General features: G+C 41.3%; 5 protein-coding genes across 7 annotated transcripts; 1 reads left to right on the top strand and 4 right to left on the bottom strand.

The window, feature by feature from the left end:
- Positions 1 to 5,079: 5,079 nt before the first annotated feature.
- pde11a (phosphodiesterase 11a) lies at positions 5,080 to 48,278 on the bottom strand. The gene is made up of 20 exons (XM_072397016.1): positions 47,336 to 48,278; positions 46,686 to 46,844; positions 34,953 to 35,042; positions 34,173 to 34,313; positions 33,950 to 34,014; positions 32,914 to 33,046; positions 30,801 to 30,876; positions 27,920 to 27,987; positions 27,733 to 27,825; positions 26,732 to 26,782; positions 20,801 to 20,947; positions 20,569 to 20,676; positions 19,071 to 19,180; positions 18,088 to 18,178; positions 12,624 to 12,724; positions 12,324 to 12,401; positions 12,164 to 12,227; positions 11,803 to 11,877; positions 10,902 to 10,985; positions 5,080 to 5,375 (listed from the first exon to the last, which is right to left on the bottom strand). The coding sequence occupies exons 1-20, from the start codon at positions 48,122 to 48,124 to the stop codon at positions 5,142 to 5,144; spliced, it is 2,757 nt and encodes a 918-aa protein (XP_072253117.1). The 5' UTR covers positions 48,125 to 48,278; the 3' UTR covers positions 5,080 to 5,141.
- Positions 48,279 to 49,734: 1,456 nt separating this feature from the next.
- On the bottom strand, positions 49,735 to 51,229 carry LOC140319400 (cytochrome c-b). The gene is made up of 3 exons (XM_072397017.1): positions 51,121 to 51,229; positions 50,319 to 50,494; positions 49,735 to 50,238 (listed from the first exon to the last, which is right to left on the bottom strand). Exons 2-3 carry the CDS (start codon positions 50,488 to 50,490, stop codon positions 50,093 to 50,095), a joined length of 318 nt encoding a protein of 105 aa, XP_072253118.1. The 5' UTR covers positions 50,491 to 50,494; positions 51,121 to 51,229; the 3' UTR covers positions 49,735 to 50,092.
- A 3,016-nt stretch (positions 51,230 to 54,245) lies between these two features.
- On the top strand, positions 54,246 to 86,679 carry osbpl6 (oxysterol binding protein-like 6). Of its 3 annotated transcripts, XM_072397009.1 has the most exons (23): positions 54,246 to 54,514; positions 61,700 to 61,945; positions 69,487 to 69,609; positions 69,985 to 70,038; positions 70,893 to 71,006; positions 71,091 to 71,261; positions 73,134 to 73,278; positions 73,431 to 73,534; positions 73,970 to 74,062; positions 75,069 to 75,237; positions 76,322 to 76,452; positions 77,538 to 77,645; positions 78,047 to 78,178; positions 78,978 to 79,065; positions 80,079 to 80,332; positions 80,709 to 80,846; positions 81,344 to 81,407; positions 81,582 to 81,660; positions 81,773 to 81,917; positions 82,010 to 82,154; positions 82,249 to 82,375; positions 82,532 to 82,654; positions 83,926 to 86,679. In XM_072397009.1, exons 2-23 carry the CDS (start codon positions 61,799 to 61,801, stop codon positions 84,035 to 84,037), a joined length of 2,766 nt encoding a protein of 921 aa, XP_072253110.1. In that variant the 5' UTR covers positions 54,246 to 54,514; positions 61,700 to 61,798; the 3' UTR covers positions 84,038 to 86,679. The 3 variants fall into 3 exon arrangements, with proteins under 3 accessions (XP_072253110.1, XP_072253111.1, XP_072253112.1); XM_072397010.1 differs by lacking the exon at positions 73,970 to 74,062; XM_072397011.1 differs by lacking the exons at positions 73,970 to 74,062; positions 83,926 to 86,679 and having other exon boundaries at positions 82,532 to 82,658.
- A 412-nt stretch (positions 86,680 to 87,091) lies between these two features.
- prkra (protein kinase, interferon-inducible double stranded RNA dependent activator) lies at positions 87,092 to 92,762 on the bottom strand. Its single transcript, XM_072397008.1, has 8 exons — positions 92,547 to 92,762; positions 91,289 to 91,464; positions 90,747 to 90,828; positions 90,367 to 90,445; positions 89,541 to 89,658; positions 89,365 to 89,459; positions 89,110 to 89,272; positions 87,092 to 88,001 (listed from the first exon to the last, which is right to left on the bottom strand). The coding sequence occupies exons 1-8, from the start codon at positions 92,597 to 92,599 to the stop codon at positions 87,847 to 87,849; spliced, it is 921 nt and encodes a 306-aa protein (XP_072253109.1). The 5' UTR covers positions 92,600 to 92,762; the 3' UTR covers positions 87,092 to 87,846.
- Positions 92,763 to 93,101: 339 nt separating this feature from the next.
- Positions 93,102 to 102,853, bottom strand: casp10 (caspase 10, apoptosis-related cysteine peptidase). The gene is made up of 13 exons (XM_072396807.1): positions 102,746 to 102,853; positions 98,270 to 98,553; positions 97,103 to 97,208; positions 96,853 to 97,015; positions 96,167 to 96,270; positions 95,986 to 96,034; positions 95,723 to 95,742; positions 95,594 to 95,621; positions 95,448 to 95,504; positions 95,236 to 95,309; positions 94,978 to 95,098; positions 94,399 to 94,879; positions 93,102 to 94,112 (listed from the first exon to the last, which is right to left on the bottom strand). Exons 2-13 carry the CDS (start codon positions 98,548 to 98,550, stop codon positions 93,950 to 93,952), a joined length of 1,647 nt encoding a protein of 548 aa, XP_072252908.1. The 5' UTR covers positions 98,551 to 98,553; positions 102,746 to 102,853; the 3' UTR covers positions 93,102 to 93,949.
- Between the last annotated feature and the right edge of the window lie 382 nt (positions 102,854 to 103,235).

The following is a 103,235-nucleotide window of genomic DNA, read 5'->3' as shown; positions in this document are numbered from 1 at the left end:
CCCCACGTGTCAAAAAAATTGTGCGAGAGCTTTTGAACGTTACAACTACCTTTTTCTTCTTTTTTTTTTTTCAATTTTTTTTTTGGGGTCAATTTTCCACTTCTCTTAACAACATTGTAACATCTAAGTACATTTTGTCAATGCTGTTTGTGCAATAAACTGAACTAAAAAAAGACTCCCCAGTTGTGGATTTATTTTTCTTTCCTCAGTGCATGAGCATTATTATTCATAGGGCAGAAATCTTTGCATCTCATGCAATATTTCCAGTCCAGCTCTGCAGTGGTCGTTCTGATTTATACTGTCAGACATGCTGGGGAAGGTCAGCGAGAGCCTGAGAGCAGGTTTCTGTTTGCTCTGCCTCTGCTTGTGTCATGCAGAGCTCAAGGTAATCCTGTACAACAGAGTTTAACGGAGCCTGTCTTTCGCTTCATGACAGGCGTTTTATTTATTTATTTTCTGCTCCAACACACGGGCTCATTTGGGAGTCGTCTTCACTCCCACACAGCCGCCCACACACTGCTGGCTGACGTCATAGCCACCCATCAACGGCAGCAGAGCTCAGCCTTGAGCGAAATGCACTGCAGCCGATATGCTGTGGTTTATACCCAGGATTGTGTGAATGGATACAGACACAGATAAGATGTGAGGGATTTAGATCTCAGCTTATTTCTAATTAGACTGATTAGTCTATTGTTGATCACAGGTTCAACAATTTCTTTATATATTCATCTCTTTCACATCAGTAATGTTCTGCAATTTACCTTTCTCATGAATTAAGATATGTCTCAATGGAATGTGCTTGAATCTGCTGTGTTTCATTGAGAGATCGAAAGAGTGTGTAAAGACACACGTGTCCACATGAGGTCAGCACTGCACTGGCAGAAATAGAAACTTTGAGACAAAGCCGTGAATCGTTTGGTTACAGTACAGTGCACAACACAAATAAGAAAACCACTGTGCAACAGTTCAATTTCACTATATTAAAAATGTGGATCCCCACAGTGGACACAGCAAAGGTTAGTTCATCTTTCAGTTCTGAGCTTGAAATCTTTCCTGTCCATTTATCATGTCAGGGATGCACATATAAAGAGGAACAATGTACTGAAAATGTTAAAAGTAATTTTGGAAAAACGTCTACAGTATGTGTGTTATTGGATTACCGATGTATTTATTTGTAAGGAACATTTTACTAATTTAGTTGAATTAATTTAGTTTTATTTATATGGTGCTAAACCACAACAAATGTCATCTCATAGCACTTCTAACATAAAGTCCAATTCAAACTCAACATAATATAGGTCACTGTAATGCAATAATAATCCACTAAAATCAAATTCATTAATATCCAAATTAGTCCAGTTCATACAATGTCGACTTGGAAAAAAAAAAACAAAAAAAAACAGTTGCCAGTTATGTAAACCAACAAATCACATGAAAACTTCCTTTCCATTCAATCCCCCCTCCTGAGCATGCATGAGGCGACAGTGGAGAGGAAAACTCCCTTTTAACAGGAAGAAACCTCAAGCAGAAACAGACTCAGGAAGGGCGGCCATCTGACCACATTTTCTTGAGAATTAATGATCAACAAAATATTTTTTCAAAAGTCATTCATATATGAAATATTTGCAGTTTTGTGGCCTAGAAAGACATTGAAAAAACATAATGCCATGTGTATTTAAAGCCGACTAAAAGGCTAAATTATAATTACTTGTTGTTCACCATTGTAGAGTTTAATTCCAGAGTAAATCAGATCACATGTAGCAAATATATGTCGATATATTTTTTTATTTAAACTCTGAACAGAAACATTGCACATTTGCCTTTTCATGCCTTGAGTTTCTGTCCGATGAGCCTGCCGTGAATAAATCCAAACTGGGAGAGGAAAAAAGAAACACAAGAAGCAGGTTACATTGCAAAAAAAACAAAGTTACCCACACGTGGAGACCTAATAGAAAAATAGAACGGCAATATTCACACGTAACCCACGCAACATGATGCAAGAGAATTTAAGTCATGCATGTCTGACGAGATAAAAGTATGTACTGATGAAAATATGAGGTATTTGTTGGCTCACGTGTTTGCTACATCCTTAACAAGTGGTTGGATTTAATACTGCACAAAACATGCAATTCAAAAACTTTTTCTGGTTGACTTCAATTGAGCGCCTCAACTAAAATACAGTAGAGCACATAGATCCATGCCGCACAATGTGCACAGTCACATTTGTAACTTCAGGTAACAAAGGTACAACACTATCCATGAGGCATACTCCCACCCAAAAAAACAACGCTTGTAATAACAATTAAAATAATGATAATATCAGCTTTGATATTACATGGGCACTTATGTACTACAAGTCTCAGTGTGTCAGTCTTCAGGTTTTTAGTTTGAAGCTTTTTTTTTTTTTTTAGCTTTGAGAACAGGCCAGAAATAAGACTAAAGCAAATGTTTGCCAGTTTTGGAAATATATACGTAATCTCTCTCTAAGGACTGGAGACAGTGAAAAACAGCTCGTCTGACTCTGTCCAAAGAAGATGTTTCAAGTCACTGGAAGCAGTGAGTTAAAAAGATTTTGACCAGAGCTCCGTCCTACTCACAGAACTGACGGTGCCTTCGGACTGTCTTGCCAAGAGTTCAGACAAACGACCACCTTTTGTGGTAGTTTGTATGTGCTCTGCAGCCGGGAAATGAATGGCTGTGGCATAATCAGGCTGAGGCCTAATCTGTCCGCAATCAAGCTTGTATGTGGACATTTTTTGAGAGCTCTGAGTTCACGAGAGGTGCACCTGACTGCTCATGTCACAGTCATGAGCTGTGGAGTTTCATTTGAAGGCAGCGTAAAACGTGGCTGAAACATGTTTTTTTTCCTCACGATCTCCAATAAGGCCGTCGCATTTATGATGTTTTAACTAATGAAAAACAAATCAACGTATCAGTGTAATATGTTCAGTGAGCAAATCACTGATGAAGCCCTGTTGATTATTAGGCCACTGGTTATCTTGTGCTAACTTCAGTCTGCATGTGCTATTCGCTTCAAGAAAAAAAAATGGGATCTATGTGAGTGTATTCTCACAGAGGAATGAGTGTGTCCATGCACATTTACAGGCAACTGACTGAGAGCTGACATACAGACCAGTTTGGAATGCGACTTATTTCAGTTCATTCAGCCGCAAGAATTAATGACCTATCTGCAAATGACACAATAAATTAATTATTTGGCTCTTCACATGGGTTACAAACAATAAACCTAAAGGGTTGGGATTGGGGTTACATATCAGATTAGACCATTGCCAGATCACCCAACCAGAAGACTCTGCCTGAAACCAGCCCCTAATTAGAGTCTTTAAAATGGTTCATGGTCGGTTTAACTAATTCAACACATAACTCCAAGCCAAATGTTGCCAAAATGAAATGAAAATATAATCTTGGCATTTTATGCTTTCTGCAAACCACAAACATGTGTCATCTTAAGGTTAAGAGCCAAAAAAGCTCAGTATCACTTCTAGCTCGTCAGATACTGACATGTCGGCCCAGTCCTAATTCCTCCCCTCGGTTCTAATCCTGCTTTTTGCAAAGGTAAGGGTGTCAATACCCCCATCTAAATGGCCCCAAACATCATAGCTGAAGGACTGGATGACCACCACGCTTTGATCCCCAGAAGAAAACGGGCATCTTATCTCTGCAAAATGGAGGGGTAGGACCAGGGACCGGAATATGAATATGACCAAACATGAAATGAAAACAAAACCTTCAATAGATTCAATAGTGTCATGGATGAAATAAGGTGTAAAAACTATGGTGCTACAATGATTTTAAACCCATGAAATATAGGTATTTCGCTCTCCACACACCAAATCCATGATGCAGACTTGTTTGATGGTTGATAAGGCCTGCTGTTGTGCATGTTGCTGGAGTCTTTGATGAGAAATCTTGAAATTGTGCATATCCATGGTTTGCAGAAAGAAATAAAGCCAAAAAGATGTTGCAAAAGTAGGTAACAGTAGGTTGTTTTTGTTGCCTTTTGTCAGAGTTCAGCTAATTGATGTCTCATTTTTATAATCTTAACTCTAAGCTTAGTTTACCAGCTATCAACGGTAGCCCTACCTTTATCAGATAATTATGAGAGTGGCATGGACCTTACTTCATAGGTGACACAGCGTAGCTCTTAAAATGTTTAACCGCTGCTTTGGAAATAAAATGTGACATTTTGTTCTAGCTTACATTTGTCAGTAATAAATCAATAGAGCTGAGGACTTTTCCTGCAGAAATTAATTTTTTATCAGAACAACTTCTCAAGGCACATTTTGTGTGTGTGTTTGTGTGTGTGAGAGAGGTGAGATCCTGCATTTATAAAACTGGGCAAAATATATCTCCATATGTAAAATGTTATTTTTAGTGGCTAACAAGGGCTAACAAGTAATAACTGCAGTCATTGGTTTTACAAATTATGGCAGAAATTCAGCATGGATCTACATGGATTTCCATACTATCTAAGAACCTCAGCAAAGAGGCCATGCATTTTTCATTAGGATCCTAAAACAAGGCACAGGAAGGGAGGGAGGGAGCGGAGAATTAAATTTGCATTGCAAGCACTGTCACAGGTCTTGCTGTTTCTGCACCACTTCATAAATCCACACTACAATCCAATCAATGCATTCAGTTTTTTTTTTTTTAAACAGCACTTGTAAATAACTCAATAGCCTATTTACAGATTTACAAAAAAGTCTGTTACCCCAAACAATATGCGAGCAACAAGAAGATACCAAGAGCCAAACAAACCGCAGCAGAGATAAACATTACACCCCATGTCTTTTGTTAAAAATCTGTGCATTGCCCAGGATAGCTGGTGTTCCTTGACATGTTGACACAGAGGTTTGTTCTCTTTCTGACAAGGTGTCATCAGCTGATTTGTAGCTGTTTCAACAAGCTTGCCAAACACAGCTCTGTCATCCTTCAGCACAGGGAATCTGAAGGGAGCAGAAAAACCTCTATGATAGCGCCACACTCAAGTCTAAAGCTCAACTCTAGTAGCAAAAGCGAAGAGGAGCAGAGCCCAAGAACCTCTGCATGCACTGCACTGCCTCTGCTGCAGACTGCATTTAGGAGAAAACTGGTCTAAGATATCAGCTGGCCAGCAGAAGCTAACTAGCTGCCTTAAACGGTGTGCCGTCAGGGTCGCCGCTGCAGCAGGGCGTGCTGCCAGTTTTGGCTCCGTTGCAGCCGCTGGTTCCTGCGTTGTCGCCACTGAAGGGGCTCGCAGGTGCTGAAACACTCTGGCCACATTGTCTCTTCCTGTTCAGTTCCTCCCACTTGGTCCTGTTTGCTCTGATCATGTCAAGCATCGGGTGAAGTTTAGGACTCAACTTAACCAGAGCCTAGAGAGAGAAAGAGAAGAAAGGACAATAATGTAATAATAACAACACAGCAGCTTACTAATGCAAAAGTGTTAAAACTGTTTATTAAATGTACTTCCTCCAAAGAAACATCAAGACGTTCAAAAATCAAGATTTTCTGCACTGAATCTGCAGAGCACCATCTACAGTCACAGAAAGGTGAGGTCAGACAGCGCAAATCATTGGAGAAAACCAGTCCTGACTGGCTTGGTAGGCCTTTACTGCTAAAGTGCATACACTGTGAGTTACTAATTAAATAAGAAGCAAAGGCAAATCTAGCTGGTTGAGTGGGCAAGCAGCTATCACTAGCCGCAGTGGGGATGTGGGCAGGGCCAGATCAGCATATTCATAGTTCCCCGATCACAGAATGAGAAAGAGTGGCAATCATTTAAAAATGCAAAAATTTGAGCAACACAGATAAGATTTTAGAGGAATGATAATTGCTAATAAGGGACTTGTGTTTTGCAACTCAAAAGCTGACTTCCTCATCAGCTACAGCCAGTGGGAGCCACTGCAGTATGTACTAAGTTGTGCTGTGGGCAATTATATGAATTTACTGCAAAATACCTGGAACTGAAAATATTCACCAACTACAATCAAACAGTCCCAATTTCCAAGAATATCCTTTTGTCAGTCATAACAACAACAAAATCTAATGATGGGCAGATGTAAGAAAAAAAACTGTTGAGTAAGTATAAATTAACCAATATAAAAGACAAATACTTTCCACTTCGATGTCTGGAAGCTTCTTCCTGGCGGCACGCAGCCTATGGAGTTGCACTTTTACATCACTTTGTTGAGAAAACAGCTTTCAAAACACCTTCACAGTGATCAGTCTAATTACTCATCATCGAAATGATCCAAAAAAATGTCTGTTGTGTGACTCTTTGATGCTGTATTTTAAGTGACTGAAAAGAGGAGAAAAGCCCTATGAAATGACTTTTAAATCCCAGTAGATGCTTAATGAGGCTTCTCTTCTATCTTTACACAATCTACCGGTGGCATCTAGTTTCTAAATCACGTGCGTTTCTGCGTGATTCACAACTTCATGTCACGCCTTGTCTTGCAGTTGACGAATCCATCTCAATAAACTGCCTCTTAGTCATGGCTAAACAAGACTCCAGTACCTTGGTTTCACAAGCTGTGGCGGTGAACGAACTGACGAACGGAATCAAATGAACTATCGTCACCTAAAACAAGCACTACGCCCATTGCCAGTCCTTTATGACACTAAAAATGGCTTCAGAATAGTCCGAAAAAGGAATAAAAAATGGATTGAGCGTGGGTCACACAAACGCTTCCTAAATGAAGAAACTGTCACACTAAACGCACGTGCACACTTACTGGAAGGGCAAATGGACAATCTTAAGACCACATGAAATTCTAACACACAGACAAGAATATAGTAAATAGTAACAATATGTATATTGTATTATATATTATATAGTATATGTAGTATATTATATAAACATATATTTTATATTCAGTTGTTTATTAATCATCCACTCCTCCTTAGAACATAGTATTGGAGCACTAGAATAACATTTTAGGCAGTTAAAAGTGTGGGTGTGTGAGTATTGAGTTCTCTGCAATGTAAAAAAGATTTTAAACTCTTTTCTAAAGTTCTTCTGAGGTATGCCAACTACATCTACAACATGTCATGTTAATACTTGTTCTACAAAAAGAACAAGGACATGCTGGTCCTGGCCACCTGGACTGGCTGCAGTTTGTGAATGGGATTAAAAATGTCCCCCAAAGATCTCCAGGTAGCAAAACTTAGCTCTAAGGCTCAATTGAAATAATGATAATATTTGATCGATTCAGACTTTACATTAAAGTCAATGCAGTCAAACGCATTATACTTAAAGACAAAACATATGAAACAATATACAAGGAACATCCCACCACAATAAATGCAACAAAAAGCCACTTAGCTGCAGTCCATTAAGTGACTGCTATTAAAAGATTAGAAGCACATGCATGACTGAGATTAGTTGCCTTTCTCATTTTTCCAAGTTGAGGTATGTAGTGAAACCTGTCACCCTCCATTTGATAAATTACCCACCAGACAAGGGGATTTTTTTCCTGTAACACTGTCTACTGTGTCAGTTTGGTTTCCAGAGGAGTCGTGTAATTAGTTATTGTTTCATTAAACCTGTCACACAAGGAAATATGAACATGAGCGTACGTGTCTGACTAATAAAACAAGTGCAAACTTTTTACCCAAACATTGGAGTCATATGGGAAGACATTGTCATAATGAGTTGAATAAATATGTGAGAATTGTGTGCCATAGTCTACAGTTCAACATCCGAGGTGCACAGATACTCTTTCTCAGTGACATGTTCAGGATTAGATCGTCTGTTGTTAACATGAAGCGTAATCCTCCTCCTTCCCTGATACCTTTCTGTCTGCAGTCTCTGTCTGCCAATATAGTCTGAAAGCACTGATTGGAGGGCTTTTTCCAGGCATTTCTTGGGCTTTCACTTAGCTGCTACAAGAGGTTAAAAACGTTCCTGTTGCCATGGTTACGCATTATAACGATATAAAAAATTGCCAGTTACCAGCAGAAGACCTTCCAGCAGCATAGCATCCAAACCAGCACAGAAGAATGTTTCAGAAATCTGTTTTCACAGAGAAAAGCTCTGTAGAAAATCTCAAGAAGATTAAAAGAAAGTCACAGTATGTTCAGAACCGCTGCAGCAGACTGTCTGCCTTAAGAGTGGCACCACTCTGGAAATTACAGTATATTAATGTAAATTAATTAATGTGAACACCAATTACAACATGCCATGATAGTAATAATGAATAATACACCAATTAATATTAAACAATCATACTTAAAGAATTTATGTGTGAATCCTTTAGAAAAGTTTAAAATATGAGGCTGAAATATAATACTCTGTCATGTATTAAAGGAAAATATTTCAATACAAGAGACAGTACCCATAAGTAGAAGTGCTTCTAGATAGCACTTCTATTATCAATCAATCAAAGTCAAGTGTGGGGGGGTGGCTGATCTTCACGAACGTTTGTCATAGAATGAGCAAAGACCTTCAGAACAAAAACAGTTGCTCATCAGGCTGGATGCTTATACAGAAACAGATTTAAAGACTCTGGGCCCAAACAATCCTAAGACATTATTTAAGAACATTGTTATCCTGGTTGACCAACAATGACCATTCCAAGAGCAAAGTATGTAATAATCTGTGAGGGCACAAAGGAAGCCAGAGTAAGCTAAAAGCCTCTATGACAGTGGCTGTCAAGAGTCTACCGTGAGAAGAAAACTGAGCTACAATGTTGTGAAAAAAAGGCCTGCAAGGAGAAAGCCACTGCTCTCCAAAAAGCCTATTGCTGCTTGTAAATTTTCTAAAAGTAGTATGAGCAAAGCTAAAGGCATTCTGAGGACTGCAGCAACAAAAAGAAAAAAAAATAGGTTTAAATTAAAATAATTTGGAGAGAGGAAATTCCAGAAGTCCAGCATTAGAATCTCATCCCACATGTCGAAAATTTTATTTTGGGCTTCTTTTGCTGCATCTGGATCAGAATGACTTGTCTTTATTCACTGAATAATGAATTCAGATGAAAAATGTCAGGAATCTGTCAACTGAATCCCAACAGAAAGTGGGTCATGTGCCAAGATGACCTGAAGCACAAAAAAATGCCAACCAAAGAACAGGAGGGATAATAAAGTCAATCTTCTGAAATGGCTAAGTCAAAGACCTGACCTTAATCCAGCAGAAATGTTGAGAAGCTGAAGAGAGGACATGCTGACGTACAAAGCTGAAGCTGTTCTCTATGGAGGGATGGGCTGAAATTCCTCCAAGATGATGAACAGGACCGATCAACAGTCACTGGAAACGTTTGGTTGCAAACGGGGGTCAAACAAGATACTGAAAGCAAAGCTTTACATATTTTCCTCACTCACAAATGTGTAATATTGGATCATTTTGCTCAGTAAATAAAGGACAGATTCTAATATTTTAGTGTCATTTGGATAATTTGTTTATCCAGAAAATCATGAAGGGCTCACAATCTTTCATGTTCTACTGCGATTGCATGCAGCCCATAGGGAGCTGTGACTTTCATGATGTACTGAACTCTGCAGGTTTAAGGAACATTTTGTAGTGTTTGAGGAAGTGTGTGGGGGTGGTGGGGGGGGGGGTGGTAATGTCCTTTCTCAGCAGTCCACACCACCCTCTGTGGGACATCATTGGTTTGCGCAGCATCATTATTCCAGGGTGGGCTCAGAGGAAGAAGACAGGGACTGTCATGTGGTGGGGTATAAAGATGGAAGGTTATATAATGGGGGATTAATATTCCACAAAGTAGCGAGCCACCACCAGGATAAGGAGATCAGCGAGATCAAGAACAAGATCTCTTCCGCCCACGGACAAAAACCCTGCCGCCTCTGAACTTCTTCTGCTCTCTCCCTTGCAAGTTTAATTGGCAGCAGCATGATTGTGAGCTCCATATCTGCATTCTCCAAACATCAGCCTTTTACATGAGGCAGTGTGGAGACAAACCCCCCACGCAGACAACACACAAACACACACAGCTTTGATGCTTTTTTTTATTTCTTTTTTTTTTTTTTTTTATCTACACAACACAGACAGTAACAATAGTGAGAACGGAGCCCGGCAAAGATTAGTCCGCTTTAACTTTTGACACTGATCGTGGGATAATTCAGCAGCTATGAAGATGATCTATGGTTTGTTTTCTACTCATAATGACAAAGAGTAATGTTTTTTCCACGGTGCAAAATGTAGAGAAAATCCCCCAGTGCTGTGAGAATGAATGATTTATTTTATCCTTGACTCCTTTCACAACTCCTCTTCTGTCTTGACATTCATGAATTTAACTCCAACATGCCTCATGTCTTAACAAACCTGAGCTCCTCAGTAAGTCAGCCTTCTTCTTCCTCCCACACAACCATCGCTGCTGGCTGTGGGAGGGCCAGCAGAGGCTCTGCTTATGTCATTCAGACACACTCACACATTACTATGGCAGCAAGGATACAGCATAGATCTCCATTAGTTTCCTGAAAGATAACCACTAGCTCTAACTAAAATTTATTTAACAAAGATCCTTCTGTCAAATTTTTGCCTGATTTTTGGCCTGTCAAAGGAAAAGAGTCAGTAATTTCGTGACTGCCCATAGTACACTGTCTTTCTGAGGGAATTCAACCCGACTTACATCACAGCTCTATTCACACACTTCTCTGAGCGTTCTCACAGTCAGAAAGTGCACACTCACTCTGCTACTCTCAAAAGGACAGGATGCAACCTTGAAGTTGTTCCGGAGCTTTCAATAAAAATTAATTTAATTTTTCAGAGAGATATCTGTGGCTGAAAAAAAAGGTCGAGTAGTTGTCTGTGACAGTTTCACCGCTGGCATCAGTGGGGGATAATAACTGGGGAAGGACAGCGTCTACTCAGGTCAGATATTGATGTGTGACAAGTGTGACACAATAAAAGGCCAGAGAGCAGTAAATCTTCATAATGTTACCTCGTACAGTGGCGCACAGATTCCATCAATCCACTCCAGCTGAAGCCCTGGCAACTCATCCTTCCTGTTTCGGTCAAAGATAGCCTGAAACGCAAAAGATAGAATTAGTTTTCTTCTACACTTCTCAGGCTTTCAGACCCTAAATTGCTGCTGTTAGTGCTTTGGTTAAAGAGAATTGTCTCTCAGTTCTCAAGTCAACTGAGTTTATTTCACGCACATTTTCTATTCTCCCTCATTCTTCCGCAGCCTGAACTTAAGAGGCTCCACTGAGGCTGTGCTTCAGAGATAGTTACCGGGTACGACTCAGAAGTTAATATTTCATTTCCAACACCCACACACAGAGCGCTAAAGGTTTGACACAAGCAGCAGACCTGAGGCTACTGAATTAGTTATTTCAGAGGGGTGGCAATGTGGCCTGGCTCGATTACTCAACAGTCATTAATTGCACACAGAAAGCTGTTGTTTTTTTTCCCTTTCAAGGACTTGCAACACAACTCAGCCTTAAAAACTCCTTAATCAAACTGACTGTACTCTTCTGCTGAATGTATCTTTCAGGTTAGTAAAAATTATTCTACATAAAGACATTAGGACCAAAGTGTCTCCTCAATTATATGCTATTTTTATCTAAGTTTTGTCTGTGCATTTGTAGATGAATGAATGGAAAAAGTCTGTAGTATATATATTTTTTCTTTGCACAGCAGCGAATCATTGGAGCGCTCAAGCTGACCATACACTTTTCTCACACTGTGAGACACGAGCTCTCGTGTTTCCTCCACAGTCAGTAAGTTTTGGCGCAGCAGTGAAAATATATCTTTTGCTTCGGCATCATCAGCTCTTAGAGGGCACAGAGGTGAGAGAAACTGCAAAAAGCACAAAAACAGAGCTGGTTTGATTTACTCACAGAGGGCGTGAGCTTCAGCTCCAATCTCTCTCTGTCGCCCTGTTCGAAGAACTCACTCGTTACCAACTCTGCGACCTGAGGACACAGAAGAGGTTTGAGCAGGGCTGTGACTTACATTTACAGGCATTATCCCATTAACTGTTTTTTTCTTTCAGTGCTAAAAAGCTGTGAAAAATGCCTCGTGGTTTTATTATTCAAAGTGAAGTAGCCAATTCTCATGATGTTAGAGGCTACAGTGAGGAAAAGAGAGCTTGAAAATAACTTAAAAGTGCTGATTATTCTCAACATATTTCCACTTAGCTTAAGATGTTTTAAACACATCCACACATTTTATGAATTGTGTTCACTGTGTATTTGTCACCTTGCGCGATGTTTCCCATGGCTTTGTGACAGCTCCCAGATCACATGCTGTCATCATCATGGATCTGGGAAGAGGACAGGTTTATTTTAAGGTTTAGTAAATGTGATGCAATTCAAAAGCCCATTTTGAGAAGGAAGGAGAAAAAGATGTGGGTCATTGCCTGCACATGTCTCTGTGAGCCTTCACGTTCCAGTTGTACTCTTCTTTGCTGACAAGCTCAAAGAACGTGTTTCTATTCCTAAAGGGAAACAAGAAAATCTTTACATGCAGGTGCAGATTACATCAGCTCCACAAGGGGGTGGTGTTAACTAAAAGAAGCCCTGCAACCCCTTAATGAGCATTGTACAGCGAGAGGATCAGAGGCTGTCAGTGTGCCTCTCCTTAAACGTAAAATCAGTACTCTGGAGTCTGTGGACACGTGATTTACAGTTTAAAAAGTAGTGTGTTTAGTAGAACATACTCAAAATAAAGTGTGAGGTCTGTGGCCAGAATCGACTGTTTCAGGAGCTGCATGAGGTCGCTGTACTCTGTGGATGAGAGGTTGGAGAAGATGTTGTGACCCTGTGGAAACAGACCCACAAACACATATAACACAATAAAGAACACATATTGCACTTTTACAACCGCACACAAAGAGAAATAAAAAGGCCACAGGCTCTGCATGAATTATTGAACATACTTGGCAGGCGTGCCATTTATATTTGTTTTTACACTGGTTTTGTTTAGATAAGTAACAGGTAATAAGGACTAAAATAGCTGACAAACTGTTGGTGTGCAATCTTTCAAGAAGTTAAGTGGTTAATCTGAAAATGTTTTAGATAATCCAGACTCATTCAGGGTTGATCACAGTCAGCCTTCAACACAAAATTTGGATTGAGAGGTAAATGCTCTCCTGTGTTTCTCATATTGCTGTAACTGGACACAATGAGTCTCTGTTTCAACTGATCTACAGCTCTGGACATTGTTTTAACCAATGAATGCTGGGAAAGCATTTTGTAGTGCAAACTGGGGATCCGTTCTGAAAGAAAGCATAACAAATGTAAATTGTTGCTGCTCCTGCAGCCTTAGTTTAGGAATTTCTGCTGTTGCTTTGATATCTCAAGACACAAAATCCGATTAAGTTTAAATTTACAAGCTCACAGCTGCCGTGTTAACTTGTCACAACAGAACACACACAAACTTTAACTTTAATCAGGGCTTTAATCAGGGTGAGTGCAAAATCATTTTACATACAAAACTGCACTATATCTAGTGTGCCAAATGAGTATTACATTCATGCACACAATATAACGCCTTGAAAGATTCATACAGTTGGGAAAAAACACATCCACTACTTTTAGTTTGTGTCCCACTGTGTAATGAGCGCCATTAAATGGGGGAACTCAGTCAATTCAACACAGGTCTTGGGAGTACTGCATATGTGGAAGAAAGCGGTGGAGCATTTTGTGGCCACAGCTGACTGAAGTCAGCTGAATACACTTCCTAAAGTCAGCACTGGCTGGAGCAAAAGAGAAGGAAAAATGATAAAAAAAATCTGGTAATGTGGAGTTAGAAAGAAGTATGATTACCACCCCTGACCCTCATCATCTCTGAGGCAACTGCAGCTTGAGGCCACTTAGAACAAAAATTTCACCCCCAAATCAAATATACTGCATGTGTTTTCTCTGTAGCCTGCAGGGTTGATTAACCATCTAAATTGTTTTGGTGTGAGTTGCCCAGTTTTGGACATATATCAGCCATAAAATGTCTTCTCTTGGGTGTAAAGGAGCTGGATGGCACATAGCTTGTTGCGCCCATGTAGGAAGTATTTTCTTTAAACAGAAAACAGTCTAATATTTATCTACACTGTAGGAAATCGGACTCCCCTCTTAAGAAATGCTACTATCAAACACTTGAATCAATCATTCACATGATTGTTTACACATCAGAGCGGCAGATGCTATTCTCAAGTCTTTTTTAAGAAGCAGCAACGCATTCATACGTAGGACAGATGTGGGGTGGATGGTGCAGCTACGGGCATCGCTTTTAACCATGTGCCTTAGCATGACACAAGATCAAGACCAACATATAAGTTCTAGGTTACGTTCAGACAAGAACACAACAACACTTTAACTAAAACATTGTCATTTATTCCTGGTTGGTTTTGATCAGCACCATCGCTTCGTTAGAGTTAGAAAATGAACAAGGTTGTGGACGAAATATATCATTTTCCATGTGACCGCCACCCTCATGGACACCGTTTTTTTCACATTAGGGTTAGTAGCATTCATCATCTTCACTAATCTGTGATGGTTCACCGAGTCGCTCTGTGGCCAACTACTCTTGCTCCTGGATCAATCTCCATTCAGAAAACAAGTGAAGAAGATGAGGAGCAGAAGAACAACTGGATGCTTTTTTTTGAGGATATTTTGCATCTGTAACCCAAAAGGAGCATGCGTGGGACACGACTCAAAAAGAATGTCTCCAGTCTTATGTGTGCACAACACCACACTTTTAAGCATCGAGTTCTATCTTTATAGAGTAAGTAGTGGTGCATAAGGGGGCAAAAGAGAGATTTTAGTTTTTCCTACTGTGACACGTGAAAAAGCCTTTCACAGGAATCGCTACAATGAAACTAATTGGGTCCGTGCAGGGGAGCAGCTTCCCTGCAGCTTCTAATAAGTAAGCAGCATATCTCACTTTATCTTTAAAGCAGGCTTTTGCCACTACGGATATTGTACATTCATTCAACACCTAGGCCCTCTCCTCTGAAGGAAGGTTTGGGAATTAGCGAAGCACTTTAGAATTTTCAGAATATTCAGCTCTGGAAATTGTGCCAACATGCCCGTAACACCTTTCATCAGCTCCTGAGTTCCCATAAAATATTGAACAACGTAATGGCAGAAACACAAAGGACGTCTCTCATTCTGTCACATCTGGAGCAGACGGAGGCGAGTCAAACAGAGAGAGAGAATGACTAAATGAGACTGGGAAACGACACAAAGGAAATGAGGGACGGTTTAAAGTTTACACTTTCATTAATGGCTCGTGCAGGTTGGCTGACTGAAGCATGAGCTGTCTCATCTATTTGAATTAGCCACACTGTTCATTTGTAGGATAATTAACTAAGGACCACGGCAGTTCAACCTCTAGTATCAACAGACACTAATATGATATTCTGAGCAAACATTTGTCAGCTTACTGTGTTGTCAGCAGCACGATAATGAAGGCACTGGAACACACTACTATGCCTCGTCTCAAACGCTCCCTCAAAACGCCTCCAATTACATCTTCCCAAAACCCAGTCACCTGGTAAAATGTCTCTCTCAAGCAATTACCACTGAATCTATCAACTCTGTAATTACATTGATTTGAGGGCAGCGTGAGCTATTTGTTTACTCACTAACATGTAGCGTACACTGAGGCAACACATGGCTGCCCTCGAGCACAGTGAGCGCAAGCTTCTTACTTTTTTTGTTGTTGCTTTGTTTAAGGGGAATGCAAAAAAATGAAAAATAAAATGGATGGACAGCTCCATTAGTATTTGGACAGTGACACATTATGTTGCCTGTGTGAACTACCACAGCAGTTCTGAAATGAAAAAAAATCAAAATGTGGTAAAAGTGCAGGCATTCAAGAGGGTAACAAACATTTTTCTACATGGATTCATTATAATAACCTTTGCTGCAGGAACTCGTTCTAATGCTCCAGTCAAAATTGAATTAAATTAAATGAAAAGGTACTGTATTTATCTCAAAGGGGAGTTATATAGTAATTATAATAATCACACTATTTATTGCTATTGCACTGTCTGTACAAGTCTTGTGACTTTAAAGGTATATTTTGACATTTTAGGAAACACGCTCCCTGGTTTTTACCCTTCTCCATTAAAGAGCCCTTGCTATGTTAATTGAGGTTTACAGCTTTGTTTTGGGGATCTACTTATTTCAATGTGAAAAACAACAACATTATTTTGTCATATTGTACATTACTGCAGCGACACTCAGCTCTTGTGTCTGTAAGATCCCTCTCCTAAAGTGCCCAGGAAGCTTTGGTTGGTTGACAGATTAGTCAAAATGCCATACAGTCCAGCTGCAGACCTCATTTCTCAGGCCTCTCGTGAGATATCCCTCCACAGGTCAGTGCTCTGAGCCAATCAGATTAGAACATAAATAAATGACTTCCACTGTATGAACGAACTTGACTTTTACTTATTTCACCTTAACTGTCCTCTGAAATAAGTTATGGAAAAAAAAATTGAAGTGGGAAGCAATTTAGTTGCTTACACCTAATTCATCTTCGACCTATAAGGCTTATCTTAATATCACTCTTTTATTCATTCATTTGTTTTTTGAACAAAAATTACTTTACAATCCTTTTAAAACTGTGATGTAGTAACTGTAAAAACTACAATACAAAGCTGTCAAGTTTTTATCGTAAGGTACATGCGTACAGGTTTATTTGGTTTGGCACCTCACTTCTTTAGATGCAGGCTATTTGCATTCTTAATAAATGGACAAGATTTGTAGATGTAGGTTTTTTATCTTTGCAGCGTCATGTTACAAACAACAAACGGTTTGTTTTTTTACATTTGCGATGTGCTTCACATATATTTATAATCACACTTTAATATTTGGGCGTATAATTCCCTTAGTTTAGTGCAGTGGTTTGGAAAAGAGCACTACTGTGAGAACAAAAAGTGTGGAGTGTCTTACGCATGCCGACTCAAAATTTCAAAAAAGCTAATTAAAGTGCTTATGTCTCACCTCAGATCCTTTTGGTACTGATTTTAGAGAATGGTTAAGGGTAAATAAGTGAAAGTTTAGCCTGTTTGCATAGTGGAAGCTGTCAACTCTTGCAAAATCCTACTGGCTTAGTGTGCAGAGACCTGAGGACTGATGTCATGTGAGGGGCCTGAGAAGAGAGTTCTGCAATTTAGTCCTACTCCGAAAATGCAAACATTTTTCACGTTCACGTAGATAAGTAGCAGAAGGAAATCCTGGTGAGATGTTTCAGGTCAGGGGCTTCTATGAGAAATGGAGAATAACCCACTTCATGTGGACTTTGCTTAAGAGCTCTACAGACGTTTTACATGCTGAGAAATATATGCAAAAAAACTGAAAAACATGGAAGTTCCCATAAATCATAATATGACCTCTATAAACACAAATCTACTGTGAGCTGTATAACCCTGGAAACAATTGTCCTGGAGTCTCTGCTGGTTGGCTGCCACTTTTTACTGTTGAACAGAGCCAGGGTAGCTGTTTCCTTCTGTTTCAACTCTTTACGCTGAGCTAAGCTACCTGTCTGCTGGCACAGACATGAGAGTAGAATCAGTCTTTCTCTCACTGTTCCACCTGCAATATTAATGAACCGATTTTGGCATGTAATAGCAGGGAAAGGCCAGGTGTTATTAAGAATAATTGCAGTCCAGTTAACTGGTTCTTGGTAGTGTTCATGCTGGTTTCACAGTTTACTGGGACACTTGAAGGTTTGGTACCAAATTAGTTTCACCTGTGCTTTTCCTGCTGACATTTAAAATGTATGGAGAAAAACGGGCCCACAGCTTGGTGATTACTCAGACTACCAGCACAATGAAATGTATCATGAATGTGCTCATGTAACGCACACTTAGATGCCGGTGTACTTATTTTATGTGCACATGGGTAAAACTAACATGGTCTAATGCAACCGTTGAGCAATGGATGCTATAAAGTTCATTATTAGCTGAAGAGATTCTGTTGCGTTATTTTGGCTGTAGGTTGCAATTTAGAAAATATGTTGTCTCCAAGAGCGATGGGGGTTAACGCCCCACGAGCCTGGCCGCAAACGGTGTTTGTGATCGCATAACACAAAAAGCACTGCACAACAACAGCATGCAGCGGTAAGCATTAGCAGAGGCAGAATGGTAACTGCATTGCAGCAGATATGAGAACATAGCGCACCTCACTCTGCAGGATCATAACAGCATGGTTGAAGTGGTGGTGCTCCAGTGTAGCAGAGGTCCCATAAAGCAGAGCCAAGGCTGAACCCGTCCTGTCACACACACAAACACACATATTAGGTTAAAAAAATAAAAATAAGGATAATATAATCAAGATTCAACATAAGCTGACAAACAAAGTATGCTCAATAACTCTATTACGATCGCCTGATCAATTCACTCTACGCTCTGTCTCTAGTTTATGGCTCAACCATAAAAAAAGCTTGAGACTCATAACTTAAACTGCAGCTGAAATTGAAATGTCAAACACATAATATGGTCATTATCTAATATGTGTAGAAAAAAGCCCTCATGTTGCAATGCAAAACTTCCCAAATTTTATGGACATGGGAGTTAAACTTGGACAAAAATATTTCCTGTTGTAGTTGTGAATTTAAAATATGTCAAATTTAATTAAATTTAAAAATGAAATGAATTTAGCACTAGTCTAAGGAAAATTACTTTACAAAATTACTACATACTGTGATCTGACTACTAATATTGGAATCCATGAGCTAAACTGCTGCTTTTGGTGTATTTCAGCATTAATTTAAAACAGCTAAAAGAGACCCACATTTTTTTAACCTTCACATGCAAAAGGGAATTAGCAGATTCTTATTAATCATATCTTTGTACTTGCACCTCATAACCATTTTGCTTTCAGATTAAGTTACAATTCGAACCTTGGTGAGGGAAGAAAACACTGCCTATAAGTAACTCAATAGCATTTTTATCTGGTGAACTAAATGAGTCAGCAGCGTTTAGTCTCTTTGTTAGACAGACCCTTATATAAACCCTTAAACAACTTCCAAGTCGACTCTTGCTGATCTGGGCTGGACCATTGCAGATTGCTGCAGATTAGAAAACACACTAGAAACAGATTGTAGGAGGTAGCATTTTCATGTGTCTTTTGCAGCAACAGAGGGAGACAGCAGGTACACTTACTTGGCCTGAAAAGCATTGTTGGTGCCCCTGTGGTCCAAGTCATGGCACACACAGCCTACAATAAGTGCTAAGATCTCCACCTCTGTCAGCAACTCCTGGAAACCGGCCGTCTGATTGGCACAGATGACAGAAGGCAAATATGAAAACGGACACACGCATGCGCTCCATATGAAAAGCTGATGCATTATTTTATGAAGCTGGGAGAGACACGTTGAATGAAAATGGAAAAACACTCAGAGAGCAGCAGCATCCTGAAAGAAATGCCACTGGGAAACTGCAGCAGCACACATCCAGATTTATGGCTCAGATGAATGGGTTCGGGAGATCATGTGCAGAGTGAGTCACTATAGGTCATTGTGGGGATAACAGCAAAGACAGCGAGGTCCTCCGCCCACTCATTAAAACATATGGCAGAAGAATGGAGGGGCCCAGAACAGCTTACTCACTACTATTTTCTTTTCCTCTGCCAATAATGAATTCAGATAGGACACCTCGCATTAATGCTGTGCTTGATTAAATGAACTACACTGTGATGTTTGTATAAGAGCATGTGTGCATGTCTATGATGTGTGTGAGAGCATGTCACCCTAAGGACCTGATAAAGTGAAGGAATCTAATTCTCCTGGGATCTCTATTCAAACAATCATATCTGCACAAAAGTGGCAGTTTGTACAGTTAATAATACAGTGTGTCCCAATTTCAGCGATTTGATCTCAGGTCTAAAATCTAATCCAACTAAAATCTTAACAGAAATGTATTACACTTAAGAACAGGTCACTGGCTCGTTCATCAGCTGCCAAGCTACTATCTCTCTAGCAATGTCCAGTCACATTCGTGCAGGTGTACCATGAGGTCACTGCAACCTGATACTTCCCATTTTTCCGCCCATGTCCTCAAGCCAACTCGTCTTGCTGTACTTCCAATGATGGGATAAATAATATCATGATAGCTTATCTTCAAAACAAAAATAGAATGTAAAGAATTTTTGTAATAAAAGAATAAATAAATAAATGCACTGGTCCTGTAGAAAAAGAACCATGAAAATCGTTTTTGGATTATGTTACCATCACAAACACCTTAGACACTAAGGGTGGATATCTAGGTGGCATATTGTACTTCATTGTACAATAAATCTACATTTATCTGACATCCCTAGTGTGTCATAAAGTGTCAGAAGTTAAACATTGTAGAGGTGGAGCTCAAATGCATGGTTTTGTGTCACAAAATCATATTTGAAAATGATCTGAGTCATTTCTCATGGATAAATACCAACTGTTTTTTCTCATTAACTTGAGAAAATAGTAATAATCCTAATATGTAAGGCTTTTGTTATTGTTTATTTAACCATAATCTAATCTTCACATGCAGTGTGTGTTTGTTAAAAGTATAGAATCATCAGTGCCACTGAGATCAGCTGAGAGCTTTCATGAGCTTGTGAGAGAACATGTGTTGCAAATGCTCAGTGCCTCTATAAATATATATCAAGCTGGATGTTTACCGTTAGCATGGCAAACATGCACTGGCAAACGTTGAACGCATGTCTCCAGTTGTGGTAGAGGACCATTCTGTAGTTTTTTCTGACAGTCAGCAGCCATCTGCATAGTGTCTGGAGGGGAAGACAGGCAGAGAGAGATGAGCACATGGGTCAGCTGTCCTCAGGGGGATACATTTCAGCGCAAACTCAGTCAAGTATTCAAAGGAAAGAAGACGGAGAAAGTCAGAGGTCTCACCTCATAGTCAATCTTAAATTTCTGCACCATTCCTAACTCCATGAACATTCTCAGAGCAGCAGTTATCATGGCGTCGACGTCCAGGGAGAAATCATCAAAAGAGAGCTTATCAATGCCCAGCTCGCAGACCAGAGGAATGTTAGCAGCCTGTTTCATCACGGCGGGAGAAAACAAAGAGGAGGAACGAGAACATGAGCCAACACAGCAAAAGATGATAGGGAGGTCAGCGGATGCTGTGCCATTTTCAGATGATACATGGAAATATGAAGACATGCTAATTAAGACTCTGAGGCCTCATTTGGAGAGGGTTGAGATTAATGAGGGAGCTTTAGTGAGGGATTTCACTGTTGTTTACCTTCAGAGCTCATTGACAAATGTAGTTGTGCGATAGTAATCATCCACAGCTTTTTTCCGTTGTTATTCAAACGAAAACAAAATCAAGATTCCAATTAACCACATTCATGCGGAAGCATGTCTTCTTTGTCTAATGAGCACAATGACTATCTGAGAAGGAAATGTCCTTTCTACCACTTGTCAGCATTTTGACATCATTTCAAGGTTTCTAACCAGCACTGTGTTCAGGTAAAGCACTCTTACCAATCTGTGCTACGGTTTCAGAACAGCTGTGTCTCTCTTCCTCTTTTACAGCCACCAGAGCCCAATGTTTCCCTCACAAACTATTGCCTGTTAGGTCAGCAGGTATTCTGCTCCTCTTAATTCAGAGCTCCGGGTGATAAATGTCAGCCAGGTTTGTTTCTCACTGCCATTAACACTCCAGTGGAATCCAAGGCAAGGATACTCAATGAGCCTCCATATGTAGAACAGTTATGAAACAAAGTGTGGGGAGGGGGCGGTGCAGAACATGGCGCTGGATGAGGGGGCTGAAAGATCACATGAGCACACCAAAGAGCAGGAATCCTACTATGCTGTGATGGTCACAGGGGAAAATCCTACACATGAAAGTGTGAGAAAATAGGTCATATCTATATTTCAGAAATGTCATGGCAATTAAAAATGTAGATATGTTTTCATCTTTACAAATAATGCATTAGAAATGATTGCTTATTGATTGAAGTAATCCATTTCAAATGCCACAATTAGTTTGTTTGTCGCAGGGGAACTGTTGGCCCATATTTATGCTTGTGTGCAACCACAGTGCTTTGCAGAAACTTCAAAATGAAGTCTGCAAGACAGACTGCCGATATTTCCTCTCTGTTGCCATAGATTCTTCCTTTCCCTTTCAAGTTAACAATAAACTGTTATTTAATTAGAAAGAAGATATTCTACTCAAAGGGCCACAAATACAGCAAATCACAAAAAAGCTGTATGTCAAGATTTTACCCTCTTGTGAAAGATAGTTGCATTTGAGCCATCAAAGAAAGTTTACTTTCCTTATGTCATACTTTTGTAAAATAACAAGATATAGTACAATCACACAGCACCTTTTATATTGCTATTTTCTTTATTATGACTTAATTGAATTGGCTATAAAGCCTTGGCACTTCTAGGAGAACAATAAAATTATATCATGACAATTATCTGCACCACCAGAGCTAATCTGATAATCAAAAATTGTAATCCGCACTGAGAGTGAGAGCATACCACAAAATACAGAAGAGACTGTTTTCATTAGATAACGTCACATCAAGAACCAAAATCACCAATGTTTCAGTCCATCACTCAGTACTCTCAAGATTCTCTCAAGATTGACGCTGTCGAGTGTTGTTGCTGTGTCAAGCAGAACAACAGCAGGCCTTCTAATCCTTTCTTGAGATTTAAATCTTTAAAAGTGGGTCACAAATCTCATTTTAGGTCTTGCTCAGAGCAGCTGTCATTGTTTCTAGCGGGCTTGAAACAACAGTAAACACAGAATTCTCCAGGTCATGAGGGAAGTACGAAATGAAAAAACAAAAATGGGAGACGTGTCCTCGTCAGTGTCAGTTATCAACTGACTCGTTTAGTTGTGGTTTGGCAGCGGTCCAGTTAATTCAGAGGTCTAGAGCAAAGCTATGTGCTTAACTGGAGCTGATTGTTGTGTCAAAATGAACACATGTTCAGCTGAAATGAAGCCACAGTGGGAGTCTAAGCTGCCAGGGTAGCACATGGGAGTAGTTGTGTTTGATGTTTCAGCCTGCACTGGGTTAGTGGAATTATCATCATTACACTTTTATCTGTGCTGTTGCCTTGTTACTGGTGCTTTTTATCTGCACATTGTGCTCTTCTCTTTTCTACAGAAGTAAACCTTTCAGTATTGTCACACAATTTATCATCAACACCAGTGAGTGATTACATCTCCTGTGATGATGAGTTTCACCAGTGAATGACATCATGTGGGAAGCTTTAGTTTTTTCCTGTATGAAAACCTTGAAAATCTTGACAGACCTTGACTTATATTTGTAATAGCTCATAAAGTAATACTGTGGTGAGAATTTCAGTTTCATCATATATCAGCAAGTCTGCCACTTTGTTTTCAACCAAACGGTCAGTTACAGTAAGTAATTGTATGTCAGTATTATTTCCTGGTAAAACCGATCGATAGGATTTTAAGCAAACTGACTTCTTGCAAAGCTTCAGTTGTATTTGTCAGATGATAATGAACCCTGTGTCTGAAAATGTGGCACTTCTAGAATGTGCTGCACCATGGCAGCAGCTAGATGCAACACTTCCAACAATATTATGTATATTTTGTTCATGTTAAAAATTTCCACTGTACTTTTTCTGCAAAACATTGATTTTTTAAAGAGCTTTTCAGCTCTGGTTCAGAAGCTATGCTGCTCAAGTGATTTCTTCTTGTACATTTGACAGTCTTTAATCCGTTATGATGACTTACCATGCCAACGGAAGAGTTTATTACAAACGGGAGCAGCAGATTTAGCTTTCTACAAGCCAACTAATGCCCAGAATAAGACCCTAAATCTTTGACGAGTTGAAAAAGAAACACCATGGATGTTAGACAGTCAAGACAGAGAAAGAGGTGGAGAAAGTTTTTAGCATGTCTCTCCTTGATCCTCATGAGGAACGTGAGATCACAAGTTAATAGACTTGTCTAGCTTAGGGTGCTAATAAGGACACAGTATGAATATTGAAAACGTTGTATTGGGTTTCGCCGACTCACATTTACGCATGTGAACACCTTTCAGGACCCACAACAGTTTGCTTATTGTCCTAGGGTTGGTGTTGACGATGCCATATATTATCTGCTTGAATGAACCCACTGTCATCTGGACAAAGCAGGCAGCAAGCTGGGGATCATGTTCTTTTATCTAGTTCTTTTAATACAATTCAGCCTGTACTGTTATGTGAGAAGCTCCAGAAAATACAGGTAGTTGCATCTACAATTACTTGGATTATAGACATCGTCGTCAGCAGCACAGGAGCAGCACAGGAGCACCACAGGGGACTGTACTCTCACCATTTTTCTTCACTCTGAATACCTCGGACAACCAGTTCAACTCAGATGGCTGCAGGTGTATCAGTGACGAACAAGGGGTTAAGTACAGGGAATTGGTCCACCACTTTGTGGCAATGAAGTGGGAACAATCACCTTATCCTGAATGTAAACAAGTAATTGGAAAGGGCTGTGGGTTTTAGGAGGAAGCAAAACACTATTTCTGTCCTGGCAGAAGAGGTGCAGGTGGTGGTGGATTACAGATACCTGGGCAACAGACTGAAATGGCAATGCAACATTAAGGCTGTCTACAAGAAGGTGCTGTGCAGACTACTTCTGGAGAAAGCTTAGCTCCTTCAAGGTCTGCACCAAAATATCTTCTACAAGTCTGTTGTGGGGAGTGCAATCTGCTTTGCAGCCATGTGTTGGGGCAGCACCATCAGAGCCAGTGACTCAAAGAAACTATAAAATGTCAAAGAAGGAAGAATTCTACACAAGCTAAAATGTAATGGACAATCCTGCACACCCTATACATGACATAGTGCTCAAACGGTTTGTTTAAAGTGTGTTAAATCAGAGGTTTCATCAGCTCCACTTCAAGAAAGAAATTATCAAAGTATCAATAAACTCAAGTCAGTTTTACAAATTTTCTAAATTAACTAGACACTAGTGTGAAGAAATTGTTGTGGAACTGCTAAAACTGTCTGTCCTCTGTTTCTTACAAACCCCGGAAAAGTTTAAGCTGAATTAATCAAAGTGTGTGCAAACAAAACAGAGATAACAGAAGCTGATGATTATCAAAAGTCCATCAGGTTCCTATGGTGATGTTAAGTGTAACATTCTATTTGACTGAAACCCAAAACTTTGTCTCAAGCTGCTGCTGTTTGAGAGAAACTGTGACTCCTGTTGACATGGTTTTGCCAACTGTGTTTCTGGTGTGAAAGATGGGAACGTAAAGGCAAGTTAAAAACACTTGGACTTCCAGTTTTCTCTGAAACTCAAACTCATTTTGTGTTGGAGTCTTTGGGGCAGTTGAACTTGTTCTTGTCATTTGTAGGATTCAAACACAAAGACTATAAATCTACTGGTTTAGCAATGCACATTGTCAGAAAGAAGACATATTTTCCTATGATTAAAAATCTAATGAAAACAAAGGATGTTCAAAAAACAAAAGGGATTTTTTTTTAGATTATTTTTCACATTAAGCTTTGCAGCAATCCTACCAGTAAGAATTAGAACAATAACAGTTCATTCATCCATCCATTTTCTATACCCACTTAATCCAATTCGGGGCTGCAGGGGGCTGGAGCCTATCCCAGCTGCCACTGGACTAAAGGCAGGGTACATCCTGGCCAGGTCGCCAGTCCATCACAGGGCACAATAACAATCTGCACTCCAAATCTATTCTTATTCTAATTGTTACCAACAGCTACAGCTACCTTGACAACATGTGAAGTGAACTAAACTAAACCACAGTTGCAGTTTAAACACAGCAGTGAGCAATAGAGTTGAAGTAATCAACATCTAATCTAGTTTCCCACTTTGTCTGAACTAATCAGCCAATAGACCTCGTTCTTGAAATATTATTGTTAGTCCCTCACTCAGCCTTTCAGACCACCTTTTGTGAAACCCTGTTCTTACTCATATCCTCTTTATTTGGGTTGTCCAGGGCATTTTAGATGTCTTATAACTATCACCAGTGTCTAGACTCCAGAGGGTTCCTGCTCTGATCTTCCATTCTCATTCAGGACTCTGTTGTTCATACAGTACGTTGCTGCCTCTAATTGGAGTCTAACCACTAGAAATCCCTTAATTGCACGTGCCTGTGTTTTACAGTGAGATTATTTTTTGCTGAAAATGATCACTCCTTACTAAAAGCCTATCATATACATACGATTAAGCTCAAACTTGTCATCTTTTTTTGGTTTATTGTCAGTTTTAATCTGACCAATAGGTCACCTCTGGCTGGAAACTGCAGAAACAAGGGACAAGCCACTATACAACACTGTGTAAGAAATGGTGACAATAAATCATCCCTAAATGTGTGTCATTTTTAGCAAAAATTAAGTGCAATCATCAATGGCAATCCCTCTTTACAATCAAAGTGATTTAACAGGTATTATAACTGCTAAAGGGCTTTGCACCACTCCACCTCTGCTCAGGTTTTTGAGGTTGGGAGGCTTCTTTGCCATCACTTTGATCTTTACGCTGACAGATTCTGGACGGGATTCATCTCTGGAATTTTTCCTGTAGAGTGTGGAAAGAAGCTAGAAACCATTTTAGGGTGCTAACAACTAGAGGAACTGGTTGACTAATGTAATGGAAAATAAATGCTTAGGTGCTGTAAACTTAAACCGGTACATAATAGGTAAATAATGACATTTTTCATAAAAATGCTTTAAATACTTAAAAAGTCTTCAGTCAGGATTTTCAAACCTGTAAAGCTCAGAGTGAAAATAACTGAAGCCTCCCAGAACAGTAAGTGCAAGCAAGAAATGGGCTTAGGTGAAGCAAATGAAATGTGAACAGTGAATATCAGTTACCTTGAATTTGTCAACTTCAGTCTTGGAGCAAGTAGCATGGTAAGACAGAACCTGTAAAATAATAACAGTGCCACTCAGTCTTTTGTATTTTTCAAATCATTTAAATCACCTATCAGACTCGAAGACAAGCAAATACAGCACACTAGTATTAGTGCATGTTTGTGGACTTCGCAGATGAGGAAGTTAACACTTGCGTCAGGAATAATCAGAACAGTCAGCACCAATTCCATCACTGGTTCCTCTCATTCCCTGTGAGAAATACCTTGCACAGACTTACAGCTGCTTAATTTGATCATAAGCACTCATGTTTATTCAGAGCGTACGCATTCATTCAGCTTCTCCCGTCTTAATGCTCGATCTGTTTCCAGCTAACTGTGTTCCACTGGTCTCATTTTGAAACACTGGTGCTAACTACTATAATGCACTCAAAAGCTCCCTATTGTAATCTAAGGACATAGTGCAAAGGCTGCCTAGTGCTGAATGGCTACAAACTGTAGGGCAGATGAGGGATTGCTTTTCACTGCCTCTCATTAATTTTCAATAAAACCTTTGTGAGAAGGTTATCTGCAAAGAGAGATCAGCACTTTTTTCAAGCGTACATTCTTGTGGAAATATGAGACTATAAAAAGAAGTACAAAGACCCCTGAGATAGAAAAAGTGAAAAAAAGGCTTTACATTTCTCCTGTAGCAGCTGTTGTTTCCTGTGACTTCTGGGTAAATGTGTCACCCTTGAACATATGTTGACTTTAAAGAAAAGTTAAGGAAGAGGAGAATTAATAGGAGACAATATCAGCCTAAAATAATCTCAGGGATCGCCCAAAGCTAACACAGCCAACTCAAGACATCCGGGCTTGACAAAAGAGGATGGAGCAGTATGAAATGAGCCTTGGTCAACACTCTGAGACAGTTTGCGCTGTCATGTTTTTTTCGCAAATTTAAATAAATACATTTCAAAGCGTGACAGCAATTGCAGGTAACCAAAAGAGTTGAAGTGTTCTTACATCCAAAGCCACAGACTGCTTCGCCCAGGACTTCTTCACCTGGTCGTACATGATGGTGTTGTTTATCCCCAGTCCACAAAAAATCACAAATGCCTAAAGAAAAAAAGGATCATATTCAAAAGTCACAGTTTCCAAAACACCTAGGAGATAGTCAATGCGGAAAAAGAACCGGAAGCGAGAGTAATACCTCAAAGAGACGCTGGTCTGCATCATCAAATGGCTTCCCATCGAGTCTGTTCAGCACTTGAGCGACACCTGTTACACAAAATCAATTTTTTTCTTGAGAAAAACCATAGCACCGGAGCTTAAAGCCTGATATTGGTTTGCGCACATAACCAGGATCCAGTTCAAGGAGGCTTAAACCCACACGTTATTGACAGATATGCATTACAAATTAACATTCCGCAGAGACAAAACATGATTTTAACAAGTAAAAGTTATAAACAAAAGGGCCTATAACGCTAAACAAAATGACAGATTACTCGGTTACTGTTATGTTTGAAAAGGAATTATTGTCCATAATGCTGCTGTGGGACAGAAGCTTTTTTTTTACATGGCACCAGTCTTCTTTGATTAAATAGCTTTGCCCTGTAATTAAAAACAGAAAAGGCGTAAATAATTAGGTATAAACATCTAATTGATCGACTAACTTCTATTGTCACAGAGGACTTATGCTAAATAGTAATTACAGAATACATTACCATTGTTGTTTATGCCTAAAAGGTCAAACAACCTGCCAGTGTTACATTTTAATTTCAATCAATCCTCGAAAGTGGATTAGCTCTGCAGCTGAGAACAATTTTCATTATGGTGCCATAGAGTTTAAAATGCAGGGCTGATGTTTTCTCAAATGTACTATTGCTCCTTATGAAATCAGCTTGTAATTTGCGATGAGCTGCAGAATAAGTGGTCCTAAGCATAAGCAAACTAAACGGCTGCTTAAAGCCTTGTGCCTGCCGCATTGTCTTTAACTATACCACGCTCCTATTCTAACAAGTGTTCTTTATCATGAAAACATTTTTCAAATTTTACAATAATCCATAGCTTCAGTACATGTTTTAAAATAGATGACCTGGCGTGTTGTGTGACTGCACAATGCAGTTTGTTCACTGAAGGCGTTCTGTGGAGGGGGTGTCAAATTTTGCTTAGTGCTTCACAAAACCAAGCCTGAGCTGCAACCAGCTCAGCACAGTGTTAACCCATGAGGAATTCCATCAACCAACCAAGCCAAACTAAAAGTTGGTTTTCTACAGGGGCGGCTTATACAAACAGGATATGCAGCAAATAATTATTAACATTTTGTGTAACAGCAACAACCGACTGTTAGCTTAAACAGTTCCTTGTCTATAAAGAGATTATTGTTATTAAAAATAATATTATCGTTTAAGTGGGGTTGTGTGCAGTACTTACGTACGATTCGTTTCTGACAGACGTCTACTGCAGGTAAGCCAGTGACTAGTCATAAGTAATATACACAACCCCACTTCAGGGAGAAAAAACATTTGAGAAAAAAGGGAGAACTCTTGATTTCCTGAGATAAGTCAAAGCAACACATGAGTGGCTCAAAAGATTTTGCAATGCCATAGAAAGCAAATTCGACAATACGAGTCCTGTGTAATTTTGTAAAGTCAGACTATACCTCCGCCTTGGGAGAAAAAAAATATAGTTAACTACAAGATCTGTGAGAAATAAATGTGTGCAGTTAAAATCAAACTGCGGTTATAATTGTGTTTACTTGTGATGAAATAGCAATTCATGCAATGAAAGTCTACAATTATTTCAGCAATTCAAGTAGAAGCAAAAGCAAAATTGCTTATCACAGCGATCATCTGGCTTGTTAACCGAGAGTATTTTTATAACATTTGAAAAAAAAGATCCAAAATAAAACTGCAGTTGCAGCTGCAGTAATTAAAGTGGAATTTAATGGCACATTTCTGCAAAAAAAACAACTCAAATGTGAAATTTGCCAATAACCCTCACATTTCTTGTTACATTTTGAATGAGCTGGCTTTAAACTCAGCAGATGACACAAGAGAATTCATTTTCTAACTGACTGTATCCTTGACTTGAGAATATCATCTCTGCTGCTTTGTTTGTATAATGATTTCTCACTCAGCATCTTCAGGTGCCACCCACGCACTGCACTTCCTTCTCCCCTCACTCTTTGGGTTCTTCTTCCTCTTTCGCTCTCCCCTTCTTGAGAAATGCACTTACACCTACGCAAAGACGCACTCAGGTCTTCACTAACCATCTGCAGCAGATATGCTGATCATTTTGTACTCAAATAAAACTAATGACTTCCTGCGTCAGATCTCAGCGGACAAAGAGAAGCGGCTATCATTGCTCCTCGCTGCAATATCAAGCACCGGAACCAGACGAGAGATCAATGATTTATCAGAGTGTCAGCCTGGTGTTAGCCCGCGGCTGACTCCCAAACACAAAGCACACAGGCTGAAGAAGGGAAACTCCACCTCCTGCACAACATGGATCTCATCACACACGTGCAGTCTCAGCTGCACACATGCACATCCATCCCTCTCCCCTATTGTTTGATTTATGCAGCATGCTATACAGTGTAACTCTATCGTGAATGTAACGTGTGGCCAAAGGTATGCGGGGTTGATCTGATCGGATTATCTTTAATTACAATGCTAAATGGCACATAATTACTTTTAGAATTGCATTTTAGACTATCCAGTGCCTATTAGTGGCAAAACTAAAAAAAAAAACTCTTTCCTGTTTCACCAATATTTCGGATCACAAAAGAAAAGTTTCCGAGTAGGAAAAGTTAACTGCTCTGCAAAGAATCTGGATCATTGCATAAAACACCTTCAGGATTAGCTGGAACAGCAGTCACCGATTGTACTTGTGCTCCGCATCCTGTTTTCCAACTCTATGGGAAGCCACACTGATAGATAGAATGAGAAGTGAGACCATTAATGCCTGAAACCCGCACATGTCAATCTGGCCTTATAGCTACAAAGTGGTGATTATTCTACAACAGTTATATATCATCTATTAAGTGTAAGTACATAGATCAGTGGAATAGATTCAATTTGCTAACTTACCAATGATTTGGTGGTTGCTGTTCCAAATAGGGACACAAAGCACAGACCTGATATGGAAGTCAGAGAACTGGTCTGCCTACAAAAAAAGAAAAAACAGAGTAAATACTGTATAAAGTGAGGATTATAATCAGCCAACATAAAAAAAACATGTCTTGATAATATATTCAGATTTTATTATGGTGTATTATAAATTTGCTCATTTCAGAGAAATGAGTGCAGCGTTAAACACTCTGGTTTCACTCTTCAAACTGAGGCACTCAGAGACTGTATCTGCTCCGAAACTCGGCTATAGCTTTAGCATATATGTATTGAACAATTCAAAACTATATTCAGGTGTCTTGTAATAAATTCACCACTGGGCTGTTAACTATGTATATGTGCCTCACTTCAAACAGAAGAGCAATGCTTCTGTACATAGAAATATAGCAACTGCAGGACGCATTGCGCAGACTGTTGCTATCTCTATTCACTTCGGTGAGTGCCTGCAGGTAACCCTTCCCACAGCCGAGCAGCAGCGGTAGTGTAATAAACTAGTGCATACCTTAAGATTTTCTGTCACTGCTACTTAAGGTTGTCCATGTCAAACTTTTGCTGCCAGCAGCCAGATGCAGAGAGGATTGCTGGTATTCTGTTAACCAACTGAGGCTGATATTGCTTTCTAGTTTATCCTTCAGAGATAGATTAACAGCTGACCACGACATGGTGTCAGTGAGAACAAGATTTAATGCTGGTCATGACAAAAGTACTACCTCAAAGGCAACTGGGCCTTACTCTTGATATTGAAGACATTTCTTAAAAACCATATCGGTTCTACTGACTGGCAGCCATTTTAACCTGTGTGAGTTCTTCACACCTGGATGAGCCCATAGGGCCATATGTAAGGTGTTTAGGTCAATATTATTAGTTAAGTAAGCCACTGTGAAATCAGATTCAGCTTGGATTTAAGATTCATTCTTAAATCCAAACACCATGGTTAAAAAAAGCTGCTGACTTGTGGTGAGCAGTGCCTGCTTGGGACAGTGAAGCTGACCAATATGAGTAGAACTGACTTTTTAGGAGGAGGACAGCCTTCAGCTTAAGATATTTTTACAGAAAACATGAAAATCACGGCCTTTTCATGGTACATGTAACATTAATGGCTTTATCAATCTCTTAAAGAAATGGCATTCAGGCACTCAGACATTGTTCACTTTCCTGTTAATGTTCCTCACGCTTCATTCAGACATGACTGTGAAAGAAAAAAATGACAGAAAGAGCCACGATGCACACATCAATAGTTGCTATTTTCTTGAGACTGGACGGTACATCATATGAGGTATAAGATAACTGCATTTATCGAGTCACTTTTCTCACAAAACATCTTGTATCGCCATAGCAATTCACATAAGTGATGTAGCTACGCAGAGAGGGGATGAACACTGTGGGAAATATCACATGTTCAGACTTATTGAGCAATCACTGTTTTCCTTGTGAGGGTTTGATAGTACCACAGTAACAGCGTAACTTTTAGGTGTTGTTTACATCACCTGAGGACACATTTGCCACTGTTTGTCAAGTGAGAAGCTGCACCACCACAAAAAGACCCTGCAAGCCCTTCTAGAGTTACAGTATACTACAGAGTAGTTTACTGTACAGAGTTACAGAGCATTAAGCTCAACAAAATGGTGGTGGATGGGTTGTAAATATTGATATATAATCAGACAAATAGTAATATTCAGTGACCACCAGATTAATGGAAAGCAAAGCATGTCTGAAAAAGGGTTAATGTGTTATGAAATCATCTTGAACATCTACAAGGCAACACAACCTGTTTACAGCTCAGGGATGGATGCTACAATCTGACAAAGTGATATCTCCCTTCACTGTTTTAATTTGTCTTAAAGACAAAGTCTTGGTAGTTTCATTAAAGAAGCCATTTTTAAGATTTGTGACATAAAGGTCTTGTAAAGTGACCAGCCAAGTGGGATTGAAGAGGACCAGTCAAACACCCAAAGGCTAAGCAGTAAGCTTTGCTTTCTGTATACGGTATAAAACCTGGATTATTGAGAATTATCAGAGACACATGTCATACAAGTTCCACTCCCATTTCACTCCCACCGAAGTGAATTTCTACCTCAGCATCGAAGCGAGGATCCTGATAGGCATCACTAATGTTGACAGGTAGTCCTGTGGATGCCACCAGCTCTGCAATGCTGTTGTTGATGAGCCAGTCTGAGTAAGAAGATTTCTCCATACTGTCTTTGAAACTAGAGTCAGAAAGTAAGATGGAAAGATGACAAAAGAAACACAATGAAGAAACAGTGCTGAACCAAGTCTAATTTCAAAGAATACTTTACTAATACACCGATTCACCTGATAACTTGTGAAAGCACAATAAAAGTAATTTTATTGCTTTTTGAGTAAAAAAATGAAAATAAAAAAACCCTCTCAATTTTTTTTGCATAGGGGCGTTCTTATTTCTCCTTAAGGACAAGCGGGTGTCATTAAATGTCTTCTGCAGCTTATGAAGTAATGAAAAGTTAATTGTGTGATTGTCTTCTTCATTGCCAAACACCCCCACACTTTTGCTAAAGAAACACCTGAGTCGATGCTCACACCTCCGATTCTCATTTATTGCAGAGCTGTTGCTGAGTTTTCACTTTTCAATGCAAAAAATCAAATGCTCTGGGTGGCTTTTTTCGTCATTTAAGAGTAAAGATGGAAAGACACTGATTTGGAGCTAGAGATGCAGTGATAAATGTGGAGCTCACAGTAAGGTGGGAAATAAACCTCATCGGTATAATGCTCTAACTTCTGCTTTCCTGCCCTCTTTCTCTTATTATTCTCCCTATCAGTCAATCCCTAGAAGAGTGTCCTTCTGGGCACATTAGAAATCCTACAGTTTGCCATCCTTTTGACACCAAATCATCTTATTCAATTACTCTCATTGTTCAGATACAAGCCTTTAGGGAAACTAATGTCATCACTGCTGTGCTTCTTGTAATTTCAGCAGACTGAAATTGTGCCGTTTCAGTAGTTGGATTCACCAACTGAGGCAAAACACATATCAGAAACAGATGTCTGGTCTAGCCTGATATTGGGGATAAGAGGAAAATGAAAATATGTCACTGAGGTGCATGTAGAGTTTAACACTTAAGCATAATACATACCTGCTTTCAGTGTCTGCACTACACTTTGGGGACAGTAGCTCAAATGACTTTGTGAACTTGACCACCTGAAACAAGTGTAAGGGAAGAAATCACTAAAGCTCCAAGGAGACAGAGTATTTACTAGAACAAAAGTGAGACAGATTGGAAGAGAAGGCTTGCCCCTGTGCAAATGTGCTGACAGATAGATGTATACACAGCGGGACAGCAGAGAGAAAAACTGTACCGGTGACTCAATGTCCTCCAACAACTGAACGGAGCAACGCTCGCACTTAAGCAGTGTCTGGGCACGGTGCATGATCTTCCTGACAATTTTCTCCAGGTCAGTCTGTTCCTCAAACAGGTCATTGACTACCTCCAGGAGTGCCTGAACACCAAAGACAGAAAAAGAAACCACTGGCATTATTCCCAACAAAATGAGCCACACGATACTGCGAAACCCACCAAATGTGAAATCTGTCAGCAGGTAAGATAAAAGGACCCTTTAAATAAAGATGTTTTGCTTCGCTCAGCTGTTGGAGCATGATTATTATCATTATCCTTATACCATAAACCAAACGGATGAAATAACGTGATTACTTTCCCCAATAAAACTAAATTAGGCCCTCTATCTAAGGCAGTACCGATCTAATTTAATGCACAGGCACATAAAAATCATACGGTGTAAAGGGAGCTCTCCTCATTTTTCTCCTCTGCTCACTGAACTGTGATCTCATTATGTTCACTTCCATCACAGATCAATGTGTGACATGAATTAGTGCATCTTTAACATTCCCAGGGAGATGTAGATCATGGACCAACCCTTCGTCTGGATATAGACCCATCCCCCTCTACAGTGAAAATGCACGTGCAAGACTGCATGCTGTGCTGTTATCTCCACTGCAGTGGCAGCAAGTGGGCTGCAGGTGATCAATACACTGCCTCAACGTCAGCATCAGGGGGGAAGACGTAAAGCTGATTCTAAGGGCAGGGGAGCGATCATCCTTGCTGGCCCTGTGGCCCTTACCCGACTCCTGTCGTACTCCTTCCTTGAGGCAGCAAAGAGTTGAGCATTGGAGATGGCGATTCCACAAAAGGGCAGATACATCTGCAGCACCTGTGGACACACATTGAACATTTGTAAATATGCTTACATGATGTAGCTACAGGTATGAAACACTTGATGTGATGAGACATGTATCCACTTTTGCCCAACAGTCCCCTTTGTGAGCTTACTGCAGGAGCATTTCAGTGGTGCAGAACATTACAGGACAAGCATTTAACATGTTTGTGAGAATTCAAGGACACTCTCTGGAGAGAAACATTTCGTGTACAAACATCTTTTTGGTTGATAAAAACTCAGCAAGGCTCCTGTTATATTTCACAATTTAAAGCTGTTTGAAAAAAAAGAAGAGTGATTTTCACTCAGAAAAAATATTACACTTTGAATTAGTCCAAATAAGAAATAATAAGAATAAGAAAACATTTTATTCATGGGCGCCTCTCACTGTGATTTAAAGGAGGAGAGAGAGGCAGTATCACGGATGGATTGTGGGAGAGAGTTCCAGAGACGGGGGGCAGCACGGCTCAAGACTCGGGACCCCATTGAGGATAAGCGGAAAGGAGGTGTAGTGAGGAGCATGGAGGAGGAAAATTGAAGAGTCCTGGAGGGAGTGTAGATGTGAAGGAGATCAGAGAGGTACGGAGGTGCGGGCTTATGAGGAGCCTTGAAGGAGAGGAGGAGAATCTTGTAATCTATGCGGTGTCTGATGGGTAGCCAGTGCAGCTCTTGAAGAACAGGAGTGATGTGATTTATGGAGGGGGTTCTGGGATGATCCAGGCAGCTAAATTCTGGACCAGTTGGAGTTTATGGTGAAGCTTGAGTGGTAGACCAGAAAGGAGGGAATTGCACAAGTCCAGACGGGAGGTGACAAGGGCATTGACTAAATTGGCGGTACTGTGGGGTGTGAGATGTTATGCTGGTGAAAATATGCTGACCGACTGAGGTTGTTGATGTGAGCTTCAAAGGATAGTGTACTGATAGTGAAATGGCCTTTCAGTGACATCACTCCTTGCTAGGAACACATAGATCAATTCAACTGACATTTCACCAATTGACTGAGTGGTCCTGACATATTGTGCCTTAAGCTAATACAAATTCCTGATTTCACTTATATTTTTCTTCACACAAATAATGTAGCTACATGGTATGACCTAATGGGCATAGTTAATATCCTGAAATCGAATCAAAGTCTTACCAGTTTGTCGTCAAACTAAATTTCTGTCCTCTTCACCACTGTTGTTGGGTCTGCAACTGTATGCAACTGAGACATCTGTGATGACAGTTATTGAACAATTAACCCTTATCTGGGAGACACTCAGCCCCCATAACATGGAATCAATAGGATTTTAGGTCATGTGCTTGTTTCTCTGCCTCTTTATTTAGTTATCTATCTTTAGCATCTAGCTGCTGTGTAAACAATACAATCGGTACAACAAACCCACTAATATTTACCAGCCTTCAGCATGACCTGAGAGTCTGGACACCACAACAATACATGAATGGGAAGTTACTCAGCTGCAGCTGCTGATATAAGGATATCTCGGTAACCCTAAAGAAATTATGTAATTGTTACTCATGAGCCATGAGTAGAACATTTGAAGAACAGAATTCTATCAAATAAATGAATAAATATGAGACCCACATCTATGTCCTACTCACAGAATATTTTAAATAGCACCCTAACAATGGTGACTACAGTGTGAGCTGAATAGTAGTAGAAAATAAAGGACATGTTATAATAAAAGCAGAATAATATTCCAATGTGATTAATCTTGTAGTTTGAGCTCTGACAATTGATTAGTGAATTGTAAGTGTCAAACACTGAGAAACGCAGTTATCATTCATGTGTCGGGACATTCAATGACGAATGATGAATGAAAAGTCTGTCTATCCAAAATTAAAGACCGCAACTTCTTCATGATGATTCTCAGAAAAGAGCAGAATTAATTTTATTTAAAGTAGCATATCGACAGACTTAGGGTTGCTTTTTTGCACTGGTCACTTAAAAATGGAAAACATAAACTAAAAATGCTCCAGATCTCTTTTTAAAATTGAAATTTTCTTGTGCAGCGCTGTCTTCTTTCCTTATGTCCTTTAATTGATACCTGTGTTTTATCCGTTCCATTTCGTGCATTCAAGTCTCTCTTGAAGTCAAAATGTTCAATCAACATCTGAAACATTATTCTTTTGTGGCATGTCAGTCTGATGTGCACATTATTATGCACCACATAATTAATCATAATGTTATATGAGATGTTTCTCCATCATGAGTAAGTCAATATTTTGCACTTCATTCAGTCTCTCTACATAAACAAGTGTCTTATGCGATTGTTTTCAGATACAGAAAACAGATGATGTTAAGCAATAAATCCATAATAAGTCCATACATAATGCTATTTCAGCTGTCCCATGGAATTCTCTAATAATGGTCTTCCAGAAAGGCAGTGGCCATCAATAACCCCAGCAGGAGCAGATTCATTAGCAAGCAGGACTTTGGGGATCTGGCTATGGATCTGCCTGTGGAACTAACAGGCAAACTCGAGAAGAGCGCTGCTCTCTCTAATTACATTCTGTCAGGCAGGCCATTACACAAGGTTGCATTATAAACAAGACGTTTCTGCCAAGAGACCTCGGAACTGACCAGTAAAGAACGGTATAATAAAAATAAATAAATAACACTAACTGGCCGCGGCCTCAGGGACAGTCACTTCCTCTAACCACAATTACTCTCTTTTACGTAACTGTGTCTTATGAAGCGAGTCAAGGAAATTTCAAAGCCAACACTTTATTTGTCCATGTCTCCGTGTGCATATTTATTAGGTGACTTACAGAGCTGTGTACTTCTTGCATTTGTGATGAGGCCAGTTTTGCTGGGAACTGCTCTCATGAATAAAAAATTTGCATTCCGAACAAAGACTCATTAGGTGACAAAAGCAGTTGAATCGACATACTACCACTACGCCTGGCAGTCATACAAGGTATTTTACACAAGGTGAATTACGAGCTGACAAATTGTGTAAAATCAGTGAGCATTAATAATCGAGAATAACATAATGTTTGTATTTGCTAATTGACATTAGAATTTTTTTTAATCAAAAATCCTAAAATTGAGTGTGTAAACTGTAAAGTAAACCTGTTCACAGTATTCATTTCTAAATCTGAGTAGAACAATGTGGCATGGTAAAAGAAAAAAATGAGGACATACATAGAGTTTTTGGAGGTTTTTTTGGGGGAGTTTTCTGATGAGTAGAACACTGTTTGCTCAAGTCTGCCTCTAACTGCATCCCGGGCCACTTCCATCCATCCTGTCTACAGCTGGTTTCAGCGTGAATCGTGATCGAAAGAGGACAGCTCTAAGTGTGTATGTTCACAGCTGGCATCCAAATGTTTCAGCCCATTTACGTGACACTTAGAAGAAAACGTATTATTGCGTTAGTCTGACCAAAACTCGACTTTTGAAATGCATGCAAATGTTTTAGCCTGATCGAAATCATATGAAATCAAGCTTCTCAAAACAAGAGTAACACACCCAGAAGATGCAGCTGGGGATCGAATCACTCCTGCATGTATACGCTCAACTAGGCACTCCGCACATGCTTCAAAGCTCCATCTTCTTGCATCTTTTTGTCAAAACAGTAAAGCATAAGCAATCCAATAAAATTCCCACGCATCAGAAATTGTGACTGAAAATCAGCTCATTAACCCTAGAACACTAGTGAGTAAAAATACTCAACAATACATGGCAAACTGAAGTACTTATTTAAAAATTTCCACCTCATGAAACAAAGAACGGTACCATGGGCGGACCCTGTAAAAATCCTCTAAATCATTAACAAGATTTAAATAAATAAATAAAGCAGCTGTGAACTTGTCATATAACCACAATTGCATGGGTGAAAATCAACGTTAACCACAGTTAGAGTTAGAGAGGGTTAAGACCACAGCATCATCTGATAAAATCACTATTGTAGTAACTTAGAGGCATCATCTGATAAATCTGGCTATACTTACATGTACAACGATCTTCCACAGAGAAGGTTCAAAGTGGCAGAATATCTTAAATATTTTTTCCCGCAGTCCACAGTGTTGGACATGCCTCAGTCAAAAAGTTTCCTCTCGTGTGCATGTATAATGGGGCAAGGACAGTGGTCCATATTAATGTCCCAGTCAAGCTGGAACCACCACTGGACTCAACTGAGTGCAAAACATGTTGAGTGACCACGTGTTATCGCCACTTTGCTTATGTCAGCTGTGTTGGACAACAAACTGGACAGAAAAAAATGGTCGACTTGCCCATTTTTCCGCACAGTCAAAAATTCAAATCAATGTCCTGGACAATGATTTACACATTAAGAGTGAGTCACATTTATTGAAGTGTGTTGAAAAATACTTAAAAAAAAGTGTGAAGTTTCGGAGAAGTAAAGGAGAATTGAAAAGAAACGATTTGGGACAACCCCACCTGGGGGTTGGTTCACAACGCAAGTTGTATGATTGCTATGTTTTCCTTACTCCTGAAATGCTTTGCTAAGACTGAAATGGCCATAAACATCAGTTGAGGAGAGGATGGCCGAAGGTTCTAAAGGATGAGCTTTCATCCCAGAGATTCCTGGTTTTAAGACTTTAAGACACAATTTTTCCACAGTCGTTGCACTTTTCTACTTCCCTCCCACTCGCAATTAGTTTCTTTTCTACTGCACTCTCACCCACGAATGGTAATGAAATTCAAATAAATAATTAGGCTCAGAATTAATGTACATGGTTAGGTCTACATGTTTTAGAATATATGCTTAGACAGTGTTAAAAATCTGCACGATTACACATTTTACTATTCGTGCGTTTCGCTTCCTGTCATGTCACATGAACAGACAGGGGGCAAAAAGCAAAGGGATATGTTACCATCTCTTAATTTACAACCATGGATTGTGAATCTACTACATTTTGGTAAAATGTAACGACTGCACGTTTCCCAATGAGAAATGGCAGCTTGAGATGTTAAAAGGTCTTCTGTCAGTACACTCTGCTGACAAATGACATTAAACCTGAGCCTTTTGAACTCTCTGCAGTTCTCTTGGGGGACCAGTCTCTGAGCAGATAGATGAAGAAAAGCCTGACAATGGTAAACCGCTCCACTCACAGTAAAAAGTAGATTTACGGCCAGCAATTTAGGCAAATTACTGTTGTGCTGTGACAAGGATCTAAGACCACCTCCAAATGTGGTCTGAGCAATCTGAATTTAATGCATCGCCAAAGCACCCTGCGTACGTTTACATCTGTCCTCAGAGGGGCCCTCTTGTGACAGGATTACCTATGCCGCATGTTAATACCAAGGGTGCATGCGTGGGACCTTAAATTCATTCCAAATGGCATTCAACTCAACTCTTCACATGGTCAGAAAATAAACGGATCACACAAGATATGCGTTCACGTAAACCAAATCAACAAATTAGACCTCAACTTTTGTTTACGTGTGTAAAGTGTTTTTGCTCATTAATCTGACATATCTAAATAAATAAATAGATAATCGGATGAATATAAAAGAAGGAAAACAATATAATTTCATTAATGCTAAAAAGAAAAAATTGTATTAAGAATCTGTGATGGACTGGCGACCTGTCCAGGGTGTACCCCGCCTTTCGCCCAATGACTGCTGGAATAGGCTCTAGCCCACCCGCTACCCAATTAATGGACTGTCGGTATAGAAAATGGATGGATGGATGTATTAAGAATTGTATTCTAACTGGGCTAATGCTCTGATTAATTATATAATTTCTCCATTTTTAATTGTTAATTTTGATTAAAGATGCACTTGCTAAATGCGCCCTTAGTTTAGTTTCTTGTTCGCCTCGTTTAATACCTGGACAAGATGGAGTGAATTGTGTTAAACTGTGTTGTGTAGATTTAAGGGTTGTCTCGCTCTGAGGCGGGATCTTGAGGAGCAGAGGGACAGGTTTCTGATTTGTGTTGTTTGGTCTTTGATGTATATGTCTACCTAATTTTTCTTGCTACTTATTTCTTATCACTGTCAAAGTCTTCTTAAAGTCTGCTCAGACTCCAGAAATACAACCAATTCTTAAAGGCCATGCTAAACTGTAAAATTCTCAACCCCACTTTTCAATATGTACTCTGCTGTTGCTTTAAAGAGTTCCTGTTTTCACACTTGGCAGGAGCACTTCAATAGCTCGCACTGAATCCGTTCTTATGAACATGTTGCCTTGCCATCACATGGGCCACATTTTAGTACTCTGTGGAAATATTTATTAGTTAAGTGGAATTTTGTGATGTTTTCGGTCATTTTAAGCACTTTGTATGGAACATGTTTGTTATGATGCTCTGTATAAATTTGATTAGATCTAATGTCCTCCAGGAATGTATTAGAAACATGTGGCTCTGGGCAGATATTGTGTTCTCTGTTTCTTTGGCTGTAAATTTAAATTGGGAAATTGTGTGAAAGTGGTTATTACAGTAGTGCTTTGAGCCAATTTGATAGGGACTTTGACAGCCAGAGGGAGCTCAGTGATGAGGGGAGAATGTAATTTGCAATCAACTCACACAGATGCTAAACTGTATTGGCAGATGGAAACTGTAAGAGATCATTTGTGGAAATGTCTACCTGGGAATAATGCATTTGATGTCTAATGTATAAACAGGCTTGCAAAATGACAAAGGAAAATCCGACTAACTAAAATTAAATCCAAAAAATGATTCCATATACAGAAGTAGCAGGAATGGGTCAGTTTATACTTGCAAATGAAGCAGCTGCCTGTGTTCCGTCACAAAATAAGACAATTACACAAAGATTGAACCATTATTCAAACTCCAAACAGTTAACCAATCCGGAGCGTCAATAGAACACAATTAAGGCAGCGTGGGATTTACAAGCAGCCATGTAATGTGCTAGAAAATGTCAACACATAGAGAAAAGAAACTTGTCTTGATAAAGGTACATTTAAGCCTCTAATGACATCTGTTACTGTCTTGTCATTTCATCCTTCAAAAAGTATGCGTCTTCTTATTAAAAGGTCTTCCATAAAAAGCAGAACTGCAGCTGTGCAGTGCAGGAAGCTTACTGAGTTATCTAATGCTAGCATCGCATTTCATTACTAATTCAGCGGCAGCCATCCCAGGCATTACTGTGATGTTAATGCAGTGTGAAATGTACTCTTGAAACAAGGGAATGATAAAAAAAAAGAACCCCCTATTATGAACAATCTATGGAATTTATGAATGTAATTTTTACAGTAGAGCACTACAGAGAAAAACATACCATGAATAAAAGTCCATAGTGAAACAACGAATAAAAGCACAACGGGCTTTGTGCTTTCGTGTTTCATCTTCTTTGCCTTTTATGGGCTCATGCAACAAGAGAGCAAGTCGGTGTATCAGCCTGTCATCGCCATTCTGCTACATCCATTCAGGCGCGCTGATGGACTTAAACACGTGCTCCTCGTGCCTCTCTGATGTACAGTCATTCAGAAACAGAAGACTATGTATCTCAGTAAGAGATGCCATCCAATATTTGGGTATTACATACATTCAAGGATATCCCTTTTTGTATTTGGTCCATCTTAGATCATAAATCTGTTTCAGAATACCCATAAATAACTGGAGCAGCGAGAGTTCCCTATCATCATTAACTAATATGAATGTTAAACAGCATATAAGGTTTTTGTTTTTTTTTCTTTTTTCGTGGTACTATCTGTGTCCTGGGCCCCTGGAACACACTTCCTAAGGAAAAATTAATAATGTCCTGAGGCTAACTACAGTCATATGGGGAGATAAAAAAGGGCATATTGTTTCAGCTCTAAGCTTTTATGTATCAGGACATAATAAAGAACATCTGGTCCTTACCAGGTCGTAAAATGAGGTGGGTACAACTTCAGATGAACAAGAGCACATGACACATTACACCATGTCGTTATCTATTTAACAAAAACTAAACCAAAATGCGGAAACACAAGAAAAAGTGAAAAGCCAAGTGCACACATGATTCAAGAGCTTGGAGAGCCACGTTTAGCCGCAAAAACTTGATTGACTTGTTGTCAATCTTTCACGTTGGTATTTTTTGGGCACAACAAAAAATGTTGCTCAATGTTTCTGCATCTTTTCAGTCCAATGAGGTTTTCCATGTGTTTGTTTTTGTGAAGCTATTTCAAGGTTGAGCCACTGCATTTCAGTCAGGTTGAGATGTGGACTTGGACTGGGCCACTGCAACAGCTTGCTTCTTTTCATTTTCAGACCTTCTGTTGTAGATTTGCTGCTGTGTTTGGGATCACTGCTCTTTTACATTACCCAGTTTCAAAGTTTTAACTGTTGGACAGATGGCCTCACATTTGAAGCCAGAATACTTTGGTATACAGAGGAGTTCATGGTCGACACAATGACTGCAATACGCCCAGGTCATGGAGCTGCAACACAAGCCTTAATCATGAGCCCTCCGCCACCGTGCTTAACATGAGGTGTTTGTCCTGATACGCTGTGTTTGTTTTATGCCAAATGTGGTGCTGTGAATAATAGCCAGACATCTATACTTTGGTTTTATCTGTCCATAGGACATTGTTCCATAAGTCTTGTTGTTTCTTTAGATGTAACTTTGCAAACCAAAGCCATGTTCTTCTTAGAGAGAAGAGGCTTTCTCCAGCAACCCTTCCAAGTAGGACATACTTGTTCAGCCTTTTTCTAACTGTACTGTCATGAACTTTAAAGGTGACATATGATGCCATTTTTAACAATTCGACCCAATTTTCTGTGATCTTATTGAGATATATGAGACAGGCTTAGGTCAAAACATCAGTTGTTTTTAAGCATAGTGGCCCCTATCAACCCCCTAGCAGGGTTGAGATTCAGCAAGTGCTCAACCCTGCTATCTTGGTGAGATACTCCCCTCCAAATCCTGGGCATCAATTGTGTAATTTCATGAAGCAAACGCAAACATAATCAAGCTATAGTTCCAGTCATACCAAAAACACTCCAGCTCTATATATAGATATAGACAGTTACTCTATTGATCCGAGAAGGAAATAGTTTAGCTGTGTAGCTTTAAGTTACCAGCAGGTGCTAGTAAACAATTATTTTTGATCAACTGTAGTGGAACAAGCCGGAAATGTCTACAGCAAACCTCTTAGAAGCTGCTGTACGTCACCTTCATTAGCTAAGCTGTTAGTGATAGCTAGTTTCTCAGATGCTTATATTTCCCTCATCTGATGTTCAGGCACTAAGAGTTGGAACTAAACTCAGTTTCATGAACTGGATCGAGTTGTTAAAATATTATCCTAAAATATATTGGCTCTTATATCCTCTGAGGCTGGTAGTAGATGTAGGACACATACTCGTCGGGACACCTGACAACAGAACATTTCCGAGCAATGCTGACTTCATCGGTCTAGTAGGGTGGATGTGAGCAGGCGGGGCTCAGAGGTTGAGGCTTAGCAGAGGAGAGGTGGAGTGAACTTAACGAGTGATATACTTTTTAAATGAAAATCCAAATCCTTAATAGAGGATATTTCAAACAAAGGGAAACTAAAAAAAAAAACCCACCAGGTTGTGTTTTTTGAGAGTTTTACACTTGCTGGTCACTTCAGACCCCCAAATATATCCTCCCAAAAACAGAAGGAAGTTATTTTCCCATAATTTATCTAACCTAACATACCAAGCGACAATATGCCCTTGGGTCTGCATACACCCTATCACCATTGTTAATGTCAGTGACTTGTCTCAGCAAATTCAGCTTGTAGAATCACCCATGTGGCTGTCGGAGAAAGAGCTCAGTCTAACTGGCTGATGAGCACAGCAAATGAGTGCACAAGTCAGACTCAATATCCTCTGATTTGTCATTTCCATTTCTCCCGAATAAGTAACACTTTCACAACATAACATTCATGTGGCGTGAACAAACTGAAAACAACTTGATAATCATGACTCAGGAGAGACCGTTTGAGACCTGTTTGACCTTCCCAAAAAACACAAAGAGCTTGTTGCCAAGTTGTTGTTTTTTTTTCTTCTTTTCAATCTACACAGTCATACGGTTTCTCCTTGTATGAGTAACGTATAAACAATCCCAAACAATCCCCTCTGTCTTCCTGTGCAGGTGCAGACTGTATGTTGTGGCAAAGAATCCCTCCAGAATGAATAAAATGTTCCATGCATGTGGATCACAGTATACAAAGGAGCAAAAACCAAAATAAGCATTTTTTTTCTAATTTTCTATGTTTCTGCTGTTGTGAACTTATAACACTGATATTAATAATATATGACGGTGTGTAGCTCTGCTGGGCTTGTGTACCGCAGACGCTACAAAACAGCATTTTCTTAAATAAAAAAACTGAGTAACATCCTTGAAATGCCTCACATGAATCATAAAGCATGAGGATTACTTCTGGGTTATTCTTTCCTCTGTGCTATAATTCAACTTCTAGCAGTCATAACAAAACTACGAGTCTTGCAGTTCTGTAAAGCTGACGTTAGGCGTTACTATCATCAGTTGTTTGACTTGGACGCTCATTTGCCATTTTGAGAAAATCATTTGTCGAAGTTTTTCTTTTGGATTATATTAGATTTTTTTTATGTAGTTACAAAAACAAAATCTACTAAAGCAAAAAGAAAAACTGAAGTGGAGGTTGCTGAAGTTAGAAGATGGACATATTGATCTAACCAAAGGACGCTGTTGTCACCAACCTGATTGCATAATTTCATTCATCAGATTAAAAAAGAAAACAGCAACAACAACATGATATCAGCGTTATATGACAGCCATTTGGCACCATCGTGCTCAGTCAAGGAAAGGTCATGCCATCTGTTCGATGTCATAACCCAAACCACTGCCAAACTTGATGTTAGAAGTGGGAAAGTCACAACATTACCAAATATTGTTCCAATTTAAGGCAATTTTTTTCAAGAAAAAATCAATGTCTGTCTCATATTACTTGCCAATCACAGAGTCAGATGTGAAGGAATTTCCCAGAATATCTTAAAACAAAGCCAAGCCTGGGAGGGAGGGATCCTAGAAAAGAGGTGACCAGATCACCAATCATGACTATTTATCCTCTGAGGGGCCTTGATGCATAAAAATTGCATAGAACTGCATAAACACACATAACTCTTTGCACCAAAGAGATGGGGCAGATATTTTTGACCCGACTTCGCCTAAGAACCAAATACCTATATGGACATTTGTTTGAGCAATATTGAACAAATATAATCCAAAGCCACTAGCTATGTCTAACAAATGCAATGCAGGTATGTAAGCAAGATAATGGTGAGATTTCAGTTTTTCATTCAGTCATCATAACTGGTGGGCAGAATAACACATGGAACCCACAGGGTGTGCAAGTACTAATATGTTTTAGTGGTACTTTATTCATAAGAAGCTGTTCTATTTATTTATGAAAGAGAAATGGCCTGATCTAAAACTGTCCTCACTGTCATTTCTGTTTATTTTTGCGCAGCTCTAAAATTGACTGACTGTGACATTGAAAAATTATTTGGGAGAGAGCAAGGAAGAGGGGCATGCAAGTCTATGTTTTACAGGTACAGATAATGAGTATTCAACATTGACAATGATGAGGAGGATAACAACGAGCTGTGAGACAAACCAACACCTTAGAATCAAAGAAAAGCACATATATCTTGTTCTTTTCCGCACATGCCAAACGGGCAGCAGGACATGTTGTGTTATGGGCACTGGTGTAATGATAGAATTACCTTCTCGTCATCTTCAGTGAAGAGTTCTCCACTCAAAGTCTTGTTGATGCCCTGAGCAACTCCGATGATCTCTCCGTCACTGTTGCGAATGGGCATGCACAAGAGTGACTTGGTTTTGTATCCTGTCAGCTTGTCAATTTCATCACTGAAGCGGCGGTCCTGCAACCCATGGGCACAGTAAAAAGTAAAGACACAATGTAAGGACTTGCCGGAGGGGGTCAGCACACTAAAAGGTGCTGCTCCTCAGAACCACCACCCACGAACCTAAAAATGTCCACAATGATGGTAGTTTGATGGACAACAGTGTGATTTAAGGTTTGCTCTGTAAAAAGTTGCCATGAATTTGAACAAATGTCTGACATCAACAACATTTCCCCACACAAAGGCTATGATTGGACAGTAAAGCAGTGTTGCCTGAGAAACTCAAAAGACGTATTCAAACACTTTGGTTCGATTGGACTCAAGCGTTGGTCAGTCTACAATTAGTGTTGGTTCACGAGCTTTTGGTCGTTACACACTTTACCTTATCAACAATGAACTATGAGAAATAAAGTGACAAACTGCACATAATTGGACTGTCTCCCTGTCTTGGTCTCTTTGTGACTCATACATATGCACACACGCTTGCATGCACAATAAGGAGCTGGCACCTGATAGGCGTCAGGAATGTTCACCGTCTCTCCGTGTTCAGCCACATAGCCAATGATTCCTTTGCCCCACGGCACTTGAACTTCATCTGAGTTCATTGAGGGCAAAACAGTGGTACCTGCGTGCACGTCAAAGAATTTGGACACTAGTGTTTTCTTGTTGCCAGTTCCTTCTACTAAAAACAAGGAGCAGCGGTCTGCGTCGACCATAATGCAAACAAACACAAGGATTTTGTAGCTGAGACTCGTTAGATCCAAGTCGTTAGATATGTCTTTCACAAGCTCCAGGAAAAACTCTCTTTCGTTGTGTTCCTTGAGGTAATACTTAAACCCCACGGCCGTGGAGGGGTACTGGGGGATGTTGACTCTGGACTCCAGCAGCGCGCTCAGGATGTGCGCCGTGGTCGGGGGCAGAGAACTCGCTTTCCTCAACAGAGCTCTCCTCCTCATGCTCGTCAGCGGCTCTTGCGCCCTGGAATTCACATGTTCGTCGTATGTCCTGTTGACATTAATGGCCTTTGATCTGGCGAAAGTTTTGCGCAACTCCTTCTGAGACGCTCTCCGCTGCAGACCATCACATTTGCTCGCCCAGCTGTCCTTGCACGGGTTGCTCTTCTCCTCTCTCGGTTCGGCGGGAGCCGCAGCCGCTTGGCTCTTGCTCGCCTGGTGATTCTTGAGCCATTTCTCCACCATGCTATAATTCCCCTTTCTGTTCAGGTAGTCCTCGAATAACTCGGGATGCGAGTCTAGAAAACTTTCCACGTCAGAGAACACCATATTTGACACAGCCATGTCTGTGCTTCAGATGGTCATCAGTGAACCAAAGCCATGCAGTCGCGCAGAGAAATGTCATCTATGAGGCTTTACAGGGGTAGAGAAAGTAGAGAATCACGCGAATCGCACAACTTCCACGATGCATTATGCTGGGAACACCTCTGGAGCTACATATCCAGTTTCCACATTGTGAGGAGAGGGATGGAGACTTCTTTTGCGCACCACCATATTCCTCCACAACATCTCCACATAGCTCATTTCATTTAAGACAATACTGTAGACCTAATCGAAGCAACATAGAAGCAAAGGAAGGCCCGTGTAGACTATCACAGGCATTGAAAATCCTCAAACAGAGCCACTACCGCTCATCCCCGTCGTATGTGTCCTCTTGTGTGCAAATGACGCTGGCTGTGGTTGGCTCGCTCCCGCTGATGCTCTCTTCGTCACACAGTCAGGAGCTCAGGGTTGCTCCAGCGCTCAGCCCTCTGGCCATTTGAACCATTTGACCTCCTTTACAAAGTATGATGATGACGATGAGGGTGACGATAACTAGGAAACGTTTTAACTATCATCTTTTCAAATGGGTAAACATGCGTATCAACACCTGTGCAATATTCAGAGAATGTGGTGGATCACAGTAGGGGTTGTTTTCCTTTTGATTACTATTAGACTCCACGTCTTGTCTTTATGTGATCTGTAAGGTTAAAAGCGTAACATCATGTATTAGGTGGATTAAGTACTAACATGATTTAAACAAATAATGAGTTTTTATAGGCAGTCCATGAAAAGGTTTGACAAGAGAAGTCAGCGTCTTTCATAACGAACATTGGAGCTCCACGATGCATCTTTCTCCCAAACCCCAAACTTTATCAAATTCTGGATCCACAGTGGCAAGTTATGTAATGGTGACTTGTATTGCCAAAGTAAGCGTGTCAGAAAATCAAATTCCTATATTGCTAGTGAAGCTCAGGGTTGTTGCGCCATTTGAACACAAGAGGGAGCTGTCGGCTGTGCCACGGGTTAGACTGCAAACTCAGCAACTGTTCAATGGCAAAACAGGTTTAGCTGATTTCTGTTATGTCTCTCCTTTTCCTTGAATCTCTTTCAACTGAAGCGTGAGACCCTCTTAGTTGGAGATTGTATGTATACATATACACAATTTATCATATAAACCTACTCTCACCACACCCCAGAAAAAAAAACATGTTACATTCAGTCTTCTCTATTTTTTCTTAAAAGCTTGACAACAGTTCTCTTATTTTGGCTGAACTAAGGTCTAATTCAGTTATTCCATGTTGGAAGAAAAAGGGATCCACAAAAACGACCCAGCCCCGTGATACCAAGTACAAAGGAGCAGGAGACCACGTTACAAAGTTTAACTGACCGTTATAATGAGCTATAACCTTAATCCAGTTCCCCACTGGGAATATATCAAGTATTGCAGATTTCCACTGAATTTTTGTCGCGCAGACGTACGGCTTGTGAAACAGCACCCTATACTCAACACTTGCTGACTTCTGGGACCATAATCAATGTGACAAGTTGTTTAAATTTTGTTTAGTGTCAGTTTTATTTACCAAAGAAATGGAAAAATGACAGTTCAGTTATTGACAAGACAGAAAAGGGCATTTATTAAACTGACAATTCAAAAAACTACTCGGAAGAAAAGAAAACAAACCGAAGAATTAACAGTTTAGCACAGCATTCAGGTCCTACATTCTGAATGGCCAGAACATTGACCAATAATTTATGATAGAAAAAGACACCTGTTAAAACCAGGAGATATAATTTACTCAACAGCAAGAGAGCAATTGATATCAAAAATGAACATACAGCTACAACTAATGTGGCAACTTTGCAAACATGACGGTGACTGGTTTGCTTTTCTGCCAGAATTATATAGAAAAAATAAAAAAAAGGTCCTGGTTTCCTGAGCAGTTTGTCAAGACATGAAAACGGGTAAAGGAGTATAGAAGATGAGGCCCCCTATGAAGTGGAAGACTTGAGGTATGCGATAAGATCCGTACGCTCAGTCTTCTTTTTGATGCCAGCGAAGATCATCTTTGTTCCTGGAATGTATTTCTTGGGGTTCTCCAAATAAATCATCAGAGTGTCCTCGTCCCAGACAATGCCTGGAATAGTGGAGAATGCAGTTTAAAATCGATCTGATAAAAGTGTGAAAATACTGCCAGTACAAATACGCAATAACTACCTTTGCTTTTGTTGGCATCTGTATAGGAGTAGCCCTCTGCCTGGCCTGTCTTCCGTCCGAAGAGGCCCCAAAGGTTGGGTCCAACCTTGTGCTTTCCGCCGTTTTCCACCGTGTGACACTGGGCACACTTCTGGACAAATGCCTTCTTGCCTTTGTTGATGTCACCAGGCATTTTTCTATGACACACAAACAAATAGAATAATTTGACTTAGCAGGTATGTTAGCATTACTATTCTCAATAACTTCTTCTTCGATAAACATATATCCTGCTTTTAGTTAACGAAGCTAAAGGTAATACCATAATTCAGCCACAAGGGGGCGATATCTCCATAGTTACACAACTATTGTCCATTCGGTATTGTTACAAAACTTTTTAACGTCACTTCTATAGTTTCCATGGATGTATTTCAAATGTAAAACCAAGGCAGTGGTTAAGCAGCTATTAAGTTTGATCCTATTCATGGCGATCTTCAAAATCTTCAGCTAAAGTTTAAGTATTACGGTTTAACCCACGGCGTGCCGAGTCCCATCAATATTTGTTGGAAGTATAAAGAATTAGGCAAAAACCACAAGAACTGGGTCTTGAATAAAGGTACCGATTGAAAGATCTGATTAAAACGTAACCGGGTTCTCAGGAAACCGGCTCCCGCCGACACTGGACCACGCTTGTACGTGAGAGGAGCGGAAAAGAAAAAAAAAGACGGATTTTTGGCATTTTTGTCGATTTACAAAAAACGCGATAACGCAGACCACGAAGAGCAACTCACAGAAAGGCTCGTCGTTTAAATAATTCCCGTCTCACCTTTTCTTGTTATGCAAGGCCTACTCGAAAGAATTAAAGTAACTTGTAGTTCCTCAGTTTCAGTCCTCCTACCGGCTCCGTCGCTCGCGTTGTGCGAAACGTGCTTCCTTTCCCTGAAGTTACTCCACTGAAGACGTCATCGGTCACCTGACGTGTTTCATCACCCCAGTCACGTAAACGTCGTTTGCGAAATGTAAAACTTCCTTACTGTCTTTGATAAATTGCTTTCAATTACCAACCCAGTCCATAAAAACACGACACTATATTACTTCCAGAAGATAAAAACAGAGAAAAAAGCGGAACTTCTTTTTTTTTTTCCAACCTGAGACTGAGCCCAGTAAAATTATTTTAAAAGAAAAAGGCCATGAAAGACAAGTGAATGTTAAGTGGGACTGAATTTAAGATTTCTAGTGTCTATCCGTTCCCGTAGAAGAGACACATTTGAGACTAATCTAGTCAGCTAATTTGGGCCTTTATAGCTCTGTTAAGGTTCTATGAGGTCATGAGGTCATGAGCTGTGCCAAACTTGGGTTCTGGCATGTCTTGTATGAGACAGACGTGGCCCAGATGTCCTAAACTGGCTTTGACATGGGTTATGGCGAGTGTTTGCGAAGGCCACGTGGCCCAAAGCCTCAAAGAAAACACTCATTCAAGAAAATGTTTGGTGGATATGTGTTTTTTTCAGCCACATTTGCCCTGAAGCCAAAGGTTAGGACCATAAAGTGCTCAAACGTCACGAGCATGTCAGAGTCCATGTCAGGAATGCTCGCTATAAAAATGAATGGTCAATTCTGAGACAGACACGGGCAGGTGGAGAGAGTTGCTGGGTACTTTTCCTGGACCAATACTCTCAGTTTTTTAAGAGAGAATGATTTTCCATAAGCCCCAACGTGTGCCAGAAGCCAAGGCAAGTTCTAACAACAACGGAATGACAAATACAAGCTACTTAACACCCTTTCAAGCATTCGTGACTGCAGTCCTTAATTCTTACCTGCCCGGTTTTAGCTGTGTGTCATGCTTTCGTCAGTATCATCTACCTGAGGTCACCCTCTTATCTGTACATCACCAGAGTAGAAGACTTGTGCCGTATGCTTGAGTTGTTCCACGTTGACAAGTAATAGGATCGCACTACATCTGTTTACAATATTTGCTCGTCTCTACCCCTATCTATCCATATAGTAGTTTTAAGTTAACTCACACCTTGCTAAGTTTGCAGTTTCTTTATCCTGATTTGATCTTGTTAGCATATCTTGCATACCTTTCGGGCATGCTGGAAACACACCTCTCACAGACTTATCATTCATCAACTGGCTGTCTTGTGGTTGTCTCTACTATTGTCTCTAAAGAAATTTGGCTCATGATGTCTGGCACACTGACACCGTTTTGTAAACCAATTAACCCACATTTTGCTTTCATCTTGAAAAAACTAAATAAATCCCTTGTTTCCGCTCTGTGTTCATTTGTTTTAGAGTTGCCACCTTTGAAAACTCACAACGTTGCCCTGCTTGGTTATTTTAAATGTAGTTTTATCAGTCAATTGTGGATATACTAATGACTATACTTCTGTTATAAGCGTTCAGTGTGTCAGTTTTAGGCCTTCACTACAAACTTTTTTTTTTGGAGGTTCTTTCTTGGCCAACCCATACCTCGTGTGAACATCACTGAAATGAACTCAACCCAAAACTTCAACCACAATATTAATGAAAAGCAGGTAAATGAGTTGGACTGGCACATCAGCTGAAGTTAACACAATATATCCTGATCCACTGCATGTCTAATGTTGGCATAACAACCATCACTTGTGCAGAACTCATTTGTCCACTAGGGGGCCCTGTTTCAATCTGTTCCACTCCGTATGCGCATGCAATTATGCAATTATTGAAATAAATAAATTGAGAGTCTTTCTCACAAATATTGTTTAGAGATGTGCGAAAGAAAATGTTATAGACCAATTCAAATCTACCAGACATTTAAAGCTGATGTTGTAGAATCAAAATTGCTCTTGGCCTTAAAGATCTTGTAGAGACCTTAGTAAAAAATGCCCCCTTTATAATGCACTAAACGTTTCAAAACTTTTTGATTGAAAGGAGTATGTTCCAGGTATGAATTAACTGATGGTGTTAACAGTTGGAGCGTGTCCAAGGCACTGCTGAAAAAAAGAGATTGGCCGTCAATAAAACATCCCTGAATAAAGGGGGCACATTATACTATCTATCAATGCTATGCTAGCTATCTATGGGGGAAAAATGTAAAGTCATCAAGTTATACTATGAGAAAAAGCTGCACTGTGTGATGGGGGGAGGCTTCCTCCTATCTTTTAGTTCTGATGACATTGTGTGGCCAGTGTGAAACATAAATATATATTTTTGAACTCAGACAACTCTGGGTCAGCTTCCTGATAGGTTGTGCAGACATGTCTCCTTGCTGCAAGAACAAATGTTTTGTGTTAACTTAATTGTCTCTAGCGACTCTGAGCCCTAATTTTGAGAGAATTTTCTTGACACCTCCTGAATTGTAATGTGGTTGAATGTATCATATGGCGTACACAGAAACTACTCAGGTGCCTTAAATTGTATTAAATTGCTTCCCACTTCTAGAGCCATCTAATGCCTGTTTGCTGCCCGTAATTGTACAGATGGGTGGTGACAGATCTATAGAGTATACTATACTATAGCTCTGGGTGGTGAGAGACGTTGCTAAGCAACCACACTGCCTGAGTACGGCTTGAAACAAAAGAGCGGCACAAATCAGTTTACACTTTAATACCGGGAGGGGGGTGGGGGTGGGGGGTTCCTTCTTTCTTTGACGATAAATATTCATGGTTGTCGAATCATTTTTACTTTCACCGTGAAAACAGTATGTCTGAAGCAGCGCTATTGTCCCGTATTTGAGCTAAGCTAGCGTCCGTTACTCCCCCACCGTTCATTGACGCAAGATGCGCTCGCGGTAGAGAAAGCGGTCTCTTTCGTCTGGACTTGTCCGGGTGCGGATCCCGTCGCCGGTTCATCCCAGTCCGAGGTTCGTGCGACTCCATTGCCGTGTTTTGCTATCACCCACTGTCCGCCACTTCTTGCTCCATTCCGGCGATTTCTTCCCGCTCAAAGCCGATGTTGCTGCAGGGAGGAGCGACCGGGGTGCAGTTGAGCCGAGCTGAGCATCACAGCCCGCATTCAAGGAAACGGGCAAACACAGCACTTTTTTTTGACTTCCCATAATGTTGTAGCCACGCTATAGCTCACGACTTGAGCCAGAAGAAATAGATCTATTCCACGTGGAGCCCTATGGAAGCCGCTTGTCTTTGAGAAGCTGGGAATCTCTGTCCAATCAAGGAAGACCCCCTCAATTGTTCCTGCGCCAAGAACTGTAAAGACATGATCATCACACCGCATCCGTGGTAAGGCAGTAGGATTTTCTCCCTTTATTTCAAAGCAGCCCGAATGCTAGCGTTGCGTATGTAGAGCAAATTACCATATTATGACGGTGTTGTGCTGAATTGGGGGCACATACCTCCTGTTTTAGTGCTCTATTCAGCCAGTCAGACTGAGACCCTCGCTCGCGTCCTTTTGTATTTGCATCCTGAGAAAATCACCGAGGACCAGTGAGACGTGACCACATAGCCGCTGCTGACCTAGCTAGCAGCTGCTGGTTTGACATAGGGATGGTAGCTCATCATGTACCCAAACAAACCCAGCATCACACGGACGTTATCACGATCCAGCGTTCTTAAAACACGGATGCCTCACTGGAGCAACAAAAGCAGCCAACTCTGTAACTGACTTTGATGATGTAATGCGTCACTGACATTTTCACCTTTTTAACTGAGCCTCTGGGTTTCCCTTCAGTCCCAGCTGTCTCATGTTGTGGGATCAGCGAAGAACATGATCTCCACTCATAATCCTCTACACTCCGCTTATTAATGTCGCCTGTGCTGGAATGCCAACTTACTGAAAGTTAGCCAACTTCTGTCACTCCCAGGATTGCTCCACATTATCACTCAGCCTCCTTTTTCAATTGAAGGTCAGCCAGTGACTTTGCAGTAATTCAAAATAGCCCCAAACCACATACATTAAAGAACAGCGGTGGAGATGGGCAAGCTCAGTGCTCAGTAGTTCAGAAATGACATGCTCTTTGGATAGATGCTCCTTTGATTGGCTGTGATTATTGATTCTCTGACATATTGCTCGCCCACGTCTGAAAAATCCTCCTGCTGAAGGTGGACTCATCCCATTTAGATAATATCTTCGCTGTGTGACTTGTTTTGTGACAGAGGGAGGGGACGTGAAGCAGAAGCCATCCTGACTTTGATGTTTGAAATGTTGGCATTGGATGTTCTTTTGCCCTGTGAAACAGGCCGTGCTAATTTCTCAGCCTTGCTCTTTAAATCGGTTGACACATTCAAGTGCCTCATGGATTAAATCTGTAACCAGACTAATGCATGGATGTCGATTTGATGACTCATGTATATCCGTCCCCTGTGCTTGCTTTAATGATTACTTTCTGATAATTACTATCATGTTCATTGTTAGCTCTCGGTTATTAATGTAATTAGCCCCCCCACCCCCCACCAACCCATAGTTTTATATTCTGGAAGCACAGTGCTTAACACAGACAAATGGCAAATTCAAGGAAAGATCTGAACCTACTCTTACATTGAGGGGCCCCATTATGCTCTTGTGGGCATTTTGCCGGCGCTTGTCGCCTTAAACGGAAGGATTTGCTGTAAATGAATAAAAGCTTTTCAAATGATCCCCTTTCTGCTATGAGGGCAAGCTTCTGATGGGAAGGGTATCTTTCCAGGATGACAGGCCCCTCATTCATTGTGAACAAGGGTGTCACTGAATGGTTTGAGTGTGAAAATTATGTGAATCATGTGCTATGGTCTTCGTCATCACCAGATCGCAACCGTATGTATTGCGTACTGTGAATGAATGTGTTTTAAGGCACTTTCCACTACCACCATCAAAACACCAGATGAAGGAAAATCATTGAGAGCAGTGGTCCTCCGTCCCTCCAGAGCAGTCTCAGAGCTGCTCCTGCATTACCTGGAGGCCCAGCACCTCACAAACACGGTTTATGTTTGGACAGTGTCCAAAACGGGCACAAGTGGGGCAGTAACTTAGGCGTACTACAGGGTGATGCTCAGCTCTACCTCGATGATGTAATGTGTGCAGCCTGGGACAAACTGGCTCCGTCCAGTTGGCCTTGTTTGGGGGGAAAAAAAAAAAGACAGACCTACTTTTAAAGAGATGTGCTGCTGACTGCCTGCAAATGTCACTCAGGATCTATATCCATCGAGCCTGATATTGTACACAGAGGTAAAAAGTCACCCTCAATCAATACGCATTATCAGCCAGTTGTAAATTCAGACAACACTTGTCCTTTAAGACCCTGTAATATAATATAAAGACATTAGGCAGCTTCTGTTGGCCCACTTTAATTATGTAACAGAGCGGGGGATCAGCAAACTTGCTTCACTGTAGAGTGCAAGTCAATACTGTGCGATTGTGTTCCTTGGACGTGGTGACAACACAGACATGACTCTCGTCCAACTCTTGTTGCGGCACAGTTACCGTGCGTCTTCATAGTATTACATGCTGGTGATAAGTGATGCCGCTCGCCTTCGTGCTGCTTTTATCGTGCCGTAGACCTGCAGTACGGAGTGATTCCTGACTGCTCTCTGATCTTCACCGCTTTATTTGATATTGGCATACAGAGCATCAAGGTCTTCACCCCCCCACAGATGTCACAGAGCAGGGCACAGATATAGAGGGATTACTTCTGTTTGTCTCTGCACAGTTCTTCCTGCTCTTCTTGACCCGGCCTGCGTGAAAACAGATGTGATAGTCTCCGCTTTATTTGTGATGCTCAACTGATCCCTGAAGCAGGAATTTGACTATTCCCTTGCCACTCCTATAGAGTAAAGAAAAGAAAAGAAGACATTGCATCCTGCACATGCAGGAATGTTGAATCTTGTCTGTGGAGCAGGTTGTTGATGCAGGTGCTCTAAGATTTGTTGCCGTCTCTCTGCCACCCTGCTTTACGTGGTCATTACTTTTGAATTAGCTTGAATAATTAATGACGGCCGTATGAGTTTTGTATGTGTGGCGAAAAGCGCTGCTACTATAAACAAGAGAATGATCACAAATGAAGCATGCGTTAAGTTTCTGCTCGGCCTTTAGAGCTGTTTGCTCAGCTCGTTGTAATTCCCTCTGGAGTGGAAATAAATGAGCCCTGAACACGTGGCCTTGACTGTTAAAGATTTCCTCACATGCATAACATGGCGTATAATCACTTCATGGGACAGCTCCGTGTTTAGTTTTGTTTTGTGTTTTTTTCTTCCAGGAAACATCTGTTTTTTTGTAATTACTTTTGATTGAAAAAAAAAAAACAAAAAAAACCCCCCTTCCATCCCCATACTGGGAGCGTGAAATGAGACGGACAGAAGTTATTTGCGACTGTTTCAAGAGTGGGTTTTAGAGCGAATGAGACAGATGGGAGAAAAGATTAAGGATATGGATTTTTGTTTTCTTTCTCTTTGCGATAAATAATCCTTTGCTCATGCAAGTATTTCATAAAAGATATTTTTGGTATTTATAAAATGGATAGTCTAATTTCCACTAACAGTTGTTTAAGTCCTGGGTTTGTTTAAGTTTAAGTCGTGCATCTGTGTGAACAAGGACAGAAACATGTACTTGTGCACATTCGGTTATAATAAATATGTTTTCTTTACACTTTTGTTCTGTCTCCACCAAAAAAAAAAACATACACACACACACACACACATAGGCTAAGCTAATATAGGCTGTAATAATGTGTTGTTACATTGGTTTGTTCTTTGTTCTTTTCTAGCCTTTGTGATGTGTTGTTAGTTGGGTTTGATAAAGTCTTCAGTATATATTTAGTGTGATGCTGTCAGCAGCATGCCGCAGAGCGTGAAGGTGAGTGGGACCGACCGCTTTTGTCAAGCTTGCAAGTATGAAAGCTTATTTAAAAAGTTACACATGAAAAATCCCAGTCAGTTTTCTATATACGCGCTTTATCCTGTTCAGGGTCGCGTGGGCGCTTGTTGCTCGACCAGCCGCCGTGGTGCGAGAGGCGGTGTGCAACCCTGCGCATGCTGCTGAAGGACTCAAACTGTGGAAGTTACTGTGGCGGTCTGTAAGGTGCATGCGAACACATGACGAGTGAAAAGAGAACCAAGGTGATGCATCCGAGTAAGGCACTGGGCCTCTCTGTTGCTGTCAGAGCAGCTGCTGTTCACCTCAACATTGGTTCTCCAAGTCGGTGGAACTACAGTACACTGCAGGATTCAACAGAACTCGTCCCACAGATATTGCCTCATTGGGTCATAGTGTTTCAGTGGGTTTGACTGAAGGTGCAACATATTGGACCTATGGAGCTAAAACATGCCAGCGAAACGCTTCCCACAAACAAACCACTATGATAGTCCAAGGCTCTTTTTTTCCTCCAATATGTCACCTGCCTATTCGTGACAATATTCAGCCAATACTAACCTTAACCCTTTCACAACAGATTTAGTAACACCGCTTTCCCTGTGCTTTCTCAGTACGTCTTGCAACACTCACACAGGGGTGAAATCGGTGATAAAGAGGCTTTAACGACAGTTTTACAACTTATTTCTCAGGGATTGTTTGCTTGGAACGATCAGACTTAGTTCAGACTTGATTAATACGTGGTTATATTTTTACGGTACCGTGGATCGGCTGAATCTTCATGTCAGGGCGAAGGGGATCGATTGAGCTGTGAACGCGCTCAGTCTGTTTAACTTTGGGGAGCATTGCACGCCAGTTCAAGGGCAAAAAAGGCATCTTCACCCCGGACTGTTGCATACTGGTGCTATTGTTGCTTTGCACAACTGAAGGATCCTCTTTGTGGGGTTAGATCTCGAGATGTCACAACCATAGTGGATGATTTGCACCCCGTATCCAAACCAGACTCTCTGAAAAGGAGTTTGAACAGCCGACTTGATGTATTCGAGAAAAAATGTGCTTAATCTACAGAAGGAACAGCCTTCTTCTTTAAAGCTGAAACTTGAAACTTTATCTTTGACACACGGATCTTTTCTTTGATGCAGATAAAAGACTTTACCTTCCTTTGTAACTGAGCCCCACCCCCCACCCCACCCCAAAACACTCTTGAGCAACTATTTCTGTCTTCATAGCATTCGCATGCAGCCTTGCTTTGTCTTCCTGCTTAGAGGGCCATAATCATGGTGACTGGATTTAGAACTGTAAGCTCATGACTAATCAAGTGCTGGTCAGACATTCCCCGACATGATAACTGTCTTTGTATGGAGCAGCGCTGCCGTCCATCCAGTCAAACACGCTGCGCGATGTGCGGCTGTCAGATTTACGATGCTGGCATTTTTATTTGCCTGTGGACTGATTTGTTGGTCATTCGGCGCTACTGGTTTCTGTGTTGCTGACATCTGTTAGCTGAACGAGGAGTTATGGGCTTACAGTAGCTGCCCCCAGTTCGACCGTAAATTCACATATTGTTTAGTGCGCTGTCGCAAAGTGAGTTCACGTGTTCAGCGGCGAAAGGATTTGTTCTATTAAAAGTGAGAAAAATGAAGCCATTTTCTCCTCAGGTGTGTTCAAAGTAGCTTCGTTTCCAGTTTGACGTCTTTCTCTTCTTTTCTTCCACAAAAAAAGGCTCCAGCTTATCTCGCCGGAGTCAGTAAACGTTTCCTAAAGTATTCCACATTGTTGCTCTCAAACCATAGCTTTCGTGCTCACAGGTTAGCAGTGCATTAAAACAGTAAAGTTGGCAATGAAGCGCTCATCACCTCTGCTTTTTATTAGGTCAAGGAGAGTCAATCTATTAAATAGGCTAAGTGGAATACGCTATCTGAATGTGCTTAGTGCCTTGTCTTACAGTAGCTTACATCCTGGTTGGCTTAAGACGAGGCAGGGCAGGGCAGGGATGATGACGTCGTCGTAGGATCTGAATTATAGATTATAGTGTGTGAAAATAGTGCACAGCAGCATGCGAGCGTGCAGAGCTGCTCTGTGGACGCAGGATTCCCCTGACACATGGGGGGAGCCTCACAGAAACATCCTGTAGTTAAAAACCACAGGATGCTCGGGAGCCGTACACAGTATCTGCCCGCTATATGAACACAAGCTGTCTGTAGTGTGACATTATCTGTGCCTGTAGTAGTCTGACAGCCATGCATTGCCACACAGTTGTCTGTGGCAGTCTTTTACAACGTGTTTTTAGTCTTAAGACACAAAAAATATAATAATACTGCCGCAGCAGACGTATACGATCTTTATTTGTGTTCTACTGTGGGCAATCTTGTGATATTCTGTGGTGCTTTCGTGAGTTATTCTGTGAATGTCCTCTTCATACCAAGGCTGCAGTTATTGATTCTTTTGTGTATTGATGATTTTTTTTCTGATGAAAAACGATTGTCCTCGCTGTTGGGTTATAGTTGCTCCTCTTTACAGGGTGAGTTTATCTGTTTTTATGCTTTATCGGTGCTCAGAAGCTCAGATTATTACACGGCACCACTGCAGGCAGTATTATGGATGTCAGCGTGTGCCGTGACTAATGATGAAAACAAACAACCCCGCCCCCCTGCTGCTATCCTAGCCTGAGCTCAGCCAGTTATTTTGAAGCCAACATACAGGTTTCATTCAGAATATGGCACTGCCATTACCCTCACAGGTTTTAAAGGTTAAACTAGTGGCTGCTGGTATTCTACGAGCTTTGAGCAGATAATACGAGTGGGTTTTAGCTGGTCTGATGCATTATAAATAGAGCTGATGCGTTCTCAAATACGGCTCTTATGGTAATATAAATCTTTGAGGATTTATGCCACAAAACATTGATTTTGGCTTAATCTGTTGCAGTGGGGGTAGTCATCAGTTAACATGGCAATCAGTTTATTTCTTAGTTATTCATAGTGCTGTTACAATCATTCTGTTTCTGTTATTTTCATTCAATTTTGTTAGTGGAAAAGCCTACAAATAACCCCCCCAAAGTCACCTGGCTCTTCTTTTTCATTTGGTAGAAAGCCTAAATGTGCCCGCTACCTCTGGCAATGCCATGGTGTTTGGATCATCAAACAGTGGAAAACAACCTGGAGCAACTGGGGAATAGTACTGGAGATCATTGCAATTAGGCCAGTTAGTTGTCAACAGAGCTTAATGTATTGCTGCATAAAGGTGTAGTGTTTGCTGGTCAATTAAAATAAACAGGCACCACAACAAAGTCAAAACAGTCAGTCAGTGAATTATTTTATAATCTTATGTAATGTATCACATCAAATATCTAAGGGTTTCGGAATTTTATAGCTTAATGTATATTGAGTAATATTGAGTGGCGCTGAGCTTCATATAGCAAACACGATGAAAGGCTTACTCAGTAATGCACATGTAATGAGAAGAATTTAGAAAAGCCATGCTTCAAAGAGTAGCTCAGGGTTTCACAACTCAGGATCTGTGAGTCAGATTAAAAAAGCAGAAATGGAGGGAGGATCGTTCTGAGAGCTGTGCAGAGGCCCAGATGAAAGTGAGTGCAACAGTATAACCTCCTGATCCTCCTGTTTCAGATGAGCAGCAAGCAGTGAGCCTGAGGAAGTGTCAGAGGATGCCCCAGATCTGAGGGGCCCAGTACTGAGGGAGGTCCACACAGCCAACTGGTGCCCAACATGTCTCAACATCATCACTACCAGCGGGGCCCCCACAGCCGCGCCATGAGCTCTGAGGAGAGGAGCTCCACGCCAGTGAACAAGACCTCCACTCCGGTTCACAAGAGCGCCTCCTCCTCTTCCTCCTCCCAGCGTGACAGCCGGCAGGTAATTTTCTGGTAGCAGGAGGAACCCGGGTGGCAGCACTTTGAATGACAGCCCATTGAGCAAAGATATTAGAGGGGAGTGAACGTTAGTTTCGACTGCCGCAGTCTTCCATCCGCTAAACTCTTTAAGCAAAAAAAATATATAGAAAAGGGGAACAAGGCCAACACGGTTTCAGGAAATGATAAATCATGACAAATGCAACCAGCAGTTCTACAAACACGGAACCCCTGTTTGATGTATCGGGCAGATGCACACAAAGTTCAGTTTTATTTCCGGCGCTGTCAGAACAGATTATTCTCACGTGCAGTTCTGACGTTGTTTTAAGAAATTCAAAATAATCTGAAGCATCTATCTGGGAGAAATGAAGCCTTTTTCTAAAATTAGCAAAGTGCTATTGATCGTGTAAATCTGTTCAATTGCATGATTATTTTTTACACCTCAGATGAATTCATACATGCAGAGCAGCACGTGATTAATTATCTATTCCTTTTGAAAAGTTCATTTGAATAAAGCTAACCAGCTATTAACCTCACAAGACCTTATCAATTGATTAGCTGACTAATCAGCTAAGAGAGAGCAGCCTTAATTCCCCGATTACTAAATGAGAACCTTGCAGAGCCGTGGCAAACGACGAGATGACCTTTTATTACACAGTTCACAAGAGGTGTGCATAAACTTAACCCGTGCAGGCAGCCATCCAAAGCCCCCGGCCCTCCTTACCTCAGCGAGCTGCTGTGTCACTGCTGCCATGCAGAAACAGGACACCCAAACTGGAATCTCTGACATCACAGCTTTTCCGTCGGCGCACGGTTATGAATATTTCATGAGGGACAGGCGGAAGCTTGGTGCTCCGCTGAACATGTGGCACACTCTGGTAGGCCATGTTGGAGCATAACTTAGCATCTGCAGGAGAAGAGAAAAGGAGGCTGGTGTGAGAAACGGGGGCCCTTTAGAAAGCCTCAGTCGAAGGCCTACGGCTCGATGAAGCGGACGTTTAACCCTTTAAACGTGCCTGCCCATTATTTCTTTCTTTAATGTCATGGTCCTGCTTTTAAAAGCAAGGTTCGGCATTTTGTTTCCCAAATGCTCTTTCTCTAATGGCCTCTTTCAATGTGATTAAGGAAGTTGCAGCCAACCAGGGATCTATGGAGATAAAAGCAAATGACTTAACTGTGCAGTACATTCTTTTAATTTTGTGTAGCCGCCTGATCAAGACCTCCAGATGATCAGCAATATAGCAGCACAACAAGGACTGAATTGGGAATTAGAATCTTGATTTTTTTTCAGCTGTTTGCTGTCACAATTTAGCGTAAAAGATGATGTGGTGGTGTAACTATGGGCAACCCAGAGTCATGTGCAAAGCTGCTGTAACTTACATGTTTCAGCCTGGTGCATCCATAAGGAGAGAAAAAGAGACAACAATGTTACCATAGAGGGAAAAAAGACTTGCACTGCAGAGCTTTTGGTCTTTCATTTAGCATTAAATGAGAATACTGGTTATTTTAAAACGTGGCCCTAATTTTCCATCTCTTAGGGTCTGATAAATAGGGAGAAATTTTGCTTTAAATTGTTATAGTCTTGGGTGAGAAAGTTCAGCTCCTTCGACGAGTGAACCAGAGAAATCTGCTACAGCTAAAACCGTTCAGGTTCAAGTTAGCTCAAATAACTGCAACACAGCTAATCCGAAACATGGATCTAATCGATCCACCGAAGCAAACACCGGACAGATCAGTCTGCACCAGCTCACAAAGCAAGATGTTCAACTCAAGCCTGGATTACGTCAATGCATCATATTGCATTACTTGCTATTGTTTCTTTAGTTTGGGATTCGCTTCCCAGTTACGCACACATCCATCGCTGCTGTTAAACAGCATTCCACATAAGATTACCCATGAAACTGTAATTTATCCGAATTCTAAAGGTGGAACCTAGAGATGGGAATTAATAAACTATGCCTCTATATGTAAACCTGTGATGTTACTGAGGTAGTTCGGGTCTGACATGTGTGACATCAAGTATAAAACACCATGGAACAGCACACTCATTGCCAAGGGACTATGTTTCATTTTCAAAAGTTACTGGAAGAAATGTATCTTTCTATCTTATAATTACACATTAAGATAAGTTGATCAAATATAATATATTCAGTCAGCATAGAAAACATGTAGGTTAAAACCTGTAGATATTTATGCTACATTGGAAAGGTACGCTTGGTTCTGATTGGTTGTTAAATGTATGTCGCTTGGCAACTGCTGATGTTCCACAGCGCTCCACAACGCACAACCCCATCATGTATTTCGTCGTTTGAGTTGCCAGAGTAACGGAGCTGAGACCAGATAAACAGAAACTGAGTCAGACTAACCAAACCGAAGGAGTTTCCACACCAAGAGCAGAAACTGCAGCGGTAAGTAGAACGTGAGTGAAAGCGTTCTATGACCCCGAAGCAGGCTGTACATTGCAGAGAGAAAAGATTTTTTTTGTCCCAATTCTGAAATACGCAAACACACAGACCATGGTTTGTGATTGTTGTCTGTTAGATAAAGGTAAAACCATGCCTTTGGCATTTGTAACTTTGTAACATTCTACTTCCCTGTACTTTCTGAATGAAACTCCTGAGGTAGAGATGAAGTGTGACTGAGACTTGGGGTTTAACTGGCTGTGGTTTGAGGGAGACCGAATAACTGCGGTGTGTCATTGCAGGACTGGCACCCTCCGCAGACTCCTCAGTCAGTCATGTTTTTAGATCAGAAAAAGGATCCAACTAGGACATTACTCTACAAGGGAATATGACCCTGAAACAGTCAAGCATGGCTTTGAGAAATTGGTAAGATCAGCAGGTCTCTCCATATTAAATTTCATGGGGCAAAGATATGATTACACTCTCAAGTTCAGGATGAGTTGTCAAAAACATTAAAGTTTTAAAGCAAGAGAAAATACTTTTCAGGACTTAGGAGCGGTAGAACTAAGGCTTCAGAGCAGCCGGAGCAAGAAGAACAAAGTAAGAACGCAAAAAAGCTTTAAGTTGTTCTCAGGGTCCACCTCTGCAGAGGGACTTTAGTCGATTCAAAACATTTTAGGGACTTGTCAGCCACGTGGGCATAAATTGTGTACGAGTTTAATCTGGCCAGAAGATATTGTGATGTGTGCAGCATGTGGGAAGCTACTGTTCCCAACAACAAGAAATGAGGACTTTTCCAACATAGACGAGCGTCTATTAACTTAACAAACAATATGCAAAGTCATACGTTGTGTTTTTGTTGAGTATTCCCCTTTGTGATATCATTACACACGGTGTTATATGCAGTGAGAGGAGTAAATCCTGCATTGGAAAGCAGACACTCTTGCTAGCTTTGCTGTGCCTCAGCTATGGTGGAGAGACAAGAGTTTTGTTTGGAAAAAGCATTAATGGGATCCTGGCCCCATTTTTGAATCCATACATGTCAGTTTACCCTCTGCTGACAACTGCTGTTCACTATGGAGACTCTCATGAGAGCAATTAGAGGCACCACCTGCAGTAAGCTCACTCACACAAACACACACACGCACATGTATGTTGTAGTTCACACATTTAAGGCAAAGGAATTGCTCAAGATGTTCTTGCAGTTATGGGTTTTTCATCATAACAGCAATAAAGGATAAACATGTGATATGAGGATATTATAGAATCACAGCGTATGGAAGCTGGCTGGATTCGTACATTTGACAGATAACTCTTGAGCAAATGAGATACTTTGATAGAAAAAGAAAGCACACGTGCTTTTAATCATAGATTAAGATTGACAGCCTCTCCAAGACCGATTCATTTTTCATTTGCCGTCATCCTCTTCATACGATAAGGACCCCACGAGGGACACTCTACCATAGTGTGACTGTCCAGCTATAACAATACGAGTGTAATACCGACTAGATGCAATTATTTTGGCCCCGTGGCTCAAATGATAGATTAGATCCGTGAACTGCAGGATCGTGAGTTCAGTTCCAGCCACGTTAAGAGCGACCATAGTTACGGTTTAGGGTTAAAGCTATGATCGGGGGTTTGTAGAACACCTGAAGTCAAGCTGATTGGAGGAAAGTAGTGTCATTTACAGCATTTACAGCATAAACATGCATAAAAAAGATAAGTGTTTTCTGGGGGTGACTGATACCTTTTGGTGTCCCTTTTTTATAAGGGAATTGAAGCTCACAGAAAATACTGTGAAATGTGGTTGTTTGTCTCTGTGTGGCCCTGTGATGGACTGGCAACCTGTCCAGGGTGTACCCCGCCTCTCGCCCGATGACCGCTGGGATAGACTCCAGCCCCCCCGCGACGGATTACGCGGGTATAGAAAATGGATGGATGGAAATGACTAATTTACTAATTCAAACTAACCTGTTGCTGAAAATTAGTATACATTATTATATTTAGGTTACTGATCTGGTAAAAGGTATGAATGACCTCGTTTCAGTTCATTTCTTAACGCGTTACCACTCCGCAATGTTTCACCCACAGCCTAACACCTACAATCTGTCGGTGTAACTGAATCTGGTGTGTTTACACGGGGCACGAGCCTCTTCTTCTGCCAGGGTGTCAGCTTCCTCTTTATGTGGCAGCCCACCCTCGTACTCAGGGCCGTACCGCTTAGCCTGCCAAACGCTGCAGTGAAAGCCATCCTCGCAACAGCTGTCCTGCGGTTGGTAGCTGCTGAGATAGCATCTTCCAGTGGTGATTGTGGTAAATAAGGGACGTTTTTCCACCAAGCAGGAAAGCGGCCGCCTAATCTAATGGCCAGTGGTGAAATAATTCTTAATCGCATCGAGCAAGTACCTGTAAGATCGAATGAAACTTTCTAAGGTTGACGTTGTTATTTTTTCACCCGACTCTGGCAGTTATCAATTATCAAAATGGTTAAAGAGATTGATTTTTCTTTCAATGATTTTATCAGTTAACCTGCTATTTGTGGTAGATCTATTCTTAATGAGATGCTTATCATTACATGATGACAGAATGATGAAGGTATTATCTTGTCAAAACAGCACATGGGCCTTGTCACCTCGTGAGAAATCAACCTGTTTCTCCAGACACCGGGATAGCTAACCTGCCAATCTAAGAAAGCAACCCTATTATCCAAAGATAAGAAGATGTAGCGAGTAATTCATGCTGTCAGCATTATGGGTTAAAGTAGAATTATTGCAATTATATTGAATGCACGTTGAGCCATTGACTCCACATGTAAAGCAATGTCTAAACAAGAGGCAGGCATGTAAGAAAAAATGGTTTTCAGAAATACGCCATTGCTATGATATTTATAGTGCTGATTTAGCCTAAGGTGTCCCCGAGGAGTGTTTGTCCTTTTCTCTTCTCAGGGAGTCCTTAACTGTAATAGTTTGATTCATTGCATCATTGAAAGGTCTGCTGTGCTACTGTGCCAAGTGTCGCCGCAGGTGACGGATCCCTGAGGACCCGGCCTATGAAACAGGCACAAATCAGCTGATAGATTGACTACAGCTGTGATCACATCTCCCCGCTGTAATTTGTTTTCCCGGCGTTCTGTTATCTCACCAAGTCGCTCCTGATTTTAAGTGTCCAATTTTCAAGGGAGATAAGGAAACGTGTCGGCTATCCAAGGCGCAGGCCCGTGCAATAAACCTCTCTGAATCGCAACACGGAAAAGCCGGCAGCCTCCGAGTGAGTCTGCCACGGGATCCGTCATTAAACGGGTGAACTTGCAAAGCGGGACCTGCTCGTTCAGCTGTGAATTATTCTGCAGCGAGATCAATGATTGGAAGAGGAGCGCAGGAAATCACTTTGGCCCGATTCCGTTTTGGTTCTCACGCCGAAATAACTTTCATTTGGAACACTAATTTTCCATATAAGGCCGGAGTCAGCGTTTACTTTGGCGTTAACGTTGAGCCAGAGGTTGTGGATCCTTTCGATGGTTTGAATTTTAAAGCGCTGCCGTGGAACGAGTATTTAAATATTTACCGCACAGGCAGCTTTTTTTTTTTAAATTTTATGTAGTGTAGTATTGATTTATCAGTTTTGGGGTCAGCTGAAGGTTTGTGATGCTGCAGAATAACACGCAGCAAGTCTGCCTGAAGCATTTTCTCTGTGACTGCTGCTTAATATTCCCTGTTGAGGAGGTTGGCCTTAAGGCAGCTGTTGTGTACTAAATGATGAAACACTGAGACATTTAGCATTTCAGTGGTGGCATCATACAGCTGAGTTGTTTAACAGATAATGATCTAATGGCTCATAGTCTAATGAGTAGCCTGCTACCTTTTTATGATATGATTGCTTTTAGCACTGAGTTGCATTTTGTTAATGAATTTGAGCTCACCCACTTCCCTTTTTTTTAACAAGGAGAGACAGAGGAGGGGCTGCCCTCGGTGAAATGGCATGACCTCATTACCACACAGATCTGTTCGCCTGGTTGTTAGATTAAACGAGCTGTTGTCGCCATTGTTAAATGTCCTGCAAACCAAGGGCGGCTGTCGTCACGCACACCCAGAGAGATGACTTGAAGGTTTTGGCATCGCGTCGTAGAGAGCCACAGGCTGTTATTTGCTATGCCAGAGGAGCTTGTGCATGTTGAGTTGATTTTGCTTTAGAGCCCCACTGCTATCGATTCAAGTTCTGCATTACAAATTCAAAAGACATGCCAGCACAGTCAGAGGAGTTGCTGCGTTGGGTTTTAAAGCTGAGACTTTTTCTTGACTGTACAAAACATAAGAGTGGGCTTTTTCCTCCAGGACTTGAAAAATATGGCTCTCAGTTTGCATTTCATTTAAAAAAAATGTTTTAAGGAAAAGTTGAAACTTTAACTTTTTTAAGTATGTGACCATTAAAAATGGCTCATTTGCCTCATTGGGACCGTATGGGAGTAGTTTGATCATTTCTCGTTAACAGCTTGTTAACACTGGCTCGGAGAGCAGTTAGAAATGAGAAAGTTGCTAAGTAGCAAAAGCTGTTCTCAAGGCTTTATGTTGGACATTTTCTCAGAAGAGTTGATTTACTCAAAGCTGAAATATGTGTGTTGAATAAGCTCGGCATTTGACAACCAAATACTCACAACATACAGATAAAAGGAGCTCTCAGAGAGTGATCATATCAAGGATAGGATAAAGGATCATATCAGTTCCTCTGCTACGAGACATATTTCTGCTGTTAAAACCACGACCCCGGGTTTCAGACACGAGGAACAGTGGGACGTCTTACCTGTCCCTGCATGACCCTGGCAGCCCTCCACTCCAGAGGCATCACTTTGATTTACAGACCCACTAGGATCAGGAAGAGCATAGTCAGGAGAAAGCTAATGGAGCGGAAATGCTGAGAGAGCAGGAGGAACTTCAGTGGGGCAGTATTTTTTTTTTGTTCAAATGTGTAGCAGAAGGGTAAAAAGAAGTGGTACATACGTTGTTGTTGTTTTCCTCATGAACGCAAACAGGGACATCTTTTCTTTTTATCACAGCGAACGCGTCCCCAGTTTCTGTCTTCTGCCAGAGGAGTGATTGGATTAGTTCTGACACGGCTGTGGTTTTTTTTTTTTTTCCTGTTTCTCTAGGAGGCAGACAGCTGGGAAATAATTGAGGGGCTGAAAATTGGTCAGAGCAACGTCCAGAGGCCTGACAAACACGAAGGCTTTATGCTGAAGAAGCGGAAATGGCCCCTGAAAGGCTGGCACAAGGTAGGATCCACACGCAAAGTGACACACAGAAGCTTTGCTGCAGGACACAACCACTGCCCAACTGTTTGCAAGCCAATAAAATGTTGTCGCCTGGAAGACAGCCACCCCCCCCCCTTTTTTTCTATCAGGTCACTGAATATTTTTTTGATATTTAGCATCAGCTGATGTGGCGTTTCCTTTAAACATATGAATGGCAGCAGAAAACAGGATTAGACAAAACGAATATTTAACAATAAAACTCTTGCATTTATATTTTGATAGAAAATGATCAGAATGTCGGATTTTAACGAGTGTTATCTGATTGAATTCTCTTCACTATTTTTCCTTTCCGTCCTTGCTGTTGTTTAACCATTTCGGTGGTTATTTTCCTTGCAGCGTTTTTTTGTTCTGGACAATGGGATCCTGAAGTATTCCAAGTCCCCTCTTGACGTAAGTAACCCTGATCATAACCCACAGGCAGGAGCAGGGCAGCCTGGCATGACCCCTGTTTGGTTTAACAATGAGTCAGCTGGAATATCTGCAGCCATATTGCCTCAGCGCGAAAGCCAAAACTTTACTGAAGTGGAACAATAACACACGAAGAAACTATCAAGTCCAGCACATTTGTAATCGCTTCATCGACAGTGTTTTAGTACTTATTATGTAAATGATCATCGGTGACACCAACATTTGCAGAGCCTCAGCTCCATTCCGCTTTCAGCTTTCTTGATTATGTTGATCGAGAAGAAAACACTGCTGATCTGCAGAACCGACAGTGAAAGTTAAACAAAAAATTCCAAAACCCCTCGAAGATGTTTCAGCATCACATCCGAGAGGCACAAGTCATCATTTTTAGAATCTATGCATTTCTGAGCAGAAATAGAAACGTCCTTCTTCTTCCTTACTTGCACACAACTTTTTAGGCACTTAGCAACCGATGTGTAACAGCCGACTGACGACTAAATCTTTTTTCTGGCGTTTTGCCTCAAAAAAACCATGCTGATATAAATTGAATGCCTCTTTGATCTTTCTCCAAGTTGTAAAGTCTCTGGAAAGCTCCCACAAGAGCAACAATGAGCGATCCCTGTGGTAGAAGAAGCTCATGTTCGGAATAATGATCGAGCCCTCGTGCTCGATCGTACGATCCCAAGCATAGGTTTTTGACACCATGGGGAATAGTTATCATAGGCCTTTATGTGACTTAGATTTGCTCTGAAAAGTAGTAAAACAGACAATAATGTGTGTGCATAAACCACAAAACATTATCTACACAATAAGGTGTATGTATCCATCAATGTCCTCAGATACAAAAAGGAAAACTTCATGGCAGCATCGATGTCGGCCTCTCTGTCATGTCCATCAAAAAGAGGGCACGGCGCATCGATCTGGACACCGAAGAGCATATCTATCACCTGAAGGTAAGACAGATGATCGCTCAGTATTTCAAACAGACGCTCAGCAGATGACCGAGGGTCAAAGCTCATTTTTCTCCACCTCTTTAGGTTAAGTCTCAAGACATATTTGATGCCTGGGTGTCAAAGCTGCGTCATCACCGGCTTTATCGGCAGAATGAGATTGTGCGATCGCCTCGGGATGCCACCATGCGAACATTTCCTCCCTCCGCTGCCATGGAGCCCCCCCAACCCGCCCCAACTGTAGTAAATGAACCAAAGGTGGGTTCCCCTCATCATTAAAATGCAAATATTTGTCCCTCAGGCTAGATATTTCTCCATGTTTCTGGTCTCTTTGGTAAGTTAGACTAAACAGCTGAAGGCTATAATGTCTTGTGTGACAAATCGCTACAAACCTAGTGCAGTATTGATCTTCTTATCTTACATTTAGAAGGGAACCAAATCCACAAAAGAAACCCAGACTGTCCCTCACAAATCTGAACTCGTTATCAATCTACTACACCAAGAAGTTTGACTATTTTTCACACTTGATCTTTGCTTTGAGCTCATCTTGGCTCTCAACGGTCTGCAGCTAATATTCAGGACGAGTACGTCACCGATATTGAGACATTGGGACAATATACCAAGACATCCCACTGAAAAGAGGAAGTAAAATTCAGCTAACAGTAGACAGACATTTTATATTTAGATGTGATTGTGTCTGACTGTGCTGCTGACACTGCAGCGGGGGTGAGGTCAGCAGTTGCCAACGGTAACATTTTGGCTTGGTGTGACCTGAAAACCTGCTCCACATTTCAGTTGTCACCAGGGTCCTGATATGTTCCCTGCATTATGTGGCTAATTGCTGGACTAATGGATGTGGATTGTGGACAGATAACTGCCTAATACAGTAAATCTGATTGAACAGGTAATTGTAGCCAAACCATTAGGATAACAAAATGGATTGTTTGTCAAGACCATTTACAGTGTAGTGTGAAACCCGGCCTTGTCGGTGTGTTTGGAGTGTGGGTAAATGTAAGGATGCAGCCCGGAGCAGCATCTCCTGGGAGTGATGCTTCATGCCTCACGGAGGCCATTAGAGGTGATCAGTCAGATTTGGATTCAGAGCATCTGGCTGAAGGCTGATGATCTCTCTCTGAAGACCAGCTTAAATGAACGACTCCAGTCCTTGAGTCAGAATTATTCACCATATCATAGGCTTAGATATTCAAGCAAGCGAATAGGAGAAGTTCAGCATGGCGGCCTTTAAAGAGGCACCTGACTGCAGAATATTTCTGTTTTGATAGTTATTTATTTTAAAAGCTGTCATAGAGCGTATTGTTTTCCAGGTAGTTTAAAATTAGCATCGGCCTTCAGTCTCAAGGCCGCTGAACAGATTCACTGTAGCTGTTACAGGTGGGTGGCTTGTCTTCGCCAGGGCAATATTCTCCATTGCACTTTAAAATCTTAAGATAGATAAGATAAAAATAAGAAAAAATAATACCCATAACCTGGTTCATAAAGGAGGAGATACTGTAATTCCTTTTCCTGAACAAAACCAGCTTCTGTTTAGTCGGTTTTAGTACTTAGAGAAGGCCCTGTAGCCTGGGGCAATTTTGGATAAAATGTAAATTATTTGGAATCCTAGTTTTTTTTACAGCTGAATTAAAAAGAAAAAATTCAAAAGAAATTGAAATAATGTGAGCAGCAGATCGGAATCAGCTGAGAAAAACAGAACAGTGCCAACGTTGATCCACAGCAGTTAGAATAAAGCAGATGGTAGCAGCTTTCAGGTTAATATGCTTTGCAAAATAGTCGTAACAGGGTCTAATACAATGAGCCACGTGAATTTGAACGAGTAGAGCATGATACACTCTGATGATCAGGTTCATGCTACGTGACATGAAACCCCTGTTGTTGGTATAATCATTTCGAAGTTAATCGATAAATCATCATGATTTATGTATCAGTTGTGGCATTAATCAAGAATATTGATTCCTCAGCGCCATCAGTACCATTTGAATAAGTTCCATCAATACCTTGTGGACTACTACTAACAAGTCTGTTGCCTGCAATAACACAGACTGACATGATGCTTCAGAAAAAGAAAAAAAACCTCATTCTCTGACCCTGTCCGTTAACTCGTCACCACAGCAGGCCAAGCCGAGCAGCTTGCCGTGGCAACCGGCGGCTCCCAGCAGCAGCAGCAACAGCAGCCTGCCTGCCTCCTACAGCAACGGACAGAGCAAGGTGGCTGCGTGGCTGCAGGAATCAGAGGAGATGGACAAATGTGCAGAGGGTAAGTGCCATTTTCCCTCCTCACGCTGCGATCAAATCAGATTTTACACGAGGGTGGATTAAAATCCCGCCTTTCGATAAATCCTTCCCAGGTGGATCGGTGACTGTTTTGTTACGCGTTTGTGAGCTTGTGGGTGTACATTTTATTTTCAGAGCTCGCACGCTGTCAGTCCAACCTGACCGAGCTAAGCCGGTTACTGCAGAGTCTGGAGATTCTACAGAGGACACAGTCGGCACCCAACTTCACAGATATGCAGGTAAAACACACACACACACACACACACCTGCAAGAACACACAGAAACTCATGAACACACACAGCTATAAGCAGGGGAAACTATTTAGGCAGTGTTTCATTTCTAGGTTTTCTTTTTACACTGGAAGGATGAAGTCTGAATGTATGTGTGTGTAAAAAAGAGTGTAAGTCTTTTAAAACCCCTGCAGTCATTAACTGTGTAGACAGACAGAACGTGTGCTAACCACAGCACACCTGCTGCTTCTTAGTGGTTCACGACCCATTTTTTATATTTAGTTTTTGACTAAAATGCATTTCATCTTTGTTCCCAGCCCATTTCACTGCGACCTGTGTGCTGCAAGTTTTTTTTTTTTTGTGGGCATTTTTTTTGGTTTTTTTGTAATGTGTTTGTCCTATTAACCGTACTTTGCATGCTCTGATCCACATGTGCCTCAAAGGCCAATTGCGTAGAATTGTCAAAGAAAGAAAAGCGCTTGAACAGAAGATGGAGAACAAAAAGTGTCGGAAAAGACGCAAAATTCCAGCTTCAGGTACCACTCTCCAGACCTCTACTCTGTCACTCACAGACACTAACACACTCGAGCAGAATGTGGTCGCTTACATATTTGCAGATTTCAGGAACTGAAACAACCATGCATGCAGTAAATTTCACACTCTCGTCACAAAAATGTGGTTCAGTTATTTCAAAGAAATATATCTGATGAAATACACATATAATTCTTATAGTCCATATAAAGCTTACCCAAGTTTTGATGCATAAGTGGTAGACTGTTTGTTAGGAGACCTTTAGCATAATCTATAATGCAATACCACAGTTTGTAGCCGGGGACTATGTTTCTGTATTGGATTTGGCTTAGTCTGTCCTCTGCACACTTACTAGTGCCTGGCCTGAACACTTTTTTTGCTTATCTACTCTTTTTTTTTGTTTATTTCATTAACCTATGCTGCTTGACGTGTTTCCTTTTTCGATGCATGCAACTTTCATGTATCAGATCTGTGGTAGAACAAAGCCTCTCAGTGAGTTACCTTCACATTTCTGAAACAAACAAGTCAAATGGCTTATTGTGTGGTAGTACAAAAAAAATGCTTCGCCGCTGCTCTACGACAGCTCAGTCACAAAGTGGGGAAACATTTCCAAAGCTAACCTTCTAGTTCTTTGGATTAATTTAATTACACTCGCTATTAATACTTCTTTCCAGGGCGACCTAGATTCTTGATGTCCTACGACCTTTATGATTAAAAATTTCTGCTCTGAAGGAGGATGTGAGCAGCGTGAATCAGGAAGCAGTTACATTGTGTTCCACTCCTTCAAAATAATTTTAATTGAGCTCAAACAAAAAGAGAATTGGCATGTCTCAGTGTGACGTGTAGGTGTGTCATGTCAAAAAATTCAGGGCTGACTACTGTTCGCTTTGTTGGAACAAGGTTCCTTCTCCTTAAAGATGGTCTGGCTGTCAGAGAGACCAAACATTAGCTTTGTTATTGCGCCTCTCAGGTGGTTGACAGTCGTCTTCTTTGGTTGGGATCTCTCTGCAGGTTCCTCTGTCTGCGAGCATGTCCCCGGTCCGCCTCCACTCATCCAATCCCAACTTGTGTGCGGAGCTGGTGGACTTTCAGCCCCCTGTGTCGCGCTTGACGGACAGCATGGAATATGCCAGCGACTACATTAAACTTCAGGAGGAATTCTGCACCCTTGCCCAGAAAGGTAAACCCTGTTGTGGTCTATCGCAACCTGCATCTTATTCTTATCCAGATGTTTCTTGGTTACATCATCATTTTTAATTAATTGCATGGAAGGAAACAGAGAGAACAATGTTCTCCACCAAAGCCAGTGCCCATTAGTGATATCTGCAGCAGTGCAGGGCTGTCTGGGGACAGGAGCTTATCCCAGCTGGCACTTGGCGAGAGGCGGGGTACAAGCTGGAATTTGAAATCAGATAAGGAATTCATTTGGATTGCGAGTGGAAGCCAGAGCATGTGAAGAAAACTCACACAGGCACAAAGAGATCATGCAAATTCCAGAGGGACCAGAAAGACCCCAGCTGACCCCAACCTAACGCCCTGTCTTGCAAATTTAGGAGAAATGTACTCAGCTTCAGCTACAGGCTACTTTCCATCAGTGGTCCTAAAACTCGTTAGTTTTTTTATGGAATACTGCTGACAACCACTGAAAACCTCTGCTCACTGCCTCCTTCACAAAGTAATGACTTAACTGCAGTCAAAGTCGAAAAGTAGAAAAAGTCAAATCATGTAAAGTAAAATCGTCTGGTTTGAAGAATTTGAGAACATCACCATGTCATTTTAAAAGAAGCAAGTGTGTTTGCGTCAAAATTGTCAGCTCGCCATGAAAAAGTACGTGAATGCATCACGTTCAGCAGTTCATATGACCTGCTAACTCATACGTCATACTTAATTTAAGACATCATATGTCACCAGTAATGGATTCATCCACTGGTGTATAAGTGCCGATGGTTCATCAGTTAGAATAACGTAGCCCGCTGTGGCCCTTCTGCCACCACCATATAAAACAAGTGCTGTGTTTGTGTGGTTGAAAAACTATTGAAAAACGTTGTCCGTAAATGGTTGAACGTGTTGATAAATGCACTCGAGAGTAGGGCAGATCACTGAAAAAGCTGCTCATTTTAATCGAAATGCGATTAATTTTTGTCACCCTGGCTAATCAAGTGTGTAATTGAATATAACAGTCATTATAATGTTAATAATGCATTTTGTGGTGCGGCTGGTCGAAGTTGAACTTTCGTTTCTTGTTTTTTTCTTGCTTTCTTCAGTCCACTCGCTGCTGAAGTCGGCCTTCAACACTGTGGCCATTGAGAAAGAAAAGATCAAACAGATTTTATCTGAGCAGGAGCAGTCAGACCAGTCAGCCCAGATCAACTCTCTCAGGAAGTCTCTGTCACAGGTAATGAGCACCCTAAAAACCCCACGGTAGCTCTTCACCACTGCTCTACGGGGTTGATTTCAATTGTTTGTTGACGTGTTTTACTGCTTTCGTGTTATAAACGCTAATTATGATGTTTCGCACATAATTACGCAGAGAAACTGGGACTTTCAGGGAGAAATTACTGTTGTGAACAATGTGCCTTTGAACTCGAGCCCAGTTTGTTATTGTCAGCGATGCTCATGATGACAGAAACACACGAGCTGTAATTTACCTGAAGCAGGCACAGTAATCACTATTAAGAAGACGACGTGTGGCGATTAGAGCACAGGCAAGCGAATCATGAAAGTCCTATCTTATTCTCCTGTATTAATCGGTGATGGAGAGAAAAGTGCAGTGCAGTTCATTAACTGTGCTCCTCGGGGCTGTCTCTCCACTGCAGTGATTTAATTGGACTGTTGCTCTGCTAACTGTTGACATAATTTCGGTGAAATGTTTCACTTGCCACTTTATCTCCGCTTTGTGCTTAATTGGAAGTTAGTGTGACACGGTTGTCACAGTCGGGAGGTCAGGTTTTGCGACAGGGCTCTGTGGGTGGTTGATAATCGCCGTTGCCATAGCTACAGCTGTGGTGTCAGCTATGTGGGTTATGAGGGACGTTTTATTCATATTTTTTGCGGTTTACTTTTTGCTTTACTTAGACACGTATGTGCTTAAAGATGTTGTGTTACAGGTGCGTGACGGCTTTTTTTACTGCAGGGAAAATGTCAGCGAAATTACAGAAGAGAAACAGAGTAACAGAACAGAAAGTCCACACCAAAAGGAGTTACTTTCCCCCACAGTGGACACAGTGGTGCTACTTCTTTTTTTTTTTTTTTTATTATTATTGTAAACAATTCATAGAATGAATAAGGAGCCGAGCAGTGAGAGTAAACCAGAATGAGTAACGTGATCTCTACAAAAAATAACACAGTTAGCTTAAACATTAGTTCCTTAGGCCTCCATATAAGCGCACCAACAAGCGTAGCAGGCCTCTACTAATGATAGGGTGGAGTGGGTCAAGAAGAAAGTATTAATCCTTGCATTTTATTTTATTTGTCCATCAGGCCCTGTCCCAAAATGCAGAGCTTCGAACTCGCCTCAACCGCATCCACTCTGAATCGGTCCTGACTGAACAAGTTGTCAGTGTGAACATCATCGCAACGCCTGATGAGGTAGGTCACAGTCTGCCTGTGACAGAGCTAATTTCTCATGCTGATATTGATAAAACTACATCTTCCACGGCAGGAGAAGTACTTGCAGCGTTCCCTTCCTGCATTTGTCGGTTACATTATTGATTCCTGTTCTTAAAGATTGATAGTTTTTCCGGTCCACCCTGGCAGGTGAACTTAAAGGATCATTATGCTATGCAAAACCTGACATCCATGTTAATGGGAAAAAATGACTAATTTGAAATGCATCCGAGCTTGCCCTTTAGCAACGATACTCGTGTTGGATTATGAGCTCTGTGCCGTCCTCTGGTGTCGTTTCTGCTTCTGTTTTTCCCCGGGTCCATTTTGGTTCTGAAAGCAGTCGTCGTAACGAGAAACTGAACAAATGCTGTGTTTGCCTACAGGCCGTGGAACAGATGGGGATCCCTCTGACTCAGCAGGCCTCTAATGAAAGCCGACTCTCCATGTCAGAGTCTGTCTCTGAGTTCTTTGATGCGCAGGAAGTGCTTCTGTCAGCCAGCTCGTCAGAGAATGAGGTACAACACGGGGCTTAAAGAGAATATGGCTTTTTGGACTGTGACGTGTCGGTTGTAAAGGAAGTGAATCAAGGGGTGGGTTGAATTAGCTGTTGAAAAGCCACAGAAAGATGGCGCTGTGTAAGTCAGCAGTTAACTATGCTAGTTAACACATAGCATAGAACAGAATCTTAAACAGACACACATGTGGGGGGAGAGCTCCTTTTGAATCTTCTCCAAGGCCTTGTCCCTCTGCTGGGTCTTTGAATCATTTGTCTCTTGCTCATCATCTTCTGGCTTCAAACTCCGTAATAAAGGCGGTTTTTCAAGCTCCCCTCATTTAATGCTGTGAACATCCTGCTCCACATTTACTGCGTAAGATCTCCTTCATGCTGTGAAGCGTTGCAGCTCCCCAGACATGCACTGAGCCGCGTTGATGGATAATTCTCCAAGGAGTGTCATCAGTTCCCCACCCCGTAGCTCTGATGCCAGCTCTGTTTGAATCTGTTTTACGCCGCTGACTAAACCTTCACCAGCAGCAGATTGTCAGAGAGGCTTTTGCAGAAAGCAGCTACAGTGTGCTCCTCCCTGATGGTATCAGTGGCCTCATTGCATTTCTATATATAAAGTATGAAAATGCTGCAGTGTCTCGTGCCACTGTTGCTGCAGTGGGACAGATAGCGGATGACTGCTGCAGTTTGTTAGCCACTGGCGATATGCAATGGCTGTGTGTGAGACTTGGTTTGTCTCCTGTTCTGATCAGTTGGTGATGTACTCCGCTGCTCTGACTCACTCTTCTCCGTACCTGTATCCCTCACAGGGCTCGGATGATGAGTCATATGTCAGCGATGTGAGCGATAACATATCCGAAGACAACGCCAGTGTGACTGATAACGTCTCCAGACAAAGTAGGTCCAATTCTGCACAGGAACGTCCATCCATTCGCTGCTTTAAAACAGAAAAAAAAGCAGGGGATTTCACTCAGTGCAGCAGCCACTCTTCCTCTATCACGTCACAAGCGCTCTCAAAGACACGCTTGTACTGGAAAAGTCATTTATCAGCGTTGCAGAGGCAGTTGACTTTGCAGTGTTGCTCTGTGCCGAGGGCTTCTTTTAGGCTTTATGAAAGAAGTCTGTGAAGGCGGGAAGGGATCTTCCATCTTCATCTCTGTCACATACAACACAGAGATAGAAAGTAGACCATAAAGTATCGGAAGATTGTGAAAATAATCAGCGTCACTAAAGCTGGAAGTTTTCGAGATAGATCAAGTAATACCACACTTACAGAACATAATCCAGACCAGACTTCTACCAATAAGTATAATAATAATAATAATATAATAAGTAAGACTGAACAATTACTTTTAGGGGCGCCTTGTGGCTCAATTTTTCACTTTATTTCGACCTTTTCATCTCGTTTCATACCCGATTTTACTTGATTTTTCTTATCTTGACTCTTTAGTTGATTTATCTGATAAAACTTTTAAGCTCTGACACGTTCTTTTTGGCTGTGGCCCTTTTATCAAGTATAAGTGGGACGTCTGAAAATGTCTTGTTTAATCATAAAGAACAGCCGTAGAACAGATATTTCTAGTTCTGCTCATTGGGCTTCCTGGCACACCAGACAAATAAAAGCTGTTCGTTTCAGAGCTAGAATTGGGAGAAATGCCTTTTTTTTTTCTTGAAACATTGAAGATGAATCTTTTACTACAATTTGTTTCACAAAAAATGACAGTCAATCAACCAGTTAACGAGTTACAGCTTTCCTGTACTTGGACTTTTGATGGAATTGAAGATATTGACCTGGATTTTAAAGAGACAATGATTATATTTTCAAGAGTATGTTCCTTGGAACAGCGGTGTTTATAACAGGTAACATTACAACAGCTGCCTGTAGTAAATCTGCTGGGTCTTCCTTTCAGTGGCCAACGGAGACTTTGCTGGCAGCGCCTTCCGTAACGGCCGGCGTATCTGTCTGCCGGCACCCTGTCCTGACACCAGCAACATCAACCTATGGAACATTTTGAGGAACAACATCGGCAAGGACCTGTCCAAGGTGTCCATGCCTGTGGAGCTGAACGAGCCCCTCAACACCCTGCAGCGTATGTGTGAGGAGCTGGAGTACAGCGAGCTGCTGGACAAGGCTGCTGAGACCGAGGATCCCTTTGAGCGCATGGTAAATTAGCTGAAATCTACAAGGATCGTGTCCAATCAAATGTTTATGAGGGTAGGCCATGGCGACCCTTTTACTGCAGCTTTTACAACAGATTCTTGTTTTCTTGGCTCTAACAAAAGTGTTTTTGTGTCCTTCTTACTGTGTATTTGCTCACTGATGAACCCACATTGCAAGTCACACATCAACCTAAATAGTGTCTTACTGGAAGGCATGTCTGTGAGGTGTTGATTCGCTTCAGTGCAGCTGTCGACCTTGGATCCCTCTATCTTGATATCTTCTGTGCCGCTGATAGCGCTCTGTGAATACTTATGTTTAAAGCTGTTACAATGAGCCAGTTAATCCCCCTCCTGTTTGTTTCGTCTTGCCTCTGTGACAGGTCCTCGTCGCTGCTTTTGCCATCTCAGGCTACTCATCCACTTACTACAGAGCAGGAAGTAAGCCATTCAACCCGCTGCTTGGAGAGACTTACGAATGTATTCGGGAAGACAAGGGCTTCTGTTTTTTCTCAGAGCAGGTAAGCCCATGCGGAGATGGTTGATAAGAGTAGTAGCTCTCAGTGCCGAAGATGACGAGATGTGTGTTTTGTTGGACCAGATGCTATTTTCAGAAAAAAAAACAAATATCTAGCAGCACCATCTAATTAGGCTATGTTCACCGGCTGTCAATATGTCTCACTGTTATGGAGTCATTTAATAGAGAAGCGAAGATTAAAGAGACATCTACAAAAGATAAAGGTAACCTAATGTGGCATGAAGCCTGGAGTCTGTTTTGTCGCTGCTTTTAGTTTCTGCCACACGTTTTGCAACTCTTCAGATTTATCTTGTAAGACCTTGTCACGGTTTATCTAAAAAGCCCAGACTCATGTTTCACATTTTCTTTAGTCAGTGGCTCAAAGGTTGGAAAAGAAAAAAATAAATCTTAAGACCTAACCTGTTGTCAAAAGTAGGTTTTGTGTGATGTGTGATCTAAGCAACAGCTACCAGACTGTTTTCATTTGATCTTTTCTCCAAGGTGAGTCACCACCCTCCCATCTCCGCCTGCCACTGCGAGTCTAAGAACTTCACCTTCTGGCAAGGTAGGTTTTCTGTCTAATTACTAAGAGACTTTCCTCATGAGAGCTACAGCTTAGCGGATATGAGCCAGCTAGACTTGATTTCCAGCTGCAAATTTTTATGACATAAACAAGAAAAATGGTTTTGTTTTAATGTTCGATGAATTCTTTTTCATTTTCTGACGTTTTGCTTTTCAGATGTTCGATGGAAAAACAAATTCTGGGGGAAATCAATGGAGATTTTACCAATTGGATCTGTAAATCTCACGATTCCCAGGTAACTTAACGAATGGTGCTTGGTGTAGTGAAGCCGAAGTGTCACTGGGTTCGTCACGCTTACCAAGCTTAATGTCATGTCACAATGTCAGCTGTTGTCTTTGCCTTTCTAGGTTTGGAGATCACTATGAATGGAACAAAGTCACCACCTGTGTGCACAACATCCTCAGCGGACGACGGTGGATCGAACACTACGGGGAAATCACCATAAGAAACACAAAGAGCAGCGCTTGCCTTTGCAAACTAACTTTTGTTAAGGTAAGAAACGGTTGGATTTTTGTCGATGTGTGATTCAAACAGGGTGACAGCTTTAATGTGATCGCATTGTAAGGAAACTGCATGTGTTGCAGGGAAACTATTGGAGCTCGAATGTAAACGAGGTTCAAGGATTTGTGATGGACCAAGAGGGGAAAGTGATCCACAGGCTTTTTGGAAAATGGCACGAGGGCCTTTACTGCGGTGTCCCACCGTCTGCCAAATGCATCTGGAGGCCAGGTAGGCATCGGCTCATCACCCACACTCACAGCTGCATGTCTCTAAAACTAACCGTATGAATGGCCACTTGGGGTTTGTTGCCTTTTCTTGTCAGGCTCCATGCCCACAGACTATGAGCTGTACTACGGCTTCACCAGATTCGCCATCGAACTGAACGAGCTTTGCCCTGAGTTGAAAGACGTCTTGCCGCGTACAGATGCCCGATTCAGGCCCGATCAAAGGTACCGACGCGCTCACGCTGTGCGTTCTTTCTCCAGCTGCCTCACTCTGCTGCTAATGCTAAGAATTGAAATGATGAAATGAAATGATCCCCGTGATGCTTGGCTGTCACGGGTCTTTGTGGGAATATCTTACCACGTGTTGTTCTGCTGGCACAGGCACCTGGAAGAAGGGAACTTGGAGATGGCGTCATCGGAGAAGCAGCGCATTGAAGACGCACAGAGGGTCAGGAGGAAGTGGAACGAGGAGAACGACATCAAACACGAGCCGCTCTTCTTCAAGTAAGGACAGAGCGACCCGCAGACATACTGACCTTATGTGGGGTGCCTTCTTCTTGTCGGTTCGTTTTTTCAGCTGTTCCTCCGCTACAAGTAGGAAATTAAGATCCCGATTGCCTCCTACTGCCTACAGCTCTTTTCTCAAAGTTACGGAGGAACACGTGTCAACATTTATTCACCTCTTTTCATCCAGCCATTAATATTTATTTAATTAGCTGCAATTTAGAATAATTATCCTGCCTCTGAAAAGTGGTGATAGTGCCTCCCCTGTGATACTCGGTCTCGAACGCATCAATAAAACACTCTGACCAGCCGTGATGACTTATCATTTACAGTAGCATGAATAAATAAGCCGATCAAAGCACTCTGAGAGAAGTGAGATAATCAGCGCTGCTATGTTAGTAACAGTTGATCAGACCGATTCACTCCCACATCTGGCAGCCGGCCACGCTGGGTGCTTAGTTACAGAACTGATCAGACAGCTGCTGAAATGAAGGCACAAGTCAGTCACACGAAACAGACGTGTGTTCACAATGTCACGTCTGAGTTACAGGTTTTTTGTTTGCCGAAGCCTCACGTGATGCTAAGTCGAGTTTATAAATCTCACAGTGAAGCGGTCCCAGCGCTTTGTGGCGGATTTCCTCTCACTCTGTTATTCACGATCATCTGTTTACGTGTCAGTGCTTCATCATATTCTACCAGCAGCTTTTCAGTGAAAAGAGCAGCAAACAGTTTGTACGACTTTACGGATTTTACCACATCGACAATGGCCTGTGAAAAACGATGCAGCAGCTGTCGTCACACACCGCGAGAACCTGTGGTGACACAAGTCTTCGCATTTCAAGAAGAGATGGGGATCTCTTGAACCTAGATTGAACATCGCGTGTAAGAGAATTTACCACTTAGGAATACTCAAGTCTTCTATGGGTGAAAATGAAAACAGAAGACAGCAGGAACACCAGAATTAATAGCTACATGTGGACAGAGTATGTCCACATAGATACTTATAGTGGTGCATAAATATTGGTCTCAAGTTTGTGTGAAAATCTACAGGATTTTGAGGTCTGAATCTCTGTAGATGTAAATATGTATATATGTAAATATTCTCTGTTTCTGTTTCCAACTTTCCGAGTTTTAAGAGTCTTAAATTTCTGCATGAGCATCAGATTTTACTCAATAAATAAACGACAAAGTATCCTATCGATCTGTGACAGGCCGACGTTTTCTCCTCATTGCTTTGATCACTTACAGCTGTCCCCCGTGTCTTCTTCCAGGAAAGTGGTGGACGGCAATCACAGGGAGAGATGGGTCTCCAACAACACGTACTGGGAGCTCCGGAAAAACCCCGGCTTCATCAACATGGAGCCAACAGTGAGCCTGTGGTAGCACACTGATCTCCCTGTGTCCGCCGCCACAGACAGGAAGGCTGTTACCTATGCACTACGAGGCGAAAAAAACACCTTAGAAACATCTGTGTGCATGGATAGGAGCGACTGCAGGTGGCCCGATGCCCGGTGAGCCCGTCGAGGTTCTGAGGCGCTGCCACATGGTTATCCGTCCATGGAAACATGCCGTAGGATCACCTTCATCGTGCTTGTCGAAGCTGGGTTGTCAGGGCAACAATATTACCACTCCATTAGATCTTTCCTCAGCTCTTTTGACCTCCGAGTTTGTCCTTGCCTTAAAAAGACACCCATACAGCTCACAGGATTAGGCGCCTTTTAGTTGAAGCCATTTGATTTCCAACAGCAGTTTGGATAGACTAGTCTATAGAGTAGACATTTTGATTACCTAGGATACTGTGCATGTTTAGAGAGCAGCTTTCACTGGCATATTTACTATATCATCAATTACTGTAGAAAAAGAAGAAGAAAAAAAAAAAGAGGTATTTTTATAAAATATCTTGGACTTTAATGAAAGAGAATTATGTGAATTGGCAGATTTTTATTTATTTTTGCTTTTTAATACTGTTGAATCTGTGAGATAGCAGTACTCTCTCCTGGGAAACGACTCATTTCAAGTTAACAGCAGAGGAAGCGCGGTGCCCAAAGATGGCGTTCATAATGAGTCGCCGTGGTTTTAGGTGAACTGCGATCTGACATGGTGGAGTGTAAATAGTGGGGTGGCCTCATCCTCCCTCGCCTGTGGGATTTTTACATGAAACCAACTCTTCTGCATCACGTGGTTACATAAACCCGTTCACGCTCCCTCCATATTTAGTCAGGTGAAGCATCTTCTCTCCTGAATGTGAATCGCTCTCAGTGAAATGATAGAATGTCAGAACAAACGTTGTAGAGACCGAGACTTTTTTTTTTTTTTTTTTTAACTGCACGAAGAGAGCTTTCTAGGTCGTGTTAACATTTCCAGTCAGAATATTTACCAACAGTGCGTCCTGCCGCAGCCACAGAGCTGCATGATGCTCTATTTGAAAAGTAGGAAAAATTTACAAAGTCCTTTCGCAGTTAACTGAAGCCCAAAGAGATTTTAAATCTACATCCCGATTGGTTTGGTATTTGTCTTGATAAATAACCTACATTATTAATCAATCATACAATCCTGGACTTTGTGTTCTGATTAATTGCTGAGGAAAATGTTTCAGCGCTCCATGACTCAGTCCATCATAAAACACCAGAGACACCTGCAGGCCGTCCTGTGAAAAGGCACGAGGCCTGAGACGTTAAGAACAAATTCAGCTTCTTCTTCTTTTCTTTTTTGTCTCGAAGCGTTTAAGATGTTTAAACCAAACTCTCATGTTCAAGCACCGATGCGTCTGATTCCCCAGAGAACTTACTGCTATGTCGACGGGCTTCTACAAAGCACCGGGTAAGTCGTTAGAAGTTTGTTGTTGTTTTTTTTATTATTATTATTATTGCAAAGCAGATAATAAGCTTTAATATTTAACTAGGTCCCCTCCCCCTTTTTTTTTTGTTTTACCAAGTAAGGCAAAATATCTTCGACCAACCGCAACCCCTGTAGTCAAACACACTGAAAGTGCACCTTTAAATGGATTCCCTGTTTTTCTGGACTGCAGAAGGAGGACGTTTAAACGTGTGTGAAGCAAATCCATCCTGCGCCTGCACTGTTCTCATGGTACCTTAGATTACGAACCAAAAAAAGGTAGTAGTGCTTTGCATAGATATCCCTTCTTTTTTTTTCTTTTCCCTCTTTAATTCCCAGAAATACTTGTGCGTAGTTTTAATATTCCCGGATCACACAGTCAACGCTACAACCCGTCAGCGTCAGTTTCACTTGCTGTGCCTTAAATGCATTTCTCAATGCCTCACAAACACACAACCGATGGGCATCCCATGCCAAGAAGAAGGTATGCCAAGTCCAACTCTGCACACTCTCCCACCTGCCTACAGATGATGATGTGCACTCGGATCGAACCGTGGACAGAACATGTTACGGGAGGTTTCCTTTGACAGCAGACGAGTTGGGTTTCAAACCGACCGTGACATGCTTGCGACGTTTGGAGATGTTCTGCGCTGCTCTGTTACCTGGTAAATCTTTTGCGATCGCTATAAATATTGAACATCCAGATGATTGGAGGGGGGGGCACTCCTGCAAAAAGCTGATTTCTTTTTGCCACCCACATCAGTGACTGAATCACAGCAGTCGCGTGCCGAGGTCAGGGCAGTGCTTTGCGTAGTGTTTGTATCATAGAGTCAGAATGTAGTGGAGGGGGGGGGGGAAAACAACAAAAAAAAACCCAACAACCCCAAGCTCTCTTCTTCCATTGTTCCACCTGCATGTCTAGACAACTTAGCTTGCCAATGAATGTTTGTGATGCCTTACCACAAAAAAAGAAGGGGAAAAAAAAAAAGGGGGGGATTTTCTTTTTGCAATTGGAGACTTTCCTTTGGACTGACATGTATCATGAAGCACTATGTCAGCTCAGTTTCTTTTAGATCTATTTCCTAAAGGGTACCTTCTAAAGTGCAATTTTAACAAAGTACATATCTTTCCATGAACACTGTACACTGCTGCTACATAGTGCTTGTTCTAATAAAACTGCAAAACTCAAACGAAGGCGTCGGTGTGGTTTGTGCGTTTGAAAAGGAAAGATTGCCGCCGTGCACGTTTATGAGCGTGCACGCGTGCTTGGAGGGGTGACCTGTCCCGGGTGTGTCCCGCATCAATCCTCAGACAGGATCCATGCCAACCCCAGCGTTTTCCTCAGTAACCACTTCAAAACCCACCAAGACCCCCGTTTGACTCCATGGATTATGAACGATTTACAGACCGAATGAAAACATTGTTTTTGTTCACCAGACGGGGTTTCATCACACCTCAGAGTCAGAACTCCGTGTCATTGTACTAACATGACGGCATGTGATCGGCTCCCTCGGGAGATCTTTGACTCATCTCGAGGGAGACGCAGCAATCTGTTCCCTCATTCCAGCCTTTTGTGCGACCATCAACAGACGCCAGCAACCATTAATGTGATAATTGAGTTTATTTTCTTCATTCATACACATGTTGCTGCTGCTGCTGCTGCCATCATTCCCACACCAGGTTCAGTTCTTCCAGCAGAGAAAACGTGTCATTAATCTGTTAAATTCATCACGTTCCGCTTCTTCGTGGACCAGTCGGAAATATTACGTAACACGCAGTCTATTTTCATTCAGCCAGATGAACACAGCAGAGTTGTACTGAAGACTTTTGGCAGAAGGAAGTGCAAGCAGTAACATAAATAAATTATAGTTTGTTTAGGATACAACTGCATGCTGTCCTTAAAGATAAAATAATGTCTCTCTAAATCACAGTTAAAAACTATGTGGGTTTAAAAAATAATAATAATAAAATGTCATTAAGTCATCTGGAGACTGACTAAAAAGTATTTTCACAAAAGCAATAATGGAAAAACAGATTTAAAGCACTAACAGCTAAAGCTGCATCTAAAAATATAAAAACAACAACAAACAAGTGCTTTGTAATGCTCACTCTTATGGTATACGTTTTAAAGTCAAACACACAGTCATCTGAAGCTGCTTAAAAATATAATACAAATACTTGAGTCCTACACGCGTCTCCTCGTAAATTCAGATTCAGCTGCATGGTTGGGGCTGTAACAATCAGGATTACAAAAATACGTCTTGAGCTCATATTGCAGAAAGACCTCGTGGTGGCGGGTCATCGGCTGATAACGTGTGTGTGTGTGAGACAGAGTGGGCTGCGGGCGCCGGGGATGTTTATTTGCTGGCCATGATCTTGATGTACTGGAGCGCGCTGTGCGCTGCGTCGTTGTGTGCGTTGCTGCAGGAGATGCCTGTGCCGTGGCACACGGTCACGGGAGAGGTGGACAGTTCTGCCAGGCACTGGTACTGACCGTTCACTGTCAGCTCATCTGCCAAACAGGGACACACGCAATGTCACATTTAGGGAGCACTGGCACCACAGAGTACATTCACTGCTGTTGGCAAATCCCGCCCGGTAAAGCTGGATTTCAGAGGGCTTTACGATATATACAAGACAACGTTTGTAATTCGATCATCGCTCGCGCTCTTGTAGCTGCGGCACGGCTGCAACAAGCAAAGCGAACAATTTCTGTAGAAAAGTGTTGCATTTCAGTGTAAGAACGCTTAAACGTTTATTGGCCTTTCAGCAGACACATTACATGCACAAATGAGGGATTGTTGACCTCCGATAGCTCTTAATGTCTGCTCATCGGTTTAGGATGGTCGGCCTTGTTTGACAACCTGCAACTGTGACAGAGAGCACTGGATGCCCATGTAGAAGAAAACTAGTCCTGGACAAAAAAAAAAAAACCTTCTGGAAAGCGATTTTGCGTTACAAAAAGTCATTGCACATCATCCCCAACTCACTGGACTTGAACTGATTGACAGACTTCCAGCAGGTTTAGATAAGTGGACCGAGTCAATGGGGTCTCGTGCTGGAAATGTAGTATTGTTCTTATTCAATCCCAAAAGGGGATTTTTACTGTTGCGGTGTCAATCACTGATGATAAGTAAAGAAGGTGGAACTGTAGCAAAGCGAGAGGTGTGGCAGAACTCTCCCGAGGCGATCCGGGGGCATTGTGTTTGTCGCCTGGCAACAACTGAGCTGATGATGTCACAAGCAGCGCAGTCAGTGGCAACCAAAATAAATTAAAAAAATTTGAAAAGTACACAGATGAACTCTCTTGGTAGATCGTTGGAAGAAAAACAAAGCTAACGGTTAAGTGTTCAGGCTGCAGAGACGCTCCTGCTCACTAAGGCGTGCAGCACTGTTGTTTTTAATCAATGCTAATCGGGACGTTTATCAAAAACAGTGGATTGAAAAAAACGTTTGACTCATGTGCTGCATGAAGTCAGTTCTATCTGCAACCATTTGTGAATGACTTCTTAATTACGTCAGTTACTTTTAGGCTCCAAATCAGCCAAAGACGGCATATTAAGGAGGTTACGGAGCAAATAACCCTGTTAGACCCACACAGACATACACAGACGTCTTACCAATATCAAAGTACGTGACCTCAAAGCCTTGCTCGTGGGAGAGCTCCAACATCATCTGAATGTAATCCGTGTTCGGAATGCTCAGGGGGTTTCTCCTTAGCAGAGATATCTTCTCTGCCGTGGAGTTCCTGATGTTCTCGAATCGCACGTTGGCTTTTGGAGTCTGCAGGAGGAGCAGAGAAAATGCAGATCATTTGTGGAGCTTTAAAGAAAATGCAGCAGCAGTCTCTGGGGTAAAAGTAAAATTCCACGCACCCATGTGATTTCCGAACAGCCCGACAAACTCTGGAGCTTCGCCACCAACTTCTCTGCAGCTGCCTTTTTTGCGGCTTTTTTTGAATTTCCTTCGGCTGCGACAACGAAATGAAGAGTTAGAACGAGACGACTGACGAAAGGCGTTCAAATCACTGAACTCGGAAACGCATTCGCACCTTTCTCGGACAGCGACTCCATCCTACAAGTAACTGTGAACTCTCTCCTGTGGGGCGGACCGGCCTCCTGTAAAACTGTGTATTCGGGACGACGCCATCCTCTCTGCAAGGCCAACTCCTGCAGCGAAAATAAAGAACCAAGATGAAGAAAAAGAGCGGTATCAAATTAAAAAAAGATGTGCAAATCATACAAAACATACTACTGCAGCATAAGTTCCATAAATACGCCTCAAGATTTTTATGTCAATAGACAAATGCATGAAAAAGGTCAAACTTATGCTGGTGTTGATGAACAGCTGAACACTGAGGAGTCTCATAAGTCTCCCTTTGCTCCTTTTCCACTCATACATGAGCTGCAATTTACTTTCTGGCACTTCTACAGGATGAGTAGTCCTAACAAAGGTTTTCTTGGTCTTCCAGACCTCAACTTGGCCTAACCGTCCCTGTTAACAGCGCTACAGGAAGAGGGAACAGCGAGTTCAAAGCGCTTTGCTATTTCTGCCTCTTAAAGCATTTTTCTGCTTTGAAGGCTTCGTTTACATGACATTTTCAGAATGCCTGGAAACTGCTTAGAGGAGTCCGTGGCTGCTGATCGTTCAGACAAACTCTTGTTACGTCACTGGATTCGCAAAGCTTTCAAAATTTGCATCACTCGACCAAGACTGAGGTCAAGCCAAAGCGCCAACAAGCTGACCCCCATTTTATATGATACCTCCTTCCCATTTCTTTTTATCTGAAAATATGCAAAAGTAATACACTGAACAGAACACACACACAAAAACAAAAACAAACAAAAGTACAAAGAGCGAAGCCTCGGGTGACACACCTGCAGTAAGCCCACAGAGTTGGGATGGTTGTTCGTGTCTGCTGGAACACCATTACTGTCAGACTTTCCAGGAACATTCCTGTTGGGCGCCAACATCAGAGCACATCAGAGCACCGCAGCTACACGTCACAGATGTACGTGGCTACAACACACCTATCGTTTCTGAGGATTATCCTTAGTTGGGTCTAGAAAAGGTCAACGTGAAAAGCTTTGATCAGACTAACGACTGAAGCTCTACAACTCCTGCAAGGGTTTAACTGAGGCTTCTCACAGTCTAAGAAAAGCAATATTCACGCCTGTGAGAACCTGTAAGCAGCATTTTTTTTTTACCTTTGAAATAACAATTGAAAGAATCATTTTCCTTATCAGAATCCACTCACTCGGTTCCAGCTTCTATGTTCAGAGTATTCAACGCGGCTTCTGCAGCCTGGTGTTTAGCAGCTTTCTTACTGGGTCCTTGACCTGAAACAAAATACAGTCAAAGACATCACAATCATAGATCCACAGACGTAGTTTATTCTGTAAAGTAAAAGGTTAACCACCAAGGTTGCAAGGAAGGCTAAAAAGAACAAAAATGGAGAAAAAAACCTGCTCATTTTTTGTCCCTGGTTGCCAGGTTTTGGGCCTAAATAGGCTTTTTTAAGCAAATTTACACAAAATATGGAGAATGGATCACTTCTCATCACAACACTGAGATCTTTGCAAACTCGTCTCATCTTCTTCCCTGTAAACGCACTGTTCAATGCCTGAAGTGAGATACTTTGGTCCAGAAAACCAGTCACACGGAGGATATAAGGCGCATAAAGGAGTACATGGCAGCAAATTACAAAAATGACAACCATGTGGCAGGCTGGACGGTGATTTCTGAAGTGACGGGGTGTGATTTTCAGCTGAAACAACAGGCTTTGGGAGTGTATCATACCTGTGCAGATGACGTCTCCGATGGTCACGCTGAAGACGAAGCTGGGCTGATGAGCCTCCCCCTCAGTCCTCTCCATCACGTACACGGGGAGGTTGCCACTTTTGATGCCATATTCATGGAGGATTTGAATAGGAGTCTTCCCAGGGCTGCTCCACGGCGATTCCTGTTCATTCAAGCTTGTGCGTTCAACAAGGACAAAAAAACACTGAAATAGTTTGATAAAAATGGCACCTTTAAATTAAAAAAAAAAAGCCAGATGAACAACTTACTACAACTTAGTAAAGTTGTAGTAAAAGTGTTAAGTCCACCATCAAGACAATGGAGCGAGATAAAACTTTACAAGCACCTTTAAAGGCAATGCTGTCACCTAAAGCTGCAGACTCAAAAATGACCAGAGACCTGAACACAAACTATAAACCTGACTGAGGTTCAGAGGGTTGGTGCAAAATGAACAAAGGGGGTTTGGTGATACCTTTTACTGTCCCGAGAGACAGAAAAACTCAAACAAAAGCTCCCTCTTTCTCTCTTTAAGGAAATCCTTGTCCACGCTCACTTCTCTGCTCTCAGTGGAGGCCACATACTGTGCTGGTAGTTCCTCATCAGAAACTTGAATCAAGTCAAACACTGAAAGCTGAAGTATTAAAAACAATTTTTAACACTGAAGTATTAAAAAGAAAAAGACTAAATCAGCCAATCATGTAATGAGTCCTAACAAACTGCATTAACTGCAGTCTGGAGGTCAGAATTATTCTTAAATATCTGAAGTTGAGAGGAAAGCTAGTATTTTCTAACATTTTACCGAGTAAATTATTCATTCTTAAACTAAACATCTAAAAAAAAATGTCGCAGCAGTAGCAAAGGCTTGCCCCCAATCTGCTGTTTGCTACTCAACTGAGATTTATACGCGGCATGAACATGTGGTGGGTTTAGTGAATTATTACGAACATTTAAAGTGAGTATTCACTTTAAAGTCGAGGCACAGAGTCGTTTGTAGCATTAAGCATCAAAATATAACTAAACAAACAGAAAATAAATGGTGTTAGCTGCGGCTCATGTTATGCTGTGAGCTAATCGGCTCCGTTGACCACATCAAGCAGCCGGCTATGATAAACGTGCGTGTTAAAGCGTTCATGTTAACTGCATTCATAGACTAAAGCTTTTCAAACCCAAGCAGAGGATTTTTAAACGCCATTAATAAGTTCCTGTGAGTGGTTCGCTGATACTGAGCGCGTTAGTTAGTGATAATGAAACCACTAACCCTGTGTCGGCGGTAGTTTTCACTGCTGGTGTCTGACATCCCTCTTGAGACATGTTCACAGTTTAAACCTGCTGCTTTACTGCAAACATTAAAACGCCATCAAATGTAAAACGCCAGTCTGGTTTATTTTTCGGGGCATCTATCTATTTACTTTTTTTCTCGAATGTGAACGTGAACTCACATTTGCAGCCTCGCCGGGGATATTGCCATATCAACATCCGGGTCAATCAACTTCAGTCAACGTCGGGTCCAGACGTCCAGCGCCGCCTGCTGGCGGTGGTGTCGGTAACTGATTTTCCTCCTGTGCTTGTGGGTGTAATGTTGAGGAGTATGCGCACTGAGGTGCGCGTGTACCCCGCGGAAGCAAGCGCGGCAGTGGGAAAACAATAGATCCAAAAACGATGCTACACCAGAGTAGTTTTTTTTTTTTTCAAAAAGGATTTATTTATTTGATACACATGAAATGTAAACGATTTGAATCCTTTATTTTATGATAATTTTCATCAGTAGCCAACGTGCCAAATGCAGAGCTTAATTAATTTGAATGGGTTTTTTTTATGGATGTGACTTTTAACAGATTTTTTTAATTCAAACCTGCAAAAATGTCTGTTAAATCTAAAATGCACTCTGTTAAACTTAATCTAATAAAATAGGCTTTGTAGATAAATCCTATTACTTACAACATGGTTAGTCAGAAAATAATAAAGAGCATGTATGTGGCATGTATGAAATGTTCAAAACTGCTTCAAAACCGTCTTAATATCATCTTTAAAAAAAAAATTAAACTCAAACATGTCAGCAAAGAAAGATGGAGGTGGATGAAACTCTTCAGTACAGAACATTTTCATTTGCTGAGATGTGAATGCATCCGTTTCTTCAGCAAATGCTATAACAATGTACCAGGACCCACATTCTAGTGTGTAAAGCATCAGCTGGAGGTGATCGAGGTAGGACTAAATACCTAAAGCTCATGCTTTTTCCTCAACCTCCAGCAGCTCCAAGGAGGAAATCTGCAGTGGAAACTCTCACTCCAGCTATTACATTGAATGCACAGGCGTCAAAATAAAAAAAATAAAAATAACCAGTTCCCATAAAGATCTGTAGATAGAAAACAGCAGCATTTCCATTTTTTACAGTCTGAAGATCACACGCAGACAATCATTTAATTGGCTACAGTAACAGTCAAACAAATGTTGTAAACCATCAAAGAATACAGGCACAAAACGAGAAAACACTTAGAGCTGTATTTACTCTTTGACCAAAGTGCATCATTTGTTTATAAAATCAACTGACTAAAACTCATTGTGTAAAGTACCTCATAAAGTACCTAATCTAAAAATATCCTAAAACCTAAGATTTACACGTATTTCTTATACAAGTCGATCAAACAAAGACCGATGTCGTCAGTCCAACAGACTCGGAGGTGGCTTTTTGGGAATCGGGAAGACCACTTTCTCGCGGAGCGTGAAGCATGGTTGAGGCATCTGTTTTCTCTCACCGCTGTAATCGGTCTTCTTGCTAACATCTGCATTCACTTTTGTCAGGATTGATACAAGGTCAAACTCTCTGGGAAGACAAGAGATGCTGTGAGATGGTGGCATGAAACACAAATTGTTCTTAATCAATTATTCTCATATCTAATCATAGAACACATAGGTAATTAATATCGGTAGGCAAAATGTTCAAACATAAATAGAAAAATAGATAGATATAAAATGTTGACTTTAACATGTTAACCTTGATTAGTGCATTACTTTTGTTCTCTACAATTTCAGGTTGGATTTAGATTTGAAAATACATGTGCCATTGTGGACATTGTGTTCATCTTTAATACAGAAATAACTTCACTAACCTGGGAACCATCTGGACAAGGTTTCGGCACAATGACTGGATATACCAAGTGCCACTCTTCCTATCTCTGTAGGAGACATGATAAGGAACAGTGGCCATTCCCAGCAGGAAATCTGCTCCAGATGGGATGGAATATTTGACTGCTCTAGCATCACTCTGTACAGGGCTGTCAGTCTCCACAGGTTTCTGCTCTTTGTTGCCCTGACAGGCCTGGATGAAGAACAGCTTTGGCTTTTCTACTAAAGAGAGGCACTTTTGTCCATCAAAGGGGTCCATCAGCTTCATGATCTCAACAGTGTTGCCGTCCACACCATACACCTTCCCTTCCTTGCCATGGCTGAGAACACAGCATACCAGGCAGTCCATGTGACTATGGTCTTTTCTACTGAGCTGATGTAGCACAGACAGGATCTTCTTACTGTCACAGTCTCTGTGTATCTGTACTTCAAAGTCAAGCCACTGGAAGACCTCCTGCAGACTTTCTGGAAAGAAGGCAAATAGATAAAAAAGAAAAAAACACATGAACAGTACATCCACATGCAGGGCAGAGCTGGGAAACTTCCAAGATTCCTCAGCTTACTTTCATCAGCCATGGTTCCCTCGCGGTTATTGAGACTCACAGTGGATTTAGTGAAGCTGTGATTGTTCACTATCACACAGACACCTCTCTTCGCTGAAGTCATGGGATACATTCCCAAAGTCTACAGAAAATAAAACAATAAAGGCAAATCAGGATGTTGAACTTCGTAACACTTCGTAACTACGCAGTTATCAAGATTTGCCCTTTTATACTTGTATAACTAAGAAGACCAAAAAAATAAATAAAAAAATCCCACACCTCCGTATTTGTCTCTGCGGAAGCCTTGTTTTCCTGAGACGGCATTCTTTCCATTGTGCAAATGTCTTTTTTGACTATTATGTGGAACAAAAGTCAATTTTAGGTGAGAAGAGACATTAAAATGCTGCAACGTGTGAATTGACACCTGACAATAATTGACAAAAGGCTGATGTAAAAAGATAAGGAGCTCTTAATGATGCTTGTTTCAGTACCTAAAATGTTCCCTCGATGTGTCGCTGAACCACATATACCTCCAAATTTTTGGAAGTCTAGGAGAGCATTGAACAGGCTTAAAATGAATAAATTCACTGCATCGCTCTTATAAAACGTTTTTTGAGGCAGAATAATAAAAACTCACCGAGAGAGGCGTTGGAAGAATTTGTGGACTGCGTGGGATGTAAGAAAAATAAAAAAAGAACCATTAAAGGCAGAAATTTAAACCGCATTTGATTTAATGTCACATAAGAGACTCCTGATCGTTTCTTACCGGAAGTGATTCCTGCAAATCTTCAGAAAAGAGAAAAATGTAAAACACAAGTCTTAAAAAACATATCAATTAGCTTTTGCTGTCACTCTGTTTATACTATATCTCATAATCAAAAAGAGAAAAATATTCACTATGACGTATAATCACCAAAGTTATCTTAATTTTTCTTTGGAAACAATTACTAAGAAATCCTAAGGAGCAACATTTCCAAACTACACATGGCACGTCCCCTCGTAATTCACAGCAGATGCAAGTGACCTCACCTTCTGTGTCAAAGGAGCAGGTCCTCGGTAACGGATAAGGTGTCGAGAACTGAAAAGAAATAGAATAAAAAGACATTGGACAGTTTGGGGTAAAGTATCCTACAGATACGCGGTGTTCACTTCTCAGTGGAAATCTTCCTCTGTTGCACAGACGGACTCAAAGCAACCACACGGCATGTACCTGGGTTGAGGTAGAGGGAACAGACGAAGACCTCGGTCGACTCGCTTCTTGAACAGTGGGGTTGGTGGGATGTAGGATGGAAAAAAGGAAAAGAAAAAATAAAACTATGAAGAGATTTGCAGACGGTTTATTCAGCTATCATCAAAACCACATCTTGAATTATGCACAACATGAGGGAAGAACTATTACAGGATCTTCAAGGAGCAAACGCTCCACAGCTCCTGTTGAGGGAATGATCATTTTAGGAGAAAGTAAGTCCTTAAATCGATAAACCATAAGTCGAAGTGAAGTCGTCCCAATGTTTCGTAAGCAGATGTCCTCACTCACACGTTTTTTAATTCTTCTTCCTTGGTCATAGTGAGTTCTTAAACCTTAAATATCCTGCTCTACCATTTGCTGAAGCACACTTTAAGATGCTGTACTGTATCTTCATATAAGTTTGAGGAAGTAAACCTGCCTGAGCTATGTCTACCACTCATTTGAAGTATGTAATCCAAAAAGTGAGAACATGTTGCATGATTACTTTTTCAAATTTTGGAACTTTTACCATGAAGCTCACCCAACCATTTCCAAAAAAAAAATAAATACAAGAAGCGATTCTTATCATTAATAGCGGTGACATAAAATAGTTAAGCTAACCCTACAACAGTTACTCTGCGATCTTTAAAGTTCCGAGCTATTTATGCTTATGTTTGGTGCTACAGGTGGCTTACCCTGCTGTTCTTTATAATGTTTGATCTTTTCTTTCAACGCAGGATGCACGGATGCAAATATGTCCTCCAGTTTGTTTAGATTAGTGTCACTGATGAGGTCCTTACGCTCCATCTCCAGGAACACTTCCAGTGTAGTCTGAAAGGTTAAGCAAGATTACAACATCAGATATAATTACCTTAACCTGACACTGCTTTACATTTAAAGAAAACAAGAAGCACTCACAACGTTTTCCTCCAGCTTTCTACGCGGGAGGTCTTTGCTTAACATGAATTTTATATCTCTCAAGTCCTTAACAGTAATCTCCTCAGACAGGTTGTAGAGCAGCTTCCTGAAATGAGAGAAAATCAGCTTGTGAAGCTACTTATTATCCTTATTATCGACATCATTATAGGGACAATATTAATACATCAAATTCATAACACATCATATAGTTTAAACATCACAAAAACGACTCTGGAACTGTTGTGAAACAACCAGACTTTTGGGGCCTGTTCTAAGAACAAGGTTCACCAAAACCAGTGAATCTGACGCTGAACTAATCCGAACAACACGGATCTCGCTAAGCTACGGTTTTCTCAGCAGCAGCTGCTCGTTGTGCATAAGCACACATTGATGCGGTGCTGAGCCCCAACTATTTGACACGTGTGAAGTCAGAGAGAGATTTACTGTCCACGCAGCAATGTCTTCTTTATTTTGTCACATTTTAAGGAATTTGATTGGTCAGAAAGCGGTGCTTTTATATGTGTTGATCTCTCTCTTCCAGAATTACCTGTTCCAGAAGAAGTTAGGTCTAAAACATAAGTGCCATGCGGATACACCCTGATAAAAAAAAAAGAACCAGCTTTGTGATGCTGAAAGTCCAGAGTTGAACATGAACTCATTTCACTTATCTTATCATTACCACTAATCCTGCTTCATCGTACGGATCCTGGGAACACTGATAATTTTTTTTTCTCTTAACTAAAAATAAAAACCAAACAAATAAATTTGTTAGCCAGTGAAAAATGAGAAATAACAATTATTAAGGAGGCAAAAAATACATATACATGTATAAAGATATATATTAAAATTTATTTCCTGGTGAATAATATCGGCACTATCATTATTGAGGAAAGAAAGAAAAAAAAGAAAGAGAGAATTTACATTTCTATTTGCTGTTGTTTGTTTGTACCTGCCCACAAGTCCTCAAGTTGAGAGATGAAAAAAGATTTGTTTAATTTGCAATCATAAAAACCAAACTGATGGGAGAGTTGGTTGGCCGTATGTGCCATTTACCATACACCTGCAGTCCATCCTTTTCTGTACGGCGCCAAGATCCAACAATCTATTCACATCGCATCATTTTGTGAGTTTCAGTTGTTGGTATGAAACTAAATGTGTTCAGCCCACCTGTAGGGAGAAATGATGCTTCTCGGTTTAGACTCCCGCTCGGCGAGTCCGAGGTGCCGCAGCAGACGATGACGCTGGATGATGTGGAGAAGCTCGGGCAGCAGCTGTGGTTGTTCGGATGACAGGAGGTCGTGGTCCATCAGATGAAAAAAAAGGACATCCGCTGACTCCACCGAGTTCAGGTTTTGGCTCAAGAGATCTTTGCAGAGAAATGCTAAAGCTTTCACTTCGTCCCCACTAAGAGCGTTACCTGCTTCCAGCAGAAGCTTCTGGAAATCCATTTTCTGTATTCAAAACAAAATAGTAGTCCACTCAGATGTCTGGTTTCTCTGGGAAGAAATGTTTGGCTGTTGTGATGGCATCGTATCAACTGTCCCTCTCTCATTTATTTATCTGAGGTAAAATAATTGCGTACAGAGAATATTTTATCAAGATTTTTTGGGAATGTTTTGGGATGTTTGAGGTGGAAACATAGAAGCTGTCAGTGAGTTCTTCCATTTTTTTTAGCTTTCAAAATTCAAACTTCAAAATCTGATAACAATCTCAAAGCAAGTCCTTGATGGATTTGTGGTGGAGCGAATGAGAATTTCTGTGCGTCTGACAGAGAAAGGAAAGGACGAGATTCCTATAAGCAGCCCTAGAAACAGAAAGTTTGGCTCCGTGCAGAAGTTCCACAACAACAGACACCGCAAACTGCGACTTTGTGTCAAGGCGTGAAAAGAAGAAAACAGAAGTTTGGTGAGAAAAACGCTTTTAAGAATAGGGTAAAAATGTTCCAAAAGGTGTATAAATGTCACAGCTCACCTGTCTGAAGTGCAGAGTTACAGTTTGTGACTTGTTATTTCTGTAGATCCTGATCTTGTCACAGTGTTGGTAATAATCAATCATTATAAAAATTCCTGTTGTTTTGCCAGATGTCTCGCCTCATGGTCTAGCTAATCTCACTTCCTATTTTCGCGACTCAGAGAAAAAAACTGCGTAACGAACCTACAGACCCACTCAGACCTTTGCACATGCAGTAACACTATTTTACACTATTTTACCCTATTGCAGTGCAGACCACACAGAATTTTTCCCAGGAAACTTTAGGAGGCTAGTTACTCAGGCGTTATGCTACAGTGTGAGTGACTAAAAGTCAGAATAGCTTGAAAAGGCTCCAGTACGTCACATGAAGTGAGAATATCCTCCTGCAGTCTGTCTATAGCTTCCTCTCAGCTGTTTATTCTGTGTTTTTAGTGATTTATGGGGTCAACAAAACAATAATTGCAGATTTTAAGCGTGAAGCAAGAGGAATGACATGGAATGACATGAGGATGGTGGTGAGATGGCCTGTGCAAAAAAAACGTGGAAAACACGACTAACAACATGCACAAAAGGTGAGATTGAGAACAAGGCGTACCTCTTAAAGTGTTTTAGGATCGATACACTGGGCCATCCTCTATTCTTTGGGAATGGATGCAACACAGGTACAAAACAAGATCAATACACCAGCAGGTTTAGTGACAAAGTTTTCCTTTCATGAAAAAATGTTTGCTCGTTGCAGCCTAAAAAATTCTATTTAAATTTCAAACAGCAAACAAAGGCATCGAGCTTATTGAGGCTCGGCTAATAATCCCGAATTTTGTGGTGAGAACACAGGAAAGGCTTTTTTCTGTCCCTTCCAAGAGGCTCTCATTTGTTCAGTAGAACACCTGCATCCACACCCAGAGCCAGCTACACCTTCCTGGGAATCTTTTACACTTAAACTGACCAACCCTTCCAGCAATCACACAAGCAGTTCTGGAAGGTTTATTGGTCTCTCAGATGTCAAATTGACCTTCACTGCATCAGATATGTTCCATTTCTTATGATTTCTTTCCCAGTGATGACTGTTTACAAGCCTTAGCCCCAACAAGCTGATTAATGTCTGGGGCACTTGCAAGACTCAAATATCTTTGAGGTCCCCGACCCCTTGCCAGGACCTGCTGAAATAAAGCCCATCAGTACCTGTAAAGTATATTTAAGTAATTTCAATAGATGAATAAAAAAAAGCACTGGTCATGCTGCAAAAAAGATCAAGTCATTATCATCACTAGCAGATTCAATGTAGTTTAGGGGGATTTATTTATGCCAAAAGGTTCAGGTATTATAGACTCTAACACAGTTTTCGGCAACATGGAACACAACAGATAAAATTCTCTTTGGCAAAAACAAAAAAAAAAACTGATTTGATCCCCTTTTTTTAAGAAAATCTTAAATAAACTGCTGCACTTGGAGGAGTAAGTAAAGAAAATGGGCCTTTGGTCATCTGCGCTAAATGATTTCAAATATCACCCATCGGAGGTGAATGCAAGTCCCGTCCTATGTTACGTCCATTGTAATAGATAGATATTAAAAAGCACATTTCCCCAATAGAAGTCTCTGTGTTTATTGTGATCTGTACAAACTTTCTAAATATATCCAGTACTTGTGCTGAATGACAATAAAAGGAATATTCTTATGTGTATTCTATCTGTGTGACATTTATTCATTTCTAAAAATGTGCCGCAGCTCTCCTTCCCCATGTCCCCATGTTCCGCATATCTGTTGTTTCTTTGTGTGCAGGTTATGCTTCCCTAAACAGAACTGAAACAGAGCGACCCTGCGGTCAGTGGCTCATCAAAATGAACACTTGCAACATCAAAGGTGACATATTGTACCCTTTTTTTAACAGGCTGGCACAATGGCCAGATCTCCCCTTTATCGAAGTCACGTGAGCTGCCCTCTGCCCTGAATGTGACTGATGATAAATGAGGTAGTGTGAGGAGGGCAGAAGTCTTCCTTCAAAAGAAATGGTGACCACACTGAAGGTGATTCACTCAAACACACGTACAACCCTATAAAGGAGCCCTGCAGCTCCTGGGTCATCTTCTCACCTCTCTGTAAGGATTTTGTCTTATCATCAGTCTCTGGCAGATGTTTATCAAGCCTGGCAGGATGCTTCAATTCACTCTGTCATTCCAAACTGGTTGTTGATGGGAAGCACAGACAGACTTCTTCTGAAAGAACCCCTGCACGAAAATGTGAGATTTTTATTCTTTTTTTAATCCACATTCTTCACAAAACTCTTTGAGATGTCTATATGGGCTGGAATCAGCGGGAAAATGCTGGTAGTCTGCACTGCCCCCACCTCTCACCATCATTTGAATGTGGTTTGCACTGCTTCACATCCTGTGCAGAGTCAATCCCCTTTTGCGTCAGCGCTCACTTCACATTCTTCAGCTGAAGAATTCACTATTCATAGACTAAATAAAACGAGTCCAATGTACTTGGACTATGCGGTGCTGACCGAAAATTAAGCAAGGGTGTCACCACTTCCTTTAGGCACAGGAGCTGCAACGGTTTGGTCACTGCATATTGTATATGTTGTACACGATGTGCCAAAAACATGTTCAACGTGCACTCTGCTTTTTTGTGCATGTACGTGTAGCTTTGAACAGAACTTCCGCTGTTACCTCTGTGGATTGTTGACCCGACAAAACATTTGTCTGCGAGTCTGTAGTCTTCTCGGATTCTATTTTCTTTTCTGACTTTGTTCTTCTTACTGCCATCCTGGTGTGCCGCATGTGTTGTCCACGTAGCCTCATTGTGTTGTACATTTTTTTTTCCTATCCTTGCATTATTTCCCGTATGCATATATGAAATTTTCATTCTGAAATGTTTTCATGAAGTCGTTGCAGTTTATAAACGTATTCATTTCTGAACTACTTCCTGAATGCAGTAGCTCCCTATTTATTCCGCCAGTAAGTGTCTGTGCAATTTCAAATTAAAGACATATATTCCTTTCATATAATATACACTTCATTGCATTAATATAATGTTCAGCTGATTTTTGTGCATTTCATAAGCATATTGGCATGCTGACTGTGCAATTTCTGTGGGTGTGTATCAATTTTATGAGTTCCAGTTCATGCAAAACAAGTTTGACAAAACAAGATGACAATCACATGGCCAAAGTCTGACAGCAACAAGTCTCCAGAGGTATAGATCAAAGTTTTACTGACGCACTCAAATTTTTTGTCACGTTATCGATCCATATCATTAAACCAAGATGACGTAGTTTCGCAACAGCTGGAGTTCTGTTCAAGGTTATAGAAACACGGACAGATATGTTAAGCGCACACAAGCATGTGAACATATTTTGGACACAGTTTAAGCCTCATGGAGACTGGAATTTTTGCAACAAATCGAGCCATCAATAGCAGCTTCGCACTAACAACTGATTGCTTGACGAGAGAGCGTCACAGGTCTATCCATCACTTTACATAATGTTCCCATGAAGTAGGCTGATCATCAGCACATCATCAGAAATGTCTAGAAAAGACGAGAAGAGAACAATCGAAATGGCGAAATACGCCCTTTATAAACTGTCTTTAATATCTGACTGTTGGTTCCCTCCATTATTTTTTAACATTTAACCACGTGCGTCTAGAGAGAAGTCATGCAAAGCAGCGATACCTGCTTGGAGACGTTTGCTCAGCTGATCGGACGGGAGTTGGTTGTGGTTCACTGCAGGGGCTCCGTCGGTGACGCTGGCGAGGAGAAAGTGTTCAAAACATCCAAGAGGAACTTCGGAGAAACTTTAGATGGTGATCCAAGCCGACAAAGTAGGAAGTGGAAAATCGAAAGCGAAAGACACAGGGCGTGTGACGTGTGGATGACGCAGCTGTCCACATAGCAGAGGGGTCTGGGCCAGATCTGGCATCAAGCCGGCACTTCTGGCCTACCTCTGGCATGGTAATTGAACCGAATGTGGGCGAGATCTGGCAATGATGGCACGGCTTATGTATGGCATGCCAGATGAGGTCCGGTTACGTTTGAGTGTATGTGACCCATAACTGGCATGAAACCCCACCTTGCAGGGGCAGACTGGCTGAGTGATGCTGATCTGGATCAGATCGATCCCCTTTGTTGCCATTTTGACAGGGCGCTCACAATGTGAAACACA

Source organism: Leuresthes tenuis, unplaced genomic scaffold, assembly GCF_036924035.1.
Source record: "Leuresthes tenuis unplaced genomic scaffold, fLeuTen1.0.hap1 SCAF_12, whole genome shotgun sequence".
Classification (NCBI taxonomy): Eukaryota; Metazoa; Chordata; class Actinopteri; order Atheriniformes; family Atherinopsidae; genus Leuresthes; species Leuresthes tenuis.
Note: the sequence above shows the minus strand (reverse complement) of the source record. Positions and strands in the feature narration are given on the sequence as shown.

Coding starts and splice junctions, on each gene's coding strand:
- pde11a (XM_072397016.1), bottom strand. CDS start 48,124: ATGGCTGTGTCAAATATGGTGTTCTCTGACGTGGAAAGTTTTCTAGAC. Junction 34,015..34,172: donor TGGAGGACATTGAGTCACCG/GTACAGTTTTTC, acceptor CACTTGTTTCAG/GTGGTCAAGTTCACAAAGTC. Junction 27,826..27,919: donor CAGACCAGCGTCTCTTTGAG/GTATTACTCTCG, acceptor TTTTTTCTTTAG/GCATTTGTGATTTTTTGTGG.
- osbpl6 (XM_072397009.1), top strand. CDS start 61,799: ATGTCTCAACATCATCACTACCAGCGGGGCCCCCACAGCCGCGCCATG. Junction 71,262..73,133: donor CTGTAGTAAATGAACCAAAG/GTGGGTTCCCCT, acceptor TCGTCACCACAG/CAGGCCAAGCCGAGCAGCTT. Junction 82,655..83,925: donor CACGAGCCGCTCTTCTTCAA/GTAAGGACAGAG, acceptor GTCTTCTTCCAG/GAAAGTGGTGGACGGCAATC.
- prkra (XM_072397008.1), bottom strand. CDS start 92,599: ATGTCTCAAGAGGGATGTCAGACACCAGCAGTGAAAACTACCGCCGAC. Junction 91,465..92,546: donor AAAACTACCGCCGACACAGG/GTTAGTGGTTTC, acceptor TGAACGCACAAG/CTTGAATGAACAGGAATCGC. Junction 90,829..91,288: donor CGGAGACGTCATCTGCACAG/GTATGATACACT, acceptor ATTTTGTTTCAG/GTCAAGGACCCAGTAAGAAA.
- casp10 (XM_072396807.1), bottom strand. CDS start 98,550: ATGGATTTCCAGAAGCTTCTGCTGGAAGCAGGTAACGCTCTTAGTGGG. Junction 96,271..96,852: donor ACCTGTAGCACCAAACATAA/GCATAAATAGCT, acceptor ATCTCTTCATAG/TTTTATTTTTTCTTTTCCTT. Junction 94,880..94,977: donor GGGAACCATGGCTGATGAAA/GTAAGCTGAGGA, acceptor CCTTCTTTCCAG/AAAGTCTGCAGGAGGTCTTC.
- LOC140319400 (XM_072397017.1), bottom strand. CDS start 50,490: ATGCCTGGTGACATCAACAAAGGCAAGAAGGCATTTGTCCAGAAGTGT. Junction 50,239..50,318: donor AGATGCCAACAAAAGCAAAG/GTAGTTATTGCG, acceptor CCACTATTCCAG/GCATTGTCTGGGACGAGGAC.